This window comes from Mesoplodon densirostris, chromosome 12, assembly GCF_025265405.1.
Source record: "Mesoplodon densirostris isolate mMesDen1 chromosome 12, mMesDen1 primary haplotype, whole genome shotgun sequence".
Classification (NCBI taxonomy): Eukaryota; Metazoa; Chordata; class Mammalia; order Artiodactyla; family Ziphiidae; genus Mesoplodon; species Mesoplodon densirostris.
The window spans coordinates 35687128-35831306 of record NC_082672.1 but is presented as its reverse complement, the minus strand read 5'-3'; the positions used below and the strand labels follow the sequence as shown (position 1 = coordinate 35831306).

General features: G+C 38.2%; 1 protein-coding gene across 1 annotated transcript; it reads left to right on the top strand.

Annotated features, from left to right (window-relative positions):
- The first annotated feature begins 55085 nt into the window (after positions 1 to 55085).
- On the top strand, positions 55086 to 139532 carry RSPO3 (R-spondin 3). The gene is made up of 5 exons (XM_060115212.1): positions 55086 to 55182; positions 87496 to 87687; positions 89491 to 89637; positions 101359 to 101556; positions 139339 to 139532. Exons 1-5 carry the CDS (start codon positions 55086 to 55088, stop codon positions 139530 to 139532), a joined length of 828 nt encoding a protein of 275 aa, XP_059971195.1.
- The last annotated feature ends 4647 nt before the right edge of the window (positions 139533 to 144179 follow it).

The following is a 144179-nucleotide window of genomic DNA, read 5'->3' as shown; positions in this document are numbered from 1 at the left end:
TACCCACACCATTTGTGGCTTACCCATGAGTAAGGGAGGACTGAAAGGAAAAGGAAATATGGGTTGCCCTACCTTTCCTTTTCCTTCTATAATACAAGAGCTTCCATAACATGCTTGTCTTGTATTTGCTTTGAATCTTTCTGAACTCCAACACATTGTGAATCCAGTGGAATTCTGCATGGATGAGACATCACGAAGGCTACAGGCAAATGGGATGGCGAGGAACGGTGGACATACATACTGCTCGTATCTTCTCTGCTCATGTGCATGCTCTGTTTTCCCATCAAACTCCACTTACAAACACAAGTCCTAAGATAAAAGTAGTAAGAACTGAAGGTGCACAAGAGGGCATTAAACCAAACACAGGTCATTTCTGAGGGCAAAGCCTCGTGTGACCTGCACAGGTCATAAGCCCATGAGGCCAGCCCTATCTGGGGCCCTTCTTGTCCTTTAGACAACAACTCAACCATCAGAATTGGCCTATAAATGTCACTAGCATCAGAAGGCAAGTGACTGAAGTTTTGCTGTAAGTTGGAACTTGACGATTTGGATAGTTGATTCGTTTGTGTCAAAAAATAATGTTATATTTTAGACTGAGGAGAGGAAAGCTAATAAGGTGATTGCCAAAAATCTCATGAAATTTAAACTTATATAGATGTTATTTGTGGGAGTACAATCAGACAAAGGCTCTGTTACAGAGATGCTTCATATCTGAAGTAAAAAATGGGATAGCACTCCATCAGTGGATCTTAAGATCAAATTACTAGACTATAACCACTATTTCTTAAAATAATGAAATGGACTAGACAGGAGTAGAAAAGAGTAGACGGCTCCACATATGGCAAATATATGTATAATTTTATGAAACTGTTTCATATATCCATGTAAGTATAATACATATTTTATATATATATATATATATATATATATATATATATATATATATATATATATATGAAAGTATAGGTTGCAAAATAAGATTATTTCTTACTGTGGGTCATCATTAAAAAAGCCACTGTCCTAAAAATCTGTGTCCTCAGATGAAGTCTATGGTTTTTAAACTCGTAAACCATTCTTTCTGTATTATAATGAACTTAATATCAGAAAAGGAAGAGCAAGTTCATATAAGACAACCTGAAAATTACTTCCTACAAAATGTTGCCTTTCCAAGCTTAGATTTTTGTAGATAATTATGTTCTCGAAGATTCATAAATGTACCCAGCAATTCTAACATTTGCAGCATCCATCAAAGACTGGGCATTTGGAAGTAAAGAAAGAAAAAACACATTTATTCATTTTAATTATGTGATTTAATCATCACAGTAATCTCTCAAGGGAATATTACGTCTCTCTTTTATAGGTGGGGAAGGTGAAACTGAGCATTTAAGTAATTTTCCCAGTCACATACCTTATTAGTGGCAAAATGAGACTTGGAACTAGGCTGTCTGTGTCAAAGTCCAGCATTTAAGTCTCCTGAGGTGCTATAATCTTATAAAAATGCTGAAAAATTCAAATTAAAAAGGGAAATAATATAACTGATGCACAAAAATCAAGGTTTGATTGTGTTACAGTCTAGTGAAATGTAATTTAATTTTGGACTCCATTTTCTCACTGAACCATACCATAACTAATAGGTAATATTCTTTTGTGAATCAGAGCCTCAGCATTTGCGTTTTCTTGTGGTTACATTATAAGAAATAATGTGCAGTGTTTTGATTTCTTTGTACCCACAATCTAAGCCATTCAAAAACAACAAAATTTCACAAAGGAGGAGGAAAAAATAAATCTTAGAGAATTTCAGAAAGAACAGTATCAACTTTTTATAGAGATCATAAGAAAATCATCTACATTCATATCAAATATCAGGTTTCCAGCACAGGAAAAGAAAACTGCAGTACCTGCCATTTTAAATTACTCCCTGTCCTGTTTTTATTCCTCCTCCTCCCCTGGGATGTTAACGTCTTGAAGAAGTATGTGTGCACTCTGAAAATATTTCCTGAAGTCAGTGGATTCCATATGTTCCTAGGGAAACAAATTATTCACTCCATGGGTCATTCCTGGTGACATTTAGATCATCTAATCAGTAGATTTAGGCACTACGTACTTTGTATTTTCAGAGCTCTCTTATGTAGACCTACATAGAACTCAAGAAATATTCTTGACTCAAACCCTCACTTAACCTAAAAGAACACACATGAGCATATACATACGCTCTCTTTCATACATACTTACACATACAAGCACATATACAAAGCTACACAAATATATATTCTTTATAGTGTAACTCTATTGGATATTGGTTTTTGAAAATTAAAACAGCTATTTTGAACTAAGTAAATAATAGTCCCAAATGCAAAGAAAAAATTAGAAATGTAGAAGAAAATATACTCAATATCTTTAGTTCATAAATAAAATTGATCATAGAGAAGAAGGCAAAAATAATAAATTATAAGAGACTACTTCTGTTTGATTTGTGGGGTTTTTCATTTTTTGTTTTGTTTTGTTTCTTTACAAAACAAAGATCAAGAATTGGAGTGTGACTTTTGCTTTCCTTTGAACAACAAAAACAAAAGGTGTTGTTCTTGAAATACATTCCACATTTGGTTTCAGGGCCCTGCTCTCTTCCTGTTCTTGAAAATCTATAATGATCCTTCTCTTTTCTAACTCTGATGTTAGAGCTTCCTCAGATTATTTTATTGGTCCTCTTCTTTGCTGTCTTTAGCAATTTCAATACTATCTCAGGATTCAATTGTCATTAATATGCTATAAACTCCCAAATATATATCTTATTCATTTATTGTACATATATTTGTTGATTGCTTATATATCCCAGAAAGTTGTGTTATTTAGTTGGGACAAAATAGTCATCATCATCTTGCAACTTAAAGTAAAGTACAGGAGCAATTTATTAAATATGTAAATAACCACCAAAATGTGATCAAATAACAATAATAACAGGAAGGAAAAAAACAGGACAAAAAGTAAGAGAATAAGGTCGGAGGAGGGAAAGTCATAAGGAAGTCACAATTAAGTTGAGATCTAAAGAATAAGAATATCCAGTCTAGCAAAGATCAAGGAGGGAACTATTCCTGGGTTTCTGGCATGGAACCCCTCATATCCTGATTCTCTCTGAGCTCTGAACATGCTCCAAAAATTACCCAATAGACAAACATTGGAATATATAATTTCTTTGATTTTAAGATGTATATAAATGAACTCTTTAATTTCCACATAAATCCAGTTGCTTCTCCTCCAGGTTGTTTCTGTCTTGGTTAATGGCACCACCATTCACCCAAGCTAAATACTTCAGAAGAGACTTGCAAGAATCTTCCTTGTACCTCACTTTTTATATAATCACTCATCAAATTCTATGAGTTCCACTCCACATAGAAGGTGCTTAACAAATGTTTTTCGTAAATGAATGAATCAATAAACCAACGAGCGAAAACCTTTGGGCTTCTGCCTACCGATGAGAAGTTTTTAAGTGCTATCACTAAATCTGTCTTAATAACAAAGTACCTGATTCTTCTTCATTTAGAATGTATACTCTGCCTTTCAAAGGAACTTTGAAACTACTTTTTGTTGAACATATCACATTATTGCAAAACGGGGGAGAGAAATTAATTCTTACCTTGCCACTGATCTCACTCAGTCTAAAATCAGTTCTTGACAAAGGGGATTTGGTAGAGGCCACATCTTTATATTTGGAAGTATTGTTCTTGGGGAAGAGCATCAGAAAAGGGGAAAATAGGGCCTCCTTGGTGGCGCAGTGGTTGAGAGTCCGCCTGTCGATGCAGGGGACGCGGGTTCATGCCCCGGTCCAGGAAGATCCCACATGCCGTGGAGCGGCTGGTTCCGTGAGCCATGGTTGCTGAGCCTGCACGTCCGCAGCCTGTGCTCCGCAACGGGAGAGGCCGCAACAGTAAAAGGCCTGCGTACCACAAAAAAAAAGGGGGGGGGGAATAATGCTCATCTTTCCTCGTCTTTTACTGTTTATACAGACAGCTCACCGATTCATATTTCTGCCCATGACTCTTCTCTGAATTACTCATCTATAGATTTATATATCCAACTGCTTACTTGGAATTTCCACTTACATGTCCAATTAACTTCCTGAACATATATAGGCAAAATGAACCCCTGATATTCTCCCTCAAACCCTGCTCCTCCAACAGTCTTCATTATCTGTGCTAATAACAACTCCATCCATACAGTTGCTCAAGACAAAATGTTCTTGACCCTCCACTCTTAACACTTATTTTTTCTTATATCCCACATCCAATCTTTCAGAAAATCTTGTTGGCTCTGCTTTCTAAGTAGATCCTGAATCTGAAGAGTTATCACCACCCTCACCCCTACACCTTGTCCTAAATCAACATTGTCTTTCTTGGATTATTGCAAAATCTTCCCAAAGCATTTCTGTTTTTACACTTGCTCCCCTACAGTCCTTTCTCAAAAGAGCAATCACTATAGCTTTGTAATATAGTTTGAAGTGAGGAACTGGTGCCTCTAGCTTTGTTGTTCTTTCTCAAGATTGTTGTGGATATTTGGAGTCTTTTGTGGTTCCATATGAATTTCAAATAGTTTTTGTTTCTGTTTCTGTGAAAAATGCCATTAGAATTTTGATCGGAATTGCATTGAATCTGTAGGCTGATTAGGGTAGTATCAGACCTTTAATTTTCTAATACAGCACATTCTCATAATTCACAGAGTGTATTTGTAAATTTGCCTACTCACTAACATTTATTTGTAACCCCAAAGTCAATATCTACATTGCTTTCCCTATCCTTCACATACATATACAGAACAGCGAAAATTTTGAGTCCCTGTCTGGCATGTTTCCCAGCTACAGTGGAACAAGGAGATGTTCTGCCTTCTTGTTTCAGCTCTCAGAGTGTAAACAAGTGTCTTTTTCACAGTCTATTTGATACCAAATTTGTTGCATTTTTGTTTGGTTGGTGATTCTCTTATTGAAAAGGCCACCAAATATAGTGTTGACATGCTGTATAGTCTCCCTAAGTGCAAGAGACTGTGATGTGCATTATAAAGAAAATATGTGCACTGGATAAGCCTCATCCCAGGCATGAGTTATCATAAGTTAGAGTGCTGTTGGGTGTGCATTCAATGTTATTCATCAATAATCTATATTAAATAAGGTGCCTTTAAACAAAAACATGCATAAATCAAGATTATGTATCGATCAATTGTCAGAAATATTGTAACCAGAGGAACTTAACTAGTGTTAGGAGCAATTTTTTTAGAAGCAATGTTCAGTATTCACTAAATCAGTGTTTGCAGTAACGTTCTAGAACATAACTACCACAAATAGTAAGAATCAACTATGTATAGTCAAAGTGTGCAATACAAGCTTTGGAAGAGACTTTCGAATGTAAAGCTTACACTATTCCACAGTGCTGACTTGCTAAATATAGTCTATCTAAAAGATCACATAAAATAGCTACATGTCTCCATGCTGCTAATCACTGATTCATTTTGGATATATATGTTCAGGAAGTTTCTAAAGAATCAAAGAGAAAATGTATATAACTCCTCCTTTGCTTCTGGACACTCCCCTTTATTAGACAGCATGACCAGAGGTGACCTTTCTAAGCAAAAGTTGGAGCCCTTTTTGGAAATTATGTCTTTGAGAATAAAAATACCCAGACACTGGTGAAAAATATGGGGTTGGCCAAAAAGTGCCTTCGGTTTTAAAGTAAAGATAGAAGACACGTTTTCCATTTTCACCAAGAACTTTATTGAACAATGTTTTCACCGTTTCGTTCCACTACCTTCTGCCATTTTCCAGGCAACTTCATAATTCCATCTTCCCAAAACTTCTTACCTTTTTGAGTAAAGAACTGTGCCTTTTACACTCTTCCAGGCAATTGGATTTTTCCATTAAGAGAATTTGGGTTTTGTTTTTTGTCTCTTTTCACATCTTTATTGGAGTATAAATGCTTTACAATGTTAGTTTCTGCTGTACAACAAAGTGAATCAGCTATATGTATACATATATCCCCATATGCCCTTCCTCTTGAGTCTCCCTCTCACCCTCCCTGTCCCATCCCTCTAGGTCATCACAAAGCACCGAGCTGATCTCCCTGTGCTATGCAGCAGCTTCCCACTAACCATCCATTTTGCATTTGGTAGTGTACATACATCAATGCTACTCTCTCACTTCATCCCAGCTTCCCCTTACCCACTCCATGCCCTCAATTCTGTTCTCTATCTCTGCATCTTTATTCCAGCCCTGCCACTAGGTTCATCAGTACCACTTTTTAAAATTCTATATATATGCGTTAGCATGTGGTATTCGTTTTTCTCTTTCTGACTTACTTCCCTCTGTATGACAGTTCCTAGGTCCATCCACCTCACTACAAATAACTCAATTTCGTTCCTTTTTATGGCTGAGTAATATTCCATTGTATACATGTTCCACAACTTTATGCAGTCATCTGTTTATGGACATTTATGTTGCTTCCATGTCCTGACTATTGTAAATAGTGCTGCAATGAATATTGTGGTGCATGTCTCATTTTGAATTATGGTTTTCTTAGGATATATGCCCAGTAGTGGGATTGCTGGGTCATATGGTAGTTCTATGTTTAGTTTTTAAAGGAACCTCCATACTGTTCTCCATAGTACCTCTATCAATTTACATTCCCACCAACAGGGCAGGAGGGTTCCCTTTTCTCCACACCCTCTCCAGCATTTATTGTTTGTAGACTTTTTGATGATGGCCATTCTGACCAGTGTGAGGCGATGCCTCATTGTGGCTTTGATTTGCATTTCTCTAATGATTAGTGATGTTGAGCATATTTTCATGCATTTGTTGGCCATCTGTATGTCTTCTTTGGAGAAATGTCTATTTAGGTCTTCTGCTCATTTTGGGACTGGGTTGTTTGTTTTTGTTGTTTGTTTGTTTTTGTTTTTTGCTTTAATTTCCACAGCTGCTTCTTTACTTTACTTTTTAAACATCTTTATTGGAGTATAATTGCTTTATAATTTTTTACAATGCTGTGTTAGTTTCTGGATTGTTTGTTTTTTTGATATTGAGCTGCATGAGCTGTTTGTATATTTTGGAGATTAATCCTTTGTCAGTTGCTTTGTTTGCAAATATTTTCTCCTATTCTGAGGGTTGTATTTTCGTCTTGTTTATGGTTTCCTTTGCTATGCAAAAGCCTTGAAGTTTCATTAGGCTCTATTTGTTTTTATTTCCCTTACTCTAGGAAGTAGGTCAAAAAGAATCTTGCTGTGATTTACATCATAGAGTGTTCTGCCTATGTTTTCCTCTAAGAGTTTTATAGTGTCTGGCCTTACATTGAGGTCTTTAATCAATTTTGAGTTTATTTTTGTGTATGGTGTTGGGGTTTGTTCTAATTTCATTCTTTTTTCATGTAGCTGTCCATTTTCCCCAGCACCACTTATTGAAGAGGCTGTCTTTTCTCAATTGTATATTCTTGGCTCCTTTATCAAAGATAAGGTGATCATTATGTGCGTGGGTTTATCTCTGGGCTTTCTATCCTGTTCCACTGATCTACACTTCTGTTTTTGTTCCAGTACCATACTGTCTTGATTACTGTAGCTTTGTAGTATAGTCTGAAGTCAGGGAGTCTGATTCCTCCAGCTCCATTTTTCTTTCTCAAGATTGCTTTGGCTATTTGGGGTCTTTTGTGTTTCCATACAAATTGTAAAATTTCTTGTTCTAGTTCTGTGAAAAATGTCATTGGTAGTTTGACAGGGATTGCATTGAATCTGTAGATTGCTTTGGGTTGTATAGTCATTTTCACAATATTGATTCTTCCAATCCAGGAGCATGGTATATCTCTCCATCTGTTTATGTTATCTTTGATGTCTTTCATCAGTGTTTTATAGTTTTCTGAGTACAGGTCTTTTGTCTCCTTAGGTAGGCTGATTCCTAGGTATTTTATTCTTTCTCTTGCAATGGCAAATGGGAGTGTTTCTTTAATTTCTCTTCTAGGTTTTTCATCATTAGTGTATAGGAATGCAAGAGATTTCTGTGTATTAATTTTGTATCTTGCAACCTTACCAAATTCACTGATTAGTCCTAGCAGTTTTCTGGTGGCATCTTTAGGATCTTCTATGTATATTACCATGTCATTGGCAAACAGTGACAGTTTTACTTCTTCTTTTCCAATTTGTATTCCTTTTATTTCTTTTTATCTCTGATTGCTGTGGCTAAAACTTCCAATACTATGTTGAATAATAGTGGTGAGAGTGGACATTCTTGTCTTGTTCCTGATCTTAGAGGAAATGCTTTCAGTTTTTCACCATTGATAATGATGTTTGCTGTGGGTTTGTTGTATATGGCTTTTATTATGTTGAGGTAGGTTCCCTCTCTGCCCACTTTCTGGAGAGTTTTTCTCATAAATGGGTGTTGAATTTTGTCAAAAGCTTTTTCTGCATCTACTGAGATGATCATATGGTTTTTATTTTTTAATGTGTTAATATGGTGTATCACATTGATTGTTTTGCATATATTGAAGAATCTTTGCATCCCTGGGATACATCCCACTTGATCATGGTGTATGATCCTTTTAATGTGTTGTTGGATTCTGCTTACTAGTATTTTGTTGAGGATTTTTGTGTCCATGATCATCAGTGATAGTGGTATATTATTTCCTTTTTTTGTGATATCTTTGTCTGGTTTTGGTATCAGGGTGATGGTGGCCTTATAGAATGAGTTTGGGAGTGCTCCTCCCTCTGCAATTTTTTGGAAGAGTTTGAGAAGGATGGGTGTTAACTCTTCTCTAAATGTTTGATAGAATTCGCCTGTGAAGCCATGTGGTCCTGGGCTTTTGTTTGTTGGAAGATTTTTAATTACAGTTTCAATTTCATTACCTGTGATTGATCTGTTTATATTTTCTAATTCTTCCTGGTTCAGTCTTGGAAGGTTGTACTTTTCCAAGAACTTGCCCATTTCTTTCAGGTTGTCCTTTTTATTGGCATATAGTTGCTTGTAGTAGTCTCTTATGATCTTTTGTATTTCTGCGGTGTCAGTTGTAATCTCTCCTTTTTCATTTCTAATTTTATTGATTTGCGTCCTCTCCCTTTTTTTCTTGATAAGTCTGGCTAAAGGTTTATCAATTTTGTTTATCTTCTCAAAGAACCAGCTTTTAGTTTATTGATCTTTGTTGTTGTTTTCTTTGTTTCTATTTTGTTTATTTCTCCTCTGATCTTTATGATTTTTTTCCTTCTACTAATTTTGGGTTTACTTTGTTCTTCTTTTTCTAGTTGTTTTAGGTGTAAGATTAGATTGTTTACTTGAGATTTTTCTTGTTTCTTGAGATGAGTTTGAATTAAGAGAATTTGTAAAGAGAAAAATATATGGAAACCTGAAGGTGCAATATCTGGTGAATCAGAACTTCCCAGCCAAGCTGTAACAGTTTTTGCCTGGTCATCAAAGAAACATGCAGTCTTATGTTATCCTGATGGAAGATCGTGTTTTCTGTTGACTAATTCAGGATGCTTTTCATCGAGTGCTGCTTTCAGTTTCAGGGAGCAGTACTTGTTGGAATTAATCGTTTGGTTTTCCAGAAGGAGCTCACAATAGAGGACTCGCTTCCAGTCCCACCATATACACAACATCACCTTCTTTGGATGAAGACCAGCCTTTAGTGTGGTCAGTGGTGGTTCATTTCACTTGCCCCATGATCTCTTCCATTCCACATTATTGTACAGTATCCACTTTTCATCACCCATCACAATTTGTTTAAAAAACAGAACTTTTTTTTTTACGTTTAAGTAGAGAATCACATGCAGAAATACAGTCAAGAAAGTTTTTTTCACTTAACTTATGAGGAACCCAAACATCAAAGCAATGAATATAACCAAGCTGGTGCAAATAATTTTCAATGCTTGATTTGGATATTTTGAGTATGTCAGCTATCTTCCACGTGGCATAACATTGATTGTTCTCATTTAATGTCTCAATTTGATCACTATCAACTTCAACTGGTCTACCTGACCTTGGAGCATCGGCCAGTGAGAAAGTTCCAGCATGAAACTTAATGAACCACTTTTGATACGTTTGATCAGTCACAGCACCTTCTCCATACACTGCACAAATCTTTTTTTTTTTTTTTTGCGTTTCAGTTGCATTTTTACTTTTCTTGAAATAATAAAGTAATATAATATTACTTAAAATAATAAGTAAAATAAAATGTATAATAAAAATGTTGCTTTTTTTCTTGCATCTTCAATATTAAAATGGCTAAACAAAAATTCACCAATTTTGATGTTTTTTTAAAATGCATGCTGATATGACAGCTGTCACATACAATCTAACAAGATCGTTTCGAATGAAGTTAAAGACAGCTAAGCATTACTAGAGCCATCTTATGGAAAAAAATGCGACTAACTTTTTGACCAACCCAATATTACATGGGATTCTGCAGGCATTAGATATGCTAGTATAACTGAAATCTTGAAAGATTTTTCTTTATTTGTTTTTATTTTCAGGGATTTTGGAAAGGGAACAGGACTTGAATTCAGAAGACATGTTTGGAAGCCTTGCTCTACCACTTTCTAGCTGTAGTTATTCTATGAATCTGAGCTTCCTCATGCAAGATAGAGAAATGTCTTCTTCACAAGCCTGTTATTAACATAAGATGATATCATATAGAGAGCATTCTGCAGTCTGTAAGGGTTATACAATCTTGCTATATCTGATCTAATCTAGTCTAATGAAACACATCATAGTTAAATGGAAAGGTTTTTCCTTTGTCTTCATTATTCTTGATTTGGCTGAAACATTTTACTCTGTTGATCAACTTCTTCCTGAAACAACCTCCTGTGTTTTTTAAAAGAAAGCATCTTCTCATTTCTACTTCTTTCCTTCATCATGGTACTTTCTTGATCTCTTCTGGAAGGATCATGATTTGAAGGAGGAGGGTGGGGGAGAGAAGGGGAAGGAAGAGGGAAGAAAAAGTATCTGAATCAGAAAAGCCACTTTCAAATAAGACTCCACTGTTTGGTACAAGGCCTTATACCAGTTATTACTTTGTTTTTAATTTTCTTCATCTGTATATTTATACTAAAAATATGTATCTGATAGAATTCTTGTGAGTGTTAAATAGGTAATACAACTGATTATCTACATCCCCTATGACATGACTAGGTTGAACATCACCATGCCCTACATTCTGGTTTAACTCAATATCACCACTCCCTGTGCATCAACTAGACTTATCTCCCAATTTAGATCTTTATGTCCTTTAGTCTAACTCAAGCTTCCACATCTTGTCAACATATTGCACTGTGCCCCCTGGAACTCATGGTTTGTCATCATCAATAAACCCAATATTCTCAACCTCTTCTCCACCAGTTCTCTTCATCATCAGATTCACTGTACCTTGCATATCCCTCAGTTGATGGTTTTTTCTTCCACCCACAGGGATGAGGTAGATATTATCTCTGACTTTTATTGCCACTTGCGACTTCCAAAAAAATTCTGGTTACTTCCAAGTTCATGCTATCAGACTCTGATATGTGATAACCCTTCCTTATTGCTGATGCCTATCATCATCCAGGTTGCTCCCTCTCCTTCACTGAATATTTTATCATCTTTCTCTTTACCACCACCTCTGTATTATGGGAATTTCAATATCTATCCAACACTTGGTGACTTGGTTCATTGACCTCCCACTCATTCTATGCTGTTCTTATATCATAACCTTGAAAAAGGTTAAACTATGTAATGTTTCCCAAATATACACTGTGTTTTCCAGCCTCAGAATATTTGCTTAAGCTCTTTTTTCTGTTATAGAGCACCATCCTTTTTCATTTCTACCTAACAAATTTCTACTCATCATTCATTGCCTACCCTTAATAACATTTACTTCATGCAGCTTTTCTTGATCATTTAATTTGACTCTGAATTCTCCTTTCTTAAAATCTTGTGTCATTTTTATTAAAGTTAGTTTTTAATTATACTCTTTTGCATTCTTGCCTTATCTTTCTAGTCTTATACAGATGTTTATTTTATGGTAAGCCCTTAGATAGCAGGAACTACTTCCTACCAATGGTGGCATTAATTGATGGATCTAATACAGACATTTTCCTAAATATATACTAAAGAATCCTTGTTTAATTGGAGAATTATTGCTTCTTAATTGTAGTTAGTAATTAAAAATTTTTTTCATCTCAATAGACTGCTGGTTCCCATAAAGAATATGGAGTCAGGCAAAGGACTAAAGTAGCATCTTTTTCAGATTCTGATTGCCTAAAACTGTGCTTTTATATTCAAATAATTTTTGTTGAATGAATGAATTGTTCTGTTTTTGTAGGTCAGGGTTTCCTATGCCCAATACATCTGAAGCAAGACAGACGCTTGCAAGAGGCAAACAACCTGCAAAAGTCTTGCAAGAAAAAAATAATCCTGAGTAAAAGTGGTGACAATTCTCTAAAACTGTAATTCAAAAACTTGACCAGTCACAAGAATCATCTGCAGAATATTATAAAAAATGTAAATGCCTAAGCCCCATCCCAGACATACTAATTAAAATCTCAGCAAGTGAAACCAACCATTCAAATAACTTAACGATCTGGGGATGAGACAATTTTGGAAACACCTCTTGTAGGACACATGGCTGAGAGCTGGTTCCATTTCCTACCAGTAAATATAACTTCTGTACTCCATCCAAAGTAATTACATATAACATATTTTTTTTAATTTGAGTGTATGTAATCTGTGCATTGAATAAGCATTTAGGAAATATAATTGAGGCAGAATAATTGAATAAATCTGCAGGTCAGTGATAATTACAAGTAAATACTTTAAATGTGGGAAATTTAATGTGGCTCTACTTCATTTAAAATAGATTTATATAATATTCATAACCCAATTTTGGCATATGAAAAAGGAATTTTCAATTTAGTGTTTTTCTGGAGATTTGCTGAATACAAAAAGACTAGGCAATGTTAGCATGTATTTGATATTGTCTGTTCTTGGCTTGTCATGTATAATTGTGTCATATGGACAGGTTCAAGCCAAGTAGAGATAATTTAGCAATGTAACAGTAACATGACAGCTAGGAAAGATTATTTATGATTATGTAAGATAGCCAATTGTAATTTCTGTTTGTTATTTGTGGGGTTAATCACAGTGGGATAACACTAACTTTTACTTAGCTAAGCCACGTCTCCTCTATTTTCAGAGAAAACTGAGCACCACACCTTGTTCTCAGAAAAGATTTAATAACTGAGAACTGAAGTGAGATTGAAATGTCAAGTTGTATTTCTCATATTAAAATTAAAAGCATTAGACTAGGAGCAGAAACACTGGACATTGTTGAGTCAACTGATCTAAGTTCTTCTGCTAATTCTACCTACTGAATTGCTATGGGGAAAATGAGAGCTGTTTTAAGTACTGAAACTATATTTTTATTTAAATAGCAATGAATAGGGACTTCCCTGGAGGTCCAGTGGTTCAGAATCCGCCTCTCAATGCAGGGGACGTGGGTTCGATCCCTGGTCAGGGAACTAAGATCCCACATGCCACGGGGCAACTAAGCCTGTGCACCACATCTACTGAGCCTGCACACTCTAGAGCCCATGCACCACAACTAGAGAGCCTGCCTGCCACAACTACTGAGCCCGTGCACCACAACTAGAGAAGAGCCCACGTGCTGCAATGAAGATCCCGTGTGCTGCAACTAAGACCCAGTGCAGCCAAATAAATAGCAATTAATAATAATAATAAAGACAAGAGAAAAACCTTGCTTCATATGTGCTAGACATAGGAAATTTGACCTATAAAGATAGAAGTCATTCATTCAACAAAAATAATTTGAGCATCAAACGATTGTAGTAGACACTCAGAAGCCAAAAAAAAAAAAAAAAGAAAAAAGAAAGAAAGAAAAGAAAAGAAAAAGAAGCCACTCCACCCCTTTGGATTCATGGTCTAACAGAGAAGCCAAAAATATTAAGAGACAAACAATGAATATATTTATTAAGCATTTATTGTATAGTCATCTAATATGGGATGAGTTCTCCATGGGCTTTTCTAACCATAGGAAACTTTAAGGAAGAGAGAAAATTTAGTTGGGCTTGAATAATAAATGAAAAGATAATCAGGCATCGGAAAGCATTATAAACAGTGTTCTGAAGTAATAAACACCATATTTGCAATCACAAGACTTTGGTTCCATTGAGAGTCATGTAATTTTTGAAAGCCAGTTAACCTTTCTGAAACTCAGGTTTTTCACCTGAGAAATGGGGAAAATAATAATATCTACCTATCTCTTATCATATAGGAAGGATCAAATAAAATAGTACCTGCAGAAGTGCTCTGGAAGATGCAAAGAGCCATGAATATGTTTCGGATGATTTGAGCTGGGAAAATGATGTGACTGGAAGATCCAGAGGCCCAGTGAGCCTGGTGTGTAGAAGAAGGAATGTCGACAGTAAGAAAGCCAACTTAGCTGAAGTGGAAGACTTACTGGGAGTAATGTAAAGTCAAGTTAAATAGACATAACTAGGGTCAAACGATTTTGTTTGCAATCTTGAGAAGCTGTTTGGAGTCATTTTAGTAAGCAATATAAAAGCACTCTAAGCTCTTGCAGTTGAGGGGAAAGGGGGCAAGTCAAAGCTGACTTATTTTCTGCCAAAGCTATGCAGATGGCTCAAAAGAGGGAGAACATATCAAATAGTGAAAAACTGTAGCATTTTAGAAATGACTTCCTAGCAATCTGTGCTAGAATATTGTCTATGATAATGGAAAGGAAGGGCTGTGTAATGACAGAAACAACTTGTCAGAGTAGCTGACTTGTTGCTAACGTGAGATATTCCAAAAGGATACCCAAGATTTATATTGTTGTTGGGCCATGAATAGAAATGGAATACAGGAAAATAAAATCAGTTTAAATGTTTATGGGAGTAGAGAACCAGAGAGGCAGGGAACTGCCAAAATAACAAAGTTTGTTTTAATCACGTTGAGATACTTTGAAAAAAATGAATGGAAAATTTGGGTAAAATAGAAATACTGAAGTCATGAGTATAGAGTTGATAATGGAAATGCTAAGAAATTTGATTTATATGAATGAGGGAGAGGGGTGTAGGATATGCCCATAAATAAGGGAGTTGGTAAAAATGAGAATGCTTAAGAAATAAACAAAGGATGAGAACCAAGGGACAACAAGTAAAGATTACTACTCTTATAGTTATTTTAGCAATTAAAATTTTTTAATATTAAAATTATTAAAATATTAATAATTAATTAAAAAGAAGCCCTTGAGTAAATCTTTAAAGGTATTGGGACAACAAATTGTAACGGTGTTGGGTGTGTTTGTAGACAAAGGGAAAACAGGAAATTTAAGAAAGAAGTTCCCAAGAGGGACTGAAAGATGAAATCAATTTTTTTCATTTTGTTTATGATATAAATATTTCCTTTTCCTTTCTCTCTTTCTTATTAAGTAATGCTTATTTTTTCACAATGTCACCTCGAGGTAAGAGGGGGCAGTTGAGGAAGAAAAAAAAACAGGCATTGACACCCTCTTTAGCAGAATGGGACAGATCTCCAATAGACTTGGGAAGCATTGCTGATTGTGGAGGTCAGAAGACCAAGGGGAGCTTGGTGAAGTGGAACTCAGGACTCTTTCACAGAGGATCAGTTAGTTAAGTGGGAAAGGAACTAATTTTTATAGAATGCTTATTAGATACCCAGCATCATTCTAGCTGTTTTACATATAAGATAGTGAGCTACAGTGTGCTATTCGCATTCTTTGAATAACCTCACAGAAGTTAATTTGCCAAAAGTCAAATATCTAGTAAGTAACAAACATAGGGATTTAAATGTAGATATGTCTGACTACAAAACTTGTGATTTTTCTTTATCCCACTCTTTCCTTATCTGTAAAATGAAAATTTCAGACTAGATACTCTCTAAGACCGCTTCCAATTCTAACATTCTCTGCATCTCCATGGTATAACCACTTCACTGGACAACTCACCTTATTCTTTCATTGCTGGCAAAGCAGGATTTTAAAATGAGCCCTTGGACTGGTACTATGACTGCCTGATCTTCCCCAAGTTGCATTTCTTTCATTTAAAAATGCATCCTTAATTTAGTAAATATGTCATATTTAATTTTGAAAAAAATAAAACCCCTGTCAGAATCTTTGCCTATTTTTTGAAAAGTACTAGTAGAAGTTAGACATTAAATGGGAAATGATCCAGATGTTAATGAATATATGTTTAGGTGATATTACTTCCTCTTTTATTTACTCCAGAGCTGTAGAATACTCCAACTGTGCTTTAAGAATTCTGTATTCTGCAACAAAATTTAAAAAATATCTACAAAATGATGGAGTTTGAATAAAATTGATGACTCTACCCTAATCCTTTCACTTTATAGATGAAATAACCAAGGCACAGAAACATGAAGGCAACAGAGTATTCAGTAAACACACGGGCTTTGGAATGAGACTGTCAAGACTAAATCTTGGCTCAATAGCAAGGGTTTCTAGGAATCATTCTTGGTCTGATTCTCAGATATTTATCTGTAAAATGAGGATAATTATAGTATCTACATGATAGAGTAGTTGAGATGATTAAATAATTTAATGTATATAAAGCACTTACCATAGTGCCTGACCCAGAATAACAGCTCAATAAAAGGTTATTGTCAAAAACATACTGTATAACTCATTTATTTTCATTCAAAAACAAGCAAAAACAACCCATGGTTATAAGTCAGGAAAGCTATTTCCTTTGGAGAGGAAAAAGAGAGTAGAGATTAAAAATGGGATGTGATGGAAAAAGGTAGAGATGGAGACATACTGGAAACATTCTGGTTTTAGACTTGTGTGGTGATTACATGTGTGTCACTCTGACAATTCACCCAGCTGTATACTTAAAGTTATGTAGTTTTCTGCATGTATTATTTTGATTAAAATGTTTACAGTAAAAAACAGTTATTGTTATTACTACTATTATCTTCATCATCAACAGCATAGTCAATATCAGCAGCATCAGTCTTGTTATTCAGGATTAGTCAGAGGTAAAACTCAAACCCAGGTCTCATGAGTCCTACTCAGTATTCTTTCACTTTAGTTTCAAGGTTCTCCACAGAATTTTAAGTTAATAATACTGCACAAAATTCTTTAAAAAGCGCCTTCTTCTTGAGTACCTCTCTCAACACTGGCAACTCTGTTTCAGTAAACGTCACTATATATGTAGTTTCCACAACCCGACCCAGACCACAGTCAATTAGGATGAATGACCCGATAAAAAGCAATACTAACTCTTCATCACAAATGCAAATAGCAATATTACAGAGCTGAGATAATTCAATACACAATCATTTGAAGACAAATTGAAGTTGACATTTTTCATCAGTCTGGCTGTTTGTGGCACAACTATTCTCTAATCCTCCCACATTTTTCAGACGGTAGTAATGATAACTCCCATTTGCATAGAGCTATACAGTTTTTGGAAAAGTTTTCAACTCACATCTTTCTGTTTGATTCTCATTATCTCATTTTATAGGTGAGGGCAGTGAAGCTAAGGAGTGACTTGCTTAAGGTAACCCAGTTGGCAAGCAGATGAGTCTGCCCTGAAATCCAGAAATTCTGTCCCCAAGTATAAATGTGCCCTTCCAGCTAGAAAGCACTCTCGCCTTAGCTTGACTTCTTATGTATACAGACAATTATTTGCAAGACTGTCAAAACGAGATTTTAATTTCCAGACCAGGTTCAAGTATGAAAGAGTTGCCAAGTAAGTTCTCAGAGTAACTGCAAGGCACTAGCATCCTACAAAATAAGTTAGTCTTATTCAGACACAAATATTAATCTGGTTTTCTGGAGCATTACTAATTGTACTCCTGCCAGAGAGAATTAGATACCTGTGAAGATAAAACTCAGAATCTTTCTTTAAAGCATGGAAACATACACAGTAAACTTTCCAGTGGAAAAAAGAAACCTAACAGAACAAGCAAGCAAGCAACGGTCATCTTTCTAAGTTGTTATCAAGACTTCTGTGCAACATTTGATTCTGTAATCTGTCATTGCCCAAAGCCAAGAAATAAAGAGACAGTGGGAGTCAAGTCCTTTGTAGAAAGCAGTGGAGCTGTTGGGGGCTTTATTCCCTTCCTTCTGCCAAATGGGATGGGACTCTGGCAGCAAAATTTTGAATAAATCGTGAAAACAGTTTTAAGGACCAAGAAATTACTTCATAAGGGAGAGGGAAGGAGATAGAGAAGGAGGTGCTGGATCCCTGGAGCAATCAATTTATGTGCTGTGATATGAGCACATAAATTATCTTTATCTTTATAAAGATATAAAATATCTTTATCTGATTTTTATGACTTTATCTGATTTTTATAACTTCAAATGCTATTGGTCACCAAATACCCTGCATTTTTAAGATCTCTGACTCATTTTTTAACCTGGTGACCTGTCTCTACATACCGATTATTAGTTCCATTTTTCCCAAGTAATTCAGTATGCATCACCTCCACATTCCCTGAGGGTATTATCTTGTCTTTTGTTAACTAGCACTGGTTTTCATTTTTTATTCTTCAATTCCAATTCATTTTTCAATATCAAGCTAAAATAATTACAGCAAGTTATAGTGAAAAAAATGTTGAATTTATTATAGGGAGACTTGAATTGAGGTCCTGGCTTCGTCATTAATTGTATGACTGTATCAAGCTTAATTGTATCAAGCCCTTTTTACCCCTGAGGAGCTCAGTTTTCTCCTTCATTCAGAAAAAAAAATGTTTATTTCTAATTTCTAAGTCTTTAATATCTTCTATAGTTCTACAAATTTCTGACTTCCAAACAATCCACAGGAATTCCTATGTTGCCAAACACTGAGGTAGTATTTCTAAGTAAAATACACTCTCCTCACACTCTGGTAGGAGAGTAAAAGAATCTATAGGCTACAGCACATATAGCTAAGGTCACATTTTATTCCAAAGTATTTCCATCCAGGTGAATTAAATGAGCAAATACAAAAGCAGTTAAGATTTTATGTATTTTATATCTTGCTTTAATGTGCAACTTAAAAATATATATAAAATAATATGGAAAAATTAATATATCAAAAATTAAAATAAGGAAATTGCGAGTCAAATAGAAGACCAAGACCATAAGGGTAGAGAGAACAAAGACTTGTTTAGATTGACAAGGTCCTTTACTGTTATTAACGTTGATCTTCATGTCAGTCCTCACATTATGTTTTCCCCATGCTTAAAGATCACAAACTTTTGTATGGGGCAGTGAAGTTATGTTTATTATTTTCAAAGTCAAATATTTTTAAATATTTGTGGTCTTTTCTTACAAAATATCTACCTTATTAAGGAAAAGCCCTGTCTCACACCATATTTCCTAAGTCCCAGATCATATCTGAAACACTCAGGATTGGGCAATTCTACATGTCTTATGAAAATAATGTATTCTCTATGCTTTTTAATGCATATATATCTGATCCATACTTAAATAGGTATTAAATCCAAGGTCTGGATCTTTATTGAAATGGTTTTCAAGATATATCTCCCAGTTATATACTACTTTCTGATTCTTTTGACCCCACTGTCAACCCAGAAAATACACATCAAGTAAAAGCTTGATGGCCATCTTGTGGGGATCTTACAGAGGGTGTTCATGTTTTGGGCAGAGTCTGGCTTTTTTTTCATAAAAGCTGGTGAAAACTGGGTGTGGACTTCAACCCTATGGACCAGTTCTCAGGAATGAGATAGAATCCCAGAGGCCTGGCTAGATCAAGTTTGTTTTGCAGAGCACTAGACAGCAGATATAAACCAAGGAGCAAGCACTAGTTTTATCACAGGGATTACCAGTCACTATCTGAAGAGTATTATTAAACAGAAGATCCAAGAGAAAAATGTAAAGACGTAGACAGGAAATAAGGCAAAACCTCAGGAGCTACAGAGATCATGAGCAAGTCAGAAATCAGTGTGGATGGTGGCATGTAGTGAAATGTTTATGGTATTGCTATCTGGTCCATGAATGAGTGAGGCAATGCTGCCAGGACCTTTTTTTGGAGGGTGGAGAGGGGATGTTGAATGGTACATAGATTAGTGAGCTTAAAGGAGCATTAGGTTGGATATATACCACCACAGCTATCCAGTAGAAAAGACAAAAGTGTCAAACCCTCTTTAGATGTTCTGGATCCTCTGAGGCCACCTTAGACCCATTGTTTTGGCAAAGTAATCATAATAGGCCTCTCAGATCACTCAATAGTTTAAGTGTAGAATATCGAGAGGAGAAGCATGTTTTTGTCAAATTTTGCTTTAGGAGACAATTCTCCATGAGCCTCTTCCATTTTTCCACATCTTATGAGCTGAGGCACTTTCTATTATTGTTCCAGACTGTCTTTTCAAGGATATTTGTAAAACAAAGAGCCTTTGGAAGATAAAGACAGGTTACACACCAGAGCAAAGGTCAGGTTTGCCTATTGTCTACTGTAACAAAAATTGTGTCCATTTTCAGAGTAAAGGGCAGAAATGGTTACTGTCCATTATAAAAGATTCAGGTTTCCTCATTTCAGGACCTCTCTCCTTTAATACAACCCACTGCATGGACAGGTATTACCTAATATTTGCACTGTCTTATGAGAATGGGGTGTGGGGAACCACTGCAAGTAAATGTTTGATACTCTGGCTGTTGCTGTTACTGCCAATAAGGTCATTTGTCTCTGAAGCAGGAATCCTGTATCTTCTGCCAGCATCTATGAAACTGTGGCAGGTTAACTTAGCTTGCAAGGAGTATAAAATCTCAAACAGAATAAAGATTAATTTAAAATAACTTGCTTGTAAAAGAAGTATCTTAAGAGAGACTCATCTCTGTTAACTGCTTCCATGTGAAAGGTGATACTTTACCATAGGCTCTGAAGAATTTAAAAGCTTGAATTTCATGTGATGTTTATCTATTATATTTTATACACCAAAAATATTGGCTTTATATAACCTTACTTCAGAAGCATAGGCATACCTATTGAAAAGAAGCCCATTCATACCTATAGATACATTGAATACATTATCTCTAACCTAAATGAGATTTCCTCTTAACTGATAAAACTTGGATTTAGAAATCTCAAAAACTTTCCCCTTTGACTTTGAGTTTCACCTCAGTTATCCTTGATCTCTACTCCAATTTGCAACGAATTTTAATTTATGTCCTTAAGATATTCAGTACATTTGCAAGTCTCAAATGGTAACCATTTATAATTGAAGCATATCAACCTATTGTTTTTCAGTTATCACATCTACAGCATTTATTTGTCCGAGTCAGTACTGTAAGCCTTTCATTAAAAACTGGAGGAAACATGAGCCACATCTACATGGTACTCTTTACAGAGGTCCCTTGTAATTTTTTAAATTCTTTTTTAATTTTATTTTTTTGAGGTACGTGGGCCTCTCACTGTTGTGTCCTCTCCCGTTGCGGAGCACAGGCTCCGGACGCGCAGGCTCAGCGGCCATGGCTCACAGGCCCAGCCGCTCCGCGGCATGTGGGATCTTCCCGGACCAGGGCACGAACCCGTGTCCCCTGCATTGGCAGGCGGACTCTCAACCACTGCGCCACCAGGGAAGCCCTAATTCATTTTTTAAACATTATTGGCATTATAGCTGGATTGGGGACGTCATCCTGGAATACAGTTTGAGAAAGATGCAGAAGGGGAGGATGAAGGATCATAAAATACAGACATGAAAGAAGAAACAAAATGTAGGGTCTTACATTTAATTTTAAGCAAAGAGGTCAGTAAATTCAAGAGGAGCCCATGATGGGAGAAAATAGAAAAAGCAGAGGTGACATGGCAGGTGGTGGCCTGAGGCAGACATGCTAGTACACCCCAAACTTAGGTTATTCTATTTTATCACTTTACTCTCCCAAACAACTCCATCAATACAAATGCACCATCCTATTCACTTCAGCAAATCTTGCCAACACTCAGTAAGTTTTAGTTTAAACACATCACACAGATGTTTCCATTCAGCAGAGAAATTTGAGAATTTTCATCAGGATATACAAAAATTGAGTCTGGAAGTTTGTGGTCTAACAAGTCCTCCCGCTCAAAAGCAAAGGCATGATCACTAAAAAGGCTGTTGACGAGGAGACTGAAACACTGAGAGGTTTCCTAGATGATGGGAAATATCACACCCACCCAACTAATCTGTGTTATGAATCAAGTCCTCTTTCTGGCCACACCAAATTGTCCAAAACCAGATTTTTGTGCTTCCTCGACTTGGTGTCACAAAAAAGAGGAACTGTTTATTTCAATAACTGCACACTGGAATTCATGGTTTGGGTTTTTTCTAGGAATGCATGACAGGGCCCTGAGTAAGCAGGGCTCTTATTTCTATCAATGGAAGTTTTCCCCTAGAATATACATTTTAAACTATAATTTTTCTTTTAGTTTCTAATTTTTCACTTTCTGCTATTTATGCAATAAAAGTCATTGATCACCTACTATATTTAAAGCATTTTACACAGCACAGAGTACCAAATGATGAATAAAACAAAATCTTTGCCCTAAAGGAACTTAAAGGGGGCAGTTATCTTTGGAAACAGACCATCATAGAAACAAACACATATTGCCACGCCAACAAAAATATTTAGGTTGTTAGTTGGTTTAACTTGCCGCATTTATTAAGTGATTTCACCTACCAGGATAAAGACATTTTATAAATATTACATATATATATACATATATAAAAAATTGTTACTATACTTTTGCAAAGTTGAAAGTGATACAGAATCACAAGTGGCTAGGCTTATTCTTGTCATTCGTTTTTATTAAACTAGAAATATAAAGGCACTATAAATACAAAAACTAGCTTGGATTAAACAAATAATAACAATAATAGCTTGTGGTTTTTCTATAACAACTATAAACCCCATTCTCCAGTCATGCATCCAGCACTTGGTCACTCTTTTCTGCCTGTATAAAGGAGCAGCTAAGTCATTCTTATCTTATTGTGAATTTACTGCCATCATTAGGTTTGCATTTTTTAAAAAGTGAATCCAAGGAAAGTAGTCCAAGGAAGGTTTCAGACAGCTTGGCCAGGATAGAGATAATATAGGTGTTGAAGACCCATCCTACAGCCATCAAACAGCATCACACAGTCATCTGATAAATTTATTGTTAGGGCTTATCCTTTCGACAGCCAACCTCTATAGTTGCCCACAGGATAATTATTACAGTGACATTGCCAGCTGTAGACAAACTGCAACTGAGATCTGGCCATTATATATATATCAGATCTCTTAGGAGACACAGACAAAAATTCAAAGATCATATCCTCGAATGTACCTCTATCCTATCGCCCTCTGCTTCAGACGGTAAAGCCACCTTACATTCATTCATATATGGTCTGCACTTAATATCTGGAGCAGCCCTAGAGGAGAAGAGAATCAGTACATGAAATCTAAACACAAGCCTCTAATTTTCACCAGTCATTGTGACTCTTACCTCCTCTAAACTTATTTTACAAAAGCGAAAATACCTCATCTTCAACCAAATTTGGTCTCTGTTCCCTTTACTCATCTTTTCTCTCCTAGAATATTAACTCCCTCTCCCTACCTCCAGCGTGTGCATTGTTTCAGTTGCTTCTGAACACAGCCTATGCGACCATGGCCTCACCCTTTTGTTTTCGCCCATTCATGGTCCCTAGTCCTCCTGTGCTTCCTAGCTGGAAAACCTCCAAACTTGTATCAAGGCAACAAATCCCCCTTCTTATTTCTTGGCAACAAATCCACCTTCTTATTTCTTAACACCCAGGAAATAAGGAGAAAGTCACTTACTGTGAAAACTGTGGCCTCTACCTGTTTCTGGTTTCTGGCCTCATCTGGGCCTGCGATGTTTCACTTGACCCTGGCCTTTGCCTCTCCCTCCTGGTTGCTCGTGTTAGGCATCCAAATTTTCACATCTTTCCTTGGCCTTTATGCTTCATCCCACTTGCCCCAGCCCCAGCCCATGGTTTCTTCCTAACTACCGCCCCACCTTATTCTTAACTGCACATTCAGAGTGAGCTTCCTGAAATGTGATATTTCCTTCCTTTTACTTTGTTGCTGTTTTGAAGAAATCAGTGATCATTTCTTTCCTGGACTTAATGCAACTTTCTAACTGCTCTCCCTGCCCGCAGTCTTGCCTTTCCCTAGCATCTGCCCCCTTATATACAACATATTTTCACTCGAATCCTATTTCCATATGCTGGTAACTCCCAAACCTATATGTCCTGTCCTGAGTGATCTTCTAAACTGCAGGTTCCTAGTTACAACTACCTTCTGAATATCTCCAAGGGGACATTCAGCAGATTTCACATGCTTAACATATCAAAAACAAACTTTTAAATTCCCACCCTATAACCTACTCTCCCCTGCACTAAGGTATTGAATCACTAGTACAAGTTAGAATCTGTTACTCATTGTAGGCCCGTTCCTCTCATTTACTAGTCTCCCCCAGACATCACATATAATCGATTGCTAAGCACCGTTACTGAATCTCTCAAATACTTTTTGAATCTATTCTCTTCTCTGTAATCCTCTTACTAATGTTCAAGTTTTGTCATTTTGGGTCAGAATCATGAAAGTATCCAACTAACGACTCTTGCTTCCTCAACCCATTCCCCATCAATGCACCTGCCATGGTGATGCCAGAGCAATATTTCTAAAACATACATGGGTAATTCAGTATGAAAAGGCTGGAAGTCTCTGACAAATCTTCCCACCCTTCACCATCTAAAAGAAATGAAAAGATGACATACACTGGAACTTAAGACCAACAGTGAACTAACACCAGAATTTAGGAAGCATTTGAGAATAATCCTCAATAAAAGGAAAGTCAGGGGCACTGCCCACCATAAGGAGGAGGAAAGAATATACATTTGTTGAGTATCTACCATGCATCAAGTCATCTAGTGGGGGCTTTAGACAGGAATCCAATTCATCGCAACTCACTGGATCCAATGTGTACTATCCAGAGGGAACACCTATATATCCTTGGTGGTAGGTGCACGTTTTTGAAGCAGGCAGGGGGCTTCTTTCCACTTCTACTGCCCAATCAACCATAGGGACCTCCCTTTCTACATCTGGTCTAATCCTGAAAATCTAGGAAACTGGGCAGGAAATAGAGTGTGAGCACAGTAGTAACGGCACATTTATGTCTAGAACAGATACTTCTTACAAGTGTGTCATTATAGACATAGGTAGAGACAAGATTTGTGGAAGCAGAGTATATTGAAGATTGTAGTTTTTAATGTACTTATGTGTTCAAAATGGCATATAGCAGACAGTGGAATGCAAAGGTGGATTAGATCTTAGATAATGACACTAGATAAACAGTTGCATAGTGAAAACTAGGCAAGAACTCTCTGTACCAACCAGACATTATGGCCAGAAGTCTAAGAAGTAGACTTAACCATCACTAAAGTAAACAGACTCTGAAGCCCAAGGGGAATGCACATACCCAGTGTGTTAGCAAACACCAAGAGTAAATAAACAGGAAACTAAAACAAAAATAAAGAAAGCTGGACTTCAGGAAAAAACAATAAAAATTAATGGTAACCTGAGAGAAGTTACATCAAATTTAATGCCCAATGAAAGAAAGAGAGCTTTGAAGGAATAAATTTTAAATGTGTATATTTGGTATCTTAAATTAAGATACAAGAAATTAGAACATTTATGAAATAGAGGAGAAAGCCATAAGGGTGAGATGAAAACCAGCAGAGTAAGAATCACAAAAACAAAGATATAGGTAAGATAAGAGAGGATTGCTTTCTTAAGCTAAAAAGCAAAAACAGAATTAAAATTCACATTGGAAGACACAAATTATGATATTAACACTGTGAGAAATAAAACCAGTAATGTAGTGGACATCCTTGAAGCAGTCTTCCAAAATACTATGAAAAAAGAAAAAAACTAAATGGTGGATATGTAAGCAAGGTAACAAATATCTAAATATCCAACAAAAGTTAACACAGAGCAGCTTTCAAAGCACTTTACATGCATTCCATCCACTCAGTTCTCTCAACAATCCATCCCCATATTTACAGATTTAGAAACTGAGAGGAAATGACTAGCCCATGGTCACAAAGCTAGTAAGGAGAGACTTACAACTAAGGACATTTGACATCAAAGTCTGCTGTTTATTCGTTGCTATGCTATAATATCCAGGGGAAAAAACAGTCACATAAAAAAGAGGGACTTCCGGGTAAGATGGCGGAAGAGTAAGACGCGGAGATCACCTTCCTCCCCACGGATACACCAGAAATACAGCTACACGTGGAACAACTCCTACAGAACACCTACTGAACGCTGGCAGAAGACCCCAGACCTCCAAAACGGCAAGAAACTCCCCACATACCTGGGTAGGGCAAAGCGGAGAGATCCCCACACAGAGGATCGGTGCCGAGCGGCACTCACCAGCCCGAGAGGCTTGTCTGCTCAGCCACTGGGGCAGGCGGGGCTGGGAGCTGAGGCTCGGGCTTCAGTCGGAGCGCAGGGAGAGGACTGGGGCTGGTGGCGAGAACTCAGCCTGAAGGGGGCTAATGTGCCACAGCTAGCCGGGAGGGAGTCCGGGAAAACTCTGGAGCTGCCGAAGAGGCAGGAGACTTTTTCTTCCCTCTTGGTTTCCTGGTGCGCGAGGAGAGGGGATTAAGAGCGCTGCTTAAAGGGGCTCCACAGACGGGCGCGAGTCGCGACTGAAAGCGCGGAGCCCAGTGACGGGCGTGGGACGCTGGGGCTGCTGCTGCCGCCGCCAAGAAGCCTGTGTGCGAGCGCAGGTCACTGTCCACACCGCCCTTCCGGGAGCCCGTGCAGCCCGCCACTGCCGGGGTCCCGGGATCCAGAGACGGCTTCCCTGGGAGAACGCACGGCGCGCCTTGGTCTGGTGCAACGTCACGCCGGCCTCTGCCGCTACAGGCTCGCCCCGCACTCCGTGCCCCTCCCTCCCACCCGGCCTGAGTGAGCCAGAGTCCCCGAAGAGGCTGCTCCTTTAACCCTGTCCTGTCTGAGCGAAGAACAGACGCCCTCCGGCGACCTACACGCAGAGGCAGGGCCAAATCCAAAGCTGAGACCCAGGAGCTGTGAGAACAAAGAAGAGAAAGGGAAACCTCTCCCAGCAGCCTCAGAAGCAGCGGATTAAAGCTCCACAATCAACTTGATGTACCCTGCATCTGTGGAATACATGAATAGACAACACATCATCCCAAATTGAGGAGCCAGGAGTCAGTGCTGTGCCTCTGAGGTGGGAGAGCCAACTTCAGGACACTGGTCCACAAGAGACCTCCCAGCTCCACATAATATCAAACGGCACAAATCTTCCGGAGATCTCCGTCTCAACACCAGCACCCAGCTTCACTCAACGACCAGCAAGCTACAGTGCTGGACACCCTATGCCAAACAACTAGCAAGACAGGAACACAACGCCACCCATTAGCAGAGAGGCTGCCTCAAATCATAAAAAGTCTGCAGACACCCCAAAACACACCACCAGACGTGGACCTGCCCACCAGAAAGACAAGATCCAGCCGCATCCACCAGAACACAGGCACTAGTCCCCTCCACCAGGAAGCCTACACAACCCACTAAACCAACCTTAGCCACTGGGGACAGACACCAAAAACAACGGGAACTACGAACCTGCAGGCTGCAAAAAGGAGACCCCAAACACAGTAACATAAGCAAAATGAGAAGACAGAAAAACACACAGCAGGAGAAGGAGCAAGATAAAAACCCAACAGACCTAACAAATGAAGAGGTAATAGGCAGTCTACCTGAAAAAGAATTCAGAATAATGATGGTAAAGATGATCCAAGATTCTATTTCCCAGATCCAAAATCTTGGAAATAGAATAGACAAAATGCAAGAAACAGTTAACAAGGGCCTAGAAGAACTAAAGATGAATCAAGCATCGATTAAAAACACAATACATGAAATAAAAAATACTCTAGATGGGATCAATAGCAGAATAACTGAGGCAGAAGAACGGATAAGTGAGGTGGAAGATAAAATAGTGGAAATAACTGCTGCAGAGCAAAATAAAGAAAAAAGAATGAAAAGAACAGAGGACAGTCTCAGAGACCTCTGGGACAACATTAAACGCACCAACATGTGAATTATAGGGGTTCCAGAAGAAGAAGAGAAAAAGAAAGGGACTGAGAAAATATTTGAACAGATTATAGTTGAAAACTTCCCTAATATGGGAAAGGAAATAGTTAATCAAGTCCAGGAGGCACAGAGAGTCCCATACAGAATAAATCCAAGGAGAAATACTCCAAGACACATATTAATCAAACTGTCAAAAATTAAACACAAAGAAATCATATTAAAAGCAGCAAGGCAAAAACAACAAATAACACGCAAGGGAATCCCCATCAGGATAACAGCTGATCTCTCAGCAGAAACTCTACAAGCCAGAAGGGAGTGGCAGGACATACTTAAAGTGATGAAGGAGAAAAACCTGCAACCAAGATTACTCTACCCAGCAAGGATCTCATTCAGATTTGATGGAGAAATTAAAACATTTACAGACAAGCAAAAGCTGAGAGAGTTCAGCACCACCAAACCAGCTTTACAACAAATGCTAAAGGAACTTCTCTAGGCAAGAAACACAACAGAAGGAAAAGACCTACAATAACAAACCCAAAACAATTAAGAAAATGGGAATAGGAACATACATATCGATAATTACCTTAAATGTAAATGGACTAAATGCTCCCACCAAAAGACAAAGATTGGCTGAATGGATACAAAAACAAGACCCATATATATGCTGTCTACAAGAGACCCACTTCAGACCTAGAGACACATACAGACTGAAAGTAAGGGGATGGAAAAAGATATTCCATGCAAATGGAAACCAAAAGAAAGCTGGAGTAGCAATTCTCATATCAGACAAAATAGACTTTAAAATAAAGACTACTAGAAGAGACAAAGAAGGACACTACATAATGATCAAGGGATCAATCCAAGAAGAAGATATAACAATTGTAAATATTTATGCACCCAACATAGGAGCACCTCAATACATAAGGCAAATACTAACAGCCATAAATGGAGAAATCGACAGTAACACAATCATAGTAGAGGACTTTAACACCCCACTTTCACCAATGGACAGATCATCCAAAATGAAAATAAATAAGGAAACAGAAGCTTTAAATGATACATTAAACAAGATGGACTTAATTGATATTTATAGGACATTCCATCCAAAAACAACAGAATACACATTTTTCTCAAGTGCTCATGGAACATTCTCCAGGATAGATCATATCTTGGGCCACAAATCAAGCCTTGGTAAATTTAAGAAAATTGAAATTGTATCAAGTATCTTTTCCGACCACAATACTATGAGACTAGACATCAATTACAGGAAAAGATCTGTAAAAAATACAAACACATGGAGGCTAAACAATACACTACTTAATAACAAAGTGATCACTGAAGAAATCAAAGAGGAAATTAAAAAATACCTAGAAAGAAATGACAATGGAGACAAGACGACCCAAAACCTATGGGATGCAGCAAAAGCAGTTCTAAGAGGGAAGTTTATAGCAATACAATCCCACCTTAAGAAACAGGAAACATCTCGAATAAACAACCTAACCTTGCACCTAAAGCAATTAGAGAAAGAAGAACAAAAATATCCCAAAGTTAGCAGAAGGAAAGAAATCATAAAAATCAGATCAGAAATAAATGAAAAAGAAATGAAGGAAATGATAGCAAAGATCAATAAAACTAAAAGCTGGTTCTTTGAGAAGATAAACAAAATTGATAAATCATTAGCCAGACTCATCAAGAAAAAAAGGAAGAAGACTCAAATCAATAGAATTAGAAATGAAAAAGGAGAAGTAACAACTGACACTGCAGAAATACAAAAGATCATGAGAGATTACTATAAGCAAATCTATGCCAATAAAATGGACAACCTGGAAGAAATGGACAAATTCTTAGAAGTGCACAACCTGCCAAGACTGAATCAGGAAGAAATAGAAAATATGAACAGACCAATCACAAGCCCTGAAATTGAAACTGTGATAAAAAATCTTCCAACAAACAAAAGCCCAGGACCAGATGGCTTCACAGGGGAATTCTATCAAGCATTTAGAGAAGAGCTAACACCTATCCTTCAGAAACTCTTCCACAATATAGCAGAGGGAGGAATACTCCCAAACTCATTCTACGAGGCCACCATCACCTTGATACCAAAACCAGACAAGGATGTCACAAAGAAAGACAACCACAGGCCAATATCACTGATGAACATAGATGCAAAAATCCTCAACAAATACTAGCAAACAGAATCCAACAGCACATTAAAAGGATCATACACCATGATCAAGTGGGGTTTATTCCAGGAATGCAAGGATTCTTCAATATACGCAAATCAATCAACGTGATACAGCATATTAACAAATTGAAGGAGAAAAACCATATGATCGTCTCAATAGATGCAGAGAAAGCTTTCGACAAAATTCAACACCCATTTATGATAAAAACCCTGCAGAAAGTAGGCATAGACGGAACTTTCCTCAACATAATAAAGGCCATATATGACAAACCCACAGCCAGCATCGTCCTCAATGGTGAAAAACTGAAACCATTTCCACTAAGATCAGGAACAAGACAAGGTTGCCCACTCTCACCACTCTTATTCAACCTAGTTTTGGAAGTTTTAGCCACAGCAATCAGAGAAGAAAAGGAAATAAAAGGAATCCAAATCGGAAAAGAAGAAGTAAAGCTGTCACTGTTTGCAGATGACATGATACTATACATAGAGAATCCTAAAGATGCTACCAGAAAACTACTAGAGCTAATCAATGAATTTGGTAAAGTTGCAGGATACAAAATTAATGCACAGAAATCTCTGGCATTCCTATATACTAATGATGAAAAATCTGAAAGTGAAATCAAGGAAACACTCCCATTTACCATTGCAACAAAAAGAATAAAATATCTAGGAATAAACCTACCTAAGGAGACAAAAGACCTGTATGCAGAAAATTATAAGACACTGATGAAAGAAATTACAGATGATACAAATAGATGGAGAGATGTACCATGTTCTTGGATTGGAAGAATCAACATTGTGAAAATGACTCTACTACCCAAAGCAATCTACAGATTCAATGCAATCCCTATCAAACTACCACTGGCATTTTTCACAGAACTAGAACAAAAAATTTCACAATTTGTATGGAAACACAAAAGACCCCGAATAGCCAAAGCAATCTTGAGAACGAAAAATGGAGCTGGAGGAATCAGGCTCCCTGACTTCAGACTATACTACAAAGCTACAGTAATCAAGACAGTATGGTACTGGCACAAAAACAGAAAGATAGATCAATAGAACAGGATAGAAAGCCCAGAGTTAAACCCACGGACATATGGTCACCTTATCTTTGATAAAGGAGGCAGGAATGTACAGTGGAGAAAGGACAGTCTCTTCAATAAGTGGTGCTGGGAAAACTGGATAGGGACATGTAAAAGTATGAGATTAGATCACTCCCTAACACCATACACAAAAATAAGCTCAAAATGGATTAAAGACCTAAATGTAAGGCCAGACACTATCAAACTCTTAGAGGAAAACATAGGCAGAACACTCTATTACATAAATCACAGCAAGATCCTTTTTGACCCACCTCCTAGAGAAATGGAAATAAAGACAAAAATAAACACATGGGACCTAATGAAACTTCAAAGCTTTTGCACAGCAAAGGAAACCATAAACAAGCCCAAAAGACAACCCTCAGAATGGGAGAAAATATTTGCCAATGAAGCAACTGACAAAGGATTAATCTCCAAAATTTATAAGCAGCTCATGCAGCTCAATAACAAAAAAACAAACAACCCAATCCAAAAATGGGCAGAAGACCTAAATAGACATTTCTCCACAGAAGATATACAGACTGCCAACAAACACATGAAAGGATGCTCAACATCTTTACTCATTAGAGAAATACAAATCAAAACTACAATGAGATATCATCTCACACCAGTCAGAATGGCCATCATCAAAAAATCTAGAAACAATAAATGCTGGAGAGGGTGTGGAGCAAAGGGAACACTCTTTCACTGCTGGTGGGAATGTGAATTGGTACAGCCGCTATGGAGAACAGTATGGAGGTTCCTTAAAAAACTACAAATAGAACTACCATATGACCCAGCAATCCCACTACTGGGCATATACCCTGAGAAAACCATAATTCAAAAAGAGACATGTACCAAAATGTTCATAGCAGCCCTATTTACAATAGCCCGGAGATGCAAGCAACCTAAGTGCCCATCATCAGATGAATGGATAAAGAAGAAGTGGCACATATATACAATGGAATATTACTCAGCCATAAAAAGAAATGAAATTGAGCTATTTGTAATGAGGTGGATAGACCTAGAGTCTTTCATACAGAGTGAAGTAAGTCAGAAAGAGAAAGACAAATACTGTATGCTAACACATATATATGGAATTTAAGAAAAAAAAATGTCATGAAGAACATAGGGGTAAGACAGGAATAAAGACACAGACCTACTAGAGCATGGACTTGAGGATATGGGGAGGGGGAAGGGTAAGCTGTGACAAAGTGAAAGAGCGGCATGGACATATATACACTACCAAACGTAAGGTAGATAGCTAGTGGGACGCAGCCACATAGCACAGGGAGATCATCTCGGTGCTTTGTGACCGCCTGGAGGGGTGGGATAAGGAGGGTGGGAGGGAGACGCAAAAGGGAGGGGATATGGAAACATATATATATGTATAACTGATTAAATTTGTTATAAAGCAAAAAATTTAAAAAAATAAAAAAATAAAAATAAATAAAAAAGAATTTAACTGATAAGGGATTTAAAAAGTTACATTATGGATTTATTATCCATAAAGATAAACATAACCTAGGCAAGAAATTTACGTGATGACTACTATGAAAAAGAATAGCTGACATAGATCTTTTTTGTAATAATAACTGGCAAAAAGAGTTGAGGGAAAACTTTTTGTCCCAATAATTTAATATTCAGCCAAGTTAGTATTCATCTGTGAAGGTAATTGAAGATAGGCAAAGGTTCAGAAACATACCTTCCTTACAACACGTATTAAAAAAAAATAAACATGCTTAAGAAATGTTTGCATCATACAGTTAAGTGGGAAAAGTAGATTATAAAACAACAGGTATCATGTGTCTTTTTTTGAAAAAATGTATATCATTACCAACATTCACAGAAAATATTTGAAAAGTTATATAGCAAAATGTAACATGTATGAAAGGGTTTTTTTAATGTGAATTTCCTATTTGTATTATGTAATTGCTTGTGTCATAAAAGAATAATAAAAGGTAAAATTAAAAAAGGTTTCTGGAAACGAAGAGATGAATCAAAACTTCATAGGTAATCATATTATTTAAAAAGATGGTAAGTGCTGAACTCTATTAAGCATAGAATCAAATTGAAATACTCACTTGATAATAAAACGTAATGAGAAACCACATGAAAAAATAATTTGCTAATAATAATCTAATATAAAAGTCAATATTTTTTAAAACATCAATACCTCAGTAGCAGGAAGGGTTAAAGAGTAAAATATTCCCATAGTTCATAACACATGCGGGTCCAAAAGCTATCATGAGGAAAGAATAAAAACAAGCACTTTTAGAAGAAGAAATTTTAGTGGCTGGGAAACATGGAAAGCTAATTGTCTTCTTCAATTAAGGAAAAATAAATTAAAACAGCAATGAAATTTTTTTCACACATGGGCTTGGCGTAAAATAAAGATGTATACTATCCAGTGCTGTTGAGCTTGAAAATTGTTGAAACTGATCACAGTAAAAATGTGTGCAGAAGGGGCTTCCCTGGTGGTGCAGTGGTTAAGAATCCGCCTGCCAATGCAGGGGACACGGGTTCGAGCCCTAGTCCGGGAAGATCTCACACACAGCAGAGCAACTAAGCCAGTGCACCACAACTACTGAAGCCTGTGTGCCTAGAGCCCGTGCTCTGCAGCAGCAGAAGCCACCACAATGAGAAGCCCACGCACTGCAACAAAGAGTAGCCCCTGCTCACCACAACTAGAGAAAACCCAGGCACATCAACGAAGACCCAATGCAGCCAAAAATAAAATTAATTAATTTTAAAAAAATCTTAATGCTTCACTTGAGAAAGAGTGCAATCAATGACTGCAAGAGTGAATAAGAGAAACCAGAAAATGAAGCAAGGAAGCAGGGAAAGCAAAGACAACATGGGCCTGTATGGAGCTGGCACAGTTTCACAGGAAAGTATAGACAGGGACATGTCCTGGCAGGCCACATGGAACATCCATCCCACATCCGAACAGCTGGGGGTGGGACGAGGAATGAACTAGAGAATCAGCTGTCTCTCATCTCTTATTCTTCATTGGTCAACTTTTCCCTCACAAGTTAACTCTGTACTTCTGGGTTGTATTAGTCATGACATCGGACGAGTCTTTGGGAAAGGCAAATCTCATGCCCAATGTTCAGTGCTCAACTGAACGCAAAACCAGTGGGAAGAGATAAAATTGTCATGCATTTAGTTGAGTTGAGCCTAGTTTAGATGCTGCTATAGTTCTGCCTTCATCAAGTGCAGTAAAATCTGACATCTTGCCAGGGGAACCTGAGACAGTAAGGGATATTTGGGGATGAGGTGACTCCACAGTATAATGGCCAAAGATCTCCACTGAGCAAGTAGCCAAGACCCCAGGAAGTACATGACATCAAGTGAATGTGGGAAGATGCATGTATGTTTAATTCTACCACAGATATATTAAATTACATAAGTATACTAATTACAGAAATAAAAATAAATAACTAAACAAACAAAAAAGTTACTAATACATTTTTACCTTCAATATAAGGGAAACTAAGAAACTAAAGCATATTTGAAAGTGTTTTAATTCTACTAGTTAAGCAGGAGTAAAATTTTAAATGGGATGCTTACTTTCCAAATTCCAAGACAAGTAAAAACCAAAATATAGTTCATCACTAATAAAAGGAGACTCCCAGGAAGCACAAAAATCAGAAAATATAAAGCAAAATACTAAAAAGGAAAAATCATACATTTTAATTATGCTAAATGGTCAACTTCCCTATTAGAAGACAAGGATACATAATATTAAAGCAAACAAACAAACAACCAATATCCAAATATTTATTGGAAAAACCTTCCTCATCAGTTCTGAGACTTCTCAGAGCACAAACTAAGATATTAACTTCATTTAATGCAAAACATCTCCAACTGTCAATAGAAGAAGAGCACCCAAATGAGTAGATGAATATAGATGAATAGTCTTAGATTCTGTGCATGCAATCTAATGGCCAGAACTGAGTAATTTGGAAGTTTGAATATAAAAGCTTCATTTAATTATTTTAATGGAATTTATCTTATCTATAGTTATAGAAATATGATTCTATTTCCTTGTTTTCTAGTATGAAAAAATTATTTTATAAATCATGGAAACAACAGTGCATTGAGATTTTTTTGGTGGGGTGAGGAGAGAAAAAGTGAAGGAAGAGTGTGAATCCTTATGCTTATGGAGAAGATTCTTTGAGAGCTTTACTTCTCTATGTGTTTTGCATTTTTTAAAATCTTGGCACAAAATTGAACAGAAGTATAAAGGCAACAAGAGAAATCTACCAGTAATAATTCAGATAAGACTTTTGAGAGAGTTCATTATGATTAAGATAAGTTCCTTATTTCTGGGCATCTGCCCCAACATAGCTTTTTTCCCTACAAATGTTTTATATATTTTTCTGCATTATTGTAAATAAAACTTAATCTTTTTTTTCCTCTCTAGTTCAAAGATCTTTAGTGGATTTTCCAAAGCCATATCTAAATGTTTGAGATAATTATTGCACTACAAAAATTTACATATGCCATCAAAGTCTTTACCATTTATCCTCAGGAAATATTACAGTTAAAAGAAAAGATTTTTTTTCTGTTCCATTATTTCTATCCTTGATATAAACTGCACCCCAAAACATACAAAATATGAAGAACTAAAACCATACATCCAGCATAAAGGCAACAGAGACTCATGACTACAAGCAGTGTATAGGTTACTATGAAGACTACTCTTCTGGCACTAATTTTTTCCCAAGGAATGGTCTTGGCACTGGCTTTATAAGTCTTTATAGATAAACACATTTGCTATGATGTGTTCAGTTCTAGATTCTGAACATTTTTATGGTATTAGTGTCTTTATTCCAAGATATTCAAGCACTAGCTTTATCAGCCATTCATTTTAAGAGCTTCCAAAAAGATTTGAGTTCAGTACACATAAACACATCAATTTGTCAGTTAATCCATACTTTTCAGACATTAAAAGAAAAAGAAATGAAGAAGGAAGAGAAGAAAGAAGGAAAGAAGATGATGACACAATCTAAAATCCTGAAATACTGAAAGTAGGTCAATTCTATGACAACATCATAAAATTTATGTTCACTTTATCAATATTGGCCATAAGTATGTTATACTTTACCACCTATATTATTATCAATAGCATAAAGTGCCAGCCTGAAATCCAAGTCAGCTCTGAAGCCAAGAGAAAAGAATGATACCAACCACATCATGAGGGCAGAGAGCCAGCCGCTCCTTAGTAGAGTCACAAAGGCTTTAATATTTAAAATATTCCTCTATCATTTAAAGGTACACCTCAAAATGTGAAAGGAATCATCAAAGAAGATACAGAAACCAAGACTCTAAAATCATAGATGATACTAATTATCTCTATTATAAAATTCTGTTCAGAGTTTTGAGGTAAGTGATAAAAATATTTTTTGTTTTCTACCATATCAATAGTTTGATTTCATAAATGAAAACATCTTCATTGTACAACGAAGACCTAGAAATTGCACAGGGAGATCAGCTCGGTGCTTAGAGGGGTGGGATAGGGAGGGTGGGAGGGAGATGCAAAGAAGGAGGAGATATGGAGGTATATGTATATACATAGCTGATTCACTTTGTTATACAGCAGCAACTAACACAACATTGTAAAGTAACTATACTCCAATAAAGATGTTAAAAAAAAAGACTTAGAAATTAACATGGAAGATAAGTTATCACAAAGCCTCTGCAGTCTACGTGAGACATTGCACACTCCACACTGCTCAGCCTTATAGAACTCCAAAAAAAAGCAGCTGAACAAAACATAAATCCAAAGGACAAAACTAAAATACAGAGTGCCATGAACTCCTACCAGAGCTCATCCTTGCAAATGGCATTTATCCCTCTTTAATACTGTGTTTCAATCTGGCCTTTAACATCAATCTTTTTGACACTACTGACTCTAGTATACTATAGTACCATTAATATAACAATTTTCAGATATAGTTTTAAATGGAGATAAAGTTTTCTTACCCTAGTTATCACATCAGTCCAGAGGAGGCAAAAAGAATTGGGGGTGGGGGGTTGGGAATGGAGGAATTGGAATTAAGCAACTTGGATAAGAACTCTGCCTTCTGCCCCGAGCTGAGCTGAGAGGTGAGGAGGCCACCCCTACGTGAAAGAGATTCAATATCAGGGTAGAAGGAAGAACACTCTGCCCACGCCCATTGGTAAAGCCATATGTGTTCATGGCATGATAATATGAAGGACATGAGGATGCACAAGGCCCTCATGTCCAGAAATCTCAACCCCACCACTTAACATTTTATCATCAGGGATTTATGCCTTTGCAATTACCAAGGGAAGGGATCCCACAGCGTAAGCTGACACCCAAGAGGAAAGAAATGGCAGCCACTTGAAGAAAGAAATCCAGAAAAGCTAAAATACAGGATGAAAGGTTTGTGATGAAAAAGGCCACCGAGAGAGCAGGTAATTGTAAGTTACAAAAAAAAAAAAAGACAAATTCCACATGTGTCACTCTTTTCCCTGGATAAAATTCCATTTCCTAGTAGAAGAAAAGGACAAGTAAGAATCAAAGCAAATAAAATACGTATTGAGTACCTAGCATATAAATGTCTTGTTGTAGCTGTGGGCTGTAAGGAAGAAACAAAATGTAGAAATCAAAGTAGGAAGATAAGAAGGAGGCATAATAATAGAAATCAAAGTTACAATAATTAAGAAACTGTGAAGCAAAATTCTAATACACATTTTGTACTAAATGTGAGAATTTCTAATTCCACATTCAGCTCTATTTAGAGATGTGATCCTGTTGTGATATGGAAATAAATTGATGCCTGATGAGAAAAATGCTGGCTACTCCTCATCTCCAAGAGCTACATCTACAGGAAATTAACTATGTGGAAACGTTATGCAGATCTTAAAAAACATTCACTCAAAATCTGCTTTGAGTAGATACCAATTTATAGTTGCCAGAGAATAAAATCAAAGCTGTGTGATTTCTTAGAAATAAATATGTAAAATGCAAAGGACAAAGAAATACAAAATAATTTTTCTTCCCTCAATCCCTAAAGAGAAAATTTCCTAAAACTATTTCCTCACAAATACAAGAGCTGTCTCATCATTCAAGCATGAAGCCTGAAGAATTGCAATTAGTGATACTAAAACATGTCTTCTTAAATAAGTTTTTAAAACTAGGTGTTTTTTTATTCAATAGCATTCTTTTGTTCATGCTTAAATAAATGTTTGTTGAGCATGTCCCATGAGCAAGCCATGTTGCTTAAAATAAAGAATATAAGCAGATCACTGGATCCCTACACTTAGGGAGCTTTAATGTGTGTTGAGGTAAGACATGTCAAAAAAACAACCATAAGGCAAGGTAGAAGATGATAATGCCGAAAGAAAAATGAAAGCAAAATGCCAGGAAAGTTCAGAGGAAGCAGAAATCATTCCCAAAATGTTGGAAGGTACAAGACGTTTTTCATGGAGCACACACCAGCTGAGTAGGGCCTTGAAGAACATGTAGGATTTCTATAGTCGTAGAGAGCACTGGAGGAATTCCAAATGAAGGAAATAGTGCAATAAAAGGAGCAAATGTGAAAAAGCCCAAGAAGTGTTTAAGGGAAGAACACGTAGTCCAGTTTTGTATGTTTAATGATGGTACAAGTATTTTAAGAACAAAACGCTGGACTTCCACAGTTCTTCTAGAAGTTCCTGACTCATACTCAGATTTTCAAGGCATGCTTTTATACAAACAATAAACTATCTTCTATTGAAATAATATCATGAAATTTAGATCTGGGCCTTTCTTACTCAACCCTCTATTTTAGCAGAATTGAAAAACTGACTTTCAAAGAAGATAAGTGGCATTTCCAAGTTCATACAGCTAATTAATGGCAGCGTTGAGACTCATAGTGGAGCTTATATTCTGGTCTGGAAGGAAAGATTTTCCCTGGTCCATAAATACTCTCTCACTCCACACCTTACTCCCCATTCATGACAAAGTATGCACTGGTTCACAGGCTGACCCATGCAGTCTGTAAGGAAGGGACAGGGTATTTTCTCTGTAAGATGCTAATTGACTCACACAAGGAGTCATTCCCTACCTTGGCCTCATTAGCTCCAGGTCCCCACCAACTCCTGGACGGGACCCTTATTAACAAAGAGGGTCAAACAACGATGTCAGCAAGAAAAGGAATTTCTAAAAAGAACCAATAGCAGTTGAAATGCATGAAATATAACTTTCTTAGATTTGACTCCCTCTAGAGTATGTTGGAGGGAAAGACTTGATCCAGGGAATTCTTTTTCAATACACATTTTAAAACATGGAAAGTTCTTGATACAATACTCCCCCTCCTCCACAACATCTACAAGTTTTCTTTAAAAAGAAAAGCCAAAACAGTTCAGTCATTCTTAATGGAGAGAGCTAAAATGTTTCCGGCTGAGTAAACTCCTGATTTATATCTCTAGCCCATCACCTGCTGATACGAGGACCAGAGACCTCTAAAGTCAAGTCATTAAATAATGGCTCTGTGATTTAAAGTATTAAAATTCCAAATTCACAGTAATAGCTTTAGTGTGAGGCAGCTAGTGGTTTTTTCTAATTGGCTAGCATTTAATAAATGCTATCAAGTAAACCTATCATGAAGCCTTTATTTCTACAACTTAAAGTTCACTAACCAAATTCAAATGATATTCAGCTTTTTCACATGTATAACGAACATACATTCATTTGTAAAATGTGTAAATGCTATGTGTTGTTTTATGGCAAGATATATATGTATGGTTTCCATACTGCAAAAAGGAAAATCCGGGACTTGCTTAATTCTCCTAAAATCTTAACATTTTAATACGTTTAAGAGATTTTTTCACCCGTTTTGCATTCTCAATCTCAGGTAGGCTTATTCAACATAGAAGTTTTGTCAAGGTCCCTGAATCATTAAGTATCATACATCAATAACAATGGAGGTATTTATGAAATCCCTCAAGGGAATGATACTTATGTTAGGAAAATCAAATTACATCTAATCATTTTTGTTCTTTCTAGCAGGAAACCTACATAAAGTACATATATATATGTGTGTGTACATATATATGTATATATGTATACAGATATAGATGCATTGTAGTTATGGATATACATAGATATTTTAGTGACCTGTTTAATGAACTTCTGCTATTCTAGGTTGGTAGACCCTATTAAAGTATTATTTTAGTATCTACCACCCCAAAATTTAAATAGCGTATTTTTGGGAGAGGCATGCTATGCAGCTTGTGGGATCTTAGTTCCTGGACCAGGGATTGAACCTGGACCCCAGCAGTGAAAGCGCCGAGTCCCAACCACTGGACTGCCAGGGAATTCCCTAAAAAGAGTATTTAAAGAAACTTGAAAATAACATGAGAAAAGAAACCATAAAATCTTTATTTGAAAATACCTTAACAGTCATCCGAATTTATGTAGGAATTCTACTCTGCAGGAAAACACATTCCACTTTAGGCAGCTCTCATGGTCCAAAATGACCCTTATGTCTTTCTCTCTCAAAAATGCTCCTCTCAGTGAAGAAATTTCTCATTAGGCCTTGGGTCCCCAGCTATTAGTTGATTAGTAAAGTACTTTGGCTTGTCTACTAATATTAATAATTAACTCGATCGATTAATATACATTAAAGGTGCAGAGGAAAGTCATGCTGGTGGGAACCTGTAACAAATTGGTTATTTATTTGGACACTCTGGTACATTGAGAGTTCATTTTGACTTCATTGAATACTGCAAAGCAGATAATTTCTCACTTTCGGCAGGAGTGAGAGAGAAGAACTCCTTTTTCACAAGTTGCAAAATGTAGTGACTAATCTTTATTGTATTGTATTACACAGTTGTGTGATGACTCCTGACGTCCATAGACCATTTTCCATTCCACAGACTGGACTCCCTTGACTTTTTGTTTATTTAAGTGACACTTGTTTGAAATTCTGGGTGCTTCTTATCCCTTTGAGTCACACACTGTGTCTGGGAGCCTCTGCTCTGGCACTTTTAGCACCTCATTAATTACTAACTGTAGCAAAGTCCTGCTGTTTTGCAACTCCTCTGCCTTTGTTGGGAAAATCACAACCCCTTGTTAGAATGAGAAGGCAGGACAATAGTTATCTGCCAAATGTCCAGTTTGGAAGCCTATTACAAAGGCTAATTATCTTAAGGTCTTGTAATTTCCCTAGATATTCAAACTTGGTAAGATAACTCATTGTGTCTCTGAAGCACCTTTAAGCTTAGCACCAGGGGAAATCCAGGGAGCTTTTGCATTCAGCTAACTAAGATTAAGAGAAGTTAAATGATTGTGAAAGCTATAAGTGAGAAAAAGTGATGAAATAGAATATAGTCTCCTCGTTCACATAGGCATCTTTTAGCGGGAGAGGTCCAAAGCTCAATACCCACAGGCATAATAGCACTCCCAACTTCTTTAGCACTTATTGTCTGAATCTCCAGTTTGGCTCTCAGTATGTGCTCTGCTGCAATGTTGTTTATTTTCTTGTGCATACAAGTTCTGACCATCCGCCCCAACTCCTTCAGAGGCAGGGGCTGTATCTTTTAATATTCTTCTTTTTTTTAATCTGTAGCACATAGCAGAGTACTCCACACATTTCTCTAATGTAGGTATTTAAAATACACGGTATTTTCCTACTACAAAACTATAACAAATAAAAATCTAAATAATTATATAAATCAATACAAGGTCTTAGAAAGAACAAGGTCTTAAATGACAGCTAACAATTTTATGAAGGATTAATCTGTCGGACCGATTTGGTGTTCTATGTCGAGAGGGCAGATATATTGAACAGATGCAATGAGCATACTCCACACCAGTATTAGAAATGTGTTGTTGCCCTTTGCGTCACATATACCAATAAAAAGACTACATATTCTTGAAATCAGTATTCCTCAATTTGGGGGTTAAATAAAAGAAATCCAAAGGATAGCTTTCCACAGTACTGAAGAATACCTACTCATTCCCTTCGCGTTGAACCCTAAGACTCTCAGTCATGTTAACCATTCTGATTTGCTCTCTGTCTTCCCCTAAATACTCTGGTTATCTTCTCTGAAATGTTCCCTTTCAGCACCACCCCTTTCCCAAACAAAGAGATTTAGAGTTGTTGAAAATTATTCACTGATCTAGGTGCAGCAGCGGCTCTTGATAAAGCTAAGGGGACACAGACTGATTTAAGCTCTACCCACCTCCACCTCTGCTTAGACCCTACCAGATATTTTGGAACGTATATCTCATCCCACATTCTCTCCTTTCCATGTTTACCTCCCTGCTTTGTGGGTCTATTCCCTCTCATCATCTGGTAAAAGGATATAGGGGCACTGACTAGAACCTCCTGGGAAATGTTGAAATCATACAGATGCCCAACAACCAGAGATTCTGCTTTAATTGTGTTGAAATAGAGCTCGTTCATCAGTACTTTGAAAAGCTCCCTCAAGTGATTATATTGTGAAGCAGCTCCTCAAACCTTAATGTACATGCAAATCACCCAGGAACATGGTTGAAATGATTCAGTAGATTGATTCAGCAGGTCTAGAGTGGGTCCTGAGATTCTGCATTTCTAGCAAGGTAATCTCTGGGGTGCTGCTCTGTGGACCACATGTGAGCAGCAAGGCTTATTAAACTGACATCTTTGGGAACGGAGCCAGAGCTAGAGCTAGCACTTACTCACTCACCTTCCCTTCCGCTCTCCTTCTCCCCCACATACATTACTTATATATTTTAGATTCCAGTGGTGAGTAAGACTAATAGCATGGAGGGGAAGATTGAGAATAACCTGGCAACCAGCCTCGTTGGAAAAACGATTAGGTGAACGCATGTGACAACACACCATAGCACCTTGTGTGGACACTGGAAGGTGAGCTCTCGGGAGCTGCTGCTGAAAGTGAATCTGAATGTTCTGAAGGGGCAGGTGCACAGACTGGGTCATTCAATTGGTCTCAAAGGAGAGAGAGAAAAATTCAAGCATAAGTCTTTTGAACAGGAAGAACTTCAACACCTGAACTACCCTTTCCCTATATCTTCATCAGATTTGCTTCAGAATCTGGCTTCACACACAAGTCTTTAAAGACTGATACCTTGACTGCACTGACCTAGTTCTGCTCAGTTCTCTGTAGTCTAAAGAGGAACCTTTGTAACCTCTTTATGTCCTCCTCATAACTAAATTATGAGCTCCTGGAGACCTGTGCCCATCATTTTTTTGGTGTAATTTTCACAAAAGTTAATACATTTATGCTTACTGTCCACATAGCAGACATTCATCATTCTCACTAATCGTTAGTCTGGAAGCAGAATCCAAGTGATTTTCATATATTGAAGTAATCTGAAAATAAGTGACAATTTCAGCAGTACAAGTATAGGGTATTACATGGAATAAACACATTGCCTTATTTAATTGAGGAGGGTATAATTTTTTTTTCCTTAAGTACAACTGAAAAAAAAAAACAGGGCTACTTGTATAGCAAATCCATATTGGAATTCTCTATTGTAAAAACAAATATGGGCTTCAGTTAAGAAAGTAAATACACAAATATTAGATCTTCCTTCTATTATATTCAGAATTCATCTGACCCTAGACTTTGCAAATGCAAGTAAATGAAAGTCTATGAGGAATTATTAAAAGAACCAGAATTAAAGTGTTTAACCCAAGGAAATGGGTAAATTCATAATATTTTAAACTGTATTAAGAATTCTTCCTTTGAAAATGGTAATGAGGAACAAAGGCGATGCCCAAAGAAGGTAGTAAAGGAATGTTGAATAAATGTGAGTGAACAAAAGAATGGACTAGTGAATGAATGAGTTGTTCTCAGACTCCACTGATGTGAAACAAAAGGATACAGATTTCTAAAACAGCCCAAGTGATGAAACACTGAATGTTAAATGAAACTGCATTCACAATCTTGGTGTGGTCAAAAATATCCTAGTAATGAGAGTGACTGGGCTTTAGTCTCAGCTTTGCCAGTGTGACCTTGGGCAGGTCATCTCATCTTTCAGGTCTCAGTTTCCTCACCTACAAAACAAAATTTTATATATATATATATATATATATATATATATATATATATATATATATATATATATATATATATATATACTAAGTGATCTCTAAGAGCCCTTCCAGTTCTAGAATTCCATGAATTTGGGGAGTCAAATTAAACTAAAACTTTCATTAAGAACCAGAAGTTTTACCAGTTTCTAAGCAAAGATTCTAGTTTGCTTTTGAGATTTCAATTCAGTACAGAAAACTTATGTTGGCATAAGCTGCATTAGTGAAATAAAATTTGTTCTGTATTTTTTAAAGCTTGCAAAGAAGATTGTAAATTGCTCCCCACAAGGTCTTTAAAAACAATACAGACTTTTGCATCTCAAGGATGCCTTATGTGTTCTCCCATCTCAAGTTCAAGTGGCAAACAGGTTTCCCTGTTGTATTCCAGCTCCCATCTAATGGCGGTCACAGCAGAGAGCCCTGTATGTAAAGCATCCTGAAGCTCCTTAGGACTTGGTGTTCCAGGGTGCCACAGTCACAGCAATAAGGTGCACTTCAGTGGGAGGGAGTTGTAGCACCAGACTGAAATATTGGCCAAGCATGAAAAATTAGATTAACTACCAAACCCTTCAAGTTCTCTAAAACACATATATATTAATTCATCAATAGTAAACATATCTTACTCCAGGGGATTCAGCTGTGCCATCTTTCAGTCAATTTTGCCCATTATCAGTAAGAACCTGTTGAATCTTACCTTGTAAATTATCCATTATTTTTATTATGATGGAAATTTTCTATTTTAATTCTCTTATTTATTCTCCTTCTGCACACTTGTCTTGACTTACATATGCTAGGACCTATATTGACTGAAGGAATCAGAATCTGACTTAAGGGAAGTCTCAGAAGCCCAGTAACTACAAAGCTGTATTTCTCACTCATGCTATATGTCCAACATAGTCAGCAGCGCGTAGGGAATGAGAGGGCTGTTCACCATAGTCCCCCAGGGACCTAGTCTGAAGAAGGCTTCATTTTGTCCTGTGCTTCCATGAACATCACAGCACTAGAAAGAAAATGTGGTAAACCTGACTCTGGTTCTTAAAGCTTTTATCTTAGTGTCACTTCTACTCTCATTTCTTTCCACATATACATTCTATGCCTAACTTTAAAGGGAAGGAGGGGGAGGGATATGAAATCTCTGTACATGTCTAGAAAGCATAGTGAAGGGGGATAAGACTATTTGCTGAACATTCACGTGGCTACCACATGAAGCCATGCCAGGGCTGGCATTACAATTATTATAGGGAAACTCCTGTGGTCACTTTCAACCCATACTTGAGTGCTGTACAAGATGTCTCTGGCTCCCAAGAAGGTCTGTCCTTGAACTATTATGTTAGGTCCCACCAGCATAGGGAGGAATTTTAGTTCATCCTCTGATCTTTGATTATAAGTTCCTTATGGACTTTTTACACAAGGTCCTAGATATCCATAACAATTGTATCCCTCCTATATGAAAAGAGACATGAATGATTACCTGTCAAGAGGAGACTAGACTATGACTTCTTTGTCCTACTCTCCTACTGTATTTCTTCCTGTTCCAGAAGAATTCTCCATGTCCTCTTCCTTCTGACAGGGAAATCTTTAGTGACTACACTGTGGCTTTCAGTGGAACTCTATATTTGGATCTCCAACTTTGCTTGTATACATAAAGGGAAGTTTTAAAGTATAGAAATATCTTGACTCTCAAAAAATCTATGGCAAGGTGAATATTACTGGGAATCCAAGAAAGGCAACATTGAGACTCAAAGCAGAACAATGAAATTATGCTCTAGGTGATATCTGCCCTAACCCACAAATAATAAATGGCCTTGATTCAATAGATACAGTAGCCGTAGGGCAGCATAATTTTCAAGAGAATGAAAAGTTCATGTGCTTAACGTTTTCAAAATTGGTATCTTCAAATTAAGCAATGTAGAATATTAAACTTCAGGGCTATAACTTAAAATGTTTTTCACTAGCTGGTACAGTCTTTATTTAAAATGTAGCATGGGTCCTAGTATACAATCAGAAATATCTATGTTGTCATTGAGGGTTCCCCCAGTTAAGCATTTAGAAGTTGTTCATATCAGAGAAAATCCTTTCATATAATTCTCATGAAGAAGTACCAACAATAGCAACAATTTTGATAACAATTAATTTTTAAAAGAAAATGGATAAAACGTAAAAATGGCATAGTATGTTTTGCCTCACCTTTTTGTGTTTAAGAGTATATACTCATCTATTTTCAATCTTCAGAGCACTTTCTGTACAATTTTTCTTCTTTCCTAAGTCATAGGACATGCCTACTCTCAGGTGAAGCTGTATCAGGGAATTTTAAATTACTTTCAGAACAATCCATTGTTTAATCTTTGCCATAATCTCCTCCTATGGTAAGGGAATTGCAATAAGGTGTCTAATTTACATTTTTGTTAATGCTTCATTGGGTCACCCCTAGAAAACTAAGTTCATCCTTGAAACAGTCACACCTCCCCTTCTGCTGCTTTTTCTTTCAGCTTCTGTTTCTGCCCTTACTTTTCAACCTCCCATAGTCACTGAGCATCCTTATTCAACACGTCTCCACATACTCACGTTTCATAACGCCCTGCACATGTTGGACCTTCTTCCCTTGCCACATGTCAGATATCTGTTAAGAAAAAACAATCTAATTAAAATAATTCACTCATTCTTAACTTTCTTGGGAATATTTGCATTTAAATAAATGTTTAATTATGATAATTTCAAGTAGTATACAGGTGGACAATTTCAGCAATGGGACTAGAGAGATGAAAAATATGTACAGTCATATGCACATATAGAGAAAAAGTAGCCTTACATCTTCCCTACATCTGGGGCATACCACCCAGGCCAGCATGAAATCAAAATCAAAATATGTTTCTAGAAAGAAAGGTTTACGTGAGGGTAGAGAAGAAAGAAAGAATGGCAGAGCTAAGCTAATCCTTTAGAGCGGTCCCCGACCTTTTTGGCACCAGGGACCAGTTTGGTGGGACAAGTTTTCCACGGTCGCAGCGGGGGGAGCATGGTTCAGGCAGCAGTGAGAGTGATGGGGAGCGGCAGATGAAGCCTTGCTTGCTCGCCCCTACTCACCTCCTGCTGTGTGGCCGGTACCTAACAGGCTGAAGTTGGGGACCCCTGCCATCACTAAGGTGTGAGCTAGGGTTCGGTTTCAGAGTAGGGCGCTTCTAAAACGGGGAGGGCTAGATTGACCAATGGATGAGACTCAGCAGGGGATGTTTGGGTAAGGTTGGGTGACCAAAACCCTGTCTGGGAGAACATGTTGCAAAGAAATACCAGAATGTGTAGCGGATGGTGGAGCGTTGGGGCTAGGGTGGGAGAATGAGAGAAGCCAGACACCTAGGAAGGCTGACCTTCATTTTTTTGTGGGTTACTCTAAATATACTCAAACCCTTATAAGAAATTGGAGAAATGAAACGTCACTTTTCTCCCATGAGAGGAATCCACCCACAGTGCAGCTACAGTAAACTGGTCAAATCATTAACCCACAAAGACCCCTGCATAGGTATCAGCCATTAACAACACTCCCACATAGTCAATATTGAGCCACATTGAATTGCCGGAGGAGGAGAAGGAGGAGGAGGAGGAGGCCTGATACCACTCCAGGAGCATGGTTGCCTCCCTAGCAAGCAGGCAGCCAACCTTGACCACCGACCTTCACAAACAAGATAGAAAGAGAGCTTATCCCTCAACCTCGGAATTAGGGCCGGTCTAAGCAAGGGAAGGAATCCCTCCTTATCCACATTTTAAGACTCACCATTAGTCCTTTAAATGCTGCCCGTCTTAGACACAGAGTTTATCTCCCCCCACCTTTCCCCAAAACATTGTTCCTTTTTCCTCTTCCCACAACATACCACCAGCCTTATCACATAGCATTTATCTCGTGGAAGCTTTAATGGTTTATGTGGCTGTCTCCCTCACTGAGGGTGTTCTACTGGAGGGCAAGGCCCTAGTCCTCATAGTTTTCTATCCCTGGAGCCTAGCATGGCGCTTGCCACATGTCCAGTGAATGCTGAAATAAGGGTAACCAGCTGACCAAAAGTAGCTACCCAAATGCATTGGTAACAACAAATGTAAACCATAAATGATAGGTAAATATATAGATAGAGAGAGGTTGTTTTTGTTTTGTTTTGTTTTTTAATAGAGTTGCTCTGATGAATGTTTCCTTAAAGCTTGTTGTTGAACATGCCCTTATGTGCCTCTACATGCCATTTTATTTCTGTCATAAACCATAACATTGTTTTTTGTTTTCTTGTGGTACGCGGGCCTCTTACTGTTGTGGCCTCTCCCGTTGCGGAGCACAGGCTCCGGATGCGCAGGCTCAGCGGCCATGGCTCATGGGCCCAGCCGCTCCACGGCATGTGGGATCTTCCCAGACCGGGGCACGAACCCGTGTCCCCTGCATCGGCAGGCGAACTCTCAACCACTGCGCCACCAGGGAAGCCCCCATAACATTGTTTTTAACCAGAGCACCAATACAACCTATAAAGTCATCCCTTCCATATTCTTCTCTTAAAGACCTTGCATAAGTCTCTGCTTCTTTGTCCAGCCCGGAGTTCACTCATAGCAGGCACCATCAATATACATTTCTGGAATGAAGAGATGACTGATGTACCTTAGCTCCCACCCTTCACTGCCCTTTACAATAAAGTATCCTCACTCACCTATGGACTGTAAAAGACTGGTTTTAGACCTAGCAGGAAAAAATAAATATAAAAAATGACTTATTCAAAACAGCCTTAAAATCAACATCATCTTTTGCTACTGCTGTATCCTGACTACTTTGCTCCTTCCCTTCCTATGTATCACCTTGTTGCTGATGCCTGGCTACAATTTTGAACATGAACTTCGCTTTGCTCCTTGCTATTCTGATTCTAGTTTTTCCCTCTGGTTTAGCCCGCAGCCATGCTCTGATGTCTGTTGTACGCCTGCTTCTTTACTTGCGAAGCCTTCCTGGCTTGTAACCCTGCAGCCTCCTCTATTTCCCTCCCCTTCACCCAACTCAGTTTTAATCAGAGTGCATTCCTCTGGAAAGGCCAGACAACATGGTAGAAAAAGCACTGGCTTTAAGTCAGATGACCTGGTTTCAAGACCCAGCTCTGACACTTTAGGACCCCGCAAGAATTTTTGGAAGATACTTTTAAAAAGGACTATTTATAATAGCACAAAGTGAAGGGAAACAAAGGAGGTGTTAAGGCACCCAGGAACTAGCCATTTCCACTCCTAGGTAAAGAGGCAGGGAGAGTCAATGGTGTTATTGAAACCTGGTTAAGAACTAGGGCTACAGAAGAGGGGCTGCTTGACGGAGCTGTGGTCACCCCTAGGGATACAGCCATTTCCAGAATGATGTCGAAGAAGGGAGGGAGCAGAATCACTCTTTCCTCCCATACTCTGATCTCCTGCTGGTGCCCTCACTGACTGAACTCAACCAGGAATCAGAGGAAGAAAGTTCTGGGGATTTGTCCATAGAAATCAACATCCTGGGGGTCAGGGAAGGCAGAGAAAATAGATGTTAGGGTAATATAACCAGAATAGTTTCTATATAAGTTTAGGCAAGCAACTTTATCTTTCTGGCTTACGTTGTCTCATCTAGGAAACAATGTGTTTTGAGGCTGTTTTGAGATAACACATGCAAGAACAACTGCAAAAATGTTGCTCATTAAAATTATCCCTCATGTAGCCTTGCCCACGACATCTTATCGGACTTGTATGTCATTGACAGTAATCCTTCAGCCTAAGTCTGTGACCACAGCCACTCAAGCTTCACTATTGACTTTCTGAAGCGTTTCCTGGGACAAAGGAGACATGGATATCAGTCCTCATCCAAAGATATGAGTAGGAAAAAGAAAGGACTAACACAGAGTAAAAAGGAAAGGCCGCACTCAGTAAAATCCATGTTCCTTCCTCACTTACAATTCCTAAAGACAAAAGGAGATTGAGTAGTGTCTCCATGAGGTGCAAAAGTCCTTTACCCTAATCTCTATGGGGGTCTGCCCAGAACCCGAGGTTTAAAATGTGTTCCCCCTTGTCCCAAAGTCTAGAGACATCTAGACAGATTAAACTAGTCCTGGACCTAATTTGCCAGGCCAGTGTCATCTAGGATTCTTGTAAGGGTTTAGGCATTTCCAGAAAATCAACGCGTTTACAGGCAGATTTCTAAATCTGGACCTATTCAGTTAAACATAATTCCGTAAGTGAAAGATGTGATGTCACATAACTAGAAATAGCGTTGACATTTGCAATTACAAGTCTGTCTTTCCTTTTTTGGAAATATTGCCATTATTTTCAGAGCTGAAAGGGACTTTGGAGATGATTTACTTGAATTCCCTCATTTTTCAGATAAAGAAACCTGAAACACTACAATAAATTCAGAGCAAGGACTCACCTTGATCCCTAGATTTCTTGCCCTTGTTACCACAACACACAGCCTCTTTCTGTTAAAACTCTGTAGTCAAACAAAATTTTCTGAGGTAGTAAATAATTTATACTAAGTACTACCAGATATTCACTTTCTAAATGAGCCCAGCAAAGAACTGATTTGTGAAAGTTTTTAAAAATAGGCACACCAGACAGTGCTCACCACAATTTTATAAGTGTCCCATAACTTCATCTGGGAGGAAGAACATTCTTTCTTGTTGACAGAAAGTAATTCATCATGGGTCTTGATTTTCTCATGTTCTTAATGCTATATAACCATTTAATCATTTTTAAAATTGCTACAATAATTCTGTCTCCTTTATTTCTCTCTCTAAAAATAGTAGTTTCCTTCATCTACTCATTTCAATGGTTTTTAAATACTGCCGTCTGCTCTCTATTTCAGGGATGACTTCTAGCTGCATCAGTTACACAGACACCACCCGGAGGACCCTGCTTGACTCACTCACTCAGATGCCTCCAGATCTGAGTAACTGGAGAGTTGAGCATTTTCAGGATCTGCATGTTAGCTCTGTGGTATAATGACTGAAGTCAGCCTGAACTTTGCCAAACATCTCTCATCACTACCAGTTATGTACCCTTCCAAACTATTGGGCTTGCTCTCTCTTTCTGGAGCACACCCCCCTTTCACATATTTGCAGTATGGATTCAACAATATGACAATCATTTTCTTTCCTTAAAGTGGCACTGCTGCAAGTGACAAAAATAACTTGTTACTGTTGTCAGTGCCTGGTGGGGGAGGTAGAAAAGGAGAGATGAGAAGTTGCCATAACTACTCTGGATGTGTTTAACCCTCTATCTTTATCCAAAACTATTCTATTCTCCTGACCCGACTCAAACTCCTGGTTATCTCAACTCCCCGGGACTTTGATGTTTTCTGGAGAAAAATAGCAAGCAAATGTTGACTTCTATGCTGAGCCTATAGTTTTTAACTTGCTTTAGGCTTGGGCCCTGGAATTCATTGGCAGCCACAGGCTTCTGTGAGCGCTGTTTTCTTGATTAAAAAAAAAAAAGTGCTATGTTGCACAAAATAGGCCATGGCAAGCTTTCCATAAGCTGTAAGGACAGTCGAGGGACACAAGGCTCAGCCAGGCAAGTAAATACACATTTCATAGAATGGTAACATGGATCAGGAAAAAGTTATTCTAAAGCATAGTGTCAAGAGAGAAAGAATACACTCGCCGTTTATTTAATGTTTTCCTTATGTTTCCTCAGAGCAGCACTTATTACTTGACAAGCTTTTCCTGCCCACTGCATCTAGTTCTTTTCTGGGATGGCTCAAGAACTGCAGCTTCTCACTGTGTTTGTTTATTTATTTACACGCCCATTCCTGTCCTCATCCAAACTAACATATGTCTGCACAACACACGGTGAAAAAAGTAAATTCTTTCTTCGTGTTTATTTCCCTGAACTTGTTCACCAAATTGCTTTTTTACATCCCCTTTTGCAATCTCATCCCATCCGGCTCAAGTATCCCGGATTAGAAAGGCCGTCTCTGGAGTCCTTTTCAAAGGGAGCCTCCCACAGCCTTTAAATCCCCCACATTTTATGGTGCAGATATTCAGGATCTGAGGTATTAAGAAGGAAAGCAAAGCTGACTGAGACGGGCATAGAAAAGTAGAGTAGCTTCTTTTTTGGATAATCATTATTGGAATTGTCCTGTTGTCTGCAACTTTTCTGGTTCAAAGTAATAAACTCGGTCCTTCTCAACTGGACATTATGCAACAGATAAAGGAAGGGAGTGTGTGTGTGATGTATGGAAAATACAGTTCCACCACAGAAACAGAAATCTTGCAAATGGGAATTTTTAAATAAGCCCCAAATCATAATCTTGATGGGTTGTTGTCTTCCCCATAATAAAGAACCTAAAGAAAACTATTCCTGCCTCCAAATTCCAATACAGGAATGCAAAGTAATAAATGATATTTAATTAGGGAATTCATATGGGAAGACCCAGTCTCTCAGATTCTAATTTTTAGCACCTTGACAGGAGTGCCTATTTCATGTTCCCTTCCTTTTTCTTCCAGGCCATTTTACCTCCTCAATCCTCACTTTTGGGATGTATAACAGCTACACCATTGAAGTCTTCATAGACACAACAATTTGAAGCACTGCAAGCTTGAAAATGGAATGGCTAGACACAATCACCTTTCTTTTCTCCTCTCATTTATCAACACAGAAATTAAGGCAACCTGGTAATAGGGATTACAAATAGATAAAAGAGAAACACAAATCTTAATTGTTCCTGCAAGGCTTTAGCTATTTTCTAAACCTAAATTATTTGAGCATAAGAATTAGCAAGGTGTCTTTGAATCAGGGACTTTTTCAAAGCCACCTCTCAGAAGTCTGGGGCTGTGTAAAACTGTAATGCTGTAGAGTTCAGTCCTTGAGACAGTCTGTGTAATACAACACATAGGACAGATTTATGTTAAAAATCACTTTGGGGGCTTGTGACTTTCAACTAAATACTTCTTCAGAAACTACTGGAAGCTCTTCGACTTGTGCTACTGGAGAAAAGAGGTGGGAAGCTACCACCGACTAATAAGAGCCAGGGTGTACCCCGCTCTGAAGGGCCGGCCCTCGGCTTTCCCACCCCGGGGTGGACCAACGAACCTTATTTTTCGCTGCCAAGGGCCCCTACCTGAACTTGGAACAGAAGGAAGTAGTGGACCCTCTCCCCTCCTCCCCAAGCAGGGAAAAATCTTTCCAAATCTCATTCCCTGTCCCCCCAGATGAGAAACCAAATTGCACAAGAGATCTCGAGAAGATTTGAGAGATGGAGAGTGAGAGAGAGAGAGAGAGAGAGCGGCGCTGGGCGAGGGAAACTGCGGAGGGAGCTGCCTGAGGGGAGGAGGAATCTTCCAGAGCCTCAGCAAAGACTCCGCTTGGGAGAAAGTCTCAGCACAGTTGGATTTCCAAAGGTGTGTGAGCGCGCACACCTCTGAGTCCTACCCGCTCCGGGCAGGTAACGGGCGGCCGACCTGACCACCAGTGCCCACTGAGCTTCCCCCGGACCACACGCCCGGCGCCCAGCTGCAGCTACTTCTACTGAAAGAAAGAAAGGAAAGGAGAAAAGCAACAGAGGAGGGGCTCAAGAACGCTGGGAAGGAGTCCGCAGCCAGAAACCCTGCAGCGATCTGCCAAGGGGGCGAGAAGCGAACTGCTCTGGGGCAGTGGTTGCGCGCCGGCGCCGGGAGTGGAGGCGCGAGGGAGCCGGGACGCGGGGCCCCGGGAGCGGGGTGCGCCCAGCCTGAGGCGGTTGAGACCGGCCGGAGTCGGGGGCGGGGAGGGGGGCGTCCCGCGGCCGCTGGACCGTCCACCTCCACGGTCCCAGCCCGAGCGCGCCCGCCTCTCCCCGCGACCGCGACCGTTCTAAAGAGGGGCTCTTCTGGGCACGCAGTGCCTCCCCCCACTCCCTCCGGCTCCCGTTCTCCCGCCTTCTTTGCAGTGTCCAGAGATGCTCCGCCGCAGACCCGGGACCCCTTAGGCGCCTCTTCCCGTCCCTCTGCCAAATCGCGACGCCTGTACTTTTCCAGCTCCCTCTTTCCCCCTTGAAATTGAAAGTTATTGAGGTCGCTCAGGGTTGTTGCTCCAGCAGTTTCCTTCCCCGCCCCCGAGCTCCCCCCGCCCCCAGCAGCCATCCCCCTCCCCTCCCCCCTCCCTCGCCCCGTCCCTCCCACCCACCCTCTCGCCCTCCCTCCACCACTGGAGCGGCTCCTGCTCGCGAACAGCAGAAGCAGCTCGGGGTCTCTCCGCCGCCCCTTGGCCATGGCCGCGGTGCTGACGGCGCCCGCTCCCCTCCGCTCCCGGGGCCCCCGCCGCTGCCGCAGCAACCTCTAAGCCCAAGGGGTCGCCACCGTCGCCACCGCCCACCCGGATCCCGCCCGCGGCCGCCGCCGCCGCGCACCATGCTACCTGCGGCCGCCCTGGCGAGGCCGCTCGCTGCTTCTGGAACCCTCACTTGCGGCACTGACAGCCACCACCGTACGGGAGCCCCCGCAGCTCAGGGCTCGGACAGTTTGAAAGTACAGTAGTTGGTTTCCCTGACCACCCGACCCGCTTCGTTTGCCATCCCAGCTCGCCTATCGGATCTGAGTGGAGGAGTCCGCTGCTTGGATTCTCTCTTGCTCTCCATATACGCCTAACACCTACGTGTATTTCTAAAACATTTAATATTAATTAACAATCAAAAGAAAAAGGAGAAAAGGAAGGGAACTATTACTGGGTTACTATGCACTTGCGACTGATTTCTTGTTTTTTTATCATTTTGAACTTTTTGGAATACATCGGCAGCCAAAACGCCTCCCGGGGAAGGCGCCAGCGAAGAAGTAAGTGCAGGCTTTTTTACGCATTTGCTCCCTCCCGCCGCGTTCACCTGTCGGGTCGCTTTGCCTGTCCTGAGTCGGCTCCCAGAGGCAGCGGTCCTGCCACCCAGCACCCCACGCCTCGAGAGGAGGTAACCGTTTAGGCTCCTGTGTTGGCGTCTTTCACGCCTTCCTCTCCGCGCCCCTCTCTTCCCCCGCATCCTTCTGGGTGCCAGAGTCCGGCGGACCCGGAGCTAAGGTGGCTCCCGCACCCTCATAATTTCAGGTTCGCGGAAAAGTTCGGCCCTTCGTTAGACTAGCTCGAGGGATTTGTGCTTTCGTCCCGAGACGTGCACGGGGGCCTCGAGCCCCCAGGCATCACGGACACCTGGCCGGCTGGATGCCCCTGACCACTGAGTTCCCGCCGGGGAAGGCGCGGCCGCGGCGCCCGCTCACCTTGCGTCGCCGCCTTGCTTGGGGAGACCTCGCAGGGTCCTCCCGCGGCGCTAGGGTCGCGAGGAACCCTCCCGCCCCTCGGGAAATGGCGAGCGAGCGCCTGCGCGGCCGCTATACCCCCAGCCACGCACGAGTGGAACCGAAGGGCGCGCGGGGCGCTCGGGGTTCGCGTGCCTGCGCGCTTAAGGAGACGCTGGGCGTCCCAGTACGAGGGATGTGAGGGCTGCCGAACCGGCCGCTGGGAGCTGGAGGTGCCAGGTTTCCAGTTACAATCTTGCCTGTCACGCGTGAGCGCTTTTACCGTCTCAGGCCCTTTCAAGTGGGTCCCCTGGGGCAAACACAGACTGAGGGTGGGGTTCCCCCTAAAGACTCAGGCTCGCCCCCTCGCTGCCCCTTTTCCCGATTCCAGTTACTTGGAAGGTTGGCTTGTGAAGACTTCCTAGGACAGTGCCCTAGCTGGGATGAAACGGGCACCGCCCCCCCACCAGGGCACCCTCATCCCGGGTTGGTCTGTTTCAAGGTGGCGTCTTCCATAGATGAGGAGACAGACCCGAGAAAGGCACCTCTCCCTGCCCCTGGGTAGCCCGGCGCGCTGGCCGCTCCGCTCCGGCGTTATGTGCAGGCGTGGGGAGTTCCTTCGCAGACAGAGCCGAGGGCGACCCTGGCTCCAGCGTGGGGGGCGCTGGCGGGGACTGGGAGGGAGAAAACTTCCCGGGGCGCAGAGAGCGATGCTATTGCCTTGACCAACTCGGACCTCCGCCGCCCAGGAGCCAATGACGCTTGCCGGCGCCTGGTCCCGCGCGCAGAGCCACCTCGGATCGCTGGCCCGCGAAGCCCCTGGGGGCAAGCTCGGGTACAGCGCAGGGGACACAGCACAGTCTTGTGTGAGATGGAGATTTTAGTAATCGCTTCTCCGCCACTGTTTGTGCCCTGCCTCTGGACGTGAGGGACCGCTGAAAGCTCCCTTTGTGCCGCTTGCCTAGGGCAGACAAGGTTTGATTCACCTGAAGATTGCCTCTAAGAAACGCTGTACCAAAGCGCCAGGGGCTCCCACCCGGCCTCAGCGCCTCTAGGATCGCGTAGCCGGGGGCAGGAGGGCCTAATCTAAGCACGTCGGGGCATCCGATTTATTATGCTTGGCCTCTGGTTGGTTGTATTCTTCGAAACTCCTCCACTCACCCACTCACCCTTTCACTCGAGACTTGCGGCCGCCTCCCAAAAGAAGTGGCTTGGAGCTCGAGTCTTGCCCTCGTTTCTGGCGGTCCCCAGGTCCCCTTCTCGCAGAGTCCGGCCAGGGGAACTGAATCGCAGATCGGTGGGGAGAGAGAGAGATGCTGGGCACAAGCACAGCCTCCTGCTTTCCATCCCTCTTCCAGCCAGTGCCCACCCGGCGCCCATGGCCCACACCCTCCTTCACCCCACTGAGGACCCCAGGGCCAGGAGCCACACAATCGCAGGGGAGGGACGGGGTCCTGAGTGTCAGAGTGGTCTCCGATTGCAGTTTGGGGGCCCCTGTTTCTGATGGAAGACACCGGAAAGAAAGCTGGCCATCCATTCGTTCTCACTTCCCCCCAGCAAGGACAGCGGTGCAGGAAGCTGCCCAGTGGTGCTGCCCCAAGTCTTCTGGGAGCAGAGAGGGATGGAGCACCCCTAGGCTCCGATTAGAGAGGATTTACAGAGTCCAAAGGCGAGCTGCTTTTTGATCTGCTTTAATCTTCTCAAGGCCATGTCAAAGGCGCCCTCTTGTTGTGTAGTGGGGATGAGAAAGGGAGTGGGTGGAATTGTGCTGAAATTCCGATTGTTCTGTGGGTGTGGGGCCGGGAGAGAGCTTCCCTAGCAGGGGATGCTCCTTGCTCCTTCACACTTGAGTCTGCCTTTGCTCCTGGGGTTTGCTGATGCAATCTTGGGAGAGGGGCGACCCCTTGCGTTCTCCGAGGAGACAGAGGAGACTCTTGGCAGGTGCAGCATGGGGTTTGTTGTTGTTTGTTAGTTTTTGTTTTTCTTAGAATGGGGCAGGAGTAGAGGGGAAGGTCCAGAAAATCAAGGTCAAATTGCAGGTGTACAAACTCGCTTCCTTGGAAATCTCTGAAAAACACGTTTTCTCAAATAGGGACTGGGAAAAAGTTGTTTAAATGAAAAATAAGGTAGCAGTCAAAGGTATTCTAGAAAGAAACGGTCTTTCCTATTTTTGCTTCAAGAGACAATTAAGGTATTTAACCTTTTGGCCTATAGTTAAGTAGCTTCACTGTCCTAAACTTTTAAATCTTAACTAATGATAGCAATTTGGGGTGTAAGAACTATTTTTCATAGCTTTGAAAGTGGTCTCTTGAATGTTTTGGTAGAAAAGTTTCTTGCAAAAACACGTTCATTTGCAGTGTTAAATATTATCAAGTCTAAGGAACCATGGCTTATCCGCAGGTAAAGCAGATAAAGCTATCTGTATCAGTAATCTCCTGTTTCCCTCAAGGAACTGCTATACCATTTATCTCTACTTTGTTGCAAACTAGTGATCCTGTTTCCTCTTATAGAAAAAATAACATTTTAAACAGGAATTTTGTACTTAAAAAAATCTATTATGTTATGGATGAATAAATACTCAATAACTTTTTTACCTGCTTGGATTCATATACAGCTCCTAGAGTTGACTAAGTTGAATTTACTCAAGATAAAAATGAAACGCAATCCTTATTCAAAAATCTTCAACCAGAAATGTTTTCAGAGGATGTTAAATAAAGAATCCTGAACGGAGTTTTAAACTCATTTCCAGCTCAGCCTTTGCTGCTTGGTACAGTCAGCTTCTGGATTCTAGCTTATCTGCTAATAAAAGTAAAGGTTATATGTGCCATAATAACGGCAGTACCTTACAATTGCACCACACTTTCACTTGAGTTGTTCACTTGGGTCCCTAAATAGCCACTTGAAGTATAGAGGCAGGTATTAATATCCCCATTTTACAGGGAAAGAACCCAAAAACAGAGGCTAAGTAACCTATACAAAGCCATACAGCTACTGAATGGAACTTATCTCCTGCTATTTATGCTATATGTTGGCCCATGTCAGAGAGAAGATATCAGGCGTGTTAAATAATAAATGTGATGGTCTCAAAACCATCATTTATCCTGTGTTTGTAGAATAAGCTGTTCTAACTGACTGGAAATTTTTGAACTGATATTTATATGTATTTATTATACATTAATGACCAACGTCAAAGAGTTAAATACCTGATAGTGATAATGAAGCTTGCTAAATATAATATAATATTATTTAGTTATTAGGAAGACATTGTAGGATCATATTATGCCAGAAGACTATTGTGAGAAACATCAGATGCCATTGTAGTACCTTTTTATTTGATGCCATCTATTAATTGGTTTTTAATTGCTTAGATTCCAGATAGATCCAATTTTTGAAAAGCCATTGTAGGCATAATAATTACCAAGCACTCACTGCACAATCTATAAAACTTTTAAAAATCTTTCATAAAGATGTTTGAAATAATGGAGTAAGAACATAAGAGAAATCATTTTAATGGTTATAAAATGAAAACCGATTTATTGGAATACAGTGGCCATTGCTCATGATACCGTTTTGGACGTTAAGCCATTCTTTGAGATTCTGATACACTCTTTTTTTTAAACTTATTTTGTTTATTTATTTTTGGCTGCATTGGGTCTTTGCTGCTGTGCGCAGGCTTTCTCTAGTTGTGGCGAGCGCGGGCTGCTCTTCGTTGCGGTGCGCGGGCTTCTCATTGCAGTGGCTTCTCTTGTTGCGGAGCACGGGCTCTAGGCGCGCGGGCTCAGTAGTTGTGGCTTGAGGGCTCTAGAGCGCAGGCTCAGTAGTTGTGGTGCACGGGCTTAGTTGCTCCGCGGCATGGGGGATCTTCCCGGAGCAGGGATGGAACCTGTGACCCCTGCATTGGCAGGCGGATTCTCAACCACTGCGCCACCAGGGAAGCCCCTGATACACTCTTGATGATTACACAGCTAACCTGGAAAATAATAGGTTAACTACAAGACAGAAAAATCTTTCATCCTATTATGCATTTTATCATATTAATTTTGAATGGAAGTGTATAGTTTGGATATTGGCTACAACGCATTTTTTTCACCTGTCTACTTTTGTCACCAGTCTACCTTGTTTTTGAGTGAAACACTGTTTAATAGATGAAGATATGAGTAAAATTTGCTAGAGAAAGTATACTCAGCAACATATTATGTGATATCTGTATGAATCCAAGCCCCAAATTCAAACTCTTAGGCATTGATGGCAACATCTAAATATAAACAGAAGACACTTATTTTTGTGAATTCTAATTTAATCATCATTACACTATCAAAATAGTTTCTTAAAATATCTCTTTGTTATACTATTTTAATTCTTTATTACTTCAATAAAAGGATTTTATTAAGAACATTAAGAATGATAATTTTTGAATATTGTCTTTTTAGTCCCAAGTTATTCTATGTAAAGTAATTGAGAATATAATAATCATAAAATTGATTGAATGGCATTACTTCAATTTATTTTATTATTATTTTTGTGTGTGTGTGTGGTACGCGGGCCTCTCACTGTTGTGGCCTCTCCCGTTGTGGAGCACAGGCTCCGGACGTGCAGGCTCAACGGCCGTGGCTCACGGGACCAGCCACTCCGCGGCATGTGGGATCTTCCTGGACTGGGGCACGAACCTGTGTCCCCTGCATCGGCAGGCGGACTCTCAACCACTGCGCCACCAGGGAAGCCCTACTTCAATATTTTTAAGCATGAAATATGAACGGTATTTTAACTTGCAAGTAGATACGTTTTGTTGAATCATTTCTCCATTAAATATTTCCTGGAATTTAATATTCTACAAATTAGGTCCCCAGAAAGTGATGAATGGGAAATTACAGCATGTAGTTAAATTTGATTTTCAAGTTATTATGGGGAAACTCTTGCCACACTACTACAAAACAAGTTTATTAGTCATCTGATCATTTTAGTCTATTTTAATCTGGACAGAGATCTCCAGATTGCTACTGAGTAGCTCAAATATTTTCTAGTTAAATGATTAATCTTTTTTTAAAAATGCAATAGTTCTTTTGCATTCTATATATTATTGATAGAATACTGTGTGTTGTCAGAAACCTTTGTAGAGTTAAGACCACATGATCCCTCTGCAATTATAAGAATGAACTATCAAAAAATAAAACTATTCCACATACAGCAATTTTCTAAATCATCTTTCCCCCCTTTATCTCTATCCAAATGTTTCATTTTGGACGTTGTCCTAACCTCTCTTCCCACTTCCTCACTATTCATTCTCCCCAGCCCCCAAAACATCCTTTTCCAAGCAGTGAATTCTTGAAATGCCATCAGAGTGGGTATTATGTTTCATGAAATGTAAGAATCAACTTTGGTTACCATTAGGAAAACATCATTCAGTTTTGAGACCATGGTAAGGATCATGTAAGACAGTGTGTTGAAATTATATGTTTTACTTGGTTAAGACTATTTCTTCTCTGAACCGTGCATCATACACTGGCATTCTTTTGAGAATGATCATTTGAAAAAGTGTCGCATCATAAGTTATATAGATATTTTTTGCCTTGCTTTTGATTTTGAGGAAAAACGTGGGTTGTTTTCTTGATTGTGAATTTTTTCTTAAGGTTTAAAATGATTCGATTATCTTAAAATTTACCATTTGTTGGCCAACCTAGTAAGTTTGAAATGCTTTGCAGTTATACCTTAACAAAACATATAAAGTATAAAATACACATCTGTAAAGGAAGCTGCCCATTTTTTCTATTTGTTTAATTCTGTCCATCAGATCTTTCCATTCAGGACTATTACTAGCATTCCGACTAAAGTACTTACCCAGCAATGCTGAAAAGAATGGAATGTTCCATTCTCAAGGATTGTCGGGGTGCTGAGGATGCCATTGAATGCTAAGAAATCCCATTTTCTGCTCCAAAGATGTTTCAACAACATGCAACTTTTAGGCAAAATACCTGAATTCTTTTTACATATAAAAAGTTTGAATAATTTCAAAAACTCATTTTTAAAAAACATGGCTGCAGGTGCCTCCTTTCTGATAATATTTCTGCCTTATTTATATTCTTGGCGAGGTAACTGGGTAACTGGGTAACCTAGGTAACTAGGTCTAGTTACCATCTGCTGTCACTAAAACTGTTCTGGAAGTTTTTAGGGAAAATTCAATGGTACTAAAGGAGATGATTGCCCAATTAAATACATATTTAATGGCCTTTAACTGCTTTTATGCTTTATGCCTTATGCAAGTATCTAACCCAGTCTTCAAAATACTACCTTATTAGGTTTCCATCTGACCTTTAAGAATCTGATGGATAGCAGCAAACATCATAAATTCATGGTACAGACTGAGACCTAAGAAGTCATTGAAGGAGAATTCCCAGTGTATGTTGAGAAAAGTAGGCTAAGAAGTAGAAGACCTGGGTTCTAAGTCTAGCACTGCTAGTAATATCTGAATAACCCAGACAAGTCCCTTTACCACACTAAGCTGCAGTTCTTCATCTGTGAAGTGAGGTGGTTGGTTAAAAATTTAGATCTAAGCAATTCTTATAGGCCCTTCAACTTTTAATCTTTTGGTATAAGAACATGAACCAGAAGTAGCAAGTTAGTTCTTCTAAACTTAGTTGTTTTATTCAACCAAGTTTAGTGGATGGAGATTAAGAATACAAACAGGGACTTCCCTGGTGGTCCAGTGGTGAATCCACCTTCCAATGCAGGGGATGCCAGTTCAATCCCTGGTCGGGGAACTAAGATCCCACATATCGCGGGGCAACTAAGCCCTCAGTCCGCAACTAGAGAAGCCCATGCGCCACAATGAAGAGCCCGCGTGCGGCAACGAAAGATCTCATGTGCAGCAAATAAGACACGATTCAGCCATTAAATAAATAAATAAAGAGAGGAGTAAAGAGGTCATCTTAAAAAAAAGAGAAGACAAACAAATATAAGTATTCACTTATTATAAGTAAATCCATCATATAAAGATTAATAAGTAACTTATCAACATAGAGACTGAATTAATTATGATATTCCTCACCCATCACAATATCTAGTGCCTGAAAACCATAGCCATAGCGTCAATCCACATACTCCATTTTTGGCAAGTCCATTTTGTCCTTGGGCTTAGAGTCACAGGGAGCTGGTTTGGAATCCCAGCTAGAGAGATGCATCAGAACTCCCCTACCATGACAGGATCTTAGAAGTGGCCCTGTGATGGGATGGAAGTGGCAGTTACAAAGGCCCAGGTTTAAGCTTATAAGACCCTGTGCTATGACAGTGACTGATTGAGCATGAGAGGGCATATGAAGGGAAAAGAGGAAGAGAGCCATATTTGGCACTACACTTTGGCTTATAAGGACTCATGTCTGGGTGAAAAACAATTATCTCTATCTTTTTGATTAGAGATAATCAAAAAGAACAGGAAAGTAAGACAAGCAGATTTGTTAGGAAACTTATTTTCCTTTTGCGCTGTCTTTGAGGGCCAGCAGGGCACTTAGTAACTCTGAATCAAAGTTGCAGAGAGTTTCCGGAGCTGAAGATAGCATTTTTGAGTTACTCCCATAGAAGGGATAGTTGAATACATGAGATAAAAATCTGGGGCCTCCCTGGTGGCGCAGTGGTTGAGAGTCCGCCTACCGATGCAGGGGACGCGGGTTCGTGCCCCGATCCCGGAGGATCCCACATGCCGCTGAGCGGCTGGGCCCGCGAGCCATGGCCGCGGAGCCTGTGTGTCCGGAGCCTGTGCTCCGCAACGGGAGAGGCCACAGCAGTGAGAGGCCCGCGTACAGCAAAAAAAAAAAAAAAAAAAAAAAAAAAAAAAAAAAAAAATCTGGCAGTGTCTTGTTTATTGTTATTAAAATGTTTGCTGTGCTGACATTGAGACTCACTCTTACTGGTAGTATCAAAATAAGATTAATTACATTAAGGTATTTTGTCTATAGAATCGAATATATCATTTTCAACTGTGGTTTCTCATTTTTATAGCCCTTTTTGTGCTACGTAAGAAAATGGTCACTGGTATCAGGAGTGGTAATTTTACGTTGCCAAGTCTTCCACTTGAAGATCATACTTGGAAGTCTCATCACCTGTGGAACGATATTCCTTTGCCACAGGATCTTAGGAGAACTGAAAAACTTTATAGTAAGGAAAGATTAGTTTCCTTAAGGTGTAAAAATGATTTTTTATATCGTTCCACTTGGATCTAGCATCTACTCACAGCATTCTACTTTCAAGCAGATTTCTCAACAAAGTGTTCTCTCTTAAAATAAGAAATTCTCAGGATGGAATGAAACTTGAAGGAATTCAGTCCATCTATATAATACGTGAACTACTTCTGCAACATCCCCACCGAGTAATTGTCTAGCCTCAGTAACAACCAGGTTCCACGCCCTCTCTTGCTGCTTCTAGACAAGTTGGGTCTTCTGAATCAGGAAGCAGGTTATATTTTCTAGTGGTCTGTTCTCCTACTTCTCCTCTGAGCACTTGGCTGGGGCATGGGATTACATTTAGTTACCTTAAAACATCTTTCTAAAATGAATACACAATAATTCAATGCACTATATTCACTCCCAAAAATTGTCCTTAGAAAACTAGCTAGTAAGCATATTTATAATTATACCCCAATACAAAGCACATTCCTGAGAGTAAGTGGTAAAGCAGCCCCCATTTTATAACCACATAATACAAACCACCACCACACAATATAAAATAACAGAATTTGTGAAATGCTTATTTTAGAACACTATTTTCTTAACATATGCTTGATAAGCTGGTAAGAAAAAGTGCTGCTAGTTTCTCATTGTTAGATACCCTCATACAATGGGACCTCACATATGTGAACACACAGTCATCTCGACAAAAGCTGTCATATAAGAAGAGACAGTATCAGCCACATTTAGATGAAAAGAAAGAGGTACCATAGTTCTCAGAATCACTGTTATATTCACATACATTCTATCTTAATAATCATTTATATTTATATGTTAAAGTGAGTATTGTGATAATGATTATTGTTTAAATAGCTGCCATGTTTTAATCACCTGTGAGTGCCAGACTCTGTCCTTGATGTTTTTGCAAATATTATTTCAATTAGTCCTCACACTTACCCTGTAAGGCAGGTGCCAGTAGTCCCATATCAGTCGCCTGAGGTCATTCAACAAAGATATGGTGGACCTGGGATCCCAGCTGAGGACTGACGCCAAATCCCATATCCTTCCTTGATTTTTTCATGTCACTTCAACTATTGGGATTGGTACTTGAAGCAATCATGGGCGTGTTTTCTCAAACGCTACCCCACTTTTTCTTTCCTTTGCTCTCTTTGCTCATTATCTCTTCCTACTCATTTAACAAACCACAAGTCTTCTTCAAACATTTACTCTAGAGGTTGCTTCTGGTATTCTAATACTCCTTCCCACATCTCTTTCTTTTCTCTGTCCTTTTTCCTCTCTTTCCTTAAACCTGCCCTATTGATGGTTTTTAAACATAAAAAGTTGCTGATTTTTTTCATTAGAAGCAATAGAGTAGCACAGTTTATATGAAATAATCTAAGATTATTCTTCCCATCTATGGTGTGTAATTCCAAGAGAAGACTGAGGCATGAGAATGTGGGCAAAGTCTATAATTTTGCAGTTAAATATCAAAATCCTTCTCTATAATTTATAACCACAATAGATATTTCACTGGCTAGTTTTTGCTGTCCAGAAAAGTTGTCTTTATGGTGCTTCATAAAATCTCTTATTTATATTACTTTTACTATAAGCATTAACAGTAACCTCCATTCTGAATTCTTGCTTTATGGGCCTTGGTACAGTGATTTTTCAACCCTGATTTCCAATTAGAATCACCTCGGGATCTTAAAAAAACAAAGCCAGACTCTATCTTAGACCAAATGAAGCAATCTCTGGGGATGGGGCCTGGACATCTGCATTTTCAAAAGTAGTTCTGGTGATTCTAAGGTACAGCCAAGACTGAGAAGTACCATTGGACCCTTAATTCAAAGATAACTCTTACAGCTAAGCAACTGTTGAAAACAATGCCAGTTTCATGAGAGTTCGACAGAAAAAGTAGGCTTGTGTGGAGTATGATAAGAGATGAGATATGTGTCATTTGAACAGATAGTAGTTTAAAATATAAAGCAGTCTGATAGCCCCAAATTGTTTATCAGTTGGGTACTGTTTAACTTGTGGCACTGACTGGTGCAGACAAGACCATCTGATTGAGAATTGTCTCAGCCAGAGGGTCTAAGAAGACATAGCAGAGTGCACACAGTAGAACATGATGGTGAGTTTAACAGATACTGCTGTTGTTTTCACAGATAAGAACCCTGCTGCTAGGTGAGGTGCGATCAGGAGTGAGGGTGCTTGCTGCTGAACTATACCAGGGGTTAGGGAGGCAGTGAATAGAAGATGAGGTAACAGCCATACCCCCAATTGTTTTTTCAAAGCTACTTAATCATAAACAACTGTTTTCATGTCTTACCAGATGACTGTGCCCTAGAGTCCTCTTTGTTTTCAGGAAAAATGAAATGGTTAGAAAATGGTCTCTAATAAGAAATAAACATCCTTTTCTTTTATGGTTTCTACAATTACTGACTTTATATTGACTACTGGTGATCAGTAAAACTACTATAAATAGCATAGTTGTAACTCTATCTTAATGGGTTAAGTTTTGCAGTAGGTTGTTTATTCTTGAACTTACTATTCTTACTTCTCTCCTAATGTGCTCTTCTTTAAGTGGTTATCTTCATTAAATCTTGTTTATTATTCTTTTCTAGTCCATGAATGATGCTCAAACCTTGCCATAAACCAGGGAAAGCTCCATGTAAAAGTGAGGTGGAAGTTTGGGCTTCCTGTCAGACTTAATTCTGTTTGTTAAGGGGGCTCCTTGGGAGAATTTGGGTTCCAGTGAGTCACTAGGCCAAATCCCAATAACCACAATTGCCAAAAGTAATTAGACTGAGGAAAGCCAGGCTTCTGGGGAGGAGGGTCATCACAGCACACTTGAGCCATTGCTCCGTGGTCAGACCTAGTTAGTTGTCCCTAGGGATTGGGAGCAATCATGAGTTACAGAGAGCAGGAAACCCACCAGAAAACAATGCTTTTCCACCAAATTTTTTTTCCTCAATAGGTTATTCATCCTAAGCATGCAAGAGATGGAAATGTGCCACCAGTATACGTGCGCAGTGCAAATCACCGTCATCTTATAAACCACCTTGTCTGCCTGCATGAGGGCAAACGCACACATACAGAACTCCTGCTGTCATCACTGCAAGTTCTCCTCCTCCCTTCCTGAGTAGATAAAAAGAACCCAAGGAATGTAGTCTGAGTCTTTGTACAAGAGGTGTCTGATTAGGATGGGAAGGGAAGGGGGAAAGGATCTTTGTAAACATCCTAAGGTCAATTTAGATATAATATTCCTGACGTAACATTTGGAAATAAGAAAATAGTAGTATATTGCACAGGACAGGAGCTCTAAAACCTCTAGATCTAGGAAAAGGCCAAGAGCAAGCTAGGATTTCTTTTACTGAAAACAATACCATTTTGAAATATGGTGCTGTAAGCAGCTAAATCAAAATTATTAAGAACTAAGCAGTGCTTTGATTTTAAGCTTTCAATACGCTAGAAATTAGAAGATTGTTAAGCCTTTCTATAGGAAAATAATCAAGTAGCACAAATATATCTATGCTTAATAACCTCAGTGAAAGTTCACCTTTGAAACTATTGACACTGCCTCAAATACCCAGCAAGATTACTCTGTCACCTCATGTGCTGGATCTTTAATTGAACAAAGTCACAGAGTTCCCACTGTCCTTAATGTGGTAAGTTTCACATTCTCTTATGATTCAGAATGACGTCAGTATATTTTAGTACTCCTATGACCTTAGACCTTAGACTCCTGTGACCTTAGACTCTCTTTGTTTAAACATGTGGATGGGTGATATTGCTTATTTTAAATCCACAGAAAGGCATGCAGTCAGATTCTTATTCCGGCCAGCCTTCTGTGTCAACTGGCAATCTCCAGGCAACACTGGGCAAATGAACCCTGACCTCGTGCCCTGTGTACATCAAAGAGTTATAATGATCTGCTATCAATATGATATTATCAGTTTATTAGAATCATATATTTGATTTTATTTGGTCTTAAATTTGACCATGAGCTGATTTAAGAATTGAAGAACCTTAACTTTTGGAAATTTAGCAGCAAAACAGTGACCTTGCATTTACTTGTATCACTCACTACCTTCTGATGGCATGTAGTTTCTGCCATACAATACAGAAGATGTAGACAAGTGCTGCCTGGCCACAAACTAAATGAGCACATACTGAGTTGCTGAAGATTTGTTTCGTACAGAATTCCATCTTGTTTTCCACTTTATGAGCAATTTGTTGATCTAAGTTTAACAGGACCCTCATTACTGTTTGGTAACAAGAAATAAAGACCGAAGGCGGTATCCTTAGTGGCCTCAATTCACAGATTCATTTCATGCCACCCTCAAGATGTTAACTCTTAGCCCTCTCCACAAAGACTAGTATAATTTAAAAGGGGCAGTCTCTCCTACAGCATATTTCTAAGACATCCATCCAACATTCCAGTTCTGTCCAGAGCTTGATGTAAATCCAAGCTTTTAACATAGATCGGTGGGATTCCCTTGGAAGCCAATTAGACTTGCAAGATCATGTCGATGCATCCTTGGCCCTAGTACAGTCAATAGCATGTGCCATTCTACCTAGCACTGAGCCTCCAGGGCCCAGCCCTGATTCATGTGTGTTTTCAGACTTGTGAGCATTATGTGCCCATACCTCAACGTTTAATTTCTAATAGAATAAGGGAGATTTCCAGCAAGAATAGGTCCAGACCATTTCAGGCTACTTCTACCATTTTCAGTACCCATGTGGACACCTCATTGACGTTCTAGGAATTCATCATGAACTGTTTGCCTCTGAACTTAATATCTTGCACATACTATAAATGGAGAGCTTACAAACCCAGAAATCTTTGTGTAATAATTTTTTAACCAAACTACTTAATTCACAGACTTTGGGGCAGAAGTACCCTTGTTCATCAGATAAGAACACATTTCAAATGAAAATTGCCAAGATTTTCCAGTGCAGGATATTTTCTCTACCTTTCCTAGCCCAAACTTACTTTCTCATCCACTCCTCAAATTCTAAACCACTACTAAGATGAGTTGAACAGCCTTAATTTTAGGCTCTTCCAAAGAAAAAACAAACACACAGACAGCCGAGTTAATTTATGAAACACTGCTGCATTTATCTTGGCATTTATCTTGGCAGATTTCACTTCTCTCCTGTCTAACTCTAGCATGCTGACTCTCGTGCTCAGCAATTCATGGAAGGAACAAGTCATTTCTATATATTAAGCACCTTGAGGGCCACTGCACAGAATGATTTCGGTGTTCCTTCACACTTCCTATACAAGTTTCTTTCCTCATATACAATTTATTTGCTGGGTCTCTGAAACCAAATCCATCCCTTTACTTTAAACCTGAAGCAAATGGAGATCCATTTTTATAAGAGCAATAAACGAAAGTGGCTGTTCAGATACTTTACTTGAATTTGTCTACACACTGAAGTACCTTTTGTTAATACAAACCCTTCATATTCTAGCAAGCAGCTTCCTGAAAATCTAGGGCTGCTTAAAATTATAAGACCAGGAACCAGGAATCTCCCCTTCCCCCGACACCAGCCCCTGTTCCTGGGAGTATGCCAGCAGTTTTGCAGGATTCATTCTGACAACTGTTCTGGTGTAAATATTTAGAGAAATCCTTTCCATTAGAGATGAAACAAAGTGTAAGTAACTGTTCCCAAAAGATATATCTTATTAATGTTTGCAACAACAGGCCTTATGCTATCTGATGCACAGATTCCAATATTGTACACTGGAGAAAAGACTAAGGGAAAAAAGAATCCAGATAGGAAGTAGATTGAACTCTATGTAACCTGAACTGAAAAATATTATAAGTTATCACCAGAGAGATGAAATGTTTTAATGTGCACAGAATGTAGAGGAAATGAGTTAAATTAAATTGAAAATAGTAAAAATTGGCTACTAGTGTTTTAATGGTTTAATAAAAAGTGAGACGGAGCAACTGGGCCCGTGAGCCACAACTACTGAGCCTGCGCGTCTGGAGCCTGTGCTCCACAACAAGAGAGGCCACGATGGTGAGAGGCCCGCGCACTGCGATGAAGAGTGGCCCCCACTTGCCACAACTGGAGAAAGCCCTTGCACAGAGGTGAAGACCCAATACAGCAAAAATAAATAAATTAATTAATAAACTCCTACCCCCAACATCTAAAAAATAAAATAAAATAAAAAGTGAGGGGAAGTTACAGATTTTTCTGTCACCCTGCCAGTTCAGTGTAGTTCTTAGCTATTTCTCCATATTCCCAACAAAATGAAGTAATACATCTGAGATCCTATGTGATGTAAGTTCTGGTTTCTGTGTTGTTATTCAAGAACTATTAAAAGGGAAAATAGCTAAGCTCTAATACTTGTATCAAATATCGCTTGTTAAAACAGGGTGGTAACCTAGCCTCAAGGGGTGGAAGCGCACCAGTGTTCCACTTCTGCACTTTCCTGTCTGCATGGCATTTTCAAGTGTTTTATATACTAGGGGATTACACAGCTAAGTCATTTAAAACATTGGAGGCTTCATTGACTGAATTTCAAATTAATTCTAATTCTAATTAATTCTAATGTATTGATGATTACTGTGATACTTGACTAGAAAAGGTACACATCTTTTACACTACTTATTGTTTCCTCCTTCGCTTGATGATTTAAGGCCTACACTAAAATATAAAAAACCAAGAAGTTTAATTCTGTTTCTTTATTGATAAGTCACAATCTAAGATTTCTCATTACTATATGTAATTTTTTCTTCTTTACAGGAAAAGAAGAAACTTTACATAGAATCTTTTTTCTTTACTTTACATAGAATCTTTTTTCTGCTGAAAAGCATTTTAGAGAAAAGATCTATATAAATAATGTTAAAATATCTACAATGGGATTTTATTCCTCCTTGTTTTGCTTCTAACTGATAGTGACAGTCATTCACTGCTGAGTCTCCAGTTGGATCCCACTTGAATCCTGTATTTGTTGGTGATTTTGCAAAGAAAATAAAAAGAGGTTTAAGGGAGATGACATGGAAACTTCATAAACTTCATTGTGGGAGAATAACATCTTTCTCATTGCCTTTTTAGAATCTTGATCTCTTTGAGTTTGGACTATAGCTAGAGAAATGCCACATTAGAGGGTAGGTGGGTTGATTTCTAATTAACACTCTGCGGTATAATTTAGACAAATCATTTAGTCTGTGATTCAGTTGCATCCACTATAAAATCTGACTCTTAATCTTTCATTTATTTGAAAGCAAGAGACTGAACTTGAAGTCCCTGCAACAGTAAGATCAAAGAGCTTTCCCTTTCCTTCTTGTAGCATGCTCTATCCTTAGACAACTATCCGTCAAAACTTCAGGAATGTGGAGCTGGAGCTTGAATTCAAAAGCATGAGATTCTCTTTGTACTTTCATGGAGTTTTTTAGATCATATTTTTTAAAAAGCTAACAAATGGGGCCTCCCTGGTGGCGCAGTGGTTAAGAGTCCGCCTGCCGATGCAGGGGATACGGGTTCGTGCCCCGGTCTGGGAGGATCCCATATGCCGCGGAGCGGCTGGGCCCGTGGGCCATGGCCGCTGGGCCTGCGCATCCGGAGCCTGTGCTCTGCAACGGGAGAGGCCACAACAGTGAGAGGCCCGCATACCGCAAAAAGAAAAAAAAAAAAAAAAAAGCTAACAAATGAAAAAGAAGTTCTGTTGGGGGGGAAAAGTACAGGGAAAACTGAAATTAAACTTAGCCTAAAATAACATACATTCATTCATTCATTCAACAGCTACTTATTGAACATTTAGTATGTGCCGAGATTACAAAAGTGAACAAAACACACGTGATTTGTAACATGTCACAGTGGTTAAGGAAAAAAAAACCATGAAACCAGAATTAAACAGTATTTGGCCTAAGATAAGTGAGAACTATTAGGCACTCTTTCTAAGCTGTATAACTTTTCTTTTTAAGTCTTGTTTAAATAGAACTGGAAATCAGATTGTTTACGAATAAGCCTAATGAACACCCAGATTTTTCTCTGGAAAACAAGGATACTAGACATCATGTGGGGAAGACACAGGAAAGTAGAGGAAAGATCAACTGAAAACACTGGAATTTATTGGGCCTCCCAGTATTTTCTTGCTTGAAAATTTATGACCAATGAATAGGAGTCATGGCTTAGCATGACGTTTGTGACAATCATAGGAAGTTTGCTATGCAAACTGTAAACGTGGTTGGCATTGTTAGGTAAAGCTTGTAATGGAGCGGCATGGTTTAGCTGAGCGAATTTCCTTTTTTGGCACTGAATAATTTCTATAGTTGAACTTTCACACTAGTTCATTAACTGGAATTACTTTTATCAAACAAACAAACATTAAAATATTGTATGTTTAAACATTAGTGCATTTTTGTCCATCTCTCAGAGGCATTTTTCAGACCTTTTATGGTAACCCTTGACCACTACATGGAACATACAATCCGATCTACTTAAAGCACCAGTTTGGCAAATGCATGTCAACAATTTATTTGGATTTCTTATGTGATCTTTCCTAACATCAATTGAAAGCTTTAAATGTCAGTTGCCAGAATTGAGAGCCTTGAAAATAATATGATCCAGTTCTTTTCTGTATGTTATTACTAACTTGTGAAGGATTTTGAATAAGAAGAGGTGACTATCAAGTGTTTTTATATATGTTATCTCATGTAGCCTTCACACCAATCTCGTGATATATAGTTAACTATTTTAGAAATGAAGAAACTGAGGCTTAAACTAATTCGGAAATGGATCAAAATGACATAGTCAGAAAGGGTAGAATTAAGTGTATACCCAGATCTTACCGCCTAAAGCACAGCTTTCCCCATTACACTCTGCTTTTCATTAAGCCCATTAATGGAGAAGGCCAGAGGAGGTTTAAATGAGGGAAATTCTCTTTATGCTACTGAGACAGAGCTACTGATGCCTCCTTAGACAAGAGAGTAAACTGGGCTAATTGACAGAAGCAGTTAGTTGGGAAGTATAACGAGAAGCCTTTAAACTGTTGTTAAAGCAGGGGCCTGGGGCTTCCCTGGTGGCGCAGTGGTTGAGAGTCCGCCTGCCGATGTAGGGGACACGGGTTCGTGCCCCGGTCCGGGAAGATCCCACATGCTGCGGAGCGGCTGGTCCCATGAGCCATGGCCGCTGAGCTTGCGCGTCTGGAGCCTGTGCTCTGCAACGGGAGAGGCCACAACAGTGAGAGGCCCACATACCACAAAAAAAAAAAAAAAAAGAGCAGGGGCCTGATAAGATCACAACTACTGTTCTTAAAAGTTCACTGTAATTGCTCAATGGGAGCAGAAGTTGTGATAGGAAATGGAAAGATGTGAGCTCCATTCATAGGAAAGGGTGATTGGAAATGAGAGTGGGGAGGGCACCCAGCTCTCTGGTTTAGCCAATGAATGTTGCCATTTACTAAAATAGAAAATACTGGAGAAAGAGTCATATGGATTAGGTGTATTATTTTATTTTTTTATACATTTATTTATTTTTGGCTGCGTTGGGTCTTCTTTGCTGCACGTGGGCTTTCTCTAGTTACGGCGAGCGGGGGCTACTCTTCGTTGCAGTGTGCGGGCTTCTCATTGCAGTGGCTTCTCTCGTTGTGGAGCATGAGCTCTAGGCGCATGGGCTTCAGTAGTTGTAGCATGAGGGCTCAGTAGTTGTGGCACACGAGCTTAGTTGCTCCGCGGCATATGGGATCTTCCCAAACCAGGGATCAAACCTGTGTCCCCTGCACTGGCAGGCAGATTCTTAACCACTGCGCCACCAGCGAAGTCCTACGGCATGTTTTAATAACTAGGAAGATTGCAGGGAATAATGCATGCAGCATAATTCCCTCACGTAACTGAAGAGGAAAAAGAGAGGCCAGAGAAGTGAATTACTTGACTGAAGTCACTTTGCAGTGGAGCCAAGAGTAGAAACAACTCCTGTGGCCATTCTGTAACACCAGACACCACATGGCAGATGGTTCCAAGGACTGACGTTCCAGAAAAATGCTCTGTGGATCTTCTGGCAATCTGAGTTCTTATTTGTTTAATTAATGGTCGTTTCAAAGAGAATTATTTGTTCACTGGATACTTATTTCACAATCTCTTCATTTTCTTACTCCATGAGATCTAAACACTAAAAAGTTTCTATAACCTGTTGTCCTAGTCTAGCAAGACTCACAATAGGGCACAATTTTTAAAAAACAAACCAATTAGGGGCTTCCCTCGTGGCGCAGTGGTTGAGAGTCCGCCTGCCGATGCAGGGGACACGGGTTTGTGCCCCGGTCCGGGAGGATCCCACGCGCCGAGGAGCAGCTGAACCCATGAGCCATGGCCGCTGAGCCTGCGCGTCCGGAGCCTGTGCTCCGCAACGGGAGAGGCCACAACAGTGAGAGGCCCGCGTACTGCAAACAAAAAAAAAAAAAAAAAAAAAAAAAACAAAAAACAATTATACATACTCTCATCAAATACAATTGTCAGTTTCCTCCTCAAATATATTCTTATTCTATTCCTGGGAGTGGTTAAGTCCAGATCTGGCCCTGAGATGGTAAAGTACCATTATGCCCATTATTAACAATAACATATCAATATAATTTTGTACAGCTTATAAACACATGCATATTTGTATGCATATTTGTCTTACAAGTTCATGGCCATTCCTGCATTACCAGAATCCCCATTTATCTCCTGTGAAGTTCCTACTATTAGTTTAATTTCTTTGAGTCTGACAATAAAGGCATGTAAATTAGGGGAAATCTTTGTTATGGATGAGATGATTCTTATTGGCTGACAAGGTGAATTGGTGGCTCTTTAAGGTTCTTTCCCATTTAAATACCCATGTGTGAACTCATCCTGGAAGGTGGGGTGGGGGAAATTCCAAGGGAAAAGGGTACCAAATAAGCTATTTTAAAGACAGAACAGAAATGCTCTTAAATCTAAGAATAAAATTCTAAGCCCATGGCTCCCCTGATAGTCCTTATAATCTAAAATAAATTAAAAATAAAGATTCATCATTATTTTATAAAATATTAAGGAAAAAAACTTTCCCATTTTGTTATTTCACTATAATTATTTATTTTTGTTATATATCGGGTAATGAATTAGGATCTTGAAATTTGCTCCCTGATTAATATTCTGATGATACAATATCCAAAGTAACATGCCTATAGAGGGTATGATGGAAGATGAACCAAGTTGGATCTCTTTTTGTTACTAAAGATTTGGCTGTATAGTCTCAATGTAGAGTGATCATTATCATGGACCACAGGAACATTTATTTCATCCAGTGAGGAGGATGGAAAATCAGAGGAATAACAGTCAGGTGCCTCTGCTCCTACTCTGGGCAAGATTCATGACTAACTTCCAGGACCTGTCTCCACAATGACTAATCACGAAGAAATGAACATCAGGGAATGATTTTAAACACTGAAAATGTAATGTGATATTGATGCTGTAAGAAATCACACTTAGCTTCAGCATTTTAGTTCTCTTTGGTTTTGGAGAACTCTTAGATTCCATACCTAAATTCGTGTACGCTCAGGTGTAATGACTGAACTTCCGGGTTGCAAGCATTCCCCCCAACTTTGTTTTCTGAACTCCTATTATGCATGAACAACTTTTCCTAAAGTCCCATCACCTTTCAAAAGCGCGACATTTCCTTGTTATTGGCACAGCCAACTCCTTGGCCTGCTATTCATGCTCCTTATGTTTAGTCATAACTTTCTCTCCCCTCTAATTCTCTCCATAAATTTCACATTCCAGTCAAACCAAAAAAAAAAAAAAAAAAAAAAAAAAAACCCTGAAAAGTGCCACTAATGCTAGGTGATCCTTGTCAAGGCACCAAAACTCCATAAGCCTCAGATTTTGTTTTTGGGGAGTTTGGGTTTTTTTTTAATAAAATGAAGGGGTTTAGGGTTTTATTCTTTAGGATGCATTATGAACCTGTTAATGTGCCTTGTCCTGGGCTATGTGTTTGGGATACAGAAGGGAAATAAGACAAGTCCAAGCCCCAGGACCTCAAAATAAAACAATCATTTTCCCCTGGTTTTCTCCCTCCCTCAATCACCTATCCTTCTAGTTTGATATCTGAATTCCCTTATCTCAGTTAACCACATCATTTTATGCCTGGTCTCCCAAGTTAGAAACCCCCAACTCAACACTTATTACTCTTTCATTTTCCCTTTGAAAATTGATTGTCAAATCCTGTCAATCCTGTCCAGTCTTCTTCGAAAATAACTTTAAAATCCACGCTCTCTTTTGGCGTCCCATTAATACTATTCTAATGCAGCTAACAGCAATGCCAGGTACAGAACATAACATCCTATTGACTCTCTCAACTTTTAGTCTCTCCTTCCCGGTGATTCTTTTCTCCACCATCAGAGAGGATTTACTTAGAACCAAATTAGATTGTGTCACTGATTTGTCCATAAACATTTCATCCAAATTACGTGTAAGATTAAATTCAAATCCCCACCCAGTTTCTCCTTATTTCTCAATATCCAGATCAAATGTCAGGTCTCCCAAGTAGGTGTTTCCAGGTGGTTAGTTGTTTCCTTTCTCCCTGGCCTTGTACACAGTGTTTACCACGCTGGCTTGACCTTGTTTATAGTCTCTAGTCATACTTGGAACTCCTAGGTCTTATCCATCTTTTCATCCAAAGCACCAAGCATTGTTTGACAAACTGTCTGAAGGAAAACAGAAAGCATATTGGGTGTGCTCTATGGTAGTAGAACTTTCTGAAAGACAGATTAACGTTCACTGTGGGGAGATGTTTTAAGATGTTCAATATGAGGGGATGCAGTAAAATAATTATGTTGGCTGCCCCCAAATATCATAAGATTTGTTTTACTAAACATAATTAAATCGACTGTTCTGGGGAAGCTGTTTGAACTAAATCCCTCTGAAGTTCCAAAGGTTTATGATTCTATCAGCTGGAAGCTAATTAACTGTGTGGATGTCAGTGTTCTCATCTGAAATCTAAGATCCCATAAAATTCCACAGTTTTATCTTCACCATTATCCCAAATGGTCTTTATATATTCCTACGTAAACATTCCTGTTCATAACATTCCCCCCTTTCCATTTGTCTAAGTTCTTCTCTTCCTTCAAGTGCCGTAACTATTCCTAATCATTCTCTACAGTCTTCAGATACCTCAGCCATCAGTCATTGCTCCTACCTTTTCATTTCTGTTGTAAATTTCTAAACTATGTATTTATAGCCCTCGGAATATAAACAGACTATTCTACTAACTGTATTGTAGAATTCTTGAGCCAGGGACCGTGTTGTGTCTCTCAGTCCCTACTAGAGAATTTCCAGTAATCACTGAATAAAATATTTAGTTGTGAGGATGGCCATGATGTGATACTGAGAGTGTGGTATTTGTATCACCTGCATCACATTCACCTGGGGTGCTTCTTATAAATGCAGCTACCTAGGCCCACCTCTTCATTCCCAAATCAAAATCTTTTGGAGTAAAACCTAGACATCTGCATTATTAACAAGTACTCCAGGTCATTTTCATATACAGTAAAGTTTGAGAACCACAGGCATAGACCTTCACGTTCTCTATACCATTCTGGTACCATTTCCATGGCATGCCTGACCTCCTTCAGTCTGTTGAAGCAGTTTCTTGTCGTCAGTGTGTTGCTAGAGTCCCAGAGGACTTCTTGCTCAGAATGTTGTTTGAGACCACCAATGATACCCATTAAAAGCTGTTTCTGCAGTCCTTAAAATGTAGCCCCTCTAGGGGCTTCCCTGGTGGCTCAGTGGTTGAGAGTCCGCCTGCCGATGCAGGGGACACGGGTTCGTGCCCCGGTCCGGGAAAATCCCACATGCCACGGAGTGGCTGGGCCCATGAGCCATGGCCGCTGGGCCTGTGCATCCGGAGCCTGTGCTCCGCAACAGAAGAGGCCACAGCAGTGACAGGCCCACGTACTGCAAAAAAAAAAAAAAAAAAAAAATGTAACCCCTCTCTATGACTGTTCGTGAATCCTTGGTTCCTCAAGGTTCCCCAAATCTGTGTTAGAAAGAAGCTTCAGCATCTGCCTTCTCTCCTGTCTCCTTGCTTGGAGGCTTTTGAGGAGTTATTATTGACTAAAGCTTCCAGCTGCCTTGAATAAGAGTGGAAATAGTACAAGGATGTGTTTGGTACTTCGTGAGTAAAACAAAATGTCTTACACTTACTGATTTGTAACGAGTGCCTGTAAGAGTGCTAGGTGCTTACACATGGTCTCACTTAATCCCCCCAGTGTCTATAGAGTAGATATGTTCGGTTTGCAGATGAGGAAGCTTAGGCTCAAAGAGGTTAAGCAACTATGGTCTAAATAAATAATCAGACTCTTATTTGTGAACTCTTCGACACAGATTATTGGTCTTTTTCATCTTTGGATGTTCACCAACTAGCCCAGTGTCTGGATGTTAGAAAACTTAATTGTTTAAATGAATAGCTAGATGAAGAGGGACCTTCTGGTTTTTCAGTTAGTAAATGTCAGCACTCTGTTTGAGTCCAAAGCCAGTTCTCCACCGCCCAGTTCCTCTAGGAAACATGCAAGGCCCATTTCTGAATGAGGGGGTACCACAGTGAATCATGCACATAAATACAGAAATGCATCATATTCACAGAGGTGCATTTCAGCTCCTTCTGTTCTGTCAGTAATTTTGTGAATCTAGGAGAAAAATCCACTTATTTTTTTCTGCTCAGGACTTTAGATGTCACACATAAAGCTGGATTTATTTAATGGTATACCCACTATTTGTACATCTTGTGCCTGTTAAAATATCACAAGTCCCTTGCCTGCTGTTTGCTTATGCTAAGACTTCAGCCATCAGATATGCTGCTTTAGCATGCTATGTGGTGAGAAGATTTAGGTTTATTCAGAATATAACAAAGTGGAGCTTGTTTTTAGCACAAACTGAAGTTTGTCTCATTCAAGAATATGAACTCAGTAGTTGTAGAATCATACCCATGCAGATTCATTACCATTCAACTATCACATTTTCTGTTTATGTTGATTTCTAATTAATTTTCTCCTTAAAAAAAAAAAAGAATGGCTCTCTCAGCCAGACTGGAGCACATAATGATTCCCACTGTTGGATGAACACTGTTGGATCTGTCTCATGAAAAACGCTGTTATTACCACCCACTAACTCATCAACAGGTCCTGGCTCTCTACAGAATCTGGCTCTCCATTACCCCTGTCCATGCCTTCTTATCCTCTGTTCACCTCCACTTGGGCACATGGCCACTTGGAGAAGGGGAAGCTTTCCCCCCAGTTAGCAACAGCTGGAGATGCTGATTCAGTACCTTACATTTTACACCCGTATCAGAGTACTTCATGATAGATTTTCTACTTGTAGTTAGGAAAAAAACCCACTATTTTTGGTTCTACAAATGCTTTTTGTTGCAGTTTCAGCAGTAGTATCAACTATAGCTGTCTGGTAGCTCATAGGAAAACTAATATGGTTTTCACTACTTTTGAAGAATCAACGTTGGAATTAGCCCTTAGGTTATTTAAGTCATTTAATGGGAAAAAAAGAACATAATAGTGGGATTCTAAAAGGAAGGTTATAAGTGAAAACTATAATGCTGTTGCTCTAAATTATTTAGACTGTCAGTAGGCGTCACTAATGGCAAGAATTCAGAAAAATACAAAAAGGATTATATTCAAGATTGCAAAATGTTTTACTTTTTTACTCTTTTTATTTATTCTTATGACGTCTTACATATTTCATAACTTTCCTGTTTCTTCTCACCACCACCAACGCCCCCTCCCTCTCCACACACACACTCCAGTACAAGAGAATGAAGATTTAAAACCCCAAAGCAAACTAAAATTACTTCTTGAGGGAGCTGGGAGGAACCAAAGAGAAATAACATGTTCCCAAGAGCAAAGTACAGGTAGATCAATGTCTCTTCCAAGATTGCAATCTGAATGTAAATTCCCAAGTTATGTCTAGTTAGAACATTATCCTCTAATATAAAAATTAATAGGAAAACATGTTTTCGTGGAATACAAGATGCTGGTTTTGTTCCATGACACATAAAATTGACAAAAATTAAAGTGAATAACTAAATCAGACAAAAATGTGTGCTTTCCTTTCCTTCTGATATCTGCTTACCAATGCAGAGTCTAAAGGTACTTGGTAGATAATCCCAGCTATTTACTTTGGTCGAAAAGGGTCTGTAGGATCTGGCTCTAACCTCCTTTTCTAACCTCATGTCATACCAGTCACAGCACTGCAGCCTCATTGGTGTCCCTTGTGCTGTTCCTCATGTCCTGTTCCTTCCCACAGTCTTTGCACTGGCTGAGGCTCCACCTGGGGTGCTCTCCCTCAGGTTTCCATGGCCGAGTCCTTCTCATCCTCCAGGTCTCAGCCAAAGGGTAAACTTCTTAAAGGGGTCTTCCCTGACCAGCATATTTAAAATAACTTCCCAGAGTTATTCTCTGCTTTACCCACCTGTTTATTTCCTGCACAACACTCATCACAATCTTTAATCATTTAATTTTTTGTTTACTTGCTTATTAGCCGATTAACGTCATGAGATCGGGAACCAGATGTCTTATTCATTCCTTCGATTTCTGCACCCTGTGTAGTGTTGGGCACATAGTAGTTATCAGAGGTTTTTGTTAAAACTCTTAATACTAGTCTCCACTATTTATATGTATACACATATATATGTACACACATATATATATGTATATATAGGTGTGTGTATAATATATATAATGTATGTATATTAAATTATATTACATATAGTATTATATATATAATATTATGTATATAATATACATATATATATATATATATACACACAATGCAACCCACTTTCATCTTTCACTTCTAGTTCTGATGCTATAGCCTGTGCATAGACAAAGCACAGCCGTTGTCCACCAACTTGGCATCTAATTCCAAATATTCATCATATCTTAGATTTGGGGAATTCTATATCTGCCATCATTTGCTAGTCATGTTCTTAATATTTTGAGCTGGCTTGATTTTAGTGGAAAGTCTAGCTAATTGCTACTTAATGTTAGGTCTGTTTTATTGCTGTGGTTTTATTTTAAAGTATTTATAGAATATAAATATTAGACTCCCTTCAGGAAATTATTATTCAGTAAGAGAAAAAGAAAGATTTTCCAAGTTTTCAAAGAAATAGTTTCCATTAAAAACAGTATGTTTCCCACGTAATAATGGTGGAGCCCTAACTGGACTGTATTCAGCAGCTGGTGAATACATTCCTCTCTGAGACTATTAGGAATTTTGTGAACCCATTGGTCTGGGCACAAACTTTCAGAGTATCAGAAGTTGATTCACTGGGACAAAAGATGTGGCAGACTCAATGATTTTAACTGCTTCAGGTCAGTTTATGTCTGTGCTATTGATTTGACAAAAGACCAAATAGAATGTGTGGGTGTCATGTGTCTAATACAGGCGCGCGCACACACACACACACACGTATGCATACATTTATGATTAAAACATTGGTATATGAAGACATTAAAATCATCAGATGATGCACAGTACTTCAAAAGTAGCAAAATCTATATATGTATACATATAAACATGTTGCTCTTTTAACAAATTATTAGTCAAAAATAATAATAGAGGACTATGATAGACCTCTGTTCATCCAGGTATCATTGTTTAAGAATGTAAAGGAGTATTATATACCAGTAAGCGATTATATTTGTTTAAGCAGCTTTTGATATTTTGCTGTCTATACCTAATACTCCCAAGTTGCCCAGATGGTTCTAGAGATCTTAGCCATTGTCAGTTCTGCCTTAAAAGCTTTAACCTATGAACAAATAAGAAACATTGACTCTCAATATTTTCTGGGGTTTATTCAATAGAATTTGAAAGAGACTGCCAAGTTATTCAAGTTTTTCTTAAAGTGAATTTTTCTTAAAGTGAATATTGCCAAACATTCCAAAGGAAACATGCAACATCTCTTTCCATGACCAAAAGATTACATTAAACTTAAAAATGACTTTATAACAATCAAGTCCCAAGATCTGATAGAAATGTGCAGTCCTAATTTAGGCAAGAAAAAAGTCTCCATTTTCACCAGGTGAATGGATAACTGAAGTAAATGGCACCTAGAAAAGCTTTCGTTATGTTATTTTGAATGATTTATTTCATAATTAAGCATCCTCAAAATGTATGTGATTTAAAATTGGTTTCTTTACTATGTGTTCATAGATACAGTTCACTTAAAGTTAATTATTATAGATACTTTCCATTAAATATTTACTGCTTTAACATTGTTATTTTCTTAAAAACACAAATAAATGGCTTATATTTTATATTTATTGCTTTCATCCATTCAATAATCAAAAACTCTTTAATGAAGGGACTTCCCTGGCAGTCCAGTGGTTGAGACTCCGTGCTTCCCCTGCACGGGGTGCGGGTTCGATCCCTAGCCGGGAACTAAGAGGTTGCATGCTGTATGGCCAAAGGGGGGAAAAAAAAAAAACCTCTAATGAGGACCTATTCAGTAAGCAGCTACCCTGTGTAGAAGCTGAGAATTATCCGGAAAATTACGAAGAAATTATCTAGACCGACTATATTTCTGCCTTCAAGAAACTTTCAGTCAATGCGAACGTCCTTGTAAAAGGAGAGGACATGGAAGAAAGGACGGATGTAAAAGTAAATTTTTTTTTTTTTTTTTTGCGGTACGCGGGCCTCTCACTGTTTTGGCCTCTCCCGTTGCGGGACCCGCAGGCTCAGCGGCCATGGCTTACGGGCCCAGCTGCTCCGCTGGCATGTGGGATCTTCCCGGACTGGGCACGAACCCATGTCCCCTGCATTGGCAGGCAGACTCTCAGCCACTGCGCCACCAGGGAAGCCCAAAAGTAACTTTGATTATAGAATTTCACCCGTCTCTTCTCCCTACCCTGTCTCCTAAGGCCACTACATGGAGAAGAGCAGACAGTGAATGTTCTGAAGACAAGAATGCTTTAGGGAGAATCTGTGTGTTTCATTGGTTAAAAATAAATTTATCAAATTGGTTAATTTATTAACTTTTGATTATCTGAATTATAAAATCAATGTTACCTCATGTGTTTAGCACTTCCTTTGAACTTAGTCGAGCCTATTATAAACCTAAAGTCTGTTAAATGTTGTACTTCTGGAAATTCTCTAGCCACAGTTAAATGACTCTCAGAGGTAATTGGCAGCATGCAATAATGGATTTCTGCTGCATAGCAATTTACAGTAGATGTTAATATTTGCAGTTGGGCTGTAGAAAGGGATTAAAGTAAGGGAAATCCTTGAAGTTTACACTTAAATTGTTACAGAAACAGAATTTAGATTCCAATGCTGCAGTTGGTTTGGTATATCATAAACATTGAAAATAACAAACATTGTGTATTTTCCAAATGCTCTAGTACCATTTAAAACTCTATGTTCTGCACATTTTATCAAAAAAGTTGAATTAACTATCATGACAATAGCCTTTAGGAACAGTTGCATCAGTTACATATCACAAGATTCAAACAGAGAAATAGTAGGAAGACTTGCCTAACAGCTAGAGAAATTGAAGTCACTTACACAAGGAGTATCAACAATTCAGACACTGAAAATTGGTTTAAGTGATTCATTAAGGTATACTCTTCACATTTAACTTTCGTATACAAGTTAAGAAAAGATACTTTCCTCTTTCCCAATTTTAGGAAAAGATATAAATATTTGACCATGTATTTGAAGCATTTGTAATCAGAAGTTCCCAATTTAAAGTTCCCATGAATTCTGCCCATTTTTTCACTTTATATTTACCCATGTTACACACCTAGAGTTTACTTATATATAAACAGATTGGTACCAGATATCAAAGATCTAGGTTCTAACCTTTGATCTAAGTTCACTATTTGTCCAGCAGTTTACAACATTTCTTTGAGTCCTAGTTTGGGGTTCCAAAATAAATAATTGTGATAGCTTTTACCCTTACTAACGGCAGTTTCCATGGCTAATTTAGCTTTCTATGAGATGCATGCAAAAGAGGTAAAAATTGAAAGCAAAAGTGGTATAGAAACACAGAGTATTACTAAATTTAGCTGATAATGTATTTTTTCCTTATTTGGACTACAATTCCTCCTTTTCGCATCTTCGGCACCTCCCCTTTTCAAGATCTCTTCTCTAATTAAAAGACTCTCACGTACATCTCTAGCAACCATCACGATATTAAGCTCCATCTACTAAGCATCACTCTTTGGACAGTTCACAAAATCTGCAAAATCAGTGATCCCAAACCACATTTATATTTGTAGACCTTCTTATTCTATGAACCTTGCCACAGCCCTCCAACTGTGGCTTTTATTCAGCCGTCCCTTTCCTTTCTCTTCACTGGCCGGACGTAAAACACAAATCCTCTTACTTATTCAGTCCACATTCTGTTGGTCAGCATATTTGATTGAGTCCTAAATATCCTTGGAATACGCATCCCTCTCTCACCACATTGCACTGTCTCTGCTATATTTTAAGCTCTCATCAGTCTTTTTACCTTGATCCTTACGTTAGTCTTCTCCTAGCTTCCATGCCTGCCATGCTGCCAGGGAAATTGCCTTTCTGATACAGATGGGATCGTATCACTCACCAGATTGAAGTCCTCCAAATCTACAGAATAATTTCTTTGGAAGAGCCCACAAGGGGTTTCATAATCTAGATCTATCCTGTGCTTCCAATTTTCTTGATGTGCCTCCTACCTCCATTCACCACTACTTAAGCATAAGTTGCATGGAACTCGTGCTGGTCTCCTTGATGGGGTAATTGTGGTGTTCCTGCTTCCAGCCCCATCATGGCTGCTTACATGCTCATAACTTCAACACATTTTCTAAGATTAAGTTCAAACGTTAGATATTCTGTGAAACCTCCCCACCACCAACCCCTCCAATGCTCATATAAAATAGTAGTACAAAACATTGTTTGCAAAAAAAGTGATTCAGAAATAGAAAATGAAGGTATAACTAGAGTGGGAAAAAAAGAAGCAGCATGACAAAGTAGAATTCTATTTTCTGTCTTAGAATTATAAGATTTTAAGGCTGAAAGGGCTGTTACAGTCAATCCAGACCAAAGTTTTCTGTGGTTTCCATATAAAAAGTAAAAACTCTTGCCTTAAGATGAAGTTTGGGAAATTTGTATCTAGTTGTGTCATACCAACTGCATAATTTGAGTGATCCTTGTACAGGGTTCAAGAAAGCAAAATATCATGCTACTCAACTGTAAAAGAATCTAGAATCATAGAACCTGAGCTTCATAGTCTCAATTTTTCTTATTTCCCACAGCATAATACTTAACCCTTCCTGAAGAAATAAAGTTCGCCATTATTTGTACGTGCCCATATTCAAAATTCCCTGATTAAAAACAAACAAATTTTCTTTGCCAATTAGGACAATTATATCTTCTTTAATTTTTCAAAACTCTGTTTTGACAAAACTTTTGTCTAAAAAGGCAAAATATGGGGAAAAAAGAGTGATTGTAGTACCATGTGTGAGTTGAATGTGCTACAGTTCATCAGCAAAAGTTTTAAAGAGGGAATTAAGCAAGATACTTTGGCACATCTCATAATTTGGGGCAAAATTTTTCCTAATCCTGGGACCCATACAGAGGTCTCTCTGGCAGAAGTTTCCAGACATTCAAAACCCAAATTTTTAAATAAAATTTATTTCAAGATATATCAGTTTTTGAGGCTCAGAATATGTAAGTCATATTTATTTTCATAACTGATCAATTTAAAGTTATAATTGACAAAAGTTTCAAGGGGCTTAAACTTACAATTGTGTTCCTTTGAGCAATTGCATTTCAGAGATGAGATAGATTGATGTGGGTCAATCCAGTCCATCTTCATTTAAATTCAGTCACTTACTTTCCTGAGCTTGGAGTGATTTTCTTTCAAACTGAGGTCCCGTTTTCCATCAGGAATTCTTATGAAAAGGTTTTACAGGTTTTGACCTACACCTCTCACTTTTTGAAATGGGTCGATTAGATTCCAAACACATGGAACTCTCTTCACCCCTTTCTTTTTTAGGGTCTTTCCCAGATTAAAATATGTACACATTTTCTGTAAGTCTCCAATGCTGGAGTTACTGGCATGAAAAATGACCCTGTTCCTTGGAAGGCAGTATTCACTTACAAGTCCCCCAGGTCCTGTAATGTCTAAACCTCCTGTGCCACTTTAGATGTCCGCCCCACCCCGCAGAGGAGCATATACAGGAAGAGCAGACTTCCCTTCCCCCACACATTTCCTCAGTTTATTTACAAAACGTCTTGGAATGAGAATGAGCTGCTTGTGGTTCCTGTGGCTGATTCAGGGATGGTTTCCTCCAGGCAGAGAATGCTGGTCAACCAAATGACCTTTCTGCAGCTAACCCGTGCGCCCCTGTGGGAAGGCTGATCAGGCTTATGGGTACCCCTTCTAACTAAGCCTGGTGGGATTTGTTTTTGCAGTAAAGAACTTAGCAATAATCAAACATCACTGTGAAGACAGACTTAGTAATTGCAAGGTCCCTCCCCGCACCAACAGGAGTCAGAGAAACATGGGGATGCTTTTGCACTCTTGTGCCTCAACCTTGCTTCTCATAGGGTCAGGATTATTCCCTTCTGAATTCCTGAAGGGACAATAAAGCTATTAATATTGTATATGAATAGAGAATACATTAGGAGAAGAAATCATCCCAAACACCAGCTACATGAGAGATGCACCTCAGTCAGCAGTTTTCCATGAGCTCACATATAGGTGTCTGTGACCAGTTAATAGTCATAAAAAAGGTTTAAAGTTGTGAAGATCTCAAGTAAACATGAATCTTCCAAATGTTTGTATTTGTTCAGACTTGCTAATGAATATTCTCACCACACATATTGGTGACTCTTAGAAACCTTGGGATTCTCAGGGATATGTGTAGTAGTAGCCCTTAGAATGGACTGGTCATGTCCTCACAAAATATATATTTCACTTAAGTAGATGAAAGATGAGGGCACAAAAACTATAAGACTTCTCTCCCAAAAGATCAAATATTGAACATAACTTATAGTAAATATTATTATAAATTCTTACATATGATCCATGTGGAACTACTGATAAGATAAATCACATTTTCACCATTATATCCATTTGAACTGATAAATATTAAACTCATGTGAGAAGAAATGTTTCAGGAAAGCATTGGCAGGGAGTGAGGTGCTGAATAGCTACATAGTTGCAGAATCAGTTTGCTTTGAATCAAAAGGTGAAATGGTGTTCTCTAATAGACCAGAGTTGGAAAAGGTATCGTAAAAATTAGTGTCATTACTAAGATTAAGCCCCAGTCTATGTTGTCATCCTTATCTGAAGACATTAGAGACATCCACCACATAAATGAAAAGCAAAACTTATATGTATTGATTTCAATGAGTGAGCACAAAATACTCATCTCTAATCTGCCAGGGTGCTAGTTCAGTGAGGATACTTCCACTAGGTATATAGTATCTATAAATATTTTGAGGCAATATATTCTTATTTTTCAAATGCTCAAATTTTAAGAACTTTGAAATTAAAACAATATATGTATGTATTAAAGGGAAATACCAGATCATAGAAAAGAGGGGAAAATTCCCAACGTATTCACCCATTACCACCAAGTTGAAAGCTAATAAAAGAAAACGTGTATCCTGCCCAGAGAATGTCATTGAACGTCTATATCTATGATTTAACTTTCATTTCTGTCTTTCTACATTTGTCCCCCTAGTGCATCCTAACGTCAGTCAAGGCTGCCAAGGAGGCTGTGCAACATGTTCAGATTACAATGGATGTTTGTCATGTAAGCCCAAACTATTTTTTGTTCTGGAAAGAATTGGCATGAAGCAGATTGGAGTGTGTCTCTCTTCATGTCCAAGTGGATATTATGGAACTCGTTATCCAGATATAAATAAGTGTACAAGTAAGTGTCTACACAAAATTATGTTTTTATCTCATCCTTGGGGAACTTTCCAGATTTGAAATGGCTTCTAACCATATTTGTAATATTCAATGTTAAGTAAATAATAATATTTACCTGACACTTACGCTAAACCATACTTGAACTTAGCCCTCAGGGCAGGAAGATTTTCACCACTATAAAAAATACTCCAGTTTTTTTTTTTTTTTTTTTTGCTGTACGCGGGCCTCTCACTGTTGTGGCCTCTCCCGTTGCGGAGCACAGGCTCCGGATGCGCAGGCTCAGCGGCCATGGCTCACGGGCCCAGCTGCTCCGTGGCATGTGGGATCTTCCCGGACCGGGGCACGAACCCGTGTCCCCTGCATCGGCAGGTGGACTCTCAACCACTGCGCCACCAGGGAAACCCAAAAATTCTCCAGTTTTGAGGGGGTTTTTTTTCATCATAAAAACAAAAACTGAGAACGTGGTTATCATTCATTGAACCTGTAGAAAGGTACCGCAAGCACCAGTGCCACCTGAGTTCCCACCACCATCACAAAATCCAAGTATTTAATGACTGAAAGAAGTAATTCAGCTATTTTCGCTTCAAGAAGGATTCCAGTACAGCAACTGAAACATTTATTCATCAGTTGGAATTAAATGTTGGGAACACTCTCAGATCACATCTCATCTGGACTGAAAGTTTACTCTCCACACTGAAGACCCAGTAACCTTTTGAAATGTAAATTAGGAAATATCACCACTCTAGCATACATCACATGTGGCCCTGCCTTCCTCTCCATACTCAGCTCCTACGACTGCCCCTCAACCACTTTGCACTAACCTCACTGGCCTTCTTGCAAGATCTTCCCACTTCAAGGCTTTTGAAATGACTGTTGTACACTCACCGTCCTGGCAGTTTGGAAAGCTCTTTGCCCACACCTTTGCTTGGCAGGCTCTCTCCTTTCATTCAAGATTCTGCTCAGATGTCACCTTCTCACAGAGGCACTCCATGACCGTCTTGTCCAAAATAATCAACCTCTCCCCCTCATCAGTCACTTTTTATATCTTTTTCCTACCTTTTGTTTTTGTCGTTATTTTTTCCAGAGCACTTATCACCCTGGAAGTAGACTGCTTAGTTTCAAAGACCACTCTGCTCTGTGGTCCTGAGCTAATTACCTAAACTTTCTTAATCACAGTTTCCTTCTCTGTAAAATGAGAATCATAATGGGGGCTACCTCACTGGGTTACTGTAAGGTTTAAATGACAATATTGTAAAATACTTGTAGCAGTGTATGACATACAGTAATCACCATATAAGGATCAACTATCATTATTGTTTATTGTATCTCCCCTCCTAGAATGTAAACTTTGTGAAGTATAGGCCTTATCTCTCTTTTGTATGCTGCTGTCAATGTACCTAGAATAGGGCTTGGCAGACAGTAGGCAATCAAATATTTGTTGAATTAAAAAATAGAGCTCAAGAGCAGCACAAAGGCAATATCCTAGTACATTTCATTAAAGTTCTAATGAAACATTTTCACTCTCATTTAATATAAATAGACACTTGGTCTTATAAGCATTCTTGTCAAAATTTTTTTCATAAGGCAATAAATACATAATTTTGAAATCAATGACTGGTGTACATCAACTAAATGACTATGGAGGAATCTTTAATTTGGTTTGGAAAAATAATTTTGAGCCTAAGTGTTTGTTTGACATACAAGTTGCATGTGCCTGTGTCATAAGCATACAGAACTGGACCAACAATAAGTAGTTAACTGACGATAATGGAAGCATATTTCTCTTTTCTTTTTTCATTTTCAGAATGCAAAGCTGACTGTGATACCTGTTTCAACAAAAATTTCTGCACAAAATGTAAAAGTGGATTTTACTTACACCTTGGAAAGTGCCTTGACAATTGCCCAGAAGGGTTGGAAGCCAATAACCATACCATGGAGTGCGTCAGTATTGGTGAGGAAGAGCTCTAAGACTTAGGAGGGATGAGAAACACCAGAGGTGATAATGTCAGTCTCCATGGAAACGCTGCTCAAAGTGCTGTCTCACAAGAGCCTGAGGGACCACCTCTAAGAGGCTTGCTCCCTCCTTCTTTACAAAGATACCATCCTAATGGGCCTTACTCAGCGTGTATCACAGTAAATTTAACACCCTGTGCATGCACCGTTATTTCTTAGGGACCATCAATAACTGTTTCAACTATTGTGATCATTACAGATTTATTTTGTATCACTATCTAATGAAGTTTTACTTATAGTAATTTATATGTATACATGCACACTTCCATATATATATATGTATATATATACACACACACACACACAAATTTGATCTTGAACTAAATTTCCACCTTAGGTTAAGAGTTTCCACCTAGATCTAATGTCAACCAGTGACCAAACTTATTTTCCAAAAGGAGGAAACATATTCTCTGGATACAGCCCTTTAATACTCAGTAGATGGATCAAAGACTTAGAGAACTGGATCTGATATGGTTAAAAAAAACTCACTTTTTGCTCTCACACTGCTTTGCTGAAACACCCTGCTTGCACAGGTATTCAGAGACAAGGAGAGGATTTTGGACTTAAACTGACAGAAGGACACAGTCCCAGGGCCTGATTAATTGCAGGCTGAGTTTCCTGGAGGGGAGGTTCCTCAGACAAGTTGTTTGCCTAATAACGGATCACTGTCAGGCTATATTTTCCCTGTTTTAAATGGTGTGCAGCTACTACAGCTACAAGCTTGGTGAACAGTTGGGGAGCAGATGCTAAACCAAATGGGGAAACAGCATACTAAATCTCAGAATCCCCTGGGCAAGAGCTGCAAGAACCTTTTGATACTGCAGTGCTGTTGGCAAATGCACACAATTGTCCCCTTGATTCAGTGCAAGATAGTCTCCAGGACACCCCTGGGCTCCCCACAGACAGATCCATTAGAATCTTAAGTACTGGAGAAATAACTCTAAAGTGGTGGTTTAACCATTTCAGGTCCACATGAGACATTTATTTCTAAACAAAATTTTTGTGAGAAGGAAACAAATAGTTGATATTTTATTTTATTTTTTTTTTTTGCGGTATGCGGGCCTCTCACTGTTGTGGCCTCCCCCGTTGCGGAGCACAGGCTCCGGACGCGCAGGCCCAGCGGCCATGGCTCACGGGCCCAGCCGCTCCGCGGCATATGGGATCCTCCCAGACCGGGGCACGAACCCGTATCCCCTGCATCGGCAGGCGGACTCTCAACCACTGCGCCACCAGGGAGGCCCAATAGTTGATATTTTAAAGATAATCTCAAAAGCATCTGGAAAACAACTTTCCTGAAACAGCTCATGGCTCAATTTGGTTCAGTCTTCTTTTTTCCTCTAGTCAATAAAAACACAGGAAAATAACTTAGAAATAGGGTAAAAAGTACATGAGAAAGCACTTCAAGTTCATCTCTCTGTAGGTCCTGAGGGCTGATGATTAGAGGTGATAACTTCCAAACTGTGGAGAAAATAGGAAACAGTTCTGAAAATATTCAAGGACAGAAATTCAGGATAAGTTGCGGAAAGTTTGTGATATTGCTCTACCCAGGAAAGGGGCGAATGTTTAGATTTTCTTAGTTGTTGAAGGTGTAGCAACAATCCTTCAAAGGCCATTTATATAAATGTGTTAATGCTTTCCTATCAGAGAGCATTTAACACCTGGCACTGTTGGATTAGCTATTAAGGCTTCCTGGTAATTTATAATACTATTTAGACAAAGACTGTTTGGTTAACACAATTACGTTTAAGAAATTTATGTAGAGATTTCCGGGTAAGATGGCGGAAGAGTAAGACGCGGAGATCACCTTCCTCCCCACGGATACCACCTTCCTCCCCACGGATACACCAGAAATACAGCTACACGTGGAACAACTCCTACAGAACACCTACTGAACGCTGGCAGAAGACCCCAGACCTCCCAAAAGGCAAGAAACTCCCCACATACCTGGGTAGGGCAAAGCGGAGAGATTCCCGCACAGAGGAGCGGTGCCGAGCGGCACTCAGCAGCCCGAGAGGATTGTCTGCTCCCCCGCCGGGGCAGGCGGCGCTGGAGCTGAGGCTCGGGCTTCGGTCAGAGCGCAGGGAGAGGACTGGGGCTGGCGGCGAGAACTCAGCCTGAAGGGGGCTAATGTGCCACAGCTAGCCGGGAGGGAATCCGGGAAAACTCTGGAGCTGCCGAAGAGGCAGGAGACTTTTTCTTCCCTCTTGGTTTCCTGGTGCGCGAGGAGAGGGGATTAAGAGCGCCGCGTAAAGGAGCTCCAGAGACGGGCGCGAGTCGCGGCTGAAAGCGCGGAGCCCAGAGACGGGCGTGGGACGCTGGGGCTGCTGCTGCCGCCGCCAAGAAGCCTGTGTGCGAGCGCAGGTCACTGTCCACACCGCCCTTCCGGGAGCCTGTGCAGCCTGCCACTGCCGGGGTCCCGGGATCCAGGGGCGGCTTCCCTGGGAGAACGCACGGCGCGCCTCGGGCTGGTGCAACGTCACGCCGACCTCTGCCGCTGCAGGCTCGCCCCGCACTCTGTCTCCCTCCCTCCCGCCCGGCCTGAGTGAGCCAGAGTCCCCGAAGAGGCTGCTCCTTTAACCCTGTCCTGTCTGAGCGAAGAACAGACACCCTCCGGCGACCTACACGCAGAGGCGGGGCCAAATCCAAAGCTGAGACCCAGGAGCTGTGAGAACAAAGAAGAGAAAGGGAAACCTCTCCCAGCAGCCTCAGAAGCAGCGGATTAAAGCTCCACAATCAACTTGATGTACCCTGCATCTGTGGAATACATGAATAGACAACAAATCATCCGAAATTGAGGAGCCAGGAGTCAGTGCTGTGCCTCTGAGGTGGGAGAGCCAACTTCAGGACACTGGTCCACAAGAGACCTCCCAGCTCCACACAATATCAAACGGCGAAAATCTTCCAGAGATCTCCATCTCAACAGCAGCACCCAGCTTCACTCAACGACCAGCAAGCTATAGTGCTGGACACCCTATGCCAAACAACTAGCAAGACAGGAACACAAGGCCACCCATTAGCAGAGAGGTGGCCTAAAATCATAAAAAAGTCCGCAGACACCCCAAAACACACCACCAAACGTGGACCTGCCCACCAGAAAGACAAGATCCAGCCTCATCCACCAGAACACAGGCAGTAGTCCCCTCCACCAAGAAGCCTACACAACCCACTAAACCAACCCTAGCCACTGGGGACACACACCAAAAACAACGGAAACTACGAACCTGCAGCCTGCAAAAAGGAGACCCCAAACACAGTAACATAAGCAAAATGAGAAGACAGAAAAACACACAGCAGGAGAAGGAGCAAGATAAAAACCCAACAGACCTAACAAATGAAGAGGTAATAGGCAGTCTACCTGAAAAAGAATTCAGAATGATGATGGTAAAGATGATCCAAAATCTTGGAAATAGAATAGACAAAATGCAAGAAACAGTTAACAAGGACCTAGAAGAACTAAAGATGAATCAAGCATCGATTAAAAACACAATAAATGAAATAAAAAATACTCTAGATGGGATCAATAGCAGAATAACTGAGGCAGAAGAACGGATAAGTGAGGTGGAAGATAAAATAGTGGAAATAACTGATGCAGAGCAAAATAAAGAAAAAAGAATGAAAAGAACAGAGGACAGTCTCAGAGACCTCTGGGACAACATTAAACGCACCAACATTCGAATTATAGGGGTTCCAGAAGAAGAAGAGAAAAAGAAAGGGACTGAGAAAATATTTGAAGAGATTATAGTTGAAAACTTCCCTAATATGGGAAAGGAAATAGTTAATCAAGTCCAGGAGGCACAGAGAGTCCCATACAGAATAAATCCAAGGAGAAATACTCCAAGACACATATTAATCAAACTGTCAAAAATTAAACACAAAGAAATCATATTAAAAGCAGCAAGGCAAAAACAACAAATAACACGCAAGGGAATCCCCATCAGGATAACAGCTGATCTCTCAGCAGAAACTCTACAAGCCAGAAGGGAGTGGCAGGACATACTTAAAGTGATGAAGGAGAAAAACCTGCAACCAAGATTACTCTACCCAGCAAGGATCTCATTCAGATTTGATGGAGAAATTAAAACCTTTACAGACAAGCAAAAGCTGAGAGAGTTCAGCACCACCAAACCAGCTTTACAACAAATGCTAAAGGAACTTCTCTAGGCAAGAAACACAACAGAAGGAAAAGAACTACAATAACGAACCCAAAACAATTAAGAAAATGGGAATAGGAACATACATATCAATAATTACCTTAAATGTAAATGGACTAAATGCTCCCACCAAAAGACACAGACTGGCTGAATGGATACAAAAACAAGACCCATATATATGCTGTCTACAAGAGACCCACTTCAGACCTAGAGACACATACAGACTGAAAGTAAGGGGATGGAAAAAGATATTCCATGCAAATGGAAACCAAAAGAAAGCTGGAGTAGCAATTCTCATATCAGACAAAATAGACTTTAAAATAAAGACTACTAGAAGAGACAAAGAAGGACACTACATAATGATCAAGGGATCGATCCAAGAAGAAGATATAACAATTGTAAATATTTATGCACCAAACATAGGAGCACCCCAATACATAAGGGAAATATTAACAGCCATAAAAGGAGAAATCGACAGTAACACAATCATAGTAGGGGACTTTAACACCCCACTTTCACCAATGGACAGGTCATCCAAAATGAAAATAAATAAGGAAACACAAGCTTTAAATGATACATTAAACAAGATGGACTTAATTGATATTTATAGGACATTCCATCCAAAAACAACAGAATACACATTTTTCTCAAGTGCTCATGGAACATTCTCCAGGATAGATCATATCTTGGGTCACAAATCAAGCCTTGGTAAATTTAAGAAAATTGAAATTGTATCAAGTATCTTTTCCGACCACAATGCTATGAGACTAGATATCAATTACAGGAAAAGAGCTGTAAAACATACAAACACATGGAGGCTAAACAATACACTACTTAATAACGAAGTGATCACTGAAGAAATCAAAGAGGAAATTTAAAAATACCTAGAAACAAATGACAATGGAGACACGACGACCCAAAACCTATGGGATGCAGCAAAAGCAGTTCTAAGAGGGAAGTTAATGGCAATACAATCCCACCTTAAGAAACAGGAAACATCTCGAATAAACAACCTAACCTTGCACCTAAAGCAATTAGAGAAAGAAGAACAAAAACATCCCAAAGTTAGCAGAAGGAAAGAAATCATAAAAATCAGATCAGAAATAAATGAAAAAGAAATGAAGGAAACGATAGCAAAGATCAATAAAACTAAAAGCTGGTTCTTTGAGAAGATAAACAAAATTGATAAACCATTAGCCAGACTCATCAAGAAAAAAAGGGAGAAGACTCAAATCAATAGAATTAGAAATGAAAAAGGAGAAGTAACAACTGACACTGCAGAAATACAAAAGATCATGAGAGATTACTATAAGCAACTCTATGCCAATAAAATGGACAACCTGGAAGAAATGGACAAATTCTTAGAAATGCACAACCTGCCAAGACTGAATCAGGAAGAAATCGAAAATATGAACAGACCAATCACAAGCACTGAAATTGAAACTGTGATCAAAAATCTTCCAACAAACAAAAGCCCAGGACCAGATGGCTTCACAGGCGAATTCTATCAAGCATTTAGAGAAGAGCTAACACCTATCCTTCTCAAACTCTTCCAAAATATAGCAGAGGGAGGAACACTCCCAAACTCATTCTACGAGGCCACCATCACCTTGATACCAAAACCAGACAAGGATGTCACAAAGAAAGAAAACTACAGGCCAATATCACTGATGAACATAGATGCAAAAATCCTCAACAAAATACTAGCAAACAGAATCCAACAGCACATTAAAAGGATCATACACCATGATCAAGTGGGGTTTATTCCAGGAATGCAAGGATTCTTCAATATACGCAAATCAATCAACGTGATACACCATATTAACAAACTGAAGGAGAAAAACCATATGATCATCTCAATAGATGCAGAGAAAGCTTTTGACAAAATTCAACACCCATTTATGATAAAAACCCTGCAGAAAGTAGGCATAGAGGGAACTTTCCTCAACATAATAAAGGCCATATATGACAAACCCACAGCCAGCATCGTCCTCAATGGTGAAAAATTGAAACCATTTCCACTAAGATCAGGAACAAGACAAGGTTGCCCACTCTCACCACTCTTATTCAACATAGTTTTGGAAGTTTTAGCCACGGCAATCAGAGAAGAAAAGGAAATAAAAGGAATCCAAATGGGAAAAGAAGAAGTAAAGCTGTCACTGTTTGCAGATGACATGATACTATACATAGAGAATCCTAAAGATGCTACCAGAAAACTACTAGAGCAAATCAATGAATTTGGTAAAGTTGCAGGATACAAAATTAATGCACAGAAATCTCTGGCATTCCTATATACTAATGATGAAAAATCTGAAAGTGAAATCAAGGAAACACTCCCATTTACCATTGCAACAAAAAGAATAAAATATCTAGGAATAAACCTCCCTAAGGAGACAAAAGACCTGTATGCAGAAAATTATAAGACACTGATGAAAGAAATTAAAGATGATACAAATAGATGGAGAGATGTACCATGTTCTTGGATTGGAAGAATCAACATTGTGAAAATGACTCTACTACCCAAAGCAATCTACAGATTCAATGCAATCCCTATCAAACTACCAATGGCATTTTTCACAGAGCTAGAACAAAAAATTTCACAATTTGTATGGAAACACAAAAGACCCCGAATAGCCAAAGCAATCTTGAGAACGAAAAATGGAGCTGGAGGAATCAGGCTCCCTGACTTCAGACTATACTACAAAGCTACAGTAATCAAGACAGTATGGTACTGGCACAAAAACAGAAAGATAGATCAATGGAACAGGATAGAAAGCCCAGAGTTAAACCCACGGACATATGGTCACCTTATCTTTGATAAAGGAGGCAGGAATGTACAGTGGAGAAAGGACAGTCTCTTCAATAAGTGGTGCTGGGAAAACTGGACAGGGACATGTAAAAGTATGAGATTAGATCACTCCCTAACACCATACACAAAAATAAGCTCAAAATGGATTAGAGACCTAAATGTAAGGCCAGACACTATCAAACTCCTAGAGGAAAACATAGGCAGAACACTCTATGACATAAATCACAGCAAGATCCTTTTTGACCCACCTCCTAGAGAAATGGAAATAAAGACAAAAATAAACACATGGGACCTAATGAAACTTCAAAGCTTTTGCACAGCAAAGGAAACCATAAACAAGACCAAAAGACAACCCTCAGAATGGGAGAAAATATTTGCAAATGAAGCAACTGACAAAGGATTAATCTCCAAAATTTATAAGCAGCTCATGCAGCTCAATAGCAAAAAAACAAACAACCCAATCCAAAAATGGGCAGAAGACCTAAATAGACATTTCTCCACGAAAGATATACAGACTGCCAACAAACACATGAAAGGATGCTCAACATCTTTACTCATTAGAGAAATGCAAATCAAAACTACAATGAGATATCATCTCACACCAGTCAGAATGGCCATCATCAAAAAATCTAGAAACAATAAATGCTGGAGAGGGTGTGGAAAAAAGGGAACACTCTTGCACTGCTGGTGGGAATGTGAATTGGTACAGCCACTATGGAGAACGGTATGGAGGTTCCTTAAAAAACTACAAATAGAACTACCATATGACCCAGCAATCCCACTACTGGGCATATACCCTGAGAAAACCATAATTCAAAAAGAGACATGTACCAAAATGTTTATAGCAGCCCTATTTACAATAGCCCGGAAATGGAAACAACCTAAGTGTCCATCATCGGATGAATGGGTAAAGAAGATGTGGCACATATATACAATGGAATATTACTCAGCCATAAAAAGAAATGAAATTGAGCTATTTGTAATGAGGTGGATGGACCTAGAGTCTGTCATACAGAGTGAAGTAAGTCAGAAAGAGAAAGACAAATACTGTATGCTGACACATATATATGGAATTTAAGAAAAAAAAATGTCATCAAGAACCTAGGAGTAAGACAGGAATAAAGACACAGACCTACTAGAGCATGGACTTGAGGATATGGGGAGGGGGAAGGGTAAGTTGTGACAAAGTGAAAGAGCGGCATGGACATATATACACTACCAAACATAAGGTAGATAGCTAGTGGGAAGCAGCCGCATAGCACAGGGAGATCAGCTCGGTTCTTTGTGACTGCCTGGAGGGGTGGGATAGGGAGGGTAGGAGGGAGACGCAAAAGGGAGGGGATATGGGAACATATGTATATGTATAACTGATTAAATTTGTAAAATAAAAATAAATAAATAAATAAATAAATAAATAAAAAAGAAATTTATGTATTTTAGAATAGGGGTTAGCAATCTAAAAGCCATTTAGTGAATCAGGCTCATTGAGCAGGTAGGTGTAAATGACCTAGGATATAGGAATAGGCAAATCAACAGCTTTAGTTCCTGGCTGTTGTTGCTTGTTCCATAAGGGATGCTTCCCATCATGTGGTATCTGGCCTACAAGCACTGTGTGGACCATGCCTGTGGGCTTGCCTCAGAATTTCATAAAAAGTGATGACTTGCTTGAGGATCACAAAGGACCACTAAAGGCTGTTCCTTTAACAAATATGAAAACTAGGACCCAGAGAGCTGAAATGGTGTTCCCAAGGACACAACGTGAGTTATTGTCAGTGCTATAGTTAATACCTCTACTCTAGCTCTCTACGGCAGAGGTTGAAGAATGTCTCTCCCTTTGCTAAAATCTATACTGTATGACTTGTTTCTTACCCAGATTTTAAATTGAGAGAACATGTCATAAACAGAGAAAACACCATCTTCATACAGAGCTAGGGTAAAAAATTTATGTCACAACATACCCACTCCTCATGGTTTGCAAGTCAAATTAAGCAAAGATGTCGACTGAATCCAACTTTATAGGAGAATGTATTTCTTCCACTTTGTGCTCCAGAAAGTTGCTTCCTTTCTGCACTGTCATTCTGCCATCCTCATTGCTCTTCGTGGAGAGTTGGTGCTGTTCAACTAGTCACAGAGGGAAGATATCTAGCTCCAAAGAGTGAGTAGCAAAGAGCATGGCCTTGCTATGTTCTCTCTGGAACCATGCAGTCAGGCAGCAAGAATGAGAACAAATGAATAATGTTGTAAGACCATTACTGGTGAAATATCCAATTCAACTTTCCTTCCAATTCAAGAATCCCTTTTACAGCATTCCAGGCTGATGATCAACCACACCATGACCACTTCCAGGGACAAGGAGCTAACTACATTTTTGAGACACTTGTTTCATTAGTGAACAGTTAAACGTTCCAATGTTAAGATTGTTCTTAATACAGAAGATAGAAGAAATGCAGTTTCTGTTGAGCAGTTCTGTTTTTTTCTTAATTACCTCTTAACCAAATAGTGCCCCAGATCTATACTGTTCATTTAATGACCTGAATACTACTTAAATCCACCTATTTGTTGTCTTTACATGATCAACAAAGTTTCCATTCTTTCCAAAAATAGTTTTTGGATGCTAACATTAAAGGTTCATTTGAAAGTATTTAGCTAAGAAAATTTCTTCTCCTCTCAAGGCCTTTTAACTATCCCATCTTATTAGAGCTCTTTATATCTGAACTCGCTAGTTGTGAATATATTTCCTCCTTCTTCTTCAATGGAATAATCTAAGATTGGCACTTAAATTTCATTTTTAGAACCATTCGCCATCTGACTAAAGACTCATAGCTACTTATGTTGTAATTTTTTAAATCTGTTTTTCTTAAGTCTAGGTGTACATCTGCTTAGACCACCTTTGCTTTTATGAAAATCGCCAAAGTTTGGGTGATTTCCACATCACGTAATTTTTTTCTAATTTAGTCCATGTAGTTCTGGCATTAAATGAATACTGGACAAAGTTACAGCTCACAAACTTGGATTTTTATTTTTCCATTTGTTGTCTTGGAGGTGTTTTTATTTGTATGTGCAAAGCTCCCCTACTTTTTAATGACTAATACTGGGATCAGAGATATGACCTTAACTGGCAAGAGATTATGATATCATTAAGTGATTTGGTTGCTCTGTTCTTTAACCAACTGAACATGAAGACTCCTTTGAAAGTGGTTCAGTAAAGTTCATTTAAGTTCATTGAAACTTAAATTCACTTATCTAATCATTTCCATTCAACTCTGTGTTGCATTCAGATACCTAAAAGTGACTGAAAAAGCATGTGAAAAAAATGTATTGTGAATGGCTTTAAATTTCTGAAACATTTAGCTTATATTTCTTTCTTTTTTTTTTTTTGCGGTACGCGGGCTCCCCACTGCCGCGGCCCCTCCCGTTGCAGAGCACAGGCTCTGGACATGCAGGCCCAGTGGCCATGGCTCACAGGCCCAGCCGCTCCACGGCATGTGGGATCCTCCCGGACCGGGGCACGAACCCGTGTCCCCTGCATCGGCAGGCGGACTCTCAACCACTGTGCCACCAGGGAAGCCCAAGCTTATATTTCTTGAGGTTGTATGAAAAATAGTATTCTGCTTTAAAATAAGGATTCTTTAAATCAGAAGGCAGCAAGGTTAGTGGGAATTTGTTTTTGTGGAAAGAGAGTCATATCATCTGAAAGAGTTACTGTTGCAAGCCGTTTCCATTGTAAGTCAGGAAATTTTATGAACATAAATATAAGAATATCACCTTGCAGGTGTTTATTTTTTATTAGAAGTGCAAAAATCTGTTATAATACCTTGTAAAGCCAAGATTGAAAAATCTGTTATAATACCTTGTAAAGCCAAGAAAAAGGGAAAAATCTACAAAAGAAGTTTTAGAAAAAGTATATCAGTTCATCCTAGAAATCAGCCAGTCAAGTGAATTCTAGAAGCAGTTTATCAGCTGAAATTGACCCAGAATTCACTTAAAATAGATACTGCTATGCCTGATCTACACCCATGAATAAATGACAATATTTAAGTACTCAAGAAAAGGCACATGAAGTAGAAAAAGCACTGAGTTGTAGGCCAAGGACCTGAATACATTTTTTGCTTAATCATTCTCTAGCGCAGAAGTTCTCAAAGTGTGTTCTCAGTACCTGCAAATGTGCATCACGTGTATCATTAGAAATGCAAACTCCCAGGCCCCACCCCAGGCAACTGAATTGGAAACTCTGGGTGGGGAGAGGTCCAGCATTCTTTGTTTTAGCAAGTCCTCCCTGCAGGTGATTCTGTTGCACACTAAACTTTGAGAATCAATTCTCTAGTATGTAATAATGACTAACCTATCAAGTTATGGTCAGGATCAATCAATAATTGTAGCAGTGCTCTAGAAATTGTAAAGCATTGGTCAGTTGTGAATAATTAAATTCATGCCTGAGTTAATCAAATCTACAGTGAAAAGTAAACCCAATGCAAGAGTGAGTTTACCTGATAATATGAGGACCAAAAAGTGGAAAACATTCTATTCCTGCTTTTACTTTCTCTTTGTTTTATCTTTAAGTCATCTTGCCCGACTTTGTTCTGCAGGATTTCTGCTCAGAATTTGGGCGAGTATTGATGGAAGCAAGCCTTCTTGTTTATTTAACAATTGTGAAACTATGTGTGAGCGAACTGAGGCTGTTTCTGGTGTTCTGTTTCAGTGCACTGTGAAACCAGTGAATGGAGTCCTTGGAGTCCATGCACGAAAAAAGGAAAAACATGTGGCTTCAAAAGAGGGACTGAAACACGGGTCCGAGAAATAATACAGCATCCATCAGCAAAGGGTAACCTGTGTCCCCCCACCAGTGAGACAAGAAAGTGTACAGTGCAGAGAAAGAAGTGTCAGAAGGGAGAACGAGGTACAATCATACTAACTTGTGCTTGTTTGAATCCTCATGATTTGATGCAAATTTCACTTTACTTCTTAGGAAACATTTATTATTATCACGCATGTCTGAAAACCCTAAAATGTGTACCAAACAACGAATATGTTGGCTGTTAATTACAGAATATCAATGTGGTAATTTTTTTAAATGGAGCTTGATATCAGAACTTTAAACTACACAAAAGTGTGCTAATTGAATCTTAGGGAAGGGGGCTGCATTATAAGCATATAATATATGCCTATATCTTCCTTTTGGGCCATTATCTTTCCTATCATCTACCTTCCTAGTACCTGGAAAACTTAGGGGAAGCCTCAGAAACACAAGGTCTAATAATAACATTTGGTACACGAGCATGGTGAATACCAGCCATCAGCTTACTCCTTTCTTCATTGCCTACAAACCAAAGTAGTGCAATTAGGTGTTAAGCTTTTGTAGCTAAACATATTTTAAAGGTTACATATTTTATAAGTATAATACAAGCATTCATGACATTTTATCCCCAGATTTTTTTTTCATATTACAGTAATTTCATACATCAGATTATAGAACCTACCAAATCAATATTAAATAACTCTGTGTAAGGGCTGTTTTGAAGTCGTATGAGTGCCAAGGAAAAATATATCATTTAATCTGATGCTTTAAGGTGATTAAACTTCCATATAGAAGATCTGCAGTTGTTGACTTTTAAAATATAATTTTTCCATCTTTCTCACTAATCCTCAGCACCACTGCCTACAAATATGTTATGTAGCTATTGGTGAGCCTATAAATGATCCTCTCAATTAATTGCAGCTTGGCTGACTCTGTAGTTGAACTCCCTTTGCTTATTTCATTCATTCATTCATTCAACATCATTTTATTGAATTTTTATTTTATGGCCACACATAGTGTTAAGCCCTGGGGATTCACAACTGAATAGGGTACCATCTCTATCCTGAAGTTATACTCAGAGTCCAGTGAAAGGTTGAGATGTTTAAGCAGATAATCACAATATCACATAATAAGGGAGGTTTGGTGTGTGGAAAATTTCGATGGAAACACAGAAGAGGGTGCTGTGAAAACTTGAACTTTGCTCATACAGGAAAGAACTTGGGTCACCCGTACTTTGCAGTGTCTTTCACTGTACCAAAAGACCAAATTGACCATCATCAGGATGGACACAGCCTGTCGTTGCCATTAGTAATCAAGTAGTTAATGTGATAAACTTTTTGAATACATGGATTATTTTAAGGGAACTTCAAGTTTTTGTAAATTTATAAGAGGTTTTGATTAAAATTAGGTTTAAGGAATGAAAGTTGGCTAGTGTAAAAGGTCTTTCTGGCATTTGTTACCAATTAATTTAAAACATCTTAGATTTTAAAAGTTGGATTTGGAAATAAAATATTTCATCACTCTACTTGCTGGTAAGCTCCCATAGCCGTACATTTACTTATGTTTACTAAATTTTCTTAAAATTTAATGACTTACAGGTGGTCTTTGTTCATATTATTCTTTCCACAAAGATTCTACATTACTAGTCAGTATTTAGTATACTTTGCTTTTAAAATATAAGTGAAGAAAATCTCATCCAATAGAAAAATTAAATTATGATTCTAATTACATTTTTTTCTTTTATTTGAGGATGTGGTCTTCTAATATATTTTGCTAGCACTGACTTAAACATTAACATTGAAAATGTTAGTTTTTAAACTAGCAACAACTAAGATAAATAATGCCATAAAAAGTTTAAAATCGTAACCTGTAACATAAGCTTGACTTAAAAATTTCTTTCTGGTCCTTGTTTCTTCCCCTCTGAGTAGGATACAGTGACATTTTATGTTTACAAAGAAAATGTTATACAACTAGAAAATTTTAGGTGCTTTATTCTTTTTCAAATTTGATAAGTAGGAAATGTGGATTACATGTATAATTAAATTAAAGATTTGGCTCCATTTTTATTTAATTTTCATTCATCTTTTTATATGTCTATCAAAAATGATTTCTCAAGTAACCTAGAAATTTAAGATAGGAAGGTAACCACTTCTCCCTTCATTCCTTACTTCTCTAACCTATTAGTTTTCTTAACTTCTCTTAATGGTAACTCAAATATCAAAAATATATCTATTTGAATATGAAGAAACCAAATAGAAAAGTAATTATGACCCCTGAACATGCCACTGTATCAAATAGCACATCAAAATAATAACACTACCCAGAGTCTTCTTGTTTATATTGTATATCTCAGAGCTATACAATAGTGATAAATATAAACACAATAAAGTGATGAAGACATGATTTCTCCTACCACTAGAGTAGCTATTACTTGAGTTGCACCTAAATGATTGTAGATTCATAAAATAACATCCGTTAGGTTCATGGCTGAGCATTTTCAGATGAGAAAGCTAAAAGATAAGGTTTTTTTAAAAAAATTTAGCCTGAAAATCTTGAATTTAAACTTATATCTATCTTCCCTGCCCAGGAGGTTAACAATAGACAGAAGTAGATAACTCATATTTGGAAAAGGTATGGAGCATGTGTTCAGGAATTTTTCTGCTGTGTTGTAATTGCCAAAGTCAAGGTCTCCAGGGAAGAATGATAAGATCCAGAAATGACTTTCTAAAATGTACACAAAGAAGAAGCTGAATAGGAGAAACTAGTTTTTAGTAACAGAATGGATTATTCTGGTTGTGAGATGCATATTTAAATATATGAAATTTTCATATATATATATATGAAAAATTGGTTGCAAAATCTTACACATACACACATTTTTCTTTACTGATATTCTTCTCATGCTTAGAATAGTTATAGTAAGTTAATCTGAGGTGATAAATGTCATTTCTGTAGCCCCAAATCTAAACTTTCATCTGATGTACTACTTGTTTGCACATTTAGGATTATTTCCCTTTACCTGGCATGCTGCCTTTTAATATCTTAACTTCTCCATAAATTACTAGCTTTAATAAGAAGTTATTACCATTGCAGTAGTTTCTAGCTTGAGCCTGTCTCAATTGAATTATATATCTGAAATGTCAAAGATATATAACATTTATTTTAAGAGATTATGAAGGCTAACATATATACTAGTATCACATATGCCTTAAAACAATATATTTTAAATAGAAGTAAACAAGGAGAAAATGCACTTTTAATGGCTGCCAACTCATATTTATTAACTCTTTTGTTATATTGCGTGTAACCATCTTAGATAAGGGGAAGTGAAACAGAACAGGGGAGCATATATGTGTCTGCACTTGATGCAAAAGAGTGATTTTTTTGTTTGGATTGGAAGGCAGGGTGCAAAGAAAGGAAGATCACCAAAATGCTCCTCATTCATTTGTACATGCCTTTAATTAACTGAAGAGAATTTCCTGTAGGTACTGGGTTTTGAGGCAATTCACAAAGAATGAAAGAAATTTTGTTCTTTGGTGAATTGCATGACTAAGATCCTAATTAATTACATGTAGTACATGATCTTGGGATAGAAAGGAGAGAGAAGAACAGAGTCATGGAAGAAATGGGGCAGGGTCTACTTTCTTGGTGTAAAGAAGAAATAGCATCCTTCCTAGCAGAGAAGGAGAAAAATAATCCATTAAAATATAAATAAATAAAATGTCCAGAGACATTTCAAAGGAAGAAACAAGTGTGGGAATTATTGTATTATTTGAACATACTGAAGGTCACCTTATGTGCCTTCCCAAAATTAAAAGTACAGTTGTAAAATTCTACTAGGTTTTACATAGAAGAAAAGTGTTATATGTTAACTTACAAATTGCTGTTAATCATGCTTTCAAATACCAGTATTATAAATATGCATTATATTTATCATGAGCACTATATTTAAAGTTACAGTAAAATTTGTTTTTAAAAAAGGAAACAAATAAAAAATGAGTCTGCTTTGTTCCCAGGTTTGCACCTCTGTCTTTTAGTTTACTTCTTAAAATCTTTATAACAACTACTCCAGTGATGAAGAGCTGAGTTTTCTACAGGAAGGATTCATATTAAAGATTCAGTCAAATTCAAAACAAGACATTTAGCCAAGATTTTCAGAACAGTTCTCAAAATCCAAATAGAAGGAGTCATTAGCTCAAAATTGTAGGATGTCAACTGGCTTGGAGAATTTTGATGATGGCCTCTCACCACCATCACCTCATGGAGGAGGACCAGCTGGCCTACAGACACTCATCCTGTTTAAGCACTGGAGGATGGGAGCTTTCTGCTCTTTCCCTACACCCAGTCAGTACACTAGCCCTTTAACATAGGTCAGAGAAAATTCGACAAAGTACAGAGCTGAGATAAGAATGGCATTAAAGACTGTGGTTTTCAACCAGGCATGATTTTGCTCCCCAGGGCACACTTCTCATTGTCACACTTGGAGGAGGGGGATGCTACAGGCATCTAGTGGGGAGAGGCTGCTAAATATTTTACAATGCACAGGACAGCCTCACACATCAAAAATTTTCTGCCCGTAGTGCCAAAGATGAGAAACTCTGGTATAAACTCAACAATCTCTCTTTGTTATCCCTCTTTGAGGCCATGTTAGTCCTTACCCAAATGGGTTTTTTGTTTAGATTCTGGGAAGGACCAGTGAAAACCTTTCATTGCCACCAATGGAAACCTGCACATGGTGCAGACCTTTCGTAACAAGAACAATTTGGTGAAACAGAGGGGAAATTTTTGCCCCCCAAACATTACAAAGGTAATAATCAATTTTATTAAAAATTAATATTCTTTGAATTTCAAATATTCCAGTACCACATGAAAATATTTAGCTATGTTTGAAACCTCCAAGAAAGGTAGTCTATTGCAATAAATAATGCCTTTCACTCTGAGCAATGTTCCTTAATACAAATGTATGGACTTTCTCTTAAAGGCTAAGCCCAGTTTTTCATTTAATGTCCCCAGTGGAGAGGTCTGTCATTTGTTTAATCACTATTTAGCTCTCTCTCCACTGAGACAAATTATGTGGCTACAGTCATCTCTTGTTTTTTAATACACTCCTATCTACTAGGTTAAACCATATGAAACTGCCATTTTTGTTGATTATAAATGGTCAAATATAAGCAGTTTCATAGGGTTCAACCTAATACTCCAAAATTTTATCTCTCTGAATTTTGTAAATACTAGAACTAGACCTAGAGTACCATTGTTACTGATGAAAACATTACAGTTTGTATATGCCACAACTTAATTTAAATATTAGGCTTTTAATATTAATACAGGTATGCTATTGTTTTTGAAGGATGTAGGCACTCCTAACCTCTGAAGATCCTCATAAAAACATGGTTCATCTTTGAGTCCTTTTCAGTTATGCTCACTCATTGCCTATGCACTGGTTTATTTGATTATATATTTTCTCCTTTGCCATATTACTCAACTCTTACTCTTTGTTTCTTTCCCACCAATTACAGCTTAATCTTTGAAGAATCAAATCAGCTGCAAATTTCACAGCTATGTGTCCGAATTTATTATCCACATAGTTAAAAGAGTGTTATCACTACTGTGACAGGCGCCAATTTCTTTCATTGATTCCTCTGACATTGACATTACAGTGGCAGGATCTTTGCAAGCATTCTCTGTTGCCCAGGTTTGTGGGTTGAAGACCATGCTAAGATTGTTTATATATGCACAGTTTACTTCCCTCTGTAATAATGGAGCTGAAGGATCACATCCAGCACTTAGATAGATTTTGAAAAAAGTAAAATGACAGTTACTAGGTTTCTTGCCTTGAGCACATTTTACAATTACACTGTATATTCTTAAATTTCTCAGTGTTAATGAAAAAGTTCTGCAGAAAATAAGAAGCCTTTTATTTCATGATTTGTAATCCCAGGTACTATACCTTTTATTTTATTTTATTTTATTTTTGCGGTACGCAGGCCTCCCACCGCTGTGGCCTCTCCCGTTGCGGAGCACAGGCTCCGGATGCGCAGGCTCAGCGGCCATGGCTCACGGGCCCAGCTGCTCCGCGGCACGTGGGATCCTCCCAGACCGGGGCACGAACCCGTGTCCCCTGCATCGGCAGGCGGACTCTCAACCACTGCGCCACCAGGGAAGCCCTATACCATTTTTTATAATTCAACCAGCAGTTATTATCTTTTTATAATCAATACCAAGTTCATACCATTCCATTTTCGTAGGCTCTCTAAGATTTGGGGGACATTCATAATCGTCCAAATTCACGGTGGGCACTATTCACAGTGGGAAAATACTTAAGTGTTGTTATTATCTTTGTAGTCCCTACCTTGCTTTGGTGGTAGAAAAATCATTTTTAGGCTTCTGTGCTGTGTTGGTGTGTCTACTGCAGCATCTCTATTCTAAAACAACCGTTATAATAAATTATTCTTGCAAATGCTTATACTTTCTGAGATTTCCTTTTTGTTATTTTTATAAATATCTAATGCTTTTCAACCCATTAGTATGTGTAACATAACACACACTGGTCAGTCTGTTGAATAGAGTAGCAGCTGTAGTAAACAAAACATTCTTCAGCCCCCAACCAAACAACGATCTTGCCATTGTTTAGCTCCTGTGCATCGGGGTGAAGTTGTTTCAGGTAGCTTTTGCTGCATAAGAAATAGCCCCAAAGCATACAGGCTTAAAACAACCACCATTTATTTAACAATAAACGTGGGTGGGTAATATGGGCTGGGATCCACTGTGCAGTTCTGGCTGGCTCCCTAATGTGGTGGACTGGTTGAGGGTGGAGGAAACTGCTGTTTCTATCATCCTCAAGGTGGCTATAGGGGTTCTACAAGTTTCTAAGAGGGAGAAAAGAAGCAGTTCCTCTTGAGTTTGGGCTCAGAACTGGCACAATTTTACTTCCACCATGTTCTGTTATTCCATGCAAGTTACAAGTCCAGTCCTGATTCAAAAGTTGAAATAGATTTCACCTCTTGGGGGAGAAGTCCCATAGTTACTTTGCAAATTTTCATGCACATACAGGGATGAGTGGAGAATTGTAACCGTTTTTTCCATCTACCACAGAGGTCTTTCTCTTGTTTGCAATTAGATGAGTGTGATTGCTCCTTTATTCAACATTCTCTTCCTATCTAATGTAGTGTCTCTTCCTTTGTAAAAACACTCAGTGGTTGATACAGGAGATGGTATATAGGAGATTATTTCTATTGTATTTTCCAGTTTGTAAAGGGCAGAATAGGAAGAATAAATAAAAGGCCAGGCCAGGATACCTTCATACACTCAACACATGTTTATTAAAGCACCAGCTATGTGCTAGGCACTTTTAGGTGCTGAAGATATAGCAATGGACAAGAAAGACAAAAGTCCCTGCCATCATGAATCTAGATATTGGTGTCATGGTTTATGTTGGTCCACAAAGTAAAGACAATCGATGATCAGCTCACTTGTAGCATATGCTTGTGTGGACAGTTTTCATCTTTGCGATTTTTTTCTGTCGGTAGCTGCAGTTTCATTAGGTTGCTAACACATTTACAAAGACATTTGTTTATGCTGGCAAAAACGAAATATCCGCCTACTTTTTGTTTTGGTCTCAAGGCAAATCTATTTTTCTGTGACCACCATGTTGATATGGTAATATGTTTTTGTGAGATGGCTAAGTAGGGTTAAAGGTACAGCTTGTGGCTGTGGAACAGAGCTGAGCTAACAGGCCCTTTGGAGAAATGACCCTGAGACCCTGGCTTCATGTGCAGCCTGTTCTAGCCAACTGAGATCCCTGCCAATTAGGAGGGTTCCCTAGAGAGAGCCTCAGAGAGCATCAGCATAAATTTAAATTCTGGACCCCCAAGTATAGTTTCCAAAAGGGCCTTCTTGTCCTTTGCTAATTACAAAGTAAACATTTCTCCACCAAAAAAGACACTTCCTCCTTTCATGCTCCTGTCCGCCTTCCCACCTCCCTAACACAGTCACTCCTTGAAACTGCTGGTGTTGCTGAAACCTCTTTGGCAAAGAAGACACCCCACATTTGAAGGCACAAAAGAATTATTCTTTCCATAGATCATTATCTTATTCTCTTTTTATCTACTCCAGTAACTTCTTCGTAGAAGTGTTACAGACTAACTTTGTAGATTGTTACAGCCTGACAGAAAAGACTGGTTACCTCAGCCACAGGCCTCCCAAGAGGTGTGACCAAGCAAATACAGCCAGGTTACAATTAAATTCCCTGACCTCATTGAAAAAGAAACATTCTCAAACTTGTTTACATTAAAGCCGCATCATTTTTAACATCACAAAAGGGAAAGACCACTCGAATGGTTTAATTCTTGTACATTGCTGTCAAAGCAGACCCCCAAATAGAATGTGGTATATTTTTGTACTAATGGACAAATCCAAGCATGAGGTTTTCGACACAGTGGCTTGCATCAGTGTACATTAACATGTACAAAATGGATGTAAATGAGAAATTCTTCAAAACTTGTTATTCCACTAAGTTTCTGCTCTCTTCCCCAGGTACCTCACTTTCCATTTAATTTTCTATTCAGTTCCCTTTTCCTTTTCGTTAAAGCACCTCATTCCTCATGTCCTAAATTGGAAATGCTTTTCTACCATTTTTCTTACTGTTTTTCAGTTTTTCTAAAAAATTATTTGCAAATGTATGTAATTATTATTTTAACAGAAAAACAATATCTGAGTGTTTATCCTTCATTGACAGTCCTTTTTCACCAAGGTCACTGTTACCTTCTGTGTATTCATCAGGATATTTGAAAAGACAGATTTCAAATTACCTTAAGCAAAAAGAAAACTATTTGCTAAAGACACAGTTTGCTCTAAGTGCTCGAACAATATCATTGGCTCCATCTTCTTCTCTCCTCTCTCTTTCTCGCCATTTCAACTCATCCTGCCTCTGTGTCTGTTTATTGGCCTTGTTCTCCCCTGCTACAGTGAGTCTGTCTCTACTCACAGGGAAAGCTGGCTCTGGGAAGCCCTAAATCTGTATCCATGTTGCTCTTGGTCCAAAAGGATAGTGCGCTCTCTCCTTCAGAGTCCACTCATCCAATCTCATGGAAGGTGCAACTTGACCCAGCTTGGCTCACATGTCTACCCTTGAACCCATCACTGTGGCAGAGGAAATGGAGTACTGTGATTGGTCTGCCTCAGTCACATGCTCACTATTGAAGCCAAGGGACATGTGGGCCACTTTGAGTAGCAGTTCTATGTAGAAATGAGTGCTAGGGTGACAAAACAACAGATGCAAATGATCTTCTTCCAAAAAAAAAAAAAAAAACAAAGCTCAAAATCTAGAAGCTTGTACTCTTCTATAGGGTAATCCCTGTCCAATATTATTTATGGAAAAAAACATTTAAGTGAGAAAGTGTAACCAAAGTTTTACTCCATCTGTTTTAGACTAGAGAGGCATGTCTAGCATAATGCTAATAATATTTTAAGTAATTTTTTTCTGATTTCTCTGGTTTGCTAGAAAACTTTTTTTGTGAGTAAACTGGCTCTGAAATGAATAGAAAAAGAATCCAGTACTCATATGAAGGGTTTCTGGGATTGATTTGTGCAAGCTTAAGTAAAGACATGTCCATTTCCATTTCTAGCTGCTGAGGTTCTGTGTGAAATGTACCAGTGTGGGTAATGACCTTTTGCTTGATTATACATCAGGCCAGTGAAACTTTAAAATTAACTCAAACCTAATTACTGAACTCTTGTGTTTATACTGTGTATACACCACCCGGTCATAACTCTAGCCTCTGTGAGCCCAAGCTGCCATAACTGAAAAATATATCTTGTAAAGGCTTGTTTTGTTTATTTGTTGTTTCTGCTGGAAAAGCCTGCTTTTCTTATTTTTGCAAGAGATCATATTTAGGAAATAGTTTATGAACACAGTCCAATTACATTTTATATCTCTATGCAAAACATACATTTTAAAATGAGATATCCCTTTTACTTTTGTAAGATGTGAAATCTAATGTCTGGAAGCACAATGCAACTTATTTTTCACTGATTTTTGAATAATATCACATTTTAGGCAAGGAAATATCAACATACTGAACTCATACTTGGAAAATATGAATAATTGCTAATTCCAAAAATGAGTCATAGAAATGTATGCATACTCAGGATCAGTAGTTAAAATATCTAATTAATTATAACCTGTGAACAAACATTATTATCCTAATTTATAGAACACTAATTAGATAGCTAATTACTTTTTTATGGACCATGGACATATGAAATAGTGAAATATTCCTCAAAATAATAAGTACAAACTGTTAACATCTGATGTCATGCTCCTCTGGTTTCCAACCAACACCAAAATCATAAAGGAATTTTGTTTTGTTTCAAATTGGTTTGTTTCAATAGCTAAGACGCAGTTTACTACAGTATTTCTTGGGCAAACTTGTGGTGGATTCATGCTTGTCCAGTTTTGCTAATTTTGCTTTGAAATGTGTAGGAGAGGGAGTTTTCCTATTTAATGTCTCTCCCTCGGCCCTTCGGCTTCCTACCATGTAGTATGCCCTTAGTGTCCTTCCTCCTGCTTTGTTTCCTGCCTTAACACCCTTTCCTTCCATTCCTGCAGGTTTCCTCCATTTTCAAAGGATTATATGTTCACAGAATCATTGTTTCTTCTTGTGTTCACAGTCTTCAAAGTAGTTTAATATTTGCAGTGTCAGCCTAGTTAAGTAAAAGAGTACTGAACTAGTTTGGAAACCAAAACCATCTCAGTTCAACTCTAGATTTGGGGTTTATTTTTTTCTTTGTTTAATTTTTAAAAAAACATTTTTTTTTTTTTTTTGCGGTACGTGGGTCTCTCACTGTTGTGGCCTCCCCCGTTGCGGAGCACAGGCTCTGGACGTGCAGGCTCAGCGTCCACGGCTCACGGGCCCAGCTGCTCCACAGCATGTGGGATCTTCCCAGACCGGGGCACGAACCCGTGTCCCCTGCATCGGCAGGCGGACTCTCAACCACTGCGCCACCAGGGAAGCCCCCAAAAAGCATTATTTTTAACGTCAGTAGTGGTATATATGATATGGTACGTATGGATACCATAATGGCATACTACCAATATAACATAATGGTATACATGGACAGCAAAATGTTTTCCCCTTTTTGTTCTTAGTACTACAATAAAAATCTCTATAACGTTAATGACCTGATGCACTCCCTTTCTATCAGAGGTTAAAGAGGTTAAAGGTTAATACATCGTAGTATTTAGAACCCAGGCTCTGGAACCAGAGTACCTGTTTTCAAATCTTAATTGTGCTTTTAACTAGCTGTATGACTTTAAGCAAATTACTTAGGCTTTGTATATCCCATTTTCCTCATCTGTAAAGTGGGGATGATAACAGTAACTAACTCACAGAGTTGTAGTGAAAGAGTGATGTAGCAAGGAGTTAATGTGTGTATAAAACTCTTGAGACTTGTGTCTGGCATCTGGTAAGTGCTCAGTAGTTGTGAGATCTAGTATAAAATAGAGTCCCAAACACTGGATGGAAAAACCAAAAGATGTGCACATTTTAAAAATTAATGTATTCTACCAGATTACTTTTCAAAAAGGTTTGAGCAGTTCACATTTGCAGTGTATCAGAAATGCCTATTTCCTTATAAATAGGAAATGCCTATTTCCTTATGCCAAAACTGGATGTTATCAGTCCTTTGAAGACTTGCCATTCTGATGGATTAACAGTGGTATCCTTTTGTTTTTCTGACTACTAGTAAGGCTGATCATGTAAAATGACAGAGCTGCTATGGAAAACATCATGGCGTGGCAAAAAAATTAAAAACAGAATTACCATATGATCCACTGATTCCAAGTATGTAGGTATATACCCAACATAAATGAAAGCAGGGTCTCAAAGAGATATTTGTACATCCATGTTCATAGCAGTATTATTCACAATAGCCAAAATGTTGAAGCAACCCAGATGTCCATCAATAGATGAATAGATAACAAAAAGTGGTATATAGACGTACAATGGAATATTATTCACCTTAAAAAGGAAGGAAATTCTATCACATGCTACAACATGAATGGACCTTAAGAACATAAAGCTAAGTAAAATAATCCTATCACAAAGACAAATACTGTATGATTCCACCTATATGAAGTACCCAGAATAGTCAAATTCATAGAGATAGAAAGTATTGGGTTGGCAAAACAGTTCCTTCGGCTTTTTCCGTAACATCTTATAAAAAACCTGAACGAACTTTTTGGCCAACTCAATAGAATGGTGGTTTCATGGAGGGGGGAATGGAAATTGTTATTTAATGGATACAGAGTTTCAGTTTTACAAGAGGAAAAGATTTCTGGAGACTGATGGTGGTGATGGTTGCACAAAAATGTGAATATACTAAATGCCATTTGATCTGTGCACTTAAACATGGTTAAGAAGGTAAGTTTTATGTGATGCACTTTTACCACAATTTAAAATAATAAAAGAAAATAGCAGTGCTCGTATTGAAGTATGGGCTAACCAACCAGTAGCCCTCTGCTAGGATATTTTATTTGAAACCGTTAAACAAGATGGTTTATAAAATCTTTTATGTTTTTCAATTAGACTCAGGTAAAACCTGAACTTGACATTTCTATAACCCTCTGCTACAGTATAACACAATATTTTTTCTTTGGAAAATTGCTTGAATCTCAGAAAGGAAAAATATGTCAGTGTGCCCCCCAAGGCATTGTGCAGATGTCATGTCAGATGTCTTAGGGTATATGTTGCTGTAGCTGTAGGATATTTAGGGTGACAAGAAACAAGTAGCTGTGAACACTAGCTCTCTTGGGAGATACTAATATGCCTGGTTTTGTATTTGTTTGTTTCTTGACTTTCTCCTCAAATTTGTATTCTCTTATACTAATTTATGGAAGTGTGGCTTCCATATTTGTCATCTGAAGCAACAAAACTATGGAAAAGGGACATGACATTTTTAATGTTCCTAACACATACACTGTACACATAACCTTTAGCTTGTAGTAATAGTTAATTAATGGCACCATATCATTTTGAACATCTTTTCTTGTTATTTGTCCCACCTAATCCCCTAGCACAATGCTTTTTTCAGGATTTTTGTCATATATCATTTTTGTCAGTTTGTCATTTTTGATTACTAGATGCAGAATCTAAAAGACTAGGTTGCAAACCAGTCTTAAATTGGCTAGGAGCTTAGGAGAACTACTCTGAACACTTTTTGTATAAACTCTAAGGAGGTCAGATTTAGAAAAATCTCAGCTGCTGTACTTGGATCCCATGAGCCACTGACTATTTATAATTAATATTAATAAATGGCAGATGACAGATGTTTATTGCTTAACTAAAAATGTGTGTGCAATACTAAATTTAAAAAAACAAGTGAGTTTGAGACCCAAAGGACTTGAATATATGTATTTAGAATACTGAAAAGAATAAAACTACCAACATGTGATCCAGAATCTTCTAACTGCAAAAACCCAAAGTTCCATAGGAAACATAAAACTATTTTTAATTAATGATATTAAATATTCGATTTGCCATGAAATGCTATTCCTTTAAACTAAAAGGCCTGTTTCACAAGCCTACATTTCTCTGGAAAGGAAGCTCATGAATAATTAAAAGCCCTTAACTATTGATCTTACTCTCTAAAATCAAGTTTTTTAACATATACAGCTTTTATAGTCAAATTTAAAAAAAATCCAAATTCTAAGTTGGTTTAAATCCTAATATTCCATGGAGCCCCACTAAATAGTACAACAACTAGAAGGGAATTTTCTTACCACTGGACCCTAAGGGGTAAAGCTAGAGTAGTTGTTACCTAGTTATATTATTCCTGGGAACTTGATAAGATGATTAAAATGGAGATGAGACTTCTGGTTATTAAAGAAGAAATAAAAATGGCTTTCCAGGGTAATTATAGTGGACCCCAAATCACCTTACAAAGAGCCAAAGTTTTGCTTGGGTTGTATATCCTTACTTAAATCCAATAACCATAACCATTGACATAGATTCTTTATGATTGGGCTGTGAGTTAACAATATGATTTGTCTAAACCTTGGCAGTTTTGCATAATTATCTTATGTAGTTCTTCAAATATTTTGGGCATGTCTGCATTGTTGTTATCTACTCCATTTTAAAAATGAGGAAATTGAGGCTTTGAGTGTGAGTAGTTGACTTTAAATCACACATAAGAAGCAACAGACTCAGGACTCAAACCCAGACCTGACTCCAAGTCCAGTGAAATTTCAAGTAACTGAGGCTGAAGAAAGTTTATAACAACCTTAAGAGTGTTAGCTAGTAAACAGATGAATCAGGACTAGAATGTGGATCTTTTGTCTATTAATCCAGTCTTCTTTCTACACTGTCTCTTTCAACACTTTTGTCACATATTCAAGATAACCACTTATTTCTATTTTTCTGACCTTTTAAAATTATACACACCACACATGTGGTTGGCATTAGCCATTATTTCTTATTATTGTCATTTTGTTGCTGATAAAATTGAGAAACTTCTATTTCTATCACGAAATCTGCTAAATCTTTCTTTCTGTTTTACAATCATTTTGTTGTTCAAAGAACAAACTTGAACTTAATGAGCAAATTGGCCTTTTGCCTCAAATCACACTGCTGTTTTAAAGCCAAATGGTTTTCACAAATTGCTAGCATCGTATTCAAATGGAGTAAATGGTTATGTTAGCAGCATCACACTGTCTAAACAAAGACACTGTCAGTCAGTAGAGTCAGTGACCTTCAGGCTCTAAGTGCCATGTGCAATTTTCACAGGGTTATGTTTAAATATGGGACCTAATAAAGATTCTCATTTGGTTTTTTAAAAGGTTATGAAAATTAATACCCCATCCAACTACTATAAATTAACAATGAAGACGTAAAATGAAATTTACTAAAAAAAATGTATTTCGGAGGTTCAGATTTTCAACTCAATTTATGAAGTATACATGGTCTCCTAAGTGTCGTGTGAATCAGTGGATATGCCAGACGTGGAGCAAAGTTCCCAGCCCAGGAGGTTTCCAAGCCTGAAGCAAGCTGTAAGAGGACAGAGTTCCAAGAGAGAACACAATGTGCATGTACGAATAAAGCAGATGCAGCATGACTTTTGGTTTGTTCTTTGGGAACTCACGACTATATGGAAAAATCACATGCTGCTCTCAGTTGCTGTAGACATCTGCTGAAGGCACGTGAGATTGAGTCTAGGGAGACAGTACAAAATTCCTCCTAGAATATAGTAGCTTAACTTTGAAAACAAGGGAAACTGACTGTTAGCAGAATAAGAGTTTCACTATAACGTTATACATATATAGCATGCTCCTCCAAGTAGGCAAAGAGAGGGCAGGAAGCTATTTGTTTGCAAAAAAGATGGGAGCATGTATTTCCTCTAGTAGTATTATTAGATAGCTATTTACAGACTTTAGTTTGGGCTGTCAAAGACCAACCCATAAACAGTGTGTGTGTTTATGATACCTTGTTCTTGGCAAAAGCTTAACAATTTAAAGAGGCTTTTAAATATTTTTTAGACATGAAATTGAGCTTACAAAATAAGCTTAATGGCAAGTTAGTCAGAAACACATGGATATGTTTTCTTTAAATTATATACAGATTTTCAGAATTAAGATGTGGTAAAACCTACTAGTGATCTATTAAGCCTTCTAAAGCACTTGAAACATAATTAGAGATTTTCGAATTCAAGGATGGCCTAATGGAAATAAGAACAAATTGGTGGCTGCCATTTTGGCCTTGCCTGTGTGTTTTTACAAGCACTTCATTAAATCTCATTTTTGAATAGTGGATATGCTCCCATCAGGAAAAGACCAAGAGGTGTGAAGAGAGCAAAAGAAACATGGGATGTTAAGAAATCAGGGTTACAGATACATTATGAAACTGCTTATATGCTGGATTTTATTTTGTTGCTGCTGTCCTGTGGGAACATGAGGACCATGGCTTTACAAGCTGACCTCACTGCCACCATATTCTCTAGAGCCATTAGAATGTAACTAGTCTAACTTCATTCTCCTCAAAATTTAAGTATGTGTGTGCTACACGGTAATTAAAACTAATAACATATGGAGTCAGAGAACTGGGAACAGAGTCACCAACACATTTTTCTTTAACAAAGCCCATTTTGTGATCTATTTGTGTTTATTCTCAGCCATACAATAGATTTACATTTGAAGTACTCAGTAAAATTTTCCTAGGCCAGTTTACAAGGATGTCTGATAGAAATAGTGTTTAGATTTATGGCGACGCTTTCTACCTTTGGGCAGCTTTATCTTAACTCTTTAAACTAGTCATGGAATCATATGAGTCAGTAATTCTTTCATTTGTATTCCTGAATTTAGGTACAAATGCATGAAGATTTATTCAATTTTAAAACTTTATAGTCAATAGATTTTGTAGCACATTTCAATACAAAAAGAAGTGATTTTCCCAGCTTGTTGAAAACACTCACTCTCACTCTCTTTATGTTCTATGATTCATTTGTCCTCTAACATATATATTTTCCTGGTATGAGTTATTTATTGATTTGTGGTTTTTATCCCTATAATTGACACTTAGTGTCTCATATCTTGGGTATGCACATTTGTTTTGTTTTGTTCATCTGTCTAACTTAGAAAATTGAGTTCCTTTACTGAAGACAAAGTTCCAAAGCATAGTATTTAGTTTTTGTTAGTGTTGGAGGGATGCATCTTGCTTAATATTGAAAATTCAGAAAATCCAGAGGAATAGCTTTGCTAGTGTTTACAGAATATGTTTGAAAAACATGCAGTTGTGATACTTGCCTTGATTGCATATGATTAATCTATTGCAGTCAAGTGGAAAATTGGTTAGGTGACTGCTTCAGTTATCAAATAATACTTCCTTGTAACATTGATTTTTTTTTCATAAATGATATAAAGGTCTGGAAAAGTTTATATTTTTTGATAATTTAAACACCTCTAAAAACAACTGTTTGTTCCAATATTAATTTGCATAACAAATCCTTTTTCTCCCTGAAGATATTACAAAGGTCAATTTTAGCACATTTATCATAGTCCGTTCTAAATCATAGATCCAAATTCATGGACTTGAGCTGATTTTTTTTATTACTTTGCCTGATTTCTGTTATCTCCATACTGGTCTCAATCGAAAACTAGTAGGAACAGATCTAGTATTAAACCCTGAATATTCTTAAATACTGTATTAAAACTGGCTCACCAAATTTTCTAATACTGGTGAGTGAAGACACTTCATATTGAATGAGGGTATTGTTAGCTGCATTCTCTCCATGATTCATCTTAAATTTTTTTGTTATAAGCAGTGTGTATTTATAATCAAGAAACATCACTATTATTTTAAAACACTTATAAAGTGCCCATTTGAAAATAATATGCTGTTGGATGCTTCGTAATGTTAAACAGATGCAGACATAAAGACAAAAGCAAATTCCAGAGTATTTTTGCAGCCATGAAACCACCATAAAAAGAGGTTTGTGACCCCAATGTTACCTTAACATTGTCTTCAGCATTTCATATTTAATTATAGTAGATTACTCACCAATATAATAAATATAGATTTATGAGATACTTTAATGTTCTTAAAACAAATGAAAACCACCCAAGAGGAGCCTCACCAACCCTGAGGTTGTCCAGATTGCATTGGCTAAGATTAAGTGGAAGATCATTCATCTCCAAGGGTCATGCAATTAATCTCAGAGTGGGAGTTAAAGCAATGACTAAGCAGAAAAAGAAGCTGAAGTACAAGCCTGTAACAAAAGGAATTGAAGCTCCAGTGTCAGGGAACTTGTTATTTCCTTTTTCTTGGTGAATAGACCTAAATGCTCACTCCTTACTATCAGCTTCTTTGGGTCCTAAAATCCCACTTGTTTTAGGTCGGCCATTTTTCATGACTAGTCTTAATATGGTCAAGCAGATGGAAAGAATAAGCCTTTAAAAGAGACACAACGTGGGGCTTCCCTGGTGGTGCAATTGTTGCGAGTCCACCTGCCGATGCAGGGGACACGGGTTCGTGCCCCACTCCGGGAAGATCCCACGTGCCACGGAGCGGCTGGGCCCGTGAGCCATGGCCGTTGAGCCTGCGCATCCCGAGCCCGTGCTCCGCAACGGGAGAAGCCACAACAGTGAGAGGCCCGCGTACCACACACACACACACACACACACACACACACACACACACACACACAAAACACAATGTGTTTTAATGTCTAGGAAGGGGGAAAAAAAAGCACTTTATCTTAGGAGTCACCAGAAAGAAATTTAGGATGAATTTACGGTAATCCAGGGTTTGGACAATGAAAAACCTCAAGACACATTTTAAAGAAGAAATATTTTACTCTAGAGTTTATATATTTATTTAATTTTAAATTAAAGTCAAAGTTCATCTTCATTTAACTCAGGTGACACCCATTACAAGGTATGAATTCCTTGTAGCTGAATTACTATACTCTTGATAATCCCTGTGATTCTCTGTGGCAGCAAATTTTTATTTCTAATAAACACTACCTGTTTCCACCCCTTCCACTCTACTAAGATTCTCAAACCTTACATTTTAAGCCAAGACTCTTTCTGAACTTGCTCTTTTCCTTCATGGTAGAGTCTTCCTCTAACTGGGGAGAATTCTGACCCAAGATTGGCCTACATTTGGGGTTTTTAATGTGATGTGCCACGGCTGATGGCTCACAAAAGTGACTGCTAAGTCTGCTGCTCATGTCAGTGTTCCCACTGGATATTTTGCTCATTCTTTGGGAATTTAGAAGAATAACAAATAACCAACAAATCATCAAAAACTATAACATGTTACCCAATTCTTGGGAATAAGCCAATGAGACTAAAATCTGCTTAAATATCACAAATGTGAATTCCCAGCCTTTCAAGCTACCAAATTGTACCAAACACTCACTGATGACAATTCCATACCTCAACTGTACAGAAGAGGCACAGTCATCTGGTTAGCTGTCAACCATGAGAGTCCGTCTCCTTCTTAAACCCAGCTGGCCATCCAGCAGGCAGGACCTGTGTATTTGCCCAGAGACAGCAGAAGATAGTGCCCTGTCAAAAAGAGGACGTGGATACAAATGTAATCTGGAATTTGTTGGAGGTTGGCACCAAATATTCCATGCCAGTAATAAGTTCTGGTCACAAGAACTTAACTCTATATTCTATTAGAATTTTTGATAAGGTATAACATAGTAAGTCAGAAACTATAAAGATGAATAATCAAAGCTAGGGGAAAAACTAAATTGGTGAAACAGGAACTGAAAAGTTTTTTAAAATGTAAATTAAAAAGATTTGCATCTACTTTCTCTTTTTTTATAACTTGAGTAAAAGAGATGAAAGAAAAAGGGAGAAAGGACTCACAAGAAGCCAAACTTTTTACAAATGTGCTTGGTTTTCCTCAAAAGTCAATTATTTAATGGCTGTCCAGGGAAGAGAGTCAGAGAGAGCCAAATAGTGGTCTTAAAGTTTTGTTTTTGTTATTGGCGTTTTGCTGGGTTTTTTAATGATAGAATAGAATAATAAATTTTATTTCACTAGTATTAGTCTCAATCTGTTGGATACAGTCCTTTGACTCATTTCTGAAATAGAAATGAAGTGTGAAATGAAACGTATTAATAGAATATTAATAGGTATTTACTTAGCTGCTCTTCTAGGGCTTCACATCCTATGAGAGAGTCTATAGTCATCTTTAATCCAAATATTGAAATGTTAACTAATTCTATTTCACTGTATAGATTTTTAAGCAGTAGATTATATATTATAGTTAAGTAATAACATTTTATGGACAACAACTTTAAATATTACAAACAACTCCTTGAGATTCTCTAACATATACACACATGCTTTTTAGTTACTAAACTCATAACAGAATATATATGTTAAGGCAGCTTTAATTTGAGTCCTACTTTTTTCACATAATAAGAAAAATGAAAGATAAGTAATATGATTAAATTTGGGGCAACTTAGTTTTTAGGTACCTCTTCGAGATTTTCCTAAAATGATTGGCAGTCTGATAAGTTAAAAATATTCTCCATGCTATAAATATGCTCAATTGTAAGTCAGAATAAATAGTAGAATATCTGTTTACTATGAATTTTCAAAGAAAGACATGCTGGACTAAGGGTCAACATCACCATGATACAACATTTATTGCCTTGTATTATATATTATGTATAATATAATAATATTATATATATAATCTTAGGCATTTCCAAAAGATATTTATCTTTTGTGAGCTTATATAAATCAATAAAATACATGGATATACAAAATACATGTTATTCTAGATTTCCACTAGATTTTTTCATATTATACTTCACAAGTATGAAAATATCACTGAGAAAGGAACATCTGTGTCTTTTCACATATAACTTTTCCTGATTATTCCTAAGAAAGCAGACTAAACATGCAGTTCTGACAAAATGCAGCATCCCATTTTGATTTCTGGTTAGCTCAGAAGCCTTCACTGGCTGAAAAAAGTCTCTGAAAAGGGCAAAACTTTCTGACCTCAGGAGGTTCTGATAGGAAGAACTGAAGCAATGAACACCATGAGTACAGAAAACATTGGAATAAATTCCCCAAAGTTCTGTAACCACATTGGTGTGGGCGCATGGAGGAAGGCATAATTTCATTCTTAAAGAATCTCCCTGTCTTCACATTTTTTTCATTTCTCTTAAAGCTGATCTTGCAGATGATACACTCCAGATGAATTTCTGCTTAATAGGAATCCTTGTTCACAAATTGACACTGAAAATGTATGCACCATATACATAAAAATAAGATGGGAAGGACCCCCTCTTGTTTCACAATTTGTCTTATAATTAATCAGATCATTTTTAGGAAAAGCAAATTTTCAGTTCTCACAGGAATTGGATAAATATTAGAGGTATGACTTTTTTAAAAATTAGTATTTCTGACACAGCTGCTTTTTGCAGGCTTGGTCACCAGTAAATTCTATTTCTCCAAATTTCGAGGAATAAAGTTGCCAGAAAGAAATCTGTGGTGCTTATGTTCTAACAGTCTGTCTAGACAAGTTAGATGCTATTCAGAGCCAAAATGATCCATTCAGGTTACCTAGAGCGTTTGAATAGTAGGATAGTGGTCTTCAAAACTATTTTTGGTGTATATTTATGAATTGAAATATAAGAAAACCATTACAAAGTTTGACTCATATTAGTTTTCTACTGCTGCCATAAATTACCAAAAATATAGTATCTTAAACAACACAAATTTATCACCTTACAGTTCTATATGTCAGAAGACAAACACAAGCCTAATTAGGTTAAAATCAGTGTGTATACAGGGCAGTGTTCCTTTCTAGTAGCACTGGGGAAAATTCACTTCCTTGCCTTTTCCAGCCTGTATAGACTGCCCACATTCCTTGGCTCATGGCCTCTTCCTTCTTCTTCAAAGCTACAAATGGCAGGGTGAGCCCTTTGAACATAGCATCTCTCTGGCCCTCTCTTCTGCCTCTTCTTCCTTGTAAGTTCTTTTAAGGACTCATGAAATTAGGCTGGGCCTACCTAGATAATCCCAGATATTCTATCCATCTCAAAGTCAGCTGATTAGCAACTTTAATTCCATCTGCAACCTTAATTCCCATCTGCCACGTAAAGTAGCATATGCATAGGTTCCAGTATTAGGACATGGACATCTTTGGGAAGCTATTCTGCCTGCCGCACAGCTGTTCCAGTAAAGTAGATCATGCTTCTTAAAAATTTGAAGGGCTCCCAATTTACATAATGCTCTCTGAATGGACCCTGGGTAAATGATTACCAAGCCAAGGACCAAACATCAACTAACATTGCTCCTTTTTATGAAGTGAACATTTACGGTAATGATTTCCTCCATAAGAAATTGTTGACAGATTCGGCTAAGTCTGCCCAGTTCTTTCATTACTCTGCCTGTGTGTCCCCTCTGACTATCTCTCACTGATTTAAAAAGGAAAGTTAATCCTCATAAACAGACTGTAGAAAATATGACTAAATCCATCATCCCTAACTCATCATGCATGTGTTGTGCATATTAATCAGTGGACAAACTGAAGCTTAGAAAATTGGAAGCTGGATGTGATGGAACCATGAGTAAGCCTTGTATCCTCACTGCTTCCAGCTGGGGTGACGTAATGATGCCATGCCTCATATAGAACAGTTTTATTTACTGGATCACATCATCACCAAAAGCAAAGATTCCTTTACTAAAAAGAACATAAAGAAACTGACAAAGCAATATAATTGTGGCAAAGGCAAACTAAGTCTGATAAATAACTTGATGTCCTACTGGAAAATCTGTTTTTATGAATAGAATTGTCGTTAAACTCTTTTGCTGTTTAAGCCTTGTGGTATCACTGCTTGTCTAGTTCTGCATGATTCTGGCATGGAACACTCTGCCTATTCATCCTTTCTTGTGACTTTATGTGTTGAGCAACTACTGTATGCCAGGAACCATGCTAGATGCAAGAAGTGAAAACGACAAGGAAGATACACAAATCTGTATGAGACTCACTTAAGAGTTCACAATTTCATGTGAGAGTTAGTTGTAAACAAATAATGGCAAAATAGACAGATGGGTACAGTGTTCTGGAAACAGAGGAGGTAAAGTGTTATTGGCTTTTGAAAAGCACGTAGAATTTTTCCAGCTAGAGAAGCTTTCCATTAAGGTTGAGCATCTAAGGCACAAAAGCAAGAAAGAATGTGATGTGATCAGATATTCATGAGACATGTGGTGTAGCCGAACCAAAGGCAAATTAGGGTAAAAAATAACACTCTATAAAATAGACTGGAGTCAGATTCTGAAGGGCCTTCTAAGCCATGTATTCCCAACTTTGGAAATACAGGCACTGGGGAGATTAAAAAAAACAAGAGACCAACAGGAACAGCAGAGCAGCCCTCCGTGCTATAAGGGGGTAACCTGACAGCAAAGTGGAAAACACCTGCAAGCAAAAAAATGCAGTGGCCCTAGTTTTGCAGAATTACACTCTGGAGATGGTAAGAGGCTTGAACTAAATGAGAATGAAGAGACAGTAACATGTTTGAGCGATACATAAGGAGTAAGATTTTTTAAATTTTGAAGCAGATGGACTTGAGTGGGTTAAGGACTTCCACCAAAGGTCTTAAAAATTAAGTGCCCCTGAGGTTTTATTTTAGTCAAATTAGGGCTCTTCTGTTTTCAAAGGTAACTTGATTTACTCAACTGTTTTATATCTTCATGGAGACCACCACCACCATCATCATCATCATTATTTTAGAGGTTATAATTTTATTATTTTTTCAATTTTCCAAGTAGTTATATATCATTTGTTCCTCACACCTATCCCAAGTAGTGAGAAGAATAGGAATTATCTGTTCGTGTTTATAAATGAGTCAACTGAATCACAGAAAGCGCTTCACTTAAGGTCACATCGCTGCTAAATAATATAGCCAAGTCTAAAATATACATTTTCTGATACCCATTTCAGATGTTTGACATTTAATTGAATGTCACACATATTTTTAAGAACATATTTTTTTAAATGAGGTCTTGAGAGTTTAAGCAACATCCCCCAAGGATAGAAAATGACTAAATCGTTTGGCAGAGAATCAGACTCAGATCTTTCTAACTTCAAAGTCCAAGGTCATAGAAGCTATACTTTACTGCATCCCTACTCACCTGCTGGAGAATAACTGGGGAAGGCTTCATGGAGAAAGCAGCCTTTGAAGTGTATCTTAAAGGATGTATATAGGCAAGGAGCGATTTTCAAAACATTTAACAACTAGTACAGCAAAATATGTTAATATATTAATCCATGTATGAATCAAAAATGTTAAATATATTAACATACATAAAGAATACAACTGCTTATTATGTGTTGTGAGCAGTAGCAAAAAACGTCTATTAGAGCATTCAGTGATCTCTGAAATATTTGCTGATTTTTAGAAATCATGGGTATTGTTTTCTGTTAGGACAGATTCATCACCCACACCTAGACCTGTTCATTCTCAGGGAAGGCTGCCCAGGAGACAGCCTTCTGTGCTTCACTCCTCAAGGCCTGTGCATCTAAAAAGTACCAATAGAGTTTACAGGGCCCAAAAATGTACTTGATTAAGGGTGGCCAAGGTGTAATAGAGAAGAAAGGATTCCTCTTCCCATCCCCTCAACCCCTAGCACAGCAGAGAGATAAATCTGCCAATCTTACTCCTGCCATCCTTAAATATTTTTACTCCTCATCATTTTTAATCACCTCCTGACTACTACCCTTTTTCCTAAAAGTTCCCTGGAGATAAGGGAAGGGTTTATATCAATCATTGGTCATATATTCCCCTTTCTACCTTCATATGGTCTTCAGGGACACAGGAAGATTGTGCACTTTGCTCAGAAGGTAAACATGGGATATTAAAAACTATTTATTCCTTTGGAACATTTTTTTTCTATTTCATTTGGCCTTTTTATTTCCAAGAGCATCTTATTTGATTCTTAAATACTCAATTAAACAATAAGGATTCATTTTTGTGGAGATGGTGTAAGATAGATTTCATTCTTTCAGAAACTGTTACGGTTTCTTTCATTTTCAGCTCATTTGCTTAAGTCTTTCCTAGGACTTTCTCTCGTTAATTGCATTACACGTGCCATTTGCTGCCCTTGCTACACCCTCTTAAATTGACAGTTTTATCATATTACCCAAGGGCCCTTCCTTTTGGTGGAATTCCACCGAACACAAAATTCAATGGATTACAACAAAAGCCACAGTCAGTCAAAACTCAAGGGGAAATCAAGCTGCTGAGACTGTGCAGTACCACTTCAAAAGCCCTAAGATTGGGCCAAGATGAGCCAGGGTCATATTTCATTATTTTAAAAGAAGACAACATTCCCTACTCCACCAAATAAAGCATCATTTGTGCCTGCTATAGAAGATAATTTAAGGAAGAAAAAAACTATTTTGCCATCTTTTAACTTTTCATAATCATCCAAGTCCCTTCCTCTCCTCCTCCATTTCCCCACTCTCTCCCTGACCACCTCTTATTCTCCAGTCTCAGAAAAATGTTCTTAGGCCACTCTTTCCCAGTTTTGGGCTGAGAGGTTCCCAGCCTCAGGGAAATCTTAGAGCCTTCAAATCCCTAAAACTGTTCTAGAATTTCAGTTCCTTCTCACAATAGAAGAGAGGAGGATCCTCTGTAACCTCTCTGTCGCAACCTGAACTTCTAAGTTCTCTACCTGAAACAGCCTTAGGGATACTCTAGTTAGTTATCATTGGTTTGGTCCCAAAGATGATCTTCTAGAGCATGACAAGTTAAAATTATTTCCCTGCAACCATGATGTAGCTCTCTGGAGTGGATTGTAGTCACTTGAAACCAATATTGTATGGAAGTGGCTAACTGGCAGAGGACTCCATAATAATAAATGTCATTCATTAAGACAAGTTAGTTGTTCAAAATACTGGGTAATCACAGCATGCTTGCATATGTGATAATAACACCAAAAGCATCTCTCTCTATGTCTTTCCTTCCCCAGTCTCTCCCTCAAATAGAATGACAAGCATTAAATCAAGAAAAGAGAGCATTATTCATCTTTTCATTTAATTTTTTCAACCAATATTTATTGAGTCACTACTGTGTACAGGCTCGTGCCAAAGAGAAAGGCAAAGCTGCCACATTCTTTGGAGCAATGATAGCAATGCTTACCTGTGTACCAGGTATGGAGGCCTCCTATGCCTCCAGGTTCTCTGTGCACAAAATTATGCAAATGAATCAGGAACCCACTGCTGAAAGCCCCAATGTTATCCACCCCACCTGAAATAACCCATCCTGTGAATTGTATTTTCTTTCTAAATATTTTTATAGGGAAACAAAATTAAGGTTGAGTTTCTACAAAGATAAGTCTATCATATTTACAGTTATTACTACATTGTTCTTCCTATTTTATAAAAAGTAGAAGCATAATTCAATATCATCATGACATATTACAAAAGGGCCTGGAAATATAGATCAAAATTCAGTAGATAATATATGTAGGTAATACATAAAATATACACTTAGGGACCCAATCAAAACAATGGAAGGAAATGAACTAATTAGTAGCAAAGAAAGAAGAGGGAAATTGGACTTCTCATGATAACGTCAATGTTAGGAGGGGAAGTCCACATGTAAAAGTTTGAGTATCCAAAGAATGAACATAATTCTTTAAATTCTTCTACATTAATCAGATGCTTATTAGAGCACCACATTCTATTTTTCCCACAACATTTTGAAAGTTTGCAAAGAAAAAAAGAAAGGGTGCAACTTAATTTAAGTTAAATTTAATTTAACATATGGAAAATACATTTGATAAGAAAAAGGTAAAAGTCACATAACCTAGCAGAGTCTCTTAATTTTAAATGTTCTGGTTTCTGAAGAACTCTTGTAATTGGCTAAATCTCCTTTCAGACTTACTGAAAATTAAATTGGAAAACAGGCTTTCTGTCTTTGAATTGATATTTTTAAATCCACCCGAAAAATAGAACTTTTCCATCTGTGGTGGGAAGGGACCTATAAATAAATATGTGCATATATATTTATATGTATACACAAACATACACACACATTTGTTGCACATGTGTCTACTCTCCCAACTCGTCCCCCACACTAACATGCATCAATACAATGAAAAAGGAAGTACAATGAAAAACTGTAAAATGAGATGTGGTAAAATATTACTAATCTCAATTATAGGGTGGATATTTCTAGATTAGTGAATGCTCAACTGCCAAAAACTTCTAAAGAAATTAAATCATTTGTATTCCATTCAAGTATATGTAACTACTGTTGATGAAATAATTACAAGGAGCTACCTTGTTGCTTATGGAAATGCATGTGAAAAGTATTTCTAATTAAGAACAGATATTCACACGAACAGAGTGAGAGAAAAAGTACTTAAAACAGCTTGTGTTATCTGCTACAGGGGAAGTACACCCCTTATTATCTTATTTACATTAATGAAGAAAATTTATTTCTTGCAAATGTTAATATAGTAGAGGCTACATGGGGTACGCTATGTTTTCTAAGCTAGTTAAGAAGTCAATAGTTTGAGATAGAATCTGTAACAAAAAAAGAAAGAAAATACTAAAACTCGTATTACTGAAACTAGTGTTAATAGTGAAAACATTTGAGAATGTACTGAAGTTGCTTAAAAAAATTAGCTTTACATAAGTAATCAATAAATTGCTGAAAATACTAAATTATAACTATAAAAGAGTGTGACATCTTTACTAAAAATATGGAGAAGCACACACTAGATAAAACACTTGGTAGTTGTTTTTCCCCCTGTGATGTAATTCCAGATTAGAGTTACATTTTTCCTCCATCAAGCAGTAAAAAGTTTCAAAGGAAAGAAAGAGTGGGATGTGGTAGAATGAGAATTAGACAGCACAGTCAACTAGTGCATAAAATGATAAAAGTGACTAGAATAATATCAACATTTCTTGTATAATCAATCACTGCCAATGTGTCAGCAAGTATGAGGCCATCTCCTCCTGTCAATACAACCGAGTACACAATTTGGGTAAGGGAGGAAGTACAGCATAGTCAAACATGCCTATCAACACTTCTTTTTTTGTCTCAGAAGAACAAAATTCTGAGACAAGTTCTTGGAGCAAATGGAAATTTATCCAAATGAAAGTCAAATGGTAAATGCCAAGAGAATATTCTTTCTTTGGAATTCTTTCAGTTCTTCAATTTAACCAGCTGGAATGAATTTTCAAGTAGCATTCTGTTCAGACTTTTGAAATGAAGGACTTTCCTGTTAATTGGAAAGCTATATTTCATGAAAGATGAAGACAGTGCTCTTGGCTTAGTGATTCTCTTTAAAAAAAAAAAAAAAAGGCGTTTGGTGGATATTTACCATAAACAGATTCCAGAACCTGTATTTCAAGTATGAAAGACTGAACTATGAACCTACACACCTAACTGAAGAAAAATGGGAAAATTCAAATACCAGTGTTATTCTAAGCTCTACATGAAAACACACTGTCATTGTGTTCTCTCATGAGAGGAACATGTGAGGATGAAAAACAGTTTTAAAATATCAATTGTTAATTTTCAGAATCTAATATTGATATAACTGAGGTTTTTGGTTCTCTAAGGTAAATGAATTGGGTAAGTCAACAAATATAAGCGTTCTTTATTGTGTTACTTTAGCATGTGTTAGTGGGGCTGGGGTAGGATGATTGTCAACTCAGAAAGATTTAGAGCAAGAGAATGAAAATTCACCAAGAAAAGTTCACCAAGAAAAACATTTTTAAGACTCAGATTTTCAAAGCAGTCTACACTTCAGGCAGTACTTTCAACTTATTGTTGACTAGTGATACATTAAATAAAGTTGTTACATTTAAAATTTAAATTGAGGACTTCCCTGGTGGTCCAGTGGTTAAGACTCTGCACTTCCACTGCAGGGCGCCCAGGTTCGATTCCTGGTCGGGGAACTAAGATCCCACATGCCGCGCCGCTCAGCCAAAAGAAAAAAAAAATTTTAATGACACAAAATTAGGAAAAATAATTTATCACAAAAATATGAAATGTTTTTAAACATTCATTATAGTGAAGTATTAAAGAAATCATTGTCCATACTTCTTAAAGGAATCACTCAAAATATGGTCTGACAATTGTGTATTCTGCTTTTAAAATAATTTTGTAGGAAATCCTATCCATAATAAACTATCTTACATACTTTAAGTCTGGCAATATGCAGATGATAGGAATTTTCAAAGAGGCTATTCCTAGAAAAAAACTGGGTGGTATTTTTTTTTTTTTTTTTCTTTTTGCGGTATGCGGGCCTCTCACTGTTGTGGCCTCTCCCGTTGCGGAGCACAGGCTCCGGATGCGCAGGCCCAGCGGCCATGGCTCACGGGCCCAGCCGCTCCGCGGCATATGGGATCCTCCCAGACCGGGGCACGAACCCGTATCCCCTGCATCGGCAGGCGGACTCTTAACCACTGCGCCACCAGGGAGGCCCTGGGTGGTATTTTTTATATTTAAATTTCTGCAATAGATTTTTTTAAAGGATGATATGAAAAAAAAATTGATGTAAACATTCCATAGACTCATACATATTTTCTACCTTGATATATAAGATGGTAGCCTATAGCAGCAGTCAACATGAGTTGAGGGTGGGCTGTGAGGAGGGAGACAAGGTAGAGAATGAGTGTTACAACAAAGATACACACATCAATTAATTTCTGAAACACTCATTAATACTTCGAGAAGACTGGTCTCTACTGAAAATTTTGGGAGGACATGCAACAATGCTACTAGGCAGGTTTCAACGGTTTTTGAAATAGCGGTGCCAGCCATATCACTGTCTAATTTCTGAAGATAAGCAATATACACATATCCTCGTAAATTCATAAAGAGTATGTGAAACAATCAAAATATCATATGCAGAGTCATTGTTTGTAAAGAGAGCAGTAATAGTCATTTCACAAGCTAGTCATGAATTTCATGGCAAAAATAATGAACAAAATTTGACTGATTTAATAGGTGAAATTTACCAACACATTCTTTGACAGCAAATGAAAAATCAGAATAAGTTTACTTGCTTATCCAATAGATGAAATTGTATAAGACCCAAGATCTAGTTCAAAACACACTATGCAAACATGCTTAGATCAGGAAATTTTCAACATGTAAATTGTATGTGATTTAGTTTCCAAGAATTTTGTAATGTAACCTAATATGCTGGGTAGAATTTCAAAGTGAAGTTAAGAAATTTTGCACTGAAAAAAAAACCAACACTGAACTTACTAATTTCAAATGAACTTTCAAACAAAAGGTAGTTGATTCAAAAGAAATAAGCCCACATAAAAGAATATTAAGCTTAAAATAGTTATGTAATGTAAATCGTAATGCACTGTTATATTTTTTAAATATTATAAAATAAAATACAGGATACCCTTTACTTTTATAATGAGTAAATTGTAAATACTGCAAATAGTAAAACATTTTGGGTTTCTTTTTTCTCCTTGCACTATTAACTGTTCTTTTAATACTGACGACTTACAACAAGAAGGCATCATAGTATGCAGTATCCAGTATCTCTCACAGTTCCCTTGGCACTCTAGGCAATGTCCCTTTTGAGTGCAAGAAGTCCAGGGTAGCATTCTGGGCAGCAGAATCATGAAGATGGACTGGAGTTGCATTTGGGGGAAAGGCGCATGGAAAGTTCTGTTAGTACGTGGAGCCAGAATTCAAAATTTCAGATCTTGAATCTTCAGTGAGTAATGAAACTATTTAAGCAACACAGGGGGAAAAATCTGTAAAGCCTTATTGACAACAATCAATTCATAAGGAAAGTATTTGATTTGGCAAAAGCAAGTTCATTATACTGAAGCATATTATGGAAATATAGATTCTGAAAAGTTGTTATTATTGGTGTTTATGATATCTTCCATAAAATGAAATTATTTATAATGGGACTGCCTTCAAGCCTCAGTGGGATTGTGAAATTTAAATTCATACAGTTTTTCTTTCTCTTTTTCTGATATTAAATGTAACAAAATATAAAAATCTCTGATAATTTTATTAGAATTTCAAAAATGTAATAGTGGTAGTTTTAAAAGTCAAATAAAGTTTCTAAGTTAGATATGAATTATAAGATGTATATATGTATACAATATCCTACCTCTACATGATTGGGAGACTAGTGGAAATCATGAAAACTAAACAGACTTGTAGCAATAAAACAGAAGAGGGTAGAGCATGAGGTAACTGGATGGTGAAGGCACAAAACATCTACTGCAAAGTGCTCTTAGGTTCTGAGGAGCAACTGGCAGCTCAGGAAACTGAAGTTTCAAGAGGTCAAGGAAGTATGTTCTAATTTTTACAAAACCTCTATGTTTTCCTATGTTAGTCCACACACGCACACTGTCTTTTCTTTTTTGTTTTTTTGTATTCAGTAGTTTAAGTGTGAAATAAAACAAGAATACAAGGATGTCGTGTCACATTGTGCTTTCTTGAGACACAGTTGTGGAGGCAGAGGAAGACGGTGGTTAAGAGCCCTCGTTTTCCTCATCTTCCCATGGAGGTTATAATAGAGCTTATAGACCCAGTGCTCGCTCTTAGAAGTATGGCTGGCACATGGAAGTGTTCATTAATTTTTAGTTATCTGTCATTGCTCTTACTATTTTTAAAAACAGACAGCTCAAGTCATCTTCTCCTTGATTATTGCAACAGGATTACTAATTGGGAGTTTAAGGAGCAAAGAGGAGAAACATAAATAATTCAGCCTAAGAGAAAGTTAGAAGAGTGAGGAAGATTTCCCTGAAGGGGTGACACGTGAGTACTTAAGTCTGAGTTAGAGCAAGGGATACTAGAGAATGCATTCTAGGGAAATGAATCAAACATACGGGAGTGTGGCAGGTGAAGTGCAGAGGTGACTAGGAAGAGAAGGATGAGGTCTTCAAGGCTGCTGACTACATAAGCAGGGGCCAGGTCACAGGACAAGCACCCTGGGCGCCATGGCAAGAAGTTTGGGTTTATCTTCTTTCACTTCCGAAAATTTACACTCAGTGCCTTTCAGTCAGGACAGACTTGTTTCAGAATCCCCAAAAGAATGACACAAATAGATTAACATCTCTTACATCAACCATTTTCAATTGGTGGCAAAATGTGTTTCAATCTTAATATCTTTGCAAAAATGGGCTCAAGGTAACTCCCCAAATTACAGCACTTAGCAGAGCATGTAATGATACATCAAACTATTTTTCTGCGAACTTACTCAGAAGCATTTTGGAAGTTAAATGGAAGTACAATTGAACTAATTCATGTATTAAACTATGGTTGACCCTTAAACAACTTCAGAGGGCTAATCCAAATATAATTTATTGTCGCCCTCCATATCCATGGTTCCTCTGCATCTGGGGATTTAACCAACCAGAAGCTATAGTACTGTAATATAACTGTTGAAAAATATCCATGTATAAGTGGATCTTTGCAGTTCAAACCTGTGTTGTTTAAGGATCAAATGTACAGAGTAGATAAATCAGGTAGCTTAAATTTCCATTTGGAGAAATTGTCTGCCTATTTTTTTTAAACCTATCATTCTTTCATATTTTCACTGTATTTGAAATAAATTCCTGAGTTAAAATAATAGCAAAGAAATAAGTGTTTCTATTTTATTAAAACAAAAACAAAACAAAACAAAAGGTTTTAATGCATTGCTCAAGTCAGTTTTATTTGGTAATAATATAGCTGAGAAGGAATTTGGCCTTGCTGACTTTCAGCTCTGTTCTTCACCACTGGGTCAAGCTGTCCTGTTCTGTGCCCACAGTTTAAAGACCCTTAAATATGTATTTACACAATAAATCATATTTGCTGAAGTTATAGTGTAGCAATTTCCCCTCCTTTGTGAAATTTCTTCAGTGACGTCTTAACAAAAAGGAAAAAAAGTTGGAATTTTCATCCTCTATACATAAATTTCAGGTCCAGCTCTAGATCCAAAAATCATCAGATTAACCCCATTTTCACACCACTTGTGTTCTTTTGAAGGTATAAAGCCTTGGCTTTCCAGTTGAATTTCCTTCTACGCCCAATAAAGAGAAAATACCTAGCAATAAATTTTGTACTTCTGATGGAATATTTATTTAATTGGTTTGAATCATAGATTCAGTGATATTTAGTCCTCAGTTTAGAGTGTAGGATACATTCTCAGCTTTTTGAAAGTTTTGGAAGTGGAGCTACTTAAGCTCAATAGCTCCCCTTAGTGGTATCTTGCAAGAAATTCACCAAGAAGCAGCTTTTATAAAGACTTGGACACAGATATTTCTAAACATCTGGAAAACTGTGAACTGATATTCATAATTTGAATAATTCTCAATAAATTAATTATATTTGTGATTCTAAGGAGAATTCTTTTATTTATTACCACATTATATTTAAAAGGGTGATTGAGCATTTTCTCTGGTTTTTATTTTTACTTGGAACTTATATGTAATTTAGGAAATATAATTCAGGATCATTTCCTTCTCTCTTTGTTCTTTTAATATGTTTATTCTTTTCACTTCATATTTCCTTGATATATTTTAAAAAGACTATCTGCAACTAATTTTTGTTTTGTATCTAGGTGTCTATTCCAAATGTACCTAATCAGAAAACTTGACTTAAAAATTAATAGCTACAGTAAGTCAAAAAACATATTTGATATCCATGGGAAAAAATATAAGAAAAAAAAGGATAAGCCATGTGATATGAAATAAACTTTTTGAGACTATATGTTTAAGGAAATTGGATCTTCTGCTGATCTACAGCTATGGTTCTTAAATGAAGCGGCACATAAGAATAAACTGGGGGTAAACATGTTTTTAACTGTAGGTTCCTGGGCCCATCATGAAAACTACTGAATCATAATCTCCAGGAGTGGCACTAGGAATCTGTATTTTTCAGAGTCATCTGCGCTTGGAAACCTGGTCTGCAGAATGCCCTAGGAGGTGTTTACATAAATGGCTATATACTATTGTATTAATAGAAAATAACTTCAGAATCTCAAAAATGTCAGTCACCTACTCAATTATGTGGCACTGACTTGCAACAAAATCTTAAATAATACATGGCTATATGGTCTTCACATAGACTTTAGCTACTCTTTTAAAAGTTAAGGCTCAAAAATAAATATCAGTCATCACCAATACTCACTTTATGGGTTCTTATTACTTATAGAAGTGTTTCTGAAATAGAAAATAAGGTCACATGTTAAACTAGTCACAGAAACACCCAGACTCTGCTTTGCTCTCAGATTCTGATACTTGCCCTTCTCCAGTTTTCAGTACCACTGGTCCTCAGGACAAACTCCCCAAATGGCAATCAAGTCCTGTCTATTGTTCCAGCTTCTCTGGGTAATATACTGTATATAAACTCTGATCAAACCAAGGAAGTCTGTTTCAGTTCCCCAGATTCACCATGTCCTTGCATGCCTTCATGCCATTGACATATTGTTCTCTGCCTACCATGCCCTTTTTCCCTCTTCAGCCTGGCAAACTCTCACTAATTCTTTAAAGCTCAGCTCAAACATCACCCCATCTGGGGAGTCTTTTTCGATCTCCACTGGCAGAGTTCAATGCTTTTCTTGCTCTGCAACCAGTAGATCTTGTGCATGCTTCTATTTTTGCATTAGTGTGTGACTATATTTATTGTGTCTGTCTCTATATCTCACTTGTATCCCCAGGTTTTAGCCCACTCTTTGGCATGGGATAGAGGTTTAATTTGTGTTTGTGTAATGAGTTATTAACATTCGCTTTCATTTCTCCCATGGTTAATGTGTGCCATGCACTATGCTAAGTGCTTTACAAGCAACTCACACAATCCTTAAAAAGTTTAGCAAGTAGTAATGATTATCCACATTTTAAATATCAGACAATTAATCCCGAGAGATATCAGCAACTTGCCAAAAGTCACACAAATAGCTGGTGGCAGACCTAGAATTTGAACACCATGTTTTTTTTTTTTTACTCTAAAGACAGTGTTCTTTTTTTTAAATTTAATTTTATTTTTTCTTATACAGCAGGTTCTTATTAGTTATCTATTTTATACATATTAGTATATATATATGTCAATCCCAATCTCCCAATTCATCCCACCACCACCACCCCTGCCTCCCGCTTTCCCCTCTTGGTGCCCATACATTTGTTCTCTACATATGTAAGACAGTGTTAAACATTACATTTCTATGCAAAGTCTCAGATTGTACTTGATTGCTAATAGCAATTTCTTTTTGATGGTTTCTATGCAAAGTCCGCCCATGAGGGTGGAACATCGAGGGAAGATGAACATTCTTTTAATCCTTGGAACACTCTACAACATAATTCTGGTGCGTGTGTGTGCGTGCACACACATAATCAATGAATGACAAAACACAAACATATATATGTAAGACTGTGATAACTGGAATGCTTAGTTTGCATAATTACCAAAAAAAGTATAAAAATAACTATTGACCACATCAATGAAAAGTCACCAGAATAGAAAAAGAAATCCTCTTTAATGAAAACCTTACCAGATTTCCCAAATTGCATGTGATTTTTTAATGGACTAGAGCCACTCTTCTGCATTTCTATTTCTTGGACAAGAGGAAAATATATTACTTACGCAAAAGGGTAGTTAGCATTTCCAACCACTAACACATGGCCTGTAAAAAGTAATAATCACATTTTTCTATTGTGCAATAGCCCTCTGTTGGGCAACAACAATGTACAATGTGCTAGTTTCCTGTTACTTTAGTAGAACCTCCCCTTTCACTCACCGCCTAGACTAAATAGTTATTCCTTGGATAATAAAACTATGATACTGGGTTTCAAGCTACTTCCAAGAATGTTTCTGCCCATATTAAGAAATAATCATATCAGTTTGCTAATAAGCAGAAATGCACTGTAAGTTGAGTACATTGTCACATGTAGCTAGAAAACATATAAATCAATCTCTGACCAAGAAAGAAACAATATATTCTTTACATGTCCAAAACTTTATGGTTGGGACCACAGCTGTAAGATGTTGGACCATCATCAAGAGAACAATGTTAAACACTGAACTTTTGGATGATTTCCATAAAAATAACATTTTGTTTGGGGTTAGGAGTTTTTATGGAACTTTGGAATGATTTTCACTGACAATATTTTTAGAGTTGAACTTGAACACCTCCAAAATGCTCTTCAGAATGGAAATATTATGTAATCTAACCTTTGCAGCCATGTCCTTCAGAAAATCAAGCATATACCATAAAAACCAGCATTGCTCTCTTTCAGTTCATGCAGATTTGTGAAAACTAAATTATGGTACATATTCAAGAAAGTAAATTAACTCTTCAGTTTTCTCTATTTAGTTACTAAGTTTATGTCCGCTCTTTAAATGTGTAAAGCCAGCATAAAAAGAAAAAGAAAAAAAAAACCCTGAATTTCTTCTGTAGAAATCTTATCAATCCAGCAATACTCTTTTAAATGAAAAGAATAATGGAATTGGTGAATCAATATACAACTAGTCAACCCTAGACATACAGTCAACTCTCATATTTTTTGCTCATCTCTACATATCCAAAATAATTTGACTGATATTTATTTTACATGGTCTGAGTTCTCATTTTTGTTAACTGTCCTTTTAGAGTACAAAATTTGGAGGTGTGTTATGTTGAGCCCAACAAGGCAAGTTTTCATAAAGTAACTGGAAGGTTTTGTAAATATAGTCTCAGGCAAAGCTAGCTGTGGCATAAAATCCAAGGAGACTGTGTTGGCCGAGTTTACGAATGCAGTATTAATATTGGTTCCTAGAATTCCATAACCAGAGCTCAAGAAAAGGAAAGCCAAACCACTGAATTCAATATTTGCAGCCTATTTCAGGACGTGAAAATATTTTGGTTCTGTCATGCAGATACTTCATCCAAAATACTTTTGTCCAAAGTGACTTTTTGTAAACTGAAACTAATTTCAGATTTTACATGGCTCAGTGTGTAGGGATACACCCAATCAGAATTTCTCCCACACCAAGGAGTAGTTTGTTCCTAGTTTTCATTTACTATATTGATTTGGATCAGTAATTTTTCACTGGGATATGTGTATGAATGGAGGTTACTAAAACCATGCCCTTGAAATTATTTTACACTGTAGATTGTATACGTAAAATGTTAACATGATAATAAAATATCTAGTTAATTCACTAATTTGAAATTTAAAAAAACGATTCATCTAATTTGGTGCCAGACTCATGCATTTTGATCAAATTACTCTCTCCTAAAACTGTTAACAGTTCCCCAAGGCCAATAGAATAAAATCCTTTTCTTCACCCTGGCTCCAGTCTTTCTTGCAATATGCTTTCCTGCATCAGAACCTTTAAAGTCATGTTGATTCCACTTTTTAAAATGCCTCAGAGTGTGAATCTGAATAAATCTGTGCTTCAAACCCAGTTCAAGGTCAAGGTCCTCCATGGAATCCAGTATATTCCAATAAATATCTACTCATTTGGCTGACAGAGACACAAAGTCCCTGCCCTGGTAGCTAATACCATAGAGTTATCGATAAGTTATAGACACAGCTACCCCTGCATGTAGAGAATTTGTGATGGAAATTAATTTCAACATATAAATACTTGCATTAAAATATAGTTATCCTTGGGCTTCCCTGGTGGCGCAGTGGTTGAGAGTCCGCCTGCTGATGCAGGGGACACGAGTTCGTGCCCCAGTGCAGGAAGATCCCACATGCCTCAGAGTGGCTGGGCCCATGAGCCATGGTCGCTGAGCCTGCGCATCTGGAGCCTGTGCTCCGCAATGGGAGAGGCCACAACAGTGAGAGGCCCGCGTACCGCAAAAAAAAAAAAAAAAAAAAAAAAATATATATATATATATATATATATATATATATATATAGCTATCCTGGTATTCCTCATGAACCTTTATTTGCATATTTTTAATGCAAATTAATTCTCTTCTAGTAGATGGCAGGCAGATATATCAGCATATTGCAAGTACATAACTGCTACTTGGACAATTTTGAAAACAAAATAGTGCCTTATGTAGGAGCCAGATAACATATAGACATTAATAAATTTCTTAGATGACAAGAAATCTATTCAAAAATTTCTATTAAATATCCATAAATAGCTATCATGTAAAATAATATTCATATCAAACTTATAGCAATAGAACCCTCTGGAATTCAGAACTATCATATATTAATTGCTTCATTATATGTTGTATGTGTTTCATGTTTACATTGCTTGAAATATAGCACAGCCTTCATAAAGACTCATTGAATAAATGATTTAAATAGTAGATATTTGGTATCTGTGGGCAAGGTATACAACCTAAGAGAAATTCAACTAGTTTTTAAAAACTTAGAATAACCAAATAGAACATGATTGAATGTTTTTTTTTAAAGGTGTATCCTTTCATTTCAGGAAAAAAAGGAAGGGAGAGAAAAAGAAAAAAACTTAATAAAGAAGAAAGTAAGGATGCAATACCTGATAACAAAGGTCTGGAGCCCAGCAGAGAAACTCCAGAGCAACGAGAAAACAAAGACAAACAGCAGCAGAAGAAGCGAAAGGTCCAAGATAAACAACAGAAATCGGTATCAGTCAGCACTGTACACTAGAGAGTCCCATGAGATTGTTGTAAACTCGTGATGCTGCTATCTCCACCAGATGCCCAGGACAGGTGCTCTAGCCATTAGGACCACAAATGGACAAAGTGTCAGTTACTGCTCAGTCTAAACAACATTCCAGATAGTTGCTATATTCTTCATACAAGCATAGTTAACAACAAAGAGCCGGAAGTTCAAAGAAGGGATGTTTTGGAATGGTTATCTTACGTGCTTCTGTGCATTTTTAAGAGACAAGAAATTTTGTACATAATCATCAATAGGCTATAAGATGTAATAACATAATGATGACATCTGGAGAAGCAACATCTTTTTCCTATAAAAGTATTTTTTCGAGCTATTTGTTTAAAGAAGCAAACGATAGTTCTGCAAATTCAAAGATGTGGTATCCCTTCGAAAGGAACAGGAGATCAGAGGAGAGAAACATCTTTCAAAGGACAGTGTTGTTTTGTGCAGGAAATCTAGAGAGTGCTCAGATATTAGGGCCTGGCATTTGGAATCATAGGAATTATCACCACAGAAACAACTGTTTTAAGCTTGGTTCTCTTGCCCTCATTTGTCCTTCTGCAAGAAGCATGAGAATGAACATATTTACAGAATTAAATATATTGTATGGGATTGGCAAAATGTGGAAGAAACCATAGAGTTGGAGATGACTTTTGTGCTTTCCAAAACTGTGAAAGGTTGTGATTACCTGGAACAGGTCTCCAGTCTATGTCAGCACTGTGTGGTTCAGCCTCTGCTACCCCTTGGGTTATGTAAGTCTGTAAACATGTACCTGTAAGTTACTTCCAAAAACAAATCATACTTATTAGAAGAAAATTCTGATTTCATAGAAAACGAAAACTAGAGCAAGGAAAATATAACATGTTTGCAAAATCATGTGTTTTCTTTCTCTCTCAACAGAGGGGGGGTGGGGGTGGGGAGCAATCTTATTACCTGCTTAATGGTCCACCTGGAACTAAAAGGGATACTACTTCCTAACAAAGTGTATCTAATGGGGGGAAAGCCACCACAATAAATATATTTGTTGATAGTTTTTAAAGCTTTGTTCATTTTGTTTTATTAGAAAATTGTTACTCTTAGAGACTCCTGAATTAGGGAAGAGGATTCTGTATCCTATGTAATTCAGAACATATTACATTTCTCAGTGTTTGCTTTTGGAATCCACTTTTATCTGAGCCATTGGAGATTTACTTACAAGGTATTAGGAGATAATTATTCATTTTTTTTCTTATTTTGGTCAAAAAATTCTAGTTACAGGTGCAGGGGCATCCCTAAATGATTTCACTACTCTCCCTTCATTGCTTCAAAATTAGCATCTTTTCTTGTGTGTCGGCTCCTCCCGCATCTTGAACATTTGGTCTTTTCTTCTCCATATTTTCTAAGTCTGTGGATCTCTTTTGGGGATTGAAGTCACCCTAGCTGGAGGCCTCACCAGTATTTCAAAGAGGACACAGTCAGCCCAGGGCAGAAGGAGGCATGTTCCACAAAATCTCCTGACCCACCATAACCTTCTTTTTTTTTTTTTTGCGGCACATGGGCCCCTCACTGCTGTGGCCTCTCCCATTGCAGAGCACAGGCTCTGGACGTGCAGGCTCAGCGGCCAAGGCTCACGGGCCTAGCCACTCCACGGCATGTGGGATCTTCCTGGACCGGGGCACGAACCCGTGTCCCCTGCATCAGCAGGCAGACTCTCAACCACTTCGCCACCAGGGAGGCCCCCACCATAACCTTCTTGTTGTCATGGAAGGACACACAGCTCGCTTGTCCACCAGGCTTCCGAGCCCTCTAAAGATCACTGCTTTCTGAAGAGCTGGCAATGAATCTGACTTCTGGCTGCTTATTTCTGGTCATTCTTTCTCCACCAACTGTACTGTTCATATAGACTATTTGGCTTAATTCTCTTTTCCTCTTCCAAGATATAAAATTTTTGAATGATGTGTTCCTGTTTCTTACTCTGGTGTTTTCTTTTCTTGTCCACATTAGATGTGTTTCAACTAACTAGATATATTCCCAATGTATAAAAATAATTCTATCTTCACCTATAATTTATATCACTAAGGAGAAAAAGATCTTTTCCTACTGAGTTATATTAGGTGGAAGTATATTCCCATCTTCTAGAACTTTGGGGTGGTCTCTATCACCATCTTTGTCCTCAATCTTATGTAGTCAAGCATATGTGGCCATATTATTTTTGTGTATTTTCTATGTTTATCATTGTCTTCATTCTTTCAACAAGCAATTACTGGGAAGGTCTACGCCTGCATATGCAGTACTGGGGAAAAGGTTAAATAAACCAGTACACAACATTCGTGGCAAATGACTATCATGTCTTCCCAGGTGTTTTGACTCAAGACTTTTACCCTGTGGTCCCCCAGACAATGGCAGATAATCTAAATCCTTGATGCAGCACATAATTACAAGTAGAAATATTACAAAGGAAAAAGAAATGAAAACTAGCATTAATGGTCACACGTTGGGGAAATATGTGAAGACAAAGATAACACCAATTTTAACTGCAATTCTCAATCCACACATAATAGATCTTTAGGCACATGGAATCATTATCATCTTCAAACTAGCAGCCTACTCAACTTTGAGCAAAATCTCCTGTTTAACTTCTGGTAAAATTCTTGCACTAGTCACAGAAGGCATTAACTTTCTGCTCTGATTCTGTCTCTGAGATCTGGTAAACTGTTAATGGTAACAGATGGCTGATAAATTCTTGATACAAAGAAAATCGAGGGAGTGCAGCAATGTAAATCTATGTCTGATCCACACTCCTGTTCTAGTCTCCAGATTCTACTTTATAATAGAGAGGAGATCTCTCTTCTATCCAGTCATAGGTGTTAACCACTGACAAGTTACTTAACTGCTCTGGGTCCCCATTTCTTATGTGCAGCATGAAAGAGGTAGACTAGAGATGATCATTGGCAGGGAAGCATGTGACCTTTCTGTTAGTTCAGGGTGATATCCCTAATGACTCTTCATTAGTGACTGTGTCCTTTGGGTTCCCCAACCCTGCTTTTCCAAAAAGTGGGAATGTGTAGGCTCTTAGATGAGAATTAAAAGGTTCACTACTCAATAGAATAATTATTCTATGTATAAATAAATATCAATAAAAATAAAGCCATACACATCAATCAATTTTATCTTAATATATGATATTATCCATATATGTGCACAAATGTAATAATTTCAAGAAATAAGTATATATGTGAGAATCATGGAAATGAAATGAATAATAGGAACCAAAATGTAAATACCAGTTTTGTCTTGGATCTTCTTAAAATTAAGAAATCTTTAAAGTATGCATTTTTTATAAATGGACATAAAGATACTACGTCTTGGGCTTCCCTGGTGGCGCAGTGGTTGAGAGTCCGCCTGCCGATGCAGAGGACACAGGTTCGTGCCCCGGTTTGGGAAGGTCCCACATGCCGCGGAGCAGCTGGGCCCATGAGCCATGGCCACTGAGCCTGCGTGTCCGGAGCCTGTGCTCTGCAACAGGAGAGGCCACAACAGTGAGAGGCCCGCATACCGCAAAAAAAAAAAAAAAAAAAAAAAAAAAAAGATACTATGTCTTTCTCATAAATATATTTTAATAGAAGAACTGACCAGACTCTATCTCAGTCAGACTGAAACTATTTCTGGGCAAATTAGTCGGAGACAAGGCCTCTTTCTAAGGCCGATTTGTTACTTCTTGTAACACAGAGTTGGGCTGGAAGCCATTATAAATTTACCCTCCACTGAAAGAGTAAGATTACATAAAGCTGGTGGTTGGATCAACTGAGACTGTTCCTGTTGCAAACAATGACATTTCATCTCACTAACTTAGTAGAATTAACACTTTTTAAATTATATTCCTACTTCTAGATTAATTAGAAAAAGAAACAAAACCTAAAAATTGTACCTCCTTTGTGCTAGCCACTTACCCTTTGACCAAGTTACATCATGTAATTATCCCTAAGGCCCTCTGAGCAGGTTATTGATATCTTTGTTTTTAAATTGAGGAAACTGAGGCCCAGCGAAGCACCCAAAGTCACAGAAGCAGCAACCAGTAAGCCTGGAAGTCACTCCAGCTCTGCCCCTGCTCCTTCCCCTACCTCATAGCTCTTAAAATCCTATTTATTCTTAGCTCCAAAAATGTCCATGAACACATTATGGGAGTATTTTCTTGTGATCTGAACTAGTATCTCATAAAGAAGAAGCTGAGAAGTCAAATCACAGAGGCCTTAACCCAGGGTAAGACTCAACTCTGAATCTGAACTCAAATGTGACTACATGTATGAGTGTGAGTGTCTGTCAGAGGGCCTGTAGGCTAGCTAGTAGGAGAGTTGATGGGCAAAGGAGAAGTGATAATTATGTTCCATCAGTAAAAGACCAACATTCAGACAAAAAGGGAGCAAGTGTGGCTCCTTAGGAAAGTCCTGGATTGCTATAGCTCTTCATGACTGTGGAATGACTCACAATTCAGTTCTCTTTCAGTGTAAGCAGAATATTGGCCAGCTCTATCATCTTTTCCCTGAGTCCTTGTTCAGAGTTAAAATAATATAGGAAGAAACATAAACAGGTCTTTTTCACTACTGGAATTGCCAAAACAACTTATTCAGATAATGCCTCACTTTCTCCCAGCTACAT

Bases quoted from the DNA above. Each gene is read 5' to 3' on its own strand.
- RSPO3 (XM_060115212.1), top strand. From the start codon at position 55,086: ATGCACTTGCGACTGATTTCTTGTTTTTTTATCATTTTGAACTTTTTG. The intron at 87,688-89,490 runs GTAAGTGTCTAC...TTTCATTTTCAG, and splicing joins AGATATAAATAAGTGTACAA to AATGCAAAGCTGACTGTGAT. The intron at 101,557-139,338 runs GTACAATCATAC...CTTTCATTTCAG, and splicing joins GTGTCAGAAGGGAGAACGAG to GAAAAAAAGGAAGGGAGAGA.